The following is a 144,179-nucleotide window of genomic DNA, read 5'->3' as shown; positions in this document are numbered from 1 at the left end:
GTGTATTATAGTATAGCCCTTAGGCAGGGCAGCCAAAAATTGGGAGGCTCCACGTTGTCCCTGGGTAGAGACGTGCATGAGGGCCTCAAAACATTAAGTGTCCATTGTCAGGAAGTGGGTGTATTATAGTATAGCCCTTAGGCAGGGCAGCCAAAAATTGGGAGGCTCCACGTTGTCCCTGGGTAGAGACGTGCATGAGGGCCTCAAAACATTAAGTGTCCATTGTCAGGAAGTGGGTGTATTATAGTATAGCCCTTAGGCAGGGCAGCCAAAAATTGGGAGGCTCCACGTTGTCCCTGGGTAGAGACGTGCATGAGGGCCTCAAAACATTAAGTGTCCATTGTCAGGAAGTGGGTGTATTATAGTATAGCCCTTAGGCAGGGCAGCCAAAAATTGGGAGGCTCCACGTTGTCCCTGGGTAGAGACGTGCATGAGGGCCTCAAAACATTGTTCCCATTGCAAAGGAGCGGGTCTCCTGTCGTTGTAATGTCCATTCTGCAAAGAATGGGCGAAAAAATTTACCACTGGGGGTATACCTGAAACAAAGGCCTAAGTATTGCAATTTGTAACGGTCATCATCATGGTGGCGCATGAGGAGAAGGAGGAGCAGTCCAGCGATTATCCAAAGTCCAGAAGTGTGTACCCATGGGTGAGTGGAGGTACATGGCAAACTTTAAATTCCGCTCTCATTTGCTGGTGGTGTGGTGAAGTCTGGCCCAATCCAACCCTTGTTCATCTTGATCAGAGTCAGCCTGTCAGCATTTTCAGTTGACAGGCGGGTGCGTTTATCTGTAATGATTCCACCTGCGGCACTAAAAACACGCTCTGACAAAACGCTAGCAGCAGGGCAGGCCAGGACTTCCAAGGCGTAGAGAGCCAATTCATGCCACGTGTCCAGCTTGGATACCCAATAATTGTAAGGCACAGAGGAATGTCGGAGTACAGTTGTTCGATCTGCAAGGTACTCCTTCAGCATCTGGGCAAACTTAGGATTTCTTGTGGCACTACCCCGCACCTCAGGGGCTGTGGTACGTGAGGGGCTGAGAAAACTGTCCCACATCTTAAAAACTGTTCCCCTACCTCTGGCGGATTGGACTTGTGCCTCTCTCGGCTGTACGCCTCGGTTGTCCACTGATTCATGACCTATGCCGCTAGCGTTTTGTGAGGGGAATGCTTTGCCTACTTCCGTGACTATGGCCTTCCGGAACTGCTGCATTTTGGTTGACCTCTCCTCCACGGGAATAAGAGACAAAAAGTTCTCCTTGTAGCGTGGGTCTAACAGTGTTACCAACCAGTAATGATTGTCGGCCAAGATGTTCTTAACGCGAGGGTCACGAGACAGGCAGCTTACCATAAAGTCAGCCATGTGCGCCAGACTCTTAACAGCCAGGACTTCAGTAGCCTGACCAACAAGATGACTGAACATGCTGTCCTCCTCCTCCTCCTCCTCCTCCTCCTCATCTACCCTGTCCTCTGGCCAGCCACGCTGAACCGAGGATATGACTGGTGTGCATGTCATATCCTCAATTTGGCCGGAGAGTTGCTCCATGTCTTCATCCTCCTCCTCGTCATAGTCCTCCACTGCACGTTGTGATGAGACGAGGCTGGGCTGTGTGTTATCATCACCCACACCCACTACTGTTTCTTGCTGCAACTCATCGCGCTCCGCCTGCAATGCATCATGTTTGTTTTTCAGCAGAGACCGTTTTAGAAGGCAGAGTAGCGGTATGGTGACGCTAATAATGGCGTCATCACCACTCACCATCTTGGTGGAGTCCTCAAAGTTTTGGAGGATGGTACATAGGTCTGACATCCATCTCCACTCCTCAGGTGTTATGTGTGGAGTTTGACCCATTTCCCGACGGCTTAGGTGATGCAGGTACTCAACAACTGCCCTCTTCTGCTCACATATCCTGACCAACATGTGCAGAGTTGAATTCCAACGCGTGGGGACATCACACACCAGTCTGTGAGCCGGAAGATGCAAACTGCGCTGAAAGCCGGCAAGGCCGGCTGAAGCAGTAGGTGACTTTCGAAAATGTGCAGACAGGCGGCGAACTTTTACCAGCAGATCAGACAGCTCTGGGTATGACTTTAGAAACCGCTGAACCATGAGGTTGAGCACATGGGCCACGCATGGAACATGTGTCAGCTGGCCTCACCTCAAAGCCGCCACCAGGTTCCGGCCATTGTCACACACGACCTTTCCTGGCTTTAGGTTCAGAGGTGTGAGCCAGTGATCTGCCTGCTGTTTCAGAGCTGTCCACAGCTCTTCTGCATTGTGGGGTTTGTCACCTATGCAGATTAGCTTCAGCACAGCCTGTTGCCGCTTCGCCGAGGCAGTGCTGCAGTGCTTCCAGCTTGTGACTGGTGTGGAGGGTACAGTGGATGAGGATGCGCAGGAGGAGGAGGAGGCTGAGGAGCATGACATTCCGGAGCTGTAGAGTGTGGGTGAAACACTGACTGAGGTAGGGCCTGCAAACCTTGGTGTGGGAAGGACGTGTTCCGTCCCTCGCTCAGACTGGGTCCCAGCTTCCACAATATTAACCCAGTGTGCCGTCAACGAGATGTAGCGGCCTTGCCCACAAGCACTTGTCCACGTGTCTGTGGTTAGGTGGACCTTGGGTGAAACAGCGTTGTTCAGGGCACGTGTGATGTTTTGTGACACGTGGTTATGCAACGCGGGGACGGCACACTGGGAGAAATAGTGGCAGCTGGGGACCGAGTAACGTGGGACAGCTGCCGCCATCAGGTCACGGAATGCTTCTGTCTCCACCAGCCTAAAAGGCAACATTTCCAGCGCAAGCAGTCGCGAAATGTTAGCATTTAGAACTGTGGCATGTGGGGTGTTGGCAGTGTATTTGCACCTGCGTTCAAAGGTTTGCTGAATGGTTAACTGAACGCTGCGCTGGGACAAGGACGTGCTTGATGATGGTGTTCTTTCTGCGTAGGCAACTGCAGGTGCAGGAGTGGAGGAGGCTTGTTCGCAGGCAGCATGGACAGGGGATTGGCTCGCATGCACAACCAGCGAAGACGTAGCAGTGACATCAGCAAGCACTGCTCCTCGACTCTGTTGTACTTCCCACAAAGTCGGGTGCTTGGCTGACATGTGCTTGATCATGCTGGTGGTGGTCAGGCTGCTAGTTTTGGTACACCTGCTGATGCTGGCACGGCAGGTGTTGCAAATGGCCTTTTTTGAATCATCTGGATCCAACTTAAAAAACTGCCAGACTCGGGAAGACCTAACATTTGTACAGGCACCTTGTGTCGTCGTGTTGTTCCGGGGAACGGTTGCCTGACTTCTTTCTGGGGCCACCACCCTGCTTCTTACTGCCTGTTGTGATGCTACGCCTCCCTCCCCCTGTGCACTGCTGTCCTCGCTCTGCATATCCTCCTGCCAGGTTGGGTCAGTTACTGGATCATCCACCACGTCGTCTTCCTCTTCCGCACCCTGCTCCTCCTCCTGACTTCCTGACAATTGTGTCTCATCATCGTCCACCACTTGTTGAGACACGTTGCCAACTTCGTGAGAACGTGGCTGCTCAAATATTTGGCCATCTGTACAGACGATCTCCTCATGACCCACTTCAATATGAGCTGGCGAGAGGCCAGAATGTGTGAATGGAAACGTGAACAGCTCTTCCGAGTGTCCAAGTGTGGGATCATTAATGTCCGAGGAGGACGTGTACTCAGCCTGGTGGTAGGAAGGAGGATCAGGTTCAGAAATGTGCGGTGCAGTATCACGGCTACTGACACTTGACCGTGTGGAAGACAGAGTGTTTGTGGTGGTGCCAATCTGACTGGAAGCATTATCTGCTATCCAACTAACAACCTGTTGACACTGGTCTTGGTTCAAGAGCGGTGTACTGCTGCGGTCCCCAAGAATTTGGGACAGGACGTGCGAGCGACTAGATGTGGCCCTTTGTTGTGGCGAAATTAGAGCTTGCCCACGACCTCGGCCTCTGCCTGCACCACCATCACGTCCACTTCCTTGTTCCTTGCCAATGCCCTTGCGCATTTTGCAATGCTGTGCACTGCTGACGTGTATATTCACTACTTGTGCGTTATATCAAAGTTTGTGGAAATTGCACACAAGTGCACCTGTACGCTGCCACCAACAGGCACACACGTGCGGTTTTAAAAACCAAGCACGGACGCAATAAGAACCTAACAGGTTTTTTTGGGGAGCGACAATTACAGACAAGTCAGACACTATCTGGACTGTTTTACACTGTGTACACCAGCCCCAGATATGATGAAGGCTGGTATACGGTCACCACTACCCTGCCTGCCTGCCTGCCTGTATACTGGTACAATAGTCCTGACAAGGACTCTTCTGGTCACTAGCCTGTATTCAGACCTGGCTATACCCTGCCTGTATATAGCAACAATAGTCCTGAGAAGGACTCTGCTACTGTACTCCGACCTGGCTATACCCTGCCTGCCTGTATACAACTAGAATAGTCCTGAGAAGGACTTTTGGTCACACTGTTTGCAGCCTTGCAACTGAAAAAGCTATAAAGGGCCGCAAAGCTTTCCCTGAATCAGCGACACTCTCCCTGCACTGACTGTCTGGATAGCTGTGAGCAGAGCACAGCGCGCCGGCCGGTATAAAGGCTCGGTCACGCTGTGCAGGCCGGCCAATCACTGCAATTCCACAACTAACAGGGCTGTGGCATTGCAGTGGTCTGCCAGCCAATCCCTGCATGAGGGCTGGCTCTCAAAAGAGCGCCAACATGCAGAAATGAAGACCACGAGTACAGCACGAGTATCGCGAGATTACTCGGTCCCCGCCGAGCAGCCCGAGTACAGCGATACTCGTGCGAGTACCGAGTAGTTACAAGCATGCTCGCTCATCACTACTGCCTTTATTTGTTTGACTTGCTTCACCACAAACCAGCTTAGCACCACAGTACAGTCTGTGAAAGTTATATATTCCACCCTCAGCTCCACTTCTAGTCCTCCTCGTAATGGAGCTGATTTGCCAGTATGGCCTAACTTAGTATCTAGCTAGCCACTTTCTTTAACTCCCATTTCTGTTCCATCCTGGTCCATTACTTTCAGAGATGTAAACTCATGGCCATATTACTAGGCGTTCTGTCCCAGGACATGCTTCCAATCGATCATTAGTCTATTGGTCAATCCTCCGACCTGCCTCCAATAGATAACTGTGTACTTCAGTCAACTCTGTTTTCGTATTCTGGATCTCGCTATCTTCTGCCTTGGTCTCCTCTCACCTTGTCTGTTGATTGGACTGGACAGGCAGGAACTAAGGAACCATGAGTGTGTTTCTTCAAGGGAAGAGTTTCAAGGGGATGTCAATTTAGGTGAGAACTGTGGTGCAGTTGTTAAATATAAAAGTCTAAGAATATAAAGAAAAGGAGGAGTTGATGCCAAGACTTGAGAAGAAAAAGACATTTGAGCAGCGAAGCGGGCTCGTGGTTATTACTGCAGTAGTAGTACCTGAGTGATCAAATTCCAGGTAAAACCAGACTTCACAAGTCAAGCACCAGTGTCAAAACACAGAGAACCAGACTTCGCTGGTCAAATGGCCAAGCACCGAGAACCATACGCAGGTCAAGCACCAAAGATCAAACGCCGATTACCAAATACAGAAGATAGAAGTTCAAAGTAAGCTGGGTTGTTACTTCCTGTTCAGATGTACGGTACTAACTGAGGAAAGTTACTAACTGAAATTGGACATACGGCCTAAAGGGGGCTTTACACGCTGCGACATCGCTAATGCAGAGTCGTTGGGGTCACGGAATTTGTGACGCACATCCGGCCGCATTAGCGATGTTGCTGCGTGTGACACCGATGAGCGATTTTGCATCGTTGCAAAAACGTGCAAAATCGCTCATCGGTGACATGGGGGTCCATTCTCGGTTATCGTTACTGCAGCAGTAACGATGTAGTTCGTCGCTCCTGCGGCAGCACACATCGCTATGTGTGACGCCGCAGGAACGAGGAAGCTCTCCTTACCTGCCTCCTGGCCGCTATGCGGAAGGAAGAAGGTGGGCGGGATGTTACGTCCCGCTCAGCTCCGCCCCTCCGCTTATATTGGGCGGCTTCTCAGTGACGTCGCTGTGACGCCGCACGGACCGCCCCCTTAGAAAGGAGGCGGTTCACCGGTCACAGCGACGTCGCCGGGCAGGTAAGTATGTGTGACGGGTCTGGGCGATGTTGTGTGGCACGGGCAGCGATTTGCCCGTGTCGCGCAACAGATGGGGGCGGGTACCCACACTAGCGATATTGGGACCGATATCGCAGTGTGTAAAGTAGCCTTTAGTGGAATATACCGTAGCTCCGTCAGGGCCTGTGTATTGATATATTGTTGTGTTTTTTATTATTGTTATACTGAGTCGTTAAGTGGGAAGTGGTGACCAGTTAAGATGAAGAAAGAAGAGTTCTGCCCAGCGCAAGAAGGAGAGGTATGCCAGTAAATTTCCAGATGCTTTATTCTGCTTGGTTTCCAGTAAAAACGATCATATAAACATATGAACAGTTAAGACAATGTCCTCCATGGATACTGACACAACAGCGACGCGTTTCGGCTACAGGAGTGTAGCCTTTGTCAAGTGGCTTTACTATGTAAACTGAGTCCTCTTTATACCCATACATGAAAAAGTCCTCTAAAACAAACAGGTGTAGATTCTTGCTGAGATCCTCAGAATTAACTCTTGATCCACTGGCTTCAAATATATCACAGCACATTGCAGGTACATGGGTTAACATACAATATGAAGAAAACAAACGATATGCACATTATATGACATTACTTCCATATCAAAATACATTGCTTGTAAATTACATGATAATATTCATACAATAAAAATTATTACATGAAAAGTACATGAATGTATGACAAACATAGTGATATGAATCTTTGCCCAGAGGAGTGTAGCACCGTACAAATGCATTGTTATAATTGCCCTACTTCTTAGGAGTGATGCAATAGCTTATGTAGCAAGTACCCAATGATCAGTGCACAAATACAATTTAATCCAGAGAAAGAGGAAAAAAAAAAAAAAAAAAAAAAAAAAGGGGTTTTGGTGGGTTTATATACCTTATCTGTATCCCCAGAGCAAGAACTATAGTTGCATAAAAATTTTTTTTCTTATTAACAAACACTACTTGAGTGCTACATTATAATGCTCCCATGATGGAAGTGACCTAGAAGATACATATGCAAATGCATAACAATCAGAGTGATGTGAACTGGTACCAAAGGGAGTCACAATAAGCATACGTTGTGTTAATTGCCCTGTCAACAGATATGATTGGATGACATATATAGTAAATATCTCATACCCAACATTCAATGCACTAGTGAGGAAAAAAAAAAAAAAAAAAAAAAAAAGGGGGGGGGGGGGAGAAGTATTGGTGGGTATACACCTTTTCTGTATCTCCAAAGCAAGAACTACAATTGCATAACAATTCTCCCGTATCCAAAAACACTACTTGAATGCTATATCATAAAGCTCCCATAATGGAAGTGACCTAAAAAATATATGCAAATGCATAACAATCAAAGTAATGTGAACTATTATCAAAGAGAGTGTATCACAATATGCATACGTTATGTTGATTGCCCTGTTAACAGATATGACATGATAACATATGTAGTAAATATCTCACACCCAACAGTCAATGCAGGAAAAAAAAAAAAAAAAAAATTTAAATTAAAAAAAAAAAAAAAAAAAAAAAAAAATAATAAAATTGGGGTGGTACCCAGGAAGAAATTGGTCTGTTCATAGAGTATATCAACTGCAATGATTTTAATCTGCGTTTTACTTCTAACTATCATCAAAGCCAAATAAACTTCCTGGACATCACCCTGCAAGCCGGCGGCGGTATGCCTGATGTGCTTATTACTCCTTATCGTAAGGAGATAAGCGAGAATACCATCTTGAGATATGGCTCATGTCATCCTAGACATGTGACTTCTAACATTCCTAAAGGGGAGTTAATCCGAATTAAACGTAATTGCTCAGATAGTAGATATGTGGAAGAAGCGTTAAGAGACAAGTGTAAGGACCTAAGAGATAGGGGCTACCCCAAAAACCTGTTAGCTAGGACATATGAGGAGGTCTCTCAGATGAAACGGGAGTCACTGCTAATAGATAGGGTAAAAACATCAAGTAGTAATGATAGCAATGTTATAAACTTTGTCACTACTTATACAAGTAAAATATATCTTTGTACCGTGTTAGCCAGTAGAGATAAAAAAAAAAAATTTTGTTTAAAAGAACAGAGAGTCCTCAGTGGTTGATACCTTTTAATGGCTAACTGAAAAGATGGTAATAATTGCAAGCTTTCGAGACTACTCAGGTCTCTTCATCAGGCATGGTATAACACAAAATCTGAAGAGTCACGTATTTATACACAACAGGACTACTTATAGTGAGGATTTTAATGACATTGTTAGAATTGTGAGAAAATATATTCCCATTCTGAATAGTGATTTGACAACCAGAGAAATACTGACCAAATGTGATATTAGATTCATTCCAAAAAGAGCTCCCACAATTGGTAATATAGTGTCCCCTAGTTTTTTAAAATCTACCCCGCAAAAGGGTTCTACGTGGTTGGACCTTAAGGGTTTTTTTAAATGTCATCACAATATTTGTATTTCTTGTTCCCATGCTGATAGAACGAATACATTTACACCTATAGCTAATGGTCATACTTATGACATTAATAGATTCATCAACTGTAACACCACTGGAGTAATTTATTTAACCCCTTCAGCCCCAAGCCTATTTTGACCCTAAAGACCAGGCCATTTTTTGCAATTTTGACCAGTGTCACTTTATGAGGTTATAACTCTGGAACGCTTCAATGGATCCTGGTGATTCTGAGATTGTTTTCTCGTGTCATATTGGGCTTCATGTTAGTGGTAAATTTAGGCCGTTATTTTTTTCGTTTCTTTGTGAAAAAAATGGAAATTTCGCGAAAATTTTGAAAATTTTGTAATTTTCAAACTTTTAATTTTTATGCTCTGAAACCAACGAGACATATGACACAAAATAATTAATAAATAACATTTCCCACATGTCTACTTTACATCAGAACAATTTTGGGAAAAAAAGAAAATTTCATAAGGAAGTTATAGGGGTTCAAAGTTTATGAGAAATTTCTCATTTTTACAACAAAATTTACAAAGCCACTTTTTTTAGGGACCACATCACATTTGATTTGATTTTGAGGGGCCTACATGAAAGAAAACACCCAAAAGTGACACCATTCCAAAAACGGCACCCCTCAGGCTACTCAAAACCACATTCCATAAGGTCATTAACCCTTCAGGTGCTTCACAGGAACTAAAGCAATGTGAAAGGAAAAAATGAACATTTTAGTTTTTGCTACAAAAATGCAAATTTAGACTCAAATATTGCATTTTCCCAATGGGAGGAGGATGAAATGGACCCTGACATTTGTTGTGCAATTTCTTCCGAGCACACAGATACCTCATATGTGGCAGAAAACCACTCTTTGGGCGCATGGCAGGGCTCCGAAGGGAAGGTGCGTCATATGACTTTTTGAACGGAAAATTAGATGAAATTGTTAGACGCACCATGTTGTGTTTGGAGAGCCCCTGATGTGCCGAAACAGTGGACAATCCCCACATGTGACCCCATTTTGGAAACTAGACCCCCCAAGGCATAAATATAGATGGGTAGTGAGCACTTATAACCCTTATGTGCTTCATACATTGAGCCGAAAAAACAAAAAAGTACTTTTTTTTGCACAAAAATGTTATTTTGGGCTCAATTTTTTAATTTTTACAGGGGAAACAGGATAAAATGGACCCCAAAATTTGTTGGGAATTTTGTCCTGAGTAAGCCAATACATCATATGTGGCGGAAAACCACTCTTTGGGCGTATGGCAGGGCTCCGAAGGGAAGGTGCGTCATTTGACTTTTTGAAAGGAAAATTAGATGAAATTGTTAGACGCACCATGTTGTGTTTGGAGAGCCCCTGATGTGCCGAAAAAGTGGACAATCCCCACATGTGACCCCATTTTGGAAACTAGACCCCCCAAGGCATAAATATAGATGGCTAGTGAGCACTTATAACCCTTATGTGCTTCATACATTGAGCCGAAAAAACAAAAAAGTACTTTTTTTTTGCACAAAAATGTTATTTTGGGCTCAATTTTTTAATTTTTACAGGGGAAACAGGATAAAATGGACCCCAAAATTTGTTGGGAATTTTGTCCTGAGTAAGCCAATACATCATATGTGGCGGAAAACCACTCTTTGGGCGTATGGCAGGGCTCCGAAGGGAAGGTGCGTCATTTGACTTTTTGAAAGGAAAATTAGATGAAATTGTTAGACGCACCATGTTGTGTTTGGAGAGCCCCTGATGTGCCGAAACAGTGGACAATCCCCACATGTGACCCCATTTTGGAAACTAGACCCCCCAAGGCATAAATATAGATGGCTAGTGAGCACTTATAACCCTTATGTGCTTCATACATTGAGCCGAAAAAACAAAAAAGTACTTTTTTTTGCACAAAAATGTTATTTTGGGCTCAATTTTTTAATTTTTACAGGGGAAACAGGACAAAATTCCCAACAAATTTTGGGGTCCATTTTATCCTGAGTAAGCCGATACTTCACATATGGTGAAAAACCACTGTATAGGCTCACAGCAGGGCTCCAAAGGGAATGAGCGATGTATTCTCAGGGGCATGGTATGTCATTTTTATATTTGTGTTGTGTAGGGTTTGTCAAGTCACTGTCGTGTAGTGTGCGTTAGGTCACCGTTTTTGTCGTATACTGTGCGTCAGGTCACCGTCTTTGTCGTGTAGTGTGCGTCACGTCACCATCTTTGTCGTGTAGTGCGTCAGGTCACCGTCTGTCGTGTAGTGCGTCAGGTCACCGTCTTTGTCGTGTAGTGCGTCTGGTCACCGTCTTTGTCGTGTAGTGTGCGTCACGTCACCGTCTTTGTCGTGTAGTGCGTCAGGTCACCGTCTGTCGTGTAGTGCGTCTGGTCACCGTCTTTGTCGTGTAGTGTGCGTCACGTCACCGTCTTTGTCGTGTAGTGCGTCAGGTCACAGTCTTTGTCGTGTAGTGCGTCTGGTCACCGTCTTTGTCGTGTAGTGTGCGTCACATCCCCGTCTTTGTCGTGTAGTGCGTCAGGTCACCGTCTTTGTCGTGTAGTGCGTCAGGTCACAGTCTTTGTCGTGTAGTGCGTCTGGTCACCGTCTTTGTCGTGTAGTGTGCGTCACGTCACCGTCTTTGTCGTGTAGTGCGTCAGGTCACCGTCTTTGTCGTGTAGTGCGTCTGGTCACCGTCTTTGTCGTGTAGTGCGTCAGGTCACCGTCTTTGTCGTGTAGTGCGTCTGGTCACCGTCTTTGTCGTGTAGTGTGCGTCACGTCACCGTCTTTGTCGTGTAGTGCGTCAGGTCACCGTCTTTGTCGTGTAGTGCGTCTGGTCACCGTCTTTGTCGTGTAGTGTGTGTCACGTCACCGTCTTTGTCGTGTAGTGCGTCTGGTCACCGTCTTTGTCGTGTAGTGTGCGTCACGTCACCGTCTTTGTCGTGTAGTGCGTCAGGTCACCGTCTTTGTCGTGTAGTGCGTCTGGTCACCGTCTTTGTCGTGTAGTGTGTGTCACGTCACCGTCTTTGTCGTGTAGTGCGTCAGGTCAGTCTTTGTCGTGTAGTGCGTCTGGTCACCGTCTTTGTCGTGTAGTGTGCGTCACGTCACCGTCTTTGTCGTGTAGTGTGTCTGGTCATTGTCTTTGTCGTGTAGTGCGTCAGGTCAGTCTTTGTCGTGTAATGCGTCTGGTCATTGTCTTTGTCGTGTAGTGTGTCTGGTCATTGTCTTTGTCGTGTAGTGCGTCAGGTCACAGTCTTTGTCTTGTAGTGCGCGTCACGTCACCGTCTTTGTCGTGTGCCTCAGGAATTTTAGGTGGGCTATATTAATTTAGTACCCGGACGAATGATAGACTTTGAAGCAGTCACTCATACAAAGTCCGGGTTTATCGGGACAGGTATCACATTGATACTTCGTTTCCCACCTCAGCCCTTTTTTATAGCACACTCGGCACCTCTTCTGCGCTCTTCCTCGTGCGGTGGTTTGTGGTACCTCACCAGGAAAATGTTGCCCTGGTACCACACGGGAACCTTCAGTTCTAGAGGTAGTAGGAACTGCTGCTGCTTCTTCTTCTTCTCCTCTTCCAAAAATCATGGTCTTGATTACTACCTCCTGGAACTGAAGGAAGGTGTTGGTCTGGCCTGCACATCGTGAGAGCACGAAAGCATTCTATAGTGCCATCTGCACGATGTGCACAGCCAGTTTTTTATACCACACCTTAACCTTCCGCATGGCATTATAGGGCTGGAGGACTTGATCAGAAAGATCAACTCCTCCCATATGTTTGTTGTACGCCAAGCCACAGTCCGGTTTGCGAACCTGTGCTGACGTACCTCGAACATTGGTTGCAGTGGTGCCGGGACCATGAATTGTGGTCAAGAAAAGGACATCCCTTTTGTCCTTGAACTTAACTACAACCATGTTGTCGCTACATTGGGCTCTGCTCTCACCTTTTTGGAGCAGCTGCCCAATTAGCGTCACAGGAAGACCCTTCTGGTTCTTCCGGATCGTACCGCAAGCTGCGGTACCTCTGGAAGAGAGGGATTGGAAAAGTGGGATGCTTGAATAAAAGTTATCAACGTACAGATGATAACCTTTATCAAGCAGTGGGTGGATCAAACTCCACACAATTTTCCCACTCACCCCCAGAGTAGGTGGGCATTCTGGGGGTTGGATCTGCATGTCCTTCCCTTCGTAAACACTAAAGCTGTGAGTGTACCCTGAGGTACTCTCGCACAGCTTGTAGAGTTTAATGCCATACCTTGCCCTTTTACTGGGCAAGTACTGGCGGAACTTCAGTCTCCCCTTGAAGTGGATGAGGGACTCATCCACACAAATTTCCCTCCGGGGAATGTACACTTCAGCAAACTTTTTGCTAAAGTGTTCGATGACCGGACGAATTTTGAACAGTCTGTCAAAATTCGGGTCATCTTGGGGAAGACACTCCAAATTGTCCCTAAAATGCAAAAATCTGTGGATAGCCTCAAACCGTCTGCGGGGCATAATCATACCAAATACTGGAGTGTTGTATAAAACATCAACATTCCAATATTGGCGAAGTTCTGGCTTCTTCACTAACCCCATGTGAAGAGTCAGACCCCAGTACTTCATCATTTCTACTGAATCCGTTGGGGTCCAGCTAGAATATGATGAGCGAGGGTTTTTGGCCAAAAATTGTTGGGCATAAAGATTTGTTTGCACCACCATGAGGCTAACGAACTCTTCAGAGAAATAGACTTTGAAAAATTCTATTTCTCTAAGGTTGTTAGTATCAAACTGGATTCCTGATTGGGGAGTAAAATCAGGAATCCGTGGTGCAAAATTTTCAGGGGCTGGGGTCCACTCCCGGTCACTAGTGCTAGGTTGGGGGTCACTAGCACTAGTGCTGGGCTGGGCATCACTCACGCTCGGCGCCGGGTCTTCTCCACTGGGCGCCGGGTCTTCTCCACTGGGCGCCGGGTCTTCTCCACTGGGCGCCGGGTCTTCTCCACTGGGCGCCGGGTCTTCTCCACTGGGCGCCGGGTCTTCTCCACTGGGCGCCGGGTCTTCTCCACTGGGCGCCGGACGAATCAGTCTACGACGTCTTCTGGGTGGTTCCTCGGCACTGGAGGAGGAAGAGGACTGGGAGGAGCAAAGGAATGTGGGGTCATCTCCTTCGCTATCAGTCTCGGAGGCAACAATGGCATATGCCTCCTCGGCTGAATACATCCTCTGAGATTGGGAAGACCGGGACATCGTATGTGGAGTGTGTGTGTAGGTGTGCAAAGAAAAACTTTATTCAAATGTTTGGGTATGTGTGTGTTTGAACAGGAAAAACCTAAAAAAAAAAAAAACACAAAAAAGGAGAATATCAGAATACACACGCACCTGCAACTTACACCAAGCCCAGAGTCACACGTGTGAGTTTCGCATCGCATCACCTTGCAAAGCCGCCCGCTCCTTGGTAAGAAGCGTGCAGCAGCATGTATTTGTACATGGCTGCACGCTCCTGCCCGGGAAGCGGGCGGCCATGACAAGTTATGTGATGCGAGACTGCCATGTTGGCACTGGGCTGACCATTACAATAATAAAAAAACAAAAAAAACATTTATGTATGTCACATTCGATGGGGGTGAAGGAGGAAAGGGGGGTGAAGGAGGAAAGGGGGGTGAAGGAGGAAAGGGGGGTGAAGGAGGAAAGGGGGGTGAAGGAGGAAAGGGGGGTGAAGGAGGAAAGGGGGGTGAAGGAGGAAGCTAGGATCAATACTCACTCAGCAGCAGGAGAGATTGGAGCACATTGTCCAAGCAGCTGATGGTGAGTCAGGACATGGGGTCAGCGGTGGATTTGGAGGGGGTGGGGGGAGCATGGGGGGCAGCGGTGGATTGGGGGGGTGGAGGAAGCAAGGGGGACAGCGGTGGATTGGGGGGGGGGTGGTGGAGGGAGCAAGGGGGGCAGCGGTGGATCGGCAGCAGAGATGGCTGGGGGAGATGAAGCAAACACTGGCCTGCGATTACAGGCAGCGATGGTACGGTGGGGCGTGCGGGGAAGCGACGGTGCGGTGGCAGCAGCGATGGGGCGTGCGGAGCGGAGGCAGCGGCGGGGCGGCGTGTGGCAGCAGTGGGCCGGAGCAGCGGCGATGGTGCGGAGGCAGCGGCGGGGCGGCGATGGGTCAGCGGCAGGGCGGCGATCGGGCAGTGCGGGGGTAGCGGTGAAGCGGTGCGGGGGTGGCGGAGGCAGCGATCGGGCAGTGCGGGGGTGGCGGAGGCAGCGGTGGGGCGGTGATCGGGCAGTGCGGGGGTAGCGGTGAAGCGGTGCGGGGGTGGCGAAGGCAGCGATCGGGCAGTGCGGGGGTGGCGGAGGCAGCGGTGGGGCGGCGATCGGGCAGTGCGGGGGTAGCAGTGAAGCGGTGCGGGGGTGGCGGAGGCAGCGATCGGGCAGTGCGGGGGTGGCGGAGGCAGCGGTCGGGCGGCGATCGGGCAGTGCGGGGGTGGCGGTGAAGCGGTGCGGGGGTGGCGGAGGCAGCGATCGGGCAGTGCGGGGGTGGCGGAGGCAGCGGTGGGGCGGCGATCGGGCAGTGCGGGGGTAGCGGTGAAGCGGTGCGAGGGTGGCGGAGGCAGCGATCGGGCAGTGCGGAGGTGGCGGAGGCAGCGATCGGGCAGTGCGGGGGTGGCGGAGGCAGCGGTGTGGCGGCGATCGGGCAGTGCGGGGGTAGCGGTGAAGCGGTGCGAGGGTGGCGGAGGCAGCGATCGGGCAGTGCGGAGGTGGCGGAGGCAGCGATCGGGCAGTGCGGGGGTGGCGGTGAAGCGGTGCGGGGGTGGCGGAGGCAGCGATCGGGCAGTGCGGGGGTGGCGGAGGCAGCGGTGGGGCGGCGATCGGGCAGTGCGGGGGTAGCGGTGAAGCGGTGCGGGGGTGGCGGAGGAAGCGATCGGGCAGTGCGGAGGTGGCGGAGGCAGCGATCGGGCAGTGCGGGGGTGGCGGTGAAGCGGTGCGGGGGTGGCGAAGGCAGCGATCGGGCAGTGCGGGGGTGGCGGAGGCAGCGGTGGGGCGGCGATCGGGCAGTGCGGGGGTGGCGGTGAAGCGGTGCGGGGGTGGCGGAGGCAGCGGTGGGGCGGCGATCGGGCAGTGCGGGGGTGGCGGAGGCAGCGATCGGGCAGTGCGGGGGTGGCGGTGAAGCGGAGCGGCGATGGGCAGAGTGGCGATGGGCAGAGCGGCGATGGGCAGAGCGGCGATGGGCAGAGCGGCGATGGGCAGAGCGGCGATGGGCAGGGGAACAGCAGTGGATGGGTTGGGGGCAATACTCACCGAGGATCACGGCAGCAGGATCACGGCAGCAGGATCGCTCTCAGCAGCTTCAATCCAAGGATGAAGTGAACCGGAGGTGAGCGGTCACGGCCAGTTCACCAGTACCCCGATTCACAGTGATTGGAGGGTTCGATCACGAGAACGATCCCTCCAATCAGAGCTGGGGGGGTTGAACTAGAGGTCAGCCAATGATCAGTGTTATAGAAACACCGATCAGGGCTGAATTGCAATGTTTCAGCTATTTTTATTAGCTGAGACATTACAACGCCTGTGATTGGCTCATTGTCACAAATCAGCCAATCACAGGCACCGTAGGTCCGGGGTGGAGAAATCACTCCTCGGGAGGTCAAGCAGAGGTCCCCTCCTTCTAGAAAACGGTGGAAAATTCCACCGATTGCTATTACCGGGACCACAGTGCCCGCGATTACGTCATGACGGAAAGATCCGTCCTTGGTCGTTAAGGCACAGGGCACAAGGACGGATCTTTCCGTCCATGGTCGTGAAGGGGTTAATAACATGCACCCTATGTCGAATTCAATATGTAGGGTGCACCATTGGTCCCCTCAAGAAACGAATAAGAAGACACTTATCTGATGCCTCGGGAACAAATAAAATTGGTACGTCAATGGTATCAAAACACTTTTCTGAAGTACACGGAGGTGATAACAGTAGCTTTAGCTTTTGTGGCATAGAAAGGGTTCAGAAACCTATCAGAGGGGGATGCTATAGACGTAAAATCTTAAATCGTGAGTCCTTTTGGATTTTTAAATTAGGAACTAGGCAGCCAAATGGTTTGAATATACGCAAAGATCTGATTTTGCAATACAACTGATTGACATTGAAAAAAGGAAGGAAATTTTTTTTTTTTTTTTCCTGCATTGACTGTTGGGTGTGAGATATTTACTACATATGTTATCATGTCATATCTGTTAACAGGGCAATCAACATAACGTATGCATATTGTGATACACTCTCTTTGATAATAGTTCACATTACTTTGATTGTTATGCATTTGCATATATTTTTTAGGTCACTTCCATTATGGGAGCTTTATGATATAGCATTCAAGTAGTGTTTTTGGATACGGGAGAATTGTTATGCAATTGTAGTTCTTGCTTTGGAGATACAGAAAAGGTATATACCCACCAATACTTCTCCCCCCCCCTTTTTTTTTTTTTTTTTCCTCACTAGTGCATTGACTGTTGGGTGTGAGATATTTACTATATATGTCATCCAATCATATCTGTTGACAGGGCAATTAACACAACGTATGCTTATTGTGACTCCCTTTGGTACCAGTTCACATCACTCTGATTGTTATGCATTTGCATATGTATCTTCTAGGTCACTTCCATCATGGGAGCATTATAATGTAGCACTCAAGTAGTGTTTGTTGATAAGAAAATTTTTTTTTATGCAACTATAGTTCTTGCTCTGGGGATACAGATAAGGTATATAAACCCACCAAAACCCCTTTTTTTTTTTTTCCCTCTTTCTCTGGATTAAATTGTATTTGTGCACTGATCATTGGGTACTTGCTACATAAGCTATTGCATCACTCCTAAGAAGTAGGGCAATTATAACAATGCATTTGTACGGTGATACACTCCTCTGGGCAAAGATTCATATCACTATGTTTGTCATACATTCATGTACTTTTCATGTAATAATTTTTATTGTATGAATATTATCATGTAATTTACAAACAATGTATTTTGATATGGAAGTAATGTCATATAATGTGCATATCGTTTGTTTTCTTCATATTGTATGTTAACCCATGTACCTGCAATGTGCTGTGATATATTTGAAGCCAGTGGATCAAGAGTTAATTCTGAGGATCTCAGCAAGAATCTACACCTGTTTGTTTTAGAGGACTTTTTCATGTATGGGTATAAAGAGAACTCAGTTTACATAGTAAAGCCACTTGACAAAGGCTACACTCCTGTAGCCGAAACGCGTCGCTGTTGTGTCAGTATCCATGGAGGACATTGTCTTAACTGTTCATATGTTTATATGATCGTTTTTACTGGAAACCAAGCAGAATAAAGCATCTGGAAATTTACTGGCATACCTCTCCTTCTTGCGCTGGGCAGAACTCTTCTTTCTTCATTATACACAGGTAGCAGCACCTGCAGCCCGAGCAGCAGAAGGAAATTTGAGCACATGGAATGGGTGAGCTGAAAGTTTTTCTCTTTGTCTCACCAGTTAAGATGACACTTACTATTCCCTGACAGAGAGATGGGATTAAGTTAACATTAGACACTACCTGACCACCAATAATTTAAAGCAAGCAAAAATAATTAAAAGGGTAACCTTTATTCACAAACTAAGTTAAAAACACATCAGAGAAAATGGAACCGCCCAGGTGACGGATGAAAGATAAACACATGGGGGTACAACACCTATGGTGACTGATAGCACCACCATATACCACACAGAATCGTAAACAGTAAATCAGTTTCATATATATGCATGTTTGTCAGTGAATAACATAGCCAGAAAAAGATACAAGTGTATCAAACATAGAAGATAATATAAATTAAGTAAGGAGGCTATGTAGTAAAAACTTATAAATCATGCATCATAATGTCAAATTACCAGATGAAACAAGTGGTATCAGTGTAGGAACCCCCACCAACACTGACGCGCGTTTCGCAGCTCGTGTGCTTCGTCCAGGAGTCAAGTTTAGTTTTGTGGCATTGGTGTCATCATTAGACACTACCTGTTAATTAGTCATAAATAACTATGTGAAATATCTCATTTACACTTTGTATTTTGCTGAATGGCTATTGATCTGCCCTTAGTCATCTGTGCTGTTTCCTCCTTATCTCTTATCACTGCTAATTCTTTATTTCTGTAAAATAAATAGCCATTGTAAGTCATCATTGAGTCGCCTGTACTGCGCCATTGCATTCATTTTATATCCATTGTATACACTATATCACAATGTCACTGCTAAGTGTAAATTCACCCAGTCCTCCGCAACTGTTGTTTACAAGAGTAATGCGGGTGTCACATGAGACGATCTATCGTGCGATATGTCGTCGGGGTCACGGTTTTCGTGACACACATCCGGCATCGTTTGCGACGGGTTTTTCGTGTGACACCTACAAGCATCTCAGAACAATCCCAAATCGGTTACAAATCGTGTATCGTTTACACGTCGTTTATTTTTAAAAAATCGTTTATTTTTCTTTGCGCCGGTTGTTCATCGTACCCGGGGTAACACACATTGCTCCGTATGACATCTCAGGAATGATGAACTGCAGCTTACCTGCGGCCGCCGGCAATGCTGAAGGAAGAAGGTGGGCGGGATGTTTACGTCCCGCTCATCTCCGCCCCTCTGCTTCTATTGGCCGGCGTCTGTGTGACGTCGCTGTGACGCCGAATGTCTTACCCCCTTCAGGAAGTGGATGTTCGCCGCCCACAGCGACGTCGCTCAGCAGGTAAGTACGTGTGACAGGGGTTTAACGACTTTGTGCGACACGGGCAGCGATTCGCCTGTGATGCACAAACGACGGGGGCGGATACGATCGCTCGTGCGATCGCACGATAGATCGTATCGTGTGACGCCCGCATTAGGCTATGTGCCCATGTGTGTGCGCTCTCCACCGCAGCGTTTAAGTCACTGCATGTCCGCTTCAGAGCGAAGCTAAAAAGCTCCGTTCTGAAACTTTGGTGACTGCAGAATTTGTGCGCTCTGGATGCTGCTTCTCCCTATAGACAGAATAGACATACAAAATGGGTTAGAGTAGGGGTTAATGCCACACATCAGCCGAATGAAGATGTAGAATGTTGATGAAGATAAGTATTCTTTTATTTCATAGGTCTACACGTTTCGAGGTGAAAACCTGTTCCTCAGGACCAGTACATCAACAACAAGTCTGTTGTTGTTGATGTACTGGTCCTGAGAAAGAGGTTTTCACCTTGAAACACGTAGGCCTATGAAATAAAAGAATACTTATCTTCATCAACATTCTACATCTTCATTCGGCTGATGCGCGGCATTAACCCCTTCTCTACCCCATTTTGTATGCTCATCTACGTGGGGCTGCAGCAGACGCTATTATCTTATGCGTACTAGTGGTTGTGACTATCACAACTGATCCAGGTGAGTGTATATTTTTCAGGTATACCCCACCGATCATTTTGGTATTACACTATCAGCGCTCCTTATTTTCAGATTTACACATATAGACAGAATGGAGACAGCATGCAGAGCGCACGAAAGAAGTGACATATTGCTTTTTAGAATGCAGCAATTTGGCAGCATGCAAATCGCTGCGTTCTAAAACGCCACATGGGCATGGATTATGCACAATCTTCATAGATTGTGCAGGGGACGCAGGACGCATGCAGTTACGCTGCAGTGCAATACGCAGCGTAACTGCATGCAAATACGCAACGTGGGCACATAACCTTAATGAATATTCTCAAGTATATTGAGTTTTACTATATGAATTGATATGCAAAGCTTCTCAAAATTCATAGTATAGGAGCCAGAAGATTTTACCACTTACTTTAAGTAATGCTTATCTAGCTAAGGCTTCTGCCACACTCACGTGAAATTCACGCACGTGCCGAGAGACACGTATTTTCCCTGCGTGTTGCGTGCAGGTAAGTACGTGTCTCTGGTACGTGCGTGACACGTGTGTTCTACGTGTGCTATCCGCAATAGCACACGTAGAACCGGTAATTAACATACTCACCTGGTCCTTCCTGATGTTCGCGCTGCTGTCCGTGGTGCTGATCCTCGGTCTCCAGCCCTCCCGTCTTCCCGCTGCTGCTGCTGCCAGGCAGTGAAGTGAATATTCAATGAGAATAATGAGCGGCGGTCGGCAGCAAGAGGCAGCAGCGGCAGAGACAGGAGGGCTGGAGAAGGTGAGTTAATGTTTTGGGTTTTTTTCACTGACATGTGTGTTTTCTCCGGCGCGTGTCACACGGGACCGCATCCACACTACACCCGTGTGGTACGGGTGCGGGCCGTGTGACACCCGTGCTGCGGGAGAAATCACTGACATGTCAGCGCTTTGAAAAACGCACACACGTACAAACGCACACGGACACACGTTCCGTGTGGTTTTACGTGTGTGTGCCTGCTACAATAGGGTAGCATTGGTTAACGTGTCTCCGTGCCGCCGGTACGTGTAAAAAATGACAAACACGTGCCAGCAGCACGGATGTGTGTCGCAAGCCTAAAGTTGTACTAAATCAGTCTAAAAAGGTGTTAACTATCAATTGCTATGATATATTGAGCTATTTTGTGTATAATATATGGAGTTGATTTTAATAAATACATTTTTATTTAACATTTGCCTAATCTAAAAATAACCCAAGAATGAAATAAATTAATCAGTGTTTTGCATACTAATGAATGAAGATATTTTAGAATGTTTCCAAGACATAACATGAAAATGAGAGCACAAAATAAAGATGTCCTCAAAGATAAGGCTCCTACATAGTCTTTGGAGAAATGCTGAAGGTTCAGAGGTATGAAAACTGCATTTGCAGGCGCTTGCCCAAAACAAGGAGAGAAGCCTCGGAAGCTAAACTTAGGCCTCTTTCACACGTCAGTGATTCTGGTACGTATATGCTTTATTTATACCTACCAGAATCATGGACATTCGCAGACCCATTAAAATCAATGTGTCTGGGCACACATCAGTGATTTTTCGCAAACCATGTCTCCGTGCGGCGTACACGCATGTCCGTGTGCTCCGCACGGAGAAATGTCCGTTTTTTTCTGGCATCACTGATGTCCCACGGACCACACTATGGTGTGATCTGTGAAACACATAACAGACAAAAAACAGACATTGAAAATAAAAAGCATTTTATACTCATCTTCTCCAGCGACGCTGTCTCCGCCCTCAGCTGGCTGCTGCTTCCTAACCGGCTCAATATGGTTATGATATGAATTTATGCACGACACCGCGACCCAGAAATAGCTGCAGCGGCGGCCAGAAACACGGCAGAGTTGGAGAGTTCAGCACCACGGATAGCAGGAGTAGGGACAGGTGAGTTTATTGCCACGTGCAATCACGGATGATGGATCATGTATCACAGATTGCACATGGACAACCCACGTGTGCCATGAATCACAGCACATGGAGGGACATATGCATTTTTAACATGTCAGTGAAAAATGTCTGTGTTTTTCACTGAAGTGTGAAACAGGCCTTAGAAGTATACTTCCCAATTGCTGAAGAACAGAAAGAGTGACAAGTTTTTGCCACACCCCTATCCACACCCCAAGCCAAACCCATTTAGCAGTAATGGACATTCAGCAGACACCCAGAACTGCAGGGCATAGACCTAAATAAATCCAGGAGTCTCCCTTTATATCCAGAATGGTTCAGACTAGAGATGGCTAGATCTAGATGGCTAGATGGGACTCCTGTTCAGAATCCAGTTGATTGGTATTTGGCGGGCGGACGGGAAGCCGCAAATTTCTTACCTCCCAGTATCCCCTGCATAGCTTTTAATTATCCAGAGCTGGCAAAACGTCATATGTGCATCCTGTTCAGCTCTAGTTGGGACCTAAGGATTTATTTTTTGTTCATTAATTCATACATAGTCATAGTATCCATAACTTGATCATCTTTATGTAGCATCACCATATGAGACTTGGCTATTTGTGTCTGTAAGATCATGTTCACACGTTGCATAAGTACTGTGCCTTTTGTTTTCTGCACTTGTCCACACCAAACTACACAATAACAATGTTCTCTGCTCATTGCATTTTTGCTGCATTTTTATGCCTTTTCCTCTGTATTTGATGCATTTTTGTGCAGATGTAATGCATTTACGCTACATGTGAAAACTGCCTTAATGTCCAAGCAATATGATTGCATGAAATCTCCACCCTCTGTGCATTTAAACATGCTGCTGAACTGCGCAGTTTTTTCCTCATTCTTACATTTATATTATATTTTTTATGGGTTTAATATAGAAAAATAATTAATCATGTCATGTTTGTATGTCACCATAAATAATCCAACATTTGGACTATATTTTTACCAATTTTTCTCTGCTATCCACGTCATGGTAGATAAGCTAAAGTGACATAGGTTGACAAAAAAAGGGGGCAAAAAACGACACAGAAGTCAAACTGCAGGTAAAAATTATTCTACTCTACTAAAAAAACAAAGATCAAAAGGGTGAATACCTGTGATGCTAGTCACTACTTACGGGTAGTACAAACGGTAGAGTGGTCAGGAAAGCTAGGGTCTGGTAATAGAAGGACACGTATGGACACAAACAGTAAACAGAGGCGTAGTCAGGTCACGATCCGAGGGTTAGAATTCTGGGAAGGCACGTAGAGGATTCAGGGAGAAAACTGAGACGTGGTCATGTAACAGTCAAAGGTCAAAAACCAGGAGGCCACGATAGGAACAGGGAACAGGCAGAGAGGAGTCAAGCAACAGTCTGGAGTCAGAAAACAATGATCAGAGCACAGGCAGGAACACAGGCCAACAGCACAACAATAGAATCAGAAAGTATGACTGGCAAAGTTCTGGGAGAGCATGCTCACTAAAGAAGCAGAGCAATTATCCAGAAGATGGAACACCTGAGCAATCAGCACCTCCCAGAACCAGCATGGAAGCCAGCGCTGTCAATCAACCTGCCAGCCAGTAGCCCAGGAAAACACAGCAGAACATCTCCTAGTATGTAAGATGCTCTGCACAGAGGAATCGTGACAGTACCACTAACAAAGAATAGGTTTGCAATCCAACAAGGGAAAAATAGTAAATGAACAAATACCGGAATACTAGGATGTGAGCAAAAATGAAATGATGCCTCAAAAGATATAAAGATTTGTAGAAAACAGACTGCTGAAATACTAGTGGCCAGTACTAATGAAAATAAAGATTAAGTGTAGTTGAACAGCAGGTGTATGTAAAGAAATAAATCTGTTGTAATACTGAAATTACTGCCTGTGACATTGAATGGAGTGGTTCAAACCAATGCCAGAAATATGTGTGGAAGCAAATCTGTTGCAATATAATGATTAGTGTCTATGAGGTGGAATGGAAATATTCATTTATGTAACAATGTTCAAATGTAAGTAGCAATACATGTAAGGTGCTCTTCAAAAATTGTATGAAAGGAAGACTACAAAGGAGGTCAAAGAAAAGAAAGGCTACTCCTGTTTTTATGCTTTCTAGCAAAAATTACAAATTAGATGATGAAATGGATACCCTAGAGCAGGGGTCTCAAACTCGGCTGGGTGTATGGGCCGCACAGAGGAAAAAAAATAATTTGGGGGGCCGCATTCTTTGCCAAAGTGAATTTTTATTGGTACCATATATAATATAATTTTTTTTTACACACCATTGGATCACTGATTTTGAACATTTTCACTTGTTTATTATAGCGAACGTGCACATTCTTTGTTTAAATATAAAAAAATATATATATATTTTTTTTTACATTTTATTCCTTTCTTGTAAGCTAATAGTCTTACAATTAGCACTATATAGAAATTTTGACCAAAATCTTTTAGTAATGTTTCCCATCTTGTTGTAACATGCCCATCCTTGTCCCCTTGTAGTATTGTGCCCTATCCTAGTCCCCATCCCACAGTAATGTGCTCATCCTTGTCCCCATCCTAAAGTAATGTTCCCCATCCTTGTCCCCATCTTGTACTAATGTGCCTCATCCTTGCCCCATGTTATAGTAATGTGCCCATCCTTATCCCCATCCTATAGTAATGTCCCCATCCTTGTCCCCATCTTATCATAATGTGCCCATCCTGTACTAATGTATGTGTTCGTCCTTGTACCTATCCTATAGTAATGTCCCCAATCTATAGTAATGTGTCCATCCTTGTCCCCCATCTTATAGTAATGTTCCCCATTCTTGTCCCCTTGTAGCAATGTCCCCATCCTATAGTACTGTCAAATCCTATGGTAATGTCCCCATTCTATAGTAATATGCCAACCTTGTCCCCATTCTATAGTAATGTGCCCATCCTATAGTAATGTGCCAACCTTGTCCCCATCCTATAGTAATGTCCCCAGCCTTATCCCTATTCTATAGTAATGTTTCCCATCCTTGTCCCCTTGTAGTACTGTGCCCATCCTAGTCCCCATCCTATAGTAATGTCCCCAGCCTTGTCCCCATTCTATAGTAATAATGTCCCCATCCAATAGTATTGTACCCATCCTTGTAATGTCCCCATCCTATAGTAATATGCCAATCCTATAGTAATGTCCCAATCCTATAGTAATGTCCCCAGCCTTATCCCAATCCCATAGTAATGTGCGCACTTTGTCCCCATCCTGTAGTAATGTGGGGAGCAATAGCTATAACTTACCGATCGCTCTCTTCACCTTCCACAGACTCCAGAGTGAAGCTGCGGGGAGCGGTCTCCGGCCCCAGATCCACAGTGATTGGACAGATTGGTCACAAGGCCTGTCTCTCCAATCAGAGCTGGGGGCGGGTGAAACAGAGGTCACCCAGCTCCAGCCAATGATCAGTGCTACAGCTGCACTGACCATGGCTGGATTTCAATGTTTTAGCCATTTTCAATGGCTTAAACATTACAGTGGCTGTGATTGGCTGAGCGGCGTTCATCAGCCAATCACAGCCTCTGCAGGTCCAGGGAGGGGACACCACCCCTCCTGAGGTCAGGCAGAGGTCCCCTCCTCCCCGAATCTAAGGTATTTGCAAAGCGATCGCACTCACCGAGGCTCCGGGGCCGCGATTTTGCCATGACGTACTGGGTATGTCATGGGTCCTTAAGTACCAGGGAGGCATGATGTACCTAGTACATCATAGGTCGCTTCACATACACACACACAAAAAAAACCCCAAAAAACACCATTCTTCTGACCTGTCCCGGGTTCCCTCGGCTGCCTCATCTCTGCTTCGTCCGGCCCACAGGCCCGTGCCACTGTTGACTATCGCAGCCAGTGCAGTGTCACTGTCAGTGATTTATGTCAGATGATTGTGTTGCCGGCGCGAGAGCGCAGGGCCGGAAAAACATTCATCTGACATAAAGAGCAGACAGTGACTGCGACCCTTGCACCGGCTACGATAATGAACAGGGGCATGGGCCTGGGGGGCACACGAAGCAGCCTGAGGGGTCGCATGCGTCCCGCGGGCCGCATGTTTGAGACCCCTGCCCTAGAGGATACTGCTTTTCTTAACAGCAAGGAGATCAGCCAACAACATGAGAGGTAGGATCACACGACAGTTTTTTATATGAAAAAAGATCAGAAAACATGTTGACAATTTCTCTGCAATAGAGACCCCTATCCAAAATCACAACAGATCCCCCTTTGTTGGAGGGTCTGAATGTGATGTTGGTTTTGGATTGCAGAGTTTTAACTGCTTGTTTTAATTTGTATGATAGATTTTGAGCAGTATTGACATTGTGGGAGGAAATTAACTCACTCAAATCATTCTCTACCCTATGCTTAAAAATGCCCATACAAGAGGTTCTAGATTGTAAAGGGTAGTAATCAGGATTTGGTACAGGAAATCTGGGTATGGTTTTTGAGCCATCTTGTGTGGTTGTGCATTGATCAGAAAAATGAAATTAATGACTGACCTGATTTCTAGGACTGTTTGCACTGGTTAAAGACTCAGGGATTGACACAATATCTAACTCTTGATATTTTCTTGTCGTAGGCATCATGTCCTTCCAAGTCTGATTGTTCAGGCCACAGCAATTGACCACACATGGGCATCAAGTCTCCTCCAATCATCCTGCATGTTCATTGTATGACTTTTTTCTTGTTTTTTGTACTTAAGATGTTCAGTTTGTTTTGTAAAGGTTTATAAAGAAATCCCGGCATTCATAAGAAAGAATTAGGAGACAATTAGATGATGATGAAACTAGTATTTATTTGTTTTGACGTTTCGGCTATTTGCCTTCATCAAAAAAACTATTCGGTATAAGAAGACAACAAGATATTTTCTTTATGTAGAAGACCTCAATAATTGTCCTGGATGAGAAAATGAAGAGGATACAGAGAGGTCCTGTGGATAAAGGGTGTAGTTCTGCAATATAGGAGGCTGCGTCCAAGGTGATCAGCGGTGAAGTGTATTGTAAAGGTTGTCATGATTAAAGGCCGCTTTACATGCTATGATTTATCTGACGATCTCATGAGCGACGTGAAACGCCCAGATCGTACTTATGATTTGCCGAGATTGCACATAGATTGTTTATTAGCGGTCGCATGTAACAATCTCAAAAACGACGCAACAGCGATCAGCGATATATTGTTTGACTAAGGCGGTCATTTTGATGTTGTTTGTCATTGCCAGGATGTCAAACGTACCAATATGTCTGCTGCTGCTGCTGCTCAAGGCTACAAGCCCATCTCCAAAGACCTGAAAGTTCCTGTATCTACGGTGCGCAGTGTCAACAAGAAGTTTAAAGCCCATGGCACTGTGGCTAACCTCCCTAGATCTGGAAGGAAAAGAAAAATTGACGAGAGATTTCAAAGATTGTGCGGATGGTGGATAAAGAACCTCGACTAACATCCAAACAAGTTCGAGCTGCCCTGCAGTCCGAGGGTACAACAGTGTCAACCCGTACTATCCGTCGGCATCTGAATGAAAAAGGACTGTATGGTAGGATAGGAAGACCCCACTTTTCAACCAAAGTGAAATGGCAATATATCTTTATTTCAAGAAATGCAGGTCACTAAATGTAGAAAATTGGGAAACCTTTAAAAGTTTCTTCAAGCGTTGTGGCACAAACCATTACATGCTAAGATGAAAAAAAAAACAGTACTGTAAAAAGCAGATCTTGACTACAAAGGGCAAGTATGTTGGAATCACAAAGTCTCTGAGATTGTAAGTAAACATAAAGTCAGGTAATAGTTCAGAAATCGATAAATCTCAACATCAACTGATGAAAGTATGTGACTCATTACTCCATGCTGCTGCAAGAAAGCTACTACTAAGAGAAACAGATAAAAGGAAAAGACTTTACTCTGGATGTTAGACCAGTAGACTATCCTTTGACTATATCTTAGGCCTAGTTAAGATGTCCATATTCCAGTTTGGGCATGCGATGCTCTCTCTCTTTTTCTCTCTCTCTTTTTTTCTCTCTTCATCTCTCTGTCTTTCTCTCTCTTTTTCTCAGTCTCTCTTTTTCTCTTTTTCTCTCTCTTTCTCTCTCTCTCTCCTCTCTCTCCTCTCTCTCTTCTCACTCTCTCCTCTCTCTTCTTTCTCTCTCTCTCCTCTCTCTCCTCTCTCTTCTCTCCTCTTCTCTCTCTCTTCTCTCTCTCTCCCTCTCTCTTCTCTTTTCTCTCTCTTTTCTCTCTCTTTTCTTTTTCTTTTCTCTCTCTTTTTCTTTATCTTCTCTCTCTTCTTTCTCTCTCTCTCTTCTTTCTCTCTCTCTCTCAGACCTGGCGATGATCAGCTGATGCGGCCACCTGACGGAATCAGCTGACGCTAAAAGTCAAGCGGTGAGGCCGGCTTTTTATTGCCCGGCCGGCTAAACTATCAGCTGCTGCTGTCGGACAGGAGTCTGCACAGAAGTGTGTAGTTTGTTTTTTGGGGTTTTTTTTGCACTGATGCATCAGCTGATTGTATAAAAGCCGTTTATACAATCAGCTGCTGTGTCATGTGATTCAGGCCCTTGAACCTGACACATCATCTGATCGCTTTGCCTTCCAGCAAACCGATCAGATGATATTGGATCCTGATTGGACGGCGCGGGACCCTTGACCCAGGATTACTGCAGAGGGGGGTTCTTTATTTCAATAAAGATGGAGTCACTAATTGTGTTGTGTTTTATGTTTAATAAAAATATTTTTCTGTGTGTTGTGTTCTTTTTTATCTGTACTAGAAATAATATATTGGCGTGACACCATGAATTTCGGGCTTAAGGCAGGTTGATAATATACAGCTAGCCCTAACCCCTTTATTAACCAGCGAGCCACCCATCACCAGGGCAGCTGGAAGAGTTGGATACAGCACCAGAAGATGGCGCTTCTATGAAAGTGCTATTTTCTGGAGTGGCTGCAGACTGCAATTCGCAGCAGGGGTGCCCAGACAGCTTGGGCACCCTGAGCTGTGGATTCCAATCCCCAGCTGCCTAGTTGTACCTGGCTGGACACAAAGATAGGGTGAAGCCCACGTCATTTTATTTTTAATTATTTCATGAAATTCATGAAATAATTAAACAAAAAAAAGGGCTTCCCTATATTTTTGGTTCCCAGCCAGGTACAAATAGATGGCTGGGGGTTGAGGGCAGCCCGTAGCTGCCTGCTCTACCTGGCTAGCATACAAAAACATGGCGAAGGCCACGTCATTTTTTTGGGGGGCAAAAAACTCCTGCATAAAGTCCTGGATGGAGTATGCTGAGCCTTGTAGTTCTGCAGGTGCTGTCTGCTGTCTGTCTGTATGGAGGAGAGCAGACAGCAGCTGCAGAACTACAAGGCTCAGCATGCTCCATTCACTAGTATATGCAGGAGAGCAGATAGCAGCTGCAGAACTACAAAGCTCAGCATACTCCATCCAGGACTGTATGCAGGAGTTTTTTGCCCCCCAAAAAAATGACGTGGGCTTCGCCATATTTTTGTATGCTAGCCAGATACAGCAGGCAGATACGGCTGCCCCCAACCCCCAGCTGCCTATTTGTATCCGGCTGGGAAGTAAAAAAATAGGGAAGCCCTTTTTTTAATTATTTCATGAATTTCATGAAATAATTAAAAAATTCGACATTGGCTTCGCCCCATTTTTGTGTCCAGCCAGGTACAACTATGCAGCTGGGGATGGGAATCTGCAGCACAGGTTAGCTCGAGGTTTCTGGGCCCCTCTGCTGCGAATTGCAGTCCGCAGCCGCCCCAGAAAATGGTGCTTTTAAAGAAGCGCCATCATCTGGCGCTGTATCCAACTCTTCCAGCAGCCCTGAAGCCGGGTGGCTTGCTGGGTAATAATGGGTTAATAATAGCTTTGTTTTACTAGCTAGTATTAAGCCAGAGATTCTTAATGTCAGGCACGTTTGACCCGGCCATTAAGAAACTCTAATAAAGGGTTAGAAAAAAAGACACCACACAGAGAAAAAATACTTTAATAGAAATAAATACACAGACACACTTAGAGACTCCATGTTTATTACTCCCTGTCAGCCCTCCACGATACATGGTCTTCTGTCTTCTTTCTCCTTCAACCCATGCAGCTCTGCTACATCAGACAGCACTGCATGGGAGGAAGACGCTGTTGCTTCCCATGCAGTCTAATCACTCAGTGAGAGTGAGCAGAGGCTGCGGGCTGTAAGTGGTGACGTCACCGCTGACAGGCTGTTACTATATCAACGGTGATCCAATCATGTGCTGCAATTCACCAGCTGTGGCAGCCAGTCCTTGCATGTGGGCTGACTCTGTAAGCCCACATGCAGGAACGGGGAAGCCGACCACGTGCCAGAGCATCTTGCCGTACACGGAGATGCACAAATGAGCACCGCGTACCGGAGAGATGCACTGACAGGACCTAGCATGATGTTTAGCCATGTGACCAGTCTGTAGCCAATGAGATAATAGACACGTGACTGGTCACATGCTTTTTTTGACGTCACGGAAGGTCCTATCATCAGTGCTGGTTACCAGGAGGATGCAGCGATTATCGGAAGGAAAAGCGGCGGGAGACAGAGTGCAGAACGCGTCGCGGGGACCTGGAAGTGCTATGGCAATGTTTATTAACTGTATGTGTACATCTATAATGTGTTTTTATGTGTTTGTGTTTGCCTGCCATTGTTTTCAATGGGGTTCGAGTTGGTTCGTCGAACTTGTCCTCCGTTCGACGAACCGAACTCGAACTCTAGGGGGGTGGCTCATTTGTAAATAAAGACCATACAGGTTGAAATGTGATGTCGCTAATCCCCTTGCCTTCTACTGTCCACCGTCTGTCTACTTTAATAAATCACAATTTTGCATGAAAACTCTTGGAGCGTGCGATCAACCTTATTATATACTACCAGGGAAATCATAACCCGTCTACCGACACCCCTGAATACATCTGGCTGTGTGCACACTAAGTTGTACTATTATGAATCTGTATGTGGACATGTACTGTACATACCCATATGCAAGTACTTTACATATGTGATAATTTTAGTTAAATAATATATATCTATATGGACTGCCTAGTTTTATAATATATTACTGCAAGAGTATCTATCTATACTAATGGTGTTATATCCATCTGGGACCTAGTGAATAATGGTTTCAATGATATGTTTTGTCTTTCTATTATATAGCCACTCTAGGGCATATGGGATTTAAACCATGATATCCAGTGCAGCATATATTGCAGGTTGTAGTGGGGCAGGATTACTTCCTTGGTGAGCCACTGAGTTGGATATAATGCTATGCTGATTGCATCCTGGGGGTATTTAAACCTCCCTCCATGCCCAAGTAACCATGCCCCCTGACAAAGGTAATCCACGTTATCAAAACGTACGTAGGAGTGAAGCTTCTGGACCTAGTCTGCTACATCGCCACAGCTTTAATCTTTTGCTTAATGTGTTTTTGGAATTGCACTCTATATAGTACTTTATGGGTGTATAGCCAATTGCTGGTCACCTTTATATGGAATGGTAAGGTAGCTATATTGCAGCACAAGTTCCATCATCTGGGTGTTTGGCGACCCCCTAGTGGTGACTATATATAATGCAACGGATTGTTTCTTTACAACTATATAGCATTGCCTTCTATGGTAGATAGGTCCAGATTCTTGATTTTAATACCAATTCTGTTTGATTTTGCACATCCACCCAAATCTTATTTATCATCTTTATTCTGTCAACAAACTTTAATCTTTTGCAGTATATGGGATTTTTGATCATTTGTCCTTTTCCTTTTTGTAGTTCTATTATTACAGTGTTTTGCCCTTATTATATCTGTCTCTATACATTATATTATATTAATGTCCATAATGAATTTTGGGTCAGTTAATATGCTCTGACAATCACGATCATTATGTATGGATTCTTACTGGTTTCTGTGACCCACAGAGTTTAATATATGCAGACAGCTTATTGGAAAAAAAAAACTTGTCAAATGTGGATACAGGACAAGGAAACAATCACATGATAATTTGACATACATATAAACATATAATAAAATCATATCGTAGAAAAATCATTACATAATTAATCGTAAAAAATGAGAAATGATTTTCACTATCGATGTTATTAAATTTCATGGAGAGATGATCTGTAATAGGAACAAAAAAAAATAGAAAATATGAGGGATAGACCTCATATTTTGAGGGTGCCGCCCATATGTTATACAGTTTCCCTATGTGTAGAACTGAGTCCATTACTGAGGGAGGACCAGTGACGACAGATGATAATGAGTCACGAGTTAGCAGCAGGGAAAAAATTGATTATATGATTGTATCAATGACATAAAATGCATTATGTTTGCTAAAGTGGGGATGTTGACCAATGTGCTGTAAAAAATAAACTTAAATTATTAAATCTAAAAGCTTAAAAATATGTGTATTGTGAGAAATTGAAAACATTTTTTGGAGTGTTTTAATATATGTAGGATTTTGAGGATTTTAAATATTGAAATAAATTCTAAATGAAGATATGATATAAATATATAAGAATTGACAGCTCTGGGGGGCCTACCTGTTACTGGGGGCACAGACATCACTGAGGGAGTATACACATTACTGGGGGGCATATAAGTTACTGAGGTAAGTGGGAGTCATACATGTTACTGGGGCCAGTGGGGGGCATACACATTAGTGGGACCATACACATACTGGGGCTGCCGAGGAGCATATGACACGCCTGCACCGGGGCCTGGGGTGACTCATTACCGGGCCGCGGCTCTACTCCTGGAATGCCGTGGTGGCGAGGCCCGTCATTTAGTAAATAGGAAGGGGATAATGAAAGTTTATTTGTGACGCCACCTGTTGTTTGCGGCAAGATAGGTGCCGCCGCTGCGGGATGGGGGCTTCTGGGGCAGATGGTGACGAAGCTGAGTTGGTGCAGCTCTCCACAGGTAGAGCTGAGCCCCAGGGCGGATGAGGGTAGTTGTAGGCGATGGTGGGGGTTGCAGGGCAGGAGGCGCAGGTAAATAAAAGAGCGATACAGGGATGCAGTCTCAAGATTTTTATTCACTGTAGCAGGTATCAAGGTAACACGAAGTCAGTGACTGCCTTTGGAGTGCTGAGTTCCACTGTGAAGGGCTCCAGTCGATCCCGGGTAGTTCGGAGGTCGTGTCCGGTGCACCTTTCTTATGTGTACCTTCCCTGGTCATCTTCCTGCACTTGCTTCTCCCTCCTGCTTTGCACCCTCACACACACAACCCTGAGCCGGTGCCCGCGGACCCTTTTTGGTGGCGTGAAGCTCAATTCTTGGCCCTTTGGGGTCATCTTCCAGCGAATTTGTGTGCGGATGTGGCCTCAGAGCTTGCAGTCATCTCAGCCTCTGGTTTTACTAGCGGAGTACGTAGGTTCTTCTCCTCTAGCCTAGGGACCAGTCCCCGATTTGTGGTCAAGTCTTTCCACTCAAAGGTTGTATGTGGAACAAGGCCATGGGGTATGTCGCACTTCCCGTGGTCTCTAGGACCCCTTCTGTCTTGTGCCATGGTTGTGCATACAAATCAGAGTGAAGAGGGGGTTAATGCCGCGCATCAGCCAAAATGAAGATGTAGCACGTTGATGTTATAAACGTATTATTTTATTCCATCGGTCTACGCGTTTCGAGGATATACCTCTTCTTCAGGACCAGTGCATCAACATAGTATCAACATTGTGCCATGGTTGAGCTGCACCAGCTCCAGACCACAGGTCTTTTCTCCTCCACTGCTCCTTCCTCTCTCTCTGACTTTCTCCACACTCCACTACTGTGTGTTCCCACTCCTAAGACTCCACCCCCCCGGCGTGGCTTCGGGTTCAACACGCCCTTGCCATGTCTGATGAGGTGTTGCTGTTTTAGAGTGTTGTGTTTTGTGTGAACTGGTGGGTGACCTCCTCCATACCCAGGATGAAATACCACACCTCTGGATGAGGTTCAGTACCTCTGTGGTGACTGAAGTTTCAAGGGTGCCACACATAGACTTTACTGGGGCGACTGAGGGGCATACACCTTACTGGGGTCAGTGTGGGGCATACACATTACATGTACATTAATGGGGTTAGTGGGGATATACACATTACTGGGGCCAATGGGGGCATAGACATTACTGAGGCCACTGAGGGGCATACACATTACTGGGGACACTGGGGCCTGGGGGGCATACAAATACTGGGGGCACTGGGAGCAGATGCAGGCATGCAGCAGCACTTGAGGATATTCATAACTGGCAGTGGCTCCTCTTCATCTGTGGGACAGGAGCACATTGCATGCTAACTCCACCCACAGATGAGTGTCAGCCTGCAATGGAGGTGCATGCAGCATTTGGCAGTGAATGGTGCAGGTGCAGGTACATGCTCGACCTATTTAAAGGGCAAAGTGTGACTGTCTGCTGGATCTGAGGTCCCCTGAAATCTGTCAGGGGGCTGCAGAGAAGATATTGACTGATCTTCTCCTGCGGACTGCGAATGGGCCCCCATCTGTCCACGGTCTTGGTACTTGCCTAGGTGCGCACAGTGCTGACGTAGAGGGTATGTGCTTATATACTCAACTTCTGCTGCTCTCTCCGGAGTCCAGTGCCATTCAGTGACATCATTGCCCTGCAGACTCTCTGGTTCACACTGCTCTCTGTGTACCACCCCCGTGTCAGCGGCTGAGCCGCTCGGATTTCGAACCGCGGTGGCTCGAGGGGTCTCCGGACCCGGGAGGGGGGTCGCGCGGACACTCGAAGTGAAGAGGGGGAATATGTACAGGGGATTTGGAAGTTCGTGACGCCACCCACGGTGCATGGTAAGATGGAGTACCACCGCTGCTGTTGGGGAGCCCGGTGGTGGTGGTATGGCAGCAAGATGTCTAACCCCTCCATGGGTAGGGGGTTTTGCCCTGGGGGCCCGGTGATGGTAGTGAAGGGGGTGCTGTTAGGGAGGAAAGGGTTTTCTACGTACTCAGTCCAAGAATACTGAAACCGACAGCTTGTAAACCAGAATTCTGAGCACCGCTGCAGCAAGGAGGAAGCACGCTTGGATCTGTGTCCTTGGTGTTGCTTTTTAGCCTGTGGCACCTTGTTCACTGTTTGGACCCTATAGTGTGGAACTAATCGGGTCCCGCTCACCCCTATGGCTAACGGAGTGAGCTTGCGCTCAGGGTTCACGCTTGGGATTTGATGGACTTTGTTTTGGGAAGTCCTATCCCATCGTTGCACTAGTACCCCGATTTTGGAGCGGGTGAGGGATGAATCTTGAAGACTTCACCCCCGTCGAGTTAATTACCCGGACACTTGAAGCTACTTCCCGGCCTAGGGTCCGCATACCACGTCGTGCCCTGGCCCCTGCCCGGAGATGGCTCAAGGCCGCCGGTTGCCCTCCTCGGCAGTCCGTGCCCCTTGACATGATCCCCTGCGACCAGGGTTCCAGCTTCTACCAGGCCCAGGCCCAGGCCAATGCCTGCCACCTAGTAGTCTTCAGGAGCCCTGCTCCAAACCGGTGACCTCTCCCTCCGAGAGTCACCACTCCACACTCCTACTCCTTCCACTCCTTTTTCGCTTCTCCTCTCACTTTTCACTTTCCCCTACCAACCCCCCAAGTGGGCGGCCCTATTCCCTTCAGGCCCCTCAATGGTGTGTCTGGTGGGTGTGGTGCAAAGTGTTCCTAGGGATTTGACTGTCTCTGATCTTAGGAACACCAAAGAACAGGGATCCGTAACCAAGGAGGATGTGGATAAGGCCCCGTCACACACAGAGATAAATCTTTGGCAGATCTGTGGTTGCAGTGAAATCATGGACATATTGTTCCATTTGTACACAGCCACAAACCTGGCACTGATTGTCCACCATTTCACTGCAACCACAGATCCGCCGCAGATTTATCTCTGTGTGTGACAGGGCCTATACTGTGCAGAAGGGCAGGTTGCACAATACCCTGTGACGACCTGATAGGCCAGGGCGTCACACTCTGTGTATCCGGGAGTCTATTTTACAATGTAAGTCTATGGAATGTCAAATTGCGGCGTCATAAGCTTTCCTTGTAAAGCACACATCTGGCTCACACAAAGAGCATAGAATATGACGGCTGTTCAGAATTGCAATGACATCAGTGACACCACCGCACTTCAGATTATCTGACTCACTGTATACTCTATGCGTCTATAAGTCTCTTCTATGTCAATGAAAGCCTATGTCATCTGCTATGAAACTATGAAACTGACGTCTTGACATGTGAAGGATGGAAGTTTTTATGTATCATTGGTACAAAGTATCAATTCAACAAGCATATTATAGACAACTAAGATTACAGTTTTCAGCAGTCTTTTTTGATCATAAAACCAGAAGGTCTGATAAGATTAATAGCTAATCTGCAAGTAGAAAGTAGAAGAATCATTGAAATGCTTTTTTGCTTCATGTACATAATTTCCTTTTCATTAATACTGTATTACCACCTTTGTCAGATTTTTCTTCTGACGTCTTTTTTTTACTTAGGCCACTGTAAATCCGACCATTCACCCTGACATATGTAAGACACACTCCTAATATCAATGAGGGCTTTCACCTCTTTAAATAATTGTTTTTTAAAAAAGATCCATGGTGGTACCAGGGGATATTGTAGGGAGAAAAGTAGATTTAATAATGCCAGTAAAATCAGCTACAACAGAACCTTCTGTAGTATCAAAATTAGTGATGGGTAGACCCGGACTGTAAAAGCCCAGATCTGTGTGGATTCAAAAGTACCTGAGCACCGACCCCAGGGAACTCTGGGTAAAGAGCGAGATCCAGCAACTATGATAATTAAAAAAGAAAATAAAAGATACATGGGAAAGCAGGCGTGTTATACTTATCATGTTTCTTGCATGGTTGTACACTGCTCCCGGGCTGTTCACACTACTTCTGGGGCCACTAATTAACCTCATACATATACACTGCTTCCGTTGCCCACTGGCAGTCTGAGTGTCTCTGATTGGTTGTAGTCAGATGTGCCCCCACCCTGTGTGGTAGGGTGTCTGACTGCTTTCAATCAGAGGTGCTGTGTGTGTATTTCTATTGGTAATTTATATGCTCCCCACTGGTCCCAGAAATGTGTATGCCCCTCACTGACCCCAGTATGTTTATGCCCCTCAGTGGCCCCAGTAATGTGTATGCCACCCACAGGTCCCAGTAGTGTGTATGTCCCTCAGTAGCCCCAGTAATGTGTATGCCCCCCCACTGGCCCCAGTAATGTGCATGTGACGCACGCACGGGGTCTGAGGTTACCCGTCACCGGGCCGCGGTTCTTCTCCTGGGTCGCCGCAATGGTCTTGCCCGATTCTGTGACCCCGGCGGAGTCAATAAAGGATGGGGATGGGGACGATGGGAGTAGTTGTTCGTGATGCCACCTGTGGTGTGCAGCCAGTTATTAGCCGCCGTTGTGGAGGGTCTCTCTGTTTTAGGGCGGATGGTAACGTATCTTGGGTGTTGCAGCTCTACACAGGTAGAACTTGGCCCCAGGGAGGATGATTGAAGTAGTAGTCACCTATGGCGAAGGGGTGCGATGTTGGAAGCGCTGGCAGTAACGGAATGAAACAGAGGGTGCAGTTCAAGTTCTTTAATCACTGGAAGCACACTGCCGTTGTAGCACCAAGCTAAGCTGTGATGGGCTTCATCCGATCCCGGATACTTCGGAGGTTGAGGCCAGTGTTTCCTTCTGTGCATCTCCTTTCGACGGTTTCCCTCCACCCCCAGCTCCTGGACCGTGGAATTGGTCACAGGTACCTTCTGCACTCCCCTTGAACCCTGGGATCCCCTTTCTTTCCTAAGAACCTGGGTCGAGCATCCAGCTCCAGACCACGAGCCCCGAACTGTCCGTGTCCCTGCTAATCTCCTCCTGAGTGCGACTTGGCGTTTGCTGCTCCCAGAACCGACTGACTTTTGTGTGAGATGGTTCCTAACTACCCCTGTTGGTGTCCCACCTCCTGGGTTCCTGAACTAGTGGGCAAGAGGTCCCATACCTCATGATGGCCACCCCAGCACCTACTCTAGCCCAGTCCCAGTGGAAGAGCTCCCGTGTTATGTGTTGGTTGAGTGTGTTGTTGGTTGTTTACTGGTGACGAGTTCCTCCGTATCAGAGATGAATATTGCACCTTGGACGAGATACAGTACCCTTTGGAGCCTGAAGCCACAGGGGCACCACACGTGCCCCCCACTGGCCCCAGTAATGTGTATGCACCTTGGTGGCCCCAGTATGTTTATGCCTCCACTGGCCCCAGTAATGTGTGTGCCCCTCAACATCCCCAGTAATGTGTATGCCTCCCACTAGTCCCAGTAATGTGTATGTATGGTGCCCCTGAGGCTTCAGTTGACACAGGACATTGCATTTCATTCAAAGTGCGAAGCTTGGACTTGGGTGATAAAGGAGTTAATCACTGGTGTTGTTTCTCACTTACAAAACATCTAGGTATGAGTCACCATTTACTGTAAACAGGAGGCTAGGCAATCTGGGAATTCTAGGTTACCAGGGCAACAGCAACTAAGAGTCATCCCAAGGGTGGGGGCACTGGGTGAGCAAGAGAGACAAAAACCTTTTTTCACTTGAGTTCAGTTTGGGAGCAAGAGAGAGCAGACAGCCTAAGGAGAGCAGCGTTTCACAGATCCTGGGGACAGGAGACTGGTGGAAAAAGTCCCAGGACCAGGGGCCACAACACCACACGGAGTCTATGGGAATGAGACTGGAATAGGGTGAGAGGCGACCGATGGAAATGGTGAGACAGAGGGGACGTGGTAGCTAAGGTGGAGCCTAACTGTTCCCACAGTGCCTGCACAGTCAGGTGTTATGATGCGGAACCATGGAAGACCACCATAAATCATTGGTAAAAGGTGACAAGAGCATTGGCAACTAATCTGGCCGCCATCCCCTTACTAACCATCAACACTAGAAGTAGCCGAGGGGTGAATTAACATCCTGTGCTCCACGAACCCAGCCGGAGAACTAGCTATCCTAAAGGAAGGAAAGATGAATAACTCTCTGCCTCAGAAAATAGATTGCCAAAGAATAGCAAGCCCCCCAAATTCAAAGACTGCGGTGATATAGGAAAACACACTACACAGATAGATGATAGGATTAACTAAATAGGACAGGATAGAAAAGGGACTGATGGTGTCCAGAGAAAAACCCTACAAAATTCTAAAAACCTGATAGTACAAAAAACCCTCAGATCGCTAGATCTGAACTCCATCCTATACCAGGCGCTCTTGCCATACCAATGAACAGAAAGCAGGAACCATTAGAAATTCAAGAAGCAACAAACACATGGACTTATAGGAGCAATACTCCAAACATAGCTGCAGGGAGCATCCCAGCTAAGCAACTGAGAGGGAAGATCCCTGCATACAAATAAACTTACAATAACCACAGCAAATGACAAACTCAGATAAGAGCAAAAAGAACCAAAGAACAAATAAAGAACCAAGCACTTATCTGGGGTAGATGTGGTCTGGAGCAGGATGAAGCAGGCTGGTGAACAAAGAACAACTGACATCCGGCATAGCCTGCCAGCAGACCAGGGTTTAAATAGGCAGAGTGTTAGCAATGGAAATGCCCATTGCTCAACACACCTGGTCTCTGTCCAAACCATTCCTGGCCACAAGAGGGAGCCTCAAAGCAGCAAAAGCATAACTGACATTCACAACAGTCAGGGTGCAGAGCCCTCAATTGGGGTAACCTTCACGGACTCTAAGAAATCTGCAGGGGTTGGGGATTTCATGTCCCATCACCCACCACCCACTTTCCTGGAGCACAGTGACATATAGGATCCGGGGTCAGGTTTACAGCCAGGCCCCATGGCAAGGACCCGTGTCACCTGCATACAGGATGGGATAATTAACATGGACAGCGGGGTCCCCAAGTTGCTTCAGGCCACAAGCAGCCATAAGTCATCGCAAGGAGATAGGTCTCACACATTTCCACAGACACCGATGATTGCCTCTGATTCACCCGGGACCGGCTGGAGTCCATCCTTGGCAGCGGAGAGCAGCACCTCCGGGGAGCTTTAAGAACTGTGAGTAAAAATAACCTTGAACTGCAGTCAATTGACACCGGACAAGGAACCCCATAAAGATCAAAGGGGATGAGAAGTTCTGGGAGATAACACTGCAGTCAGACTCTTTTCCAGGCCTGCTCAATAAGTTTCTTAAATATTCACTGCTTCCCTAGCAGTGACCTTGACCCTTTGTACCATCATTTGTGATTGGTTGCAGACTGCTATACATGCCCCCAACCGCTACCTCTTTGTCGGCGTTGTGATTAGTTGCAGTCAGTTTGCTGTAATGATAATGTTGCAGCCCAGGCAGATGTGGGTTGCAACTCTCAGTGGCCTTCTTTATCTTGACTGGTATAAAAAATAAAGATCTTTTTTAAATTATTTAAATAATTAAAAAAACTATGTGGGTCCCCCTCCTTTTATATCCAGCCAAGGTAAAGCTGAGAGGTGGGGGCTGGTATTAGCAGGGTGGGAAGTCATGTGGATTACATCAGACCTGCAGGAGTGTTTTTGGAGTTAATATAGGGGTGAATGGGGGGGTGTATTTTTTATTTTAAATAAAAGATTTTTCTGTGTGTTTATTTATTTTGACTTACAGGTTAGTAATGGGGTGTCTCATAAATCCCTCTCCCTTACAAACCTAGGATTTGATTGCAGCTGTGATTTTTTGAAAAATCAAGTCACAGTTGTGATCAACACCATATATTATCACAATTGCCACTGCACCAGGGCAATCAGGATGAGCCAAGTAAAGCACCACATTTGTCACATCCTAGCTGCAAGCTAGTATCTTTAAGCTGGGAGTGGCCAATAACCATGGCCCTTCCCACCCTGATAAAACCAGTCCCCACCTTGCAGATTTACCCTAGCTAGTTATAACTGGGGGGGCCATATGCCGTTGTTTTTTTTTTTTTTTGTGTGTGTGTTTGTTTTTTTAAATAATTTAAAAAACTGAGTGGGAACCTCTTTATTTGTGATAACAAACCACGGTAAAGCAGACTGCTGGGTGTTGCAGCCTATTAGAGATGAGCGGTGTTCGAATCGAACTGTTTGCCAATCTCAAGTTCGACCTGTTTTTGGCAATGTTCGAGTCGTTTGATAGTTCGCTTTACCGTTCGATAACGGTTCGATCACCAAAAGTGTAGCTAGTTACTAGCTGGCTTTTCACAGTAATACTGTCATTCAATGTTAATAATAATATCCAAATTCAGCGTATAGTGTGCGGGGGGGAACGGGGTTTAGATCAGTGCTGCTGAGTGCTGAAAGAATGGTGATCACCATTTTTTTTTCCTAACCGCGCGTCCAGTGAGGCGGGCCAGGCTTTCAGCCAATCACAGACACACACACAGCAAAGTGCATTTTTGGCAGAAAAGCAAGGGCATATGTCATTGGCTGTGTATGTCACATGTCCTTGCCCTTACCCGGCCATTTTCCCCATCGCCGCCATTATCTCAGTGCTGCGGTTGTGTGTCAGTCACCGCTCCCGCTGCTGCTGCTGTGGGCACTATAAAGTGCAATCGAGACATCGGTTTAGGGATTAGGGACTAGTTGTAATTTCAGGCTTTTTCAGGGCTCGATTAGAGCAGTTCATAGCAATTTTTGCTAGGCAGGTCTGTGCCAGCGCTGTGCAATTGTTTTTCACAGCATCTGTCCAAATCAGCTCAGGCAATTCCTTTATGCATAGTATCAGTGTATGATAGTCAGCGGTGTAGCAGTCTTGTAAAGTAAGATACACCATCTGTCTCCATCTCTATTAGCCAATTTTTAACTGCAGCTAGTCCAGGCAATTTCTTTGGGCATAGTATCAGTGTGTGAAAGTCAGCGGTGTAGCAGTCTTGTAAAGTAAGATACACCACCTGTCTCCATCTCTACTAGCCAATTTTTAACTGCAGCTAGTCCAGGCAATTCTTTTAGGCATAGTATCAGTGTGTGATGTTCAGTGGCGTAGCACCGCTGTCAAGAAAGCTACCCCCACCTCTCCATCTGTAGTAGCCAATTTTTAACTGCAACAAACAGTTGCCAATTTGTTCACATACTAAATGAGTGGCAAAAGGCCAGATGCTGGTGGAAAGGGGTCAGGCGTGTTGGAAAGATAAAAGAAAAGTTTGTGTCCGTGGGGTAGGTGGTAAAGCAACAATAACATCTGCTGAAGAAAGACCATCTTCCAGCCAAAATAAGATGTCTACTTCTGTTCGTGGACAATCTGATATGATCCCTTTCTTACGGACACGACCATCGCTACCAAATGTAGATGATGCACCAATAGAGTAGGTGCTTGAATGGATATCAAGTGCTCCATCAAGTGGCCTCTCTTCCACCTTAACTTCCGCATCCCAAATACTCCAGTCCTCTGAGGTGTCACCCCAATCGCACTTGCTTTCTACCAGCTCTCAAATCTCCACCCGCCCTGCTGAGTATGGGATAACAGAGATAGTTGAGTCTGCAGAGCTGTTCAGTCACACTATAGCCTGGGAATCAGAGGTCCACTCCAAAGCTGCAGTGAGTCCAGACAAGGAAATTATGTGCACTGATGCCAAGAAGCTTTGTGAGTTGCATCCAGGCCCAGATGAAGAAGATTCTGAGCATAATGTAGACCCTCATTCCCAAACTATAACGCCTCTTGGTGGAGACAATGAGAAACATGCTGATGACGATGAGACTCAGATACCTGATTGGAACGACAACTTGACTATTCGGACAGGGCAGGAAGAGGTTGGCTTTGAGGATGAGGGGAGTAAGAACGCACAGGGTGATGATGAGGTTGTAGATCCCACTTACTGTCATCCCACAATCAGGCAGTCAATGAGGTCAGCAGAGGAGATGGAGGAGTATGCTAGTGATGACGAGGTTAGGTTGCGTCTTCCTGGACAAAGACGGAGTACTGGAAGCACATCAACAACTGCATCCCCATCCACAACTCTGCCTCTGAGCAGAAGTGATGGTGGCTCTGCAGGTCACATGGGCTCTAATCCTTGCCTAGCCTGGGCCAAAGGATCACATAACTCATGTCATCTGTAAGATTTCTCACCAATGTCTAAGTAGAGGCCAACAATTCACTAGTTTGAGTACTTCGTCCATGAACCATCACATGGATATAAAGCATAAGTCGCAGTGGGAAGTTCACTGTGCTACAATGCGGCCTAGCCGGGCGAGTTAGGCCAACCACCGTCTGCCCCATCACGTGCATCCGCGCGCTCTTCATCCTCTGTGACTGTGGGGACAGCAGTCACACATGCTTTTCGACGCAGACCTTCCACCTCTTTACCCGCAACAGGCAGTGTGATTGGCAGGTCGTCAGTTGTTTTGGAAGTAGAACCAGCTGCTGGTGTTGAGCTCTCTAAGACATCGAGAGCACCACCTTTGGATGAAGGCAACATTCTATATCCGCCTGCACCTTCCTCACAGACAAGCAGTTTGCCAGGGACTACTCAACGCCGTCTTAGCACAGCAGCCAGCCCTTGGTCCCTCAGATGTGGACAAGTAAAGGACCATTTCCTACTAGCCATGACAAAGCTAAGAGGTTGACTTTCACCATCTGCAAGCTGTTGGCTACAAAAATACTGCCTTTCTGCCAGGTGGACACACAGGATTTTTGAGACCTTATGTATATCGCAATGCCCCAGTACCAGATGCCCAATCGCCACTACTTCTCCAAGAAAGGTGTGCCTGCGCAACACCAGCATGTCGCACACAACATCACCGCTTCCTTGAGAAACTCTGTGTGTGACAGGGTACATTTCACCACAGATACTTGGGCCAGTAAACATGGACATGGGCATTACATGTCGCTGACTGGGCAATGGTTAACTATGGTGAGAGATGGAGAAGGGTCTGCTGTACAAGTCTTGCCGTCCCCACGAGTTGTGCGTCAATCCTCTGTATGTAGAAGTTCCTCAACTGCTTCTGCCTCTTTCACCTCGTCTGGGTCCTCCACCTCCACCCAAAGCCTGTTTGGTCAAGCCACCCACGTTGTAACTGCGCACAAGGAATCCCGCACACCTCCTTACTATGCTGACAGCAGAGCTCAATGGCATCAGGCGGTCTTTACGTTGAAATGTCTGGAAAATTTGAGTCACACAGATGAGGAGTTGTGGTCAGCTCTGGAGAACGAGTTTCATCAATGGTTGTCTCCACTCAACCTGCAGCCAGGGAAGGCAGTGTGCGACAATTCTGCAAACCTGGGTGCGGCCCTTCACCGGGGCAATGTGACACACGTGCCTTGTATGGCTCACGTGTTGAACCTTGTTGTCCAGCAATTTTTAACCCACTATCCCAGCCTAGATGGGCTTCTGCACAGGGCACGGTCACTATGTGCTCACTTCCGCCATCCACACCCTGCAGCTGAACGACTTGCATCTCACCAGAAGTCCTTCGGCCTGCCGGTTCACTGGCTGAAATGCGAAGTGCCGACACACTGGAATTCGACTCTCCACATGTTGCAGCGACTGTGGCAACACCGCCGAGCCCTGGTGCAATATGTTATGACGTATAGCCTGGGCCAATGAGATCCAGAGGTGGGACAGATCATGCTGCTGGAGTGGTCTCAAATCAAGGACCTATGCACCCTTCTGCACAGTTTCGACATGGTGACGAAGATGTTTAGCGCTGACAATGCCATTATCAGCATAACAATTCCACTCATTTACATGCTGGAGCACACTCTAAACAGTATTTGGAGTCAAGTGGTGGGACAAAAGAAGGGGAGGAAGTACAGGAGGATTCATATGCGAAAGGGATACCAAGATCTACAAGGTCAAGACGGTCAGCAGCACCAAGGCGGCAGGCATGGGACGGTGGAGGGGAGGGATTAACAAGGGCGCATGGTAGCAGCAAAACTGTTGAGGAAGTTGCAGGAGCCCAGGAAGAAATGGAGGACGAACTGGCGATGGGCAGGGAAGACTCAGCAGATGAGGGAGACCTTGATCACATTTCTGTTGTGCGAGGTTGGGGGCAGAGGGCAAAGGAAGGAAGCATAATTTTCACCTCACCGCCACCAATACAGCAAGGACTTGGTCCTCCTGGATGCGCAAGACACATGAGCGCCTTCTTGCTGCACTACCTACAACATGACCCTCGGATTGTCAGAATTCGAAGTAATGCTGACTACAGGGTTTCCACACTCTTAGATACCCGGTACAAGTCAAAATTTTGCGAAATAATTCCTGCCATAGAAAGGGACGCACGTATGCAGGAGTACCAGCAGAAGCTGTTACACAATATGAGATTGGCTTTTCCACTAAACACCAGTGGTGCACAGAGTGAATCTCACAGTTGTAACTTGCCAACCATGGGACTGTCGAGTCATCATCACTCAAACCGTACCAGCAACACCGTATCTGGTGGTAACAGCAATTTTATGGAATCAGTTCATGATTTTTTTAGACCATCCTTTGCAAGGCCACAAGACACAAGAAGTCTGACATATAGTCAACGCCTGGAGAAGATGATACAGGAGTATCTCCAAGTGAATTTCGATGCCATGACTGTGCAACTGGAGCCTTGCTCATTTTGGGCTTCCAATCAGGAAAAATGGCCTGAGCTCGCCACTTACGCCTTGGAGATCTTGTCGTGTTCCGCAGCCAGCGTACCTCTCGGAAAGTGTATTCAGTGCTGCTGGGGGTGTGCTGACAGATAAGCGCACGAGTCTGTCCAGTGACAATGTGGACAGGCTAACGTTCAACAAGATGAACAAATCATGGATCCACAAGGACTTTTTTACCCCTGTGTCATCCTGGGAAGAGTAAAGGCTTGTGTATTTTTGATTGTGCTTCATGCAAATCAACATTTTAAGTTTTCAACTGTGGGACAATTGATGCCACTTAAGTGGTGTCTGTGGCCAAAGTTTTTGAAAAAAATGGAGACTCTTGTTGGAGTCCCCTTGCTGTATTTTAGATGATCGTTCATCAAGATGAACAAGTCATGGATCCACAAGGACTTTTTTACACCTGTGTCACCCTGGGGAGAGTAAAGGCTTGTGTATTTTGGATTGTGCTTCATGCAAATCAACATTTTAAGTTTGCAACTGTGTGACAATTGATGCCACTTAAGTGGTGTCTGTGGCCAATTTTTTTAAAAAATGGAGACTCTGGTTGGAGTCCCCTTGCTGTGTTTTACATGATTTTAGAATGGCATGACATGCCCACATCTGTGTCTCCTCCTCCTTTTACTCGTCCAGCTCTTTTCTTTCAGCATGAGTATATGTATTTGTCACTTTTCCATGTGTTTGTGGTGTCTTCTGAGTTGTTTGTCACCTTTTGGACACCTTAGAAGGTGTTTTCTATGTGTTTGTATGTGTTTGTGTTTGCCTGCCATTGTTTTCAATGGGGTTCGAAGGTGTTCGTCGAACGTTCGACGAACACACCCGCCGTTCGACTAACCGAACCGAACTCGAGCACTAGAGTGGTGGCTCATCTCTACAGCCTATAGCTGCTGCTTTACCTGTGCAGGTTATAAAAAAAGAGGGTGGGAGCTCGCTTCATTTTTTATTTATTTTTTTTTTTTACAGTGGTGCATCGGCCAATCACAGTCATGCCAATACTTGGTTATGATGCGGCAGGAAGTGCCCACACAGGAAAAGCTTGCTGATTGGCTGCTCTGCAAACTTTCAACAAGCTTTATTCAGATGTCAAATCCGAACAGGAATTGGACATACAGGTAAAGCGTGTGTTCGGTTCTGAGCTTCAGACATGTGATGTTCGGTATGACTCTGACTTCAAATAGCTGAATGAAAAACATGATTAGTGTCAAAATCATATTTATCTTGCACAAACATACCTCTCATTATTTCATCTAGAACTGGAATGAGCTTTATTTCCATCTTCTTAAAGATTAAGTGCAACTGATTCCTTGTGATCCTTGTGCACAACTTTGTTTTTGCTTTACATAGGTCAGTTGTTGCAAATTTATATTAATTTTCATTTTGTTTTAACACTAAATACATTACATTGTGGGAGTGGTCAAATACTCATACAAAGGTCATTCCATTTAGAGTTAAAAAAATGAAGGGAGATAAGTTTTTGCAAGATTAATCTGATTTTGACATTAATAATTTTTGATTAGACTATGTGAAGGCAGAAACACAATGTTAAAACCTTACAAGAAAATAGCAGTTACTTTTGGTGATAAAGTCTGATTGCAGAACCTCAGGGGTAGAGTTGAGCGCGGTTTGCGGTTCGCGGTTCTCCAGTTCGCGGTTCGAGTGATTTTGGGGCTGTTCTAGATCGAACTAGAACTCGAGCTTTTTTGCTAAAATTCGATAGTTCTAGATACGTTCGAGAACGGTTCTAGCAGCAAAAAGCAGGGCTTTTTACAGCTACAGTGTGCAGGAGCCATCGCTGGCAGCCTGCCACAAGCTGGTAACCAAGATAAACATCGGGTATCCAACCAAAGCGCTTTGGTTAGTAACCCGATGTTTATCCTAGTTACGTGCAGGAAGCCCACACTTCCCCGCTCAGCTCGCTCCGCCCCTCCTGCCCGCGGCATGTACACACGTACACACACACACACACACACACACACTCTGCACACACACTATGCACACATGGTCCCGCTCGGCTTACCTGCGGTGATGAAGTCCCGCCATCCCGACCTCAGCGCTGTCACTGTCCTCCATGGCTGACGCTTGTCACATCACCTTCTCTCGCTTCCGACCCGAGACTGACTAGCGGTGACGTCACGGGCCTCTCGCGATACTTGGCTGTGAAGGCGGCGGTCATTGAACTCAGTGACAGGTGCTGTCAGTGTGCTGGAGATCAGCGCAGGTAATGTACCTCGCTGACAGCAGCACTTGTCATGCCCTGCAGTGACCTGGGCTGACCCATTGATGTTAGCTCAGGTCACTGCATTGCTCTCCCAGCCAATGGGGAACATTCTGCTCTTCATTGACTGGGACAGTGTGGATCGTCATGGCAACCCCTTGGATTACACCAGACCTGGATTTGTTTTTCTTTCTAATAAATTGGTTAAAGAGGGAATCTTTTGGGGAGTGTTATTTCAAATAAAAATGTGTTTGTCGTCTATTTTTTTTTATTACTGACTGGGTTGGTGATGTCGGGTATCTGATAGACGCCTGACCTCACCAACCCCAGGGTTTGATGCCAGGTGACATTACACATCTGGTATTAACCCCCTATATTACCCCGTTTGCCACCGCACCAGGGCGCGGGATGAGCTGGGGCGAAGCACCAGGATTGGCGCATCTAATGGATGCGCCACTTCTGGGGCGGCTGCGGCCTGCTATTTTTAGGCTGGGGAGAGTCCAATAACCATGGACCTCCCTAGTCTGAGAATATCAGACCCCAGCTGCCTGCTTTACCTTGGCTGGTGATCCAATTTTGGGGCGACCCCTATGTGTTTTTTTTTTATAAATATTTATTTAATTTAAAATAACAGCGTGGGGTGCCCTCAGGTTTGGATTACCAGCCAAGGTGAGGTTGCCAGCTGTGGTCTGCAGGCTGCAGCCGTCTGCTTTACCCTAGCTGGTTACAAAACTAGGGGGAACCCTACATCATTTTTTTTTTCATTTTTTTGGCTAAATACAAAGCTAAGCACCCCTTAGTGCCACATGAAAGGCACCAAAGGGTGCAATATTACAAAATGCAGGAGAATGGGACATTATGTGTCTTTCTGCCATTATAATGACAGAAAAGACTGATATGAAGTGCACAAGCACAAGAAAATCACCAGAGCGCTCTACGCTGTGAAAAGCAGTAGAAAATGGCACTGGAGTGAACATGTACCGCCTCATGTAGGATGAAGCTATGGATCCTGGGTAAATTTATGCATTTACCCTCCTTCAGTTTTCTTGCAGTACACAAAAAAAACGGAAGGCACACGGATGACAAACAGATGACATACGGACCATCTACGGAACGGAAACGGATGCCACACGGATGCACCCGTGAAAAAAAACGGACTGTTTTTTGCAGACCGCAAAAATGGATCGGTCGTGTTAATGTAGCCTTATTCTGATCTGCCGTTTATAAACAGAAGGCAGAAATAAGTGAATAGCGCCCCCCAGCATCAGAAAATCTCCGGGGTTTCAGGGCTAGCTGAGACCCTGGAGATCATGATTCAGGACGGTTTTTCCGGTCCCCGCTCAAATGATCACAGGTATACACCGTACACCGATGATCACGTTACAGTAAATGACAGCGCCGGTAAAAAATTATTTATCTCCCATCTGGCATGAACAAACATGATAAATCTCCTCCCCGGTCCCCTCTGATCCCCCGGTGTCGCCAAAGTGCCCCCCCTGATGCCCTCCCAGAAATCCAAGATGGCCGCGCGCACAGCAGCGCGCCGGCCGCATTCACCCTACTCCTCTGATTTCTGTCGCATGTGCCATGACACATGCGACAGAAAACTCCTCCCCAGGCCCTGCCAGGTCACCCCCTATAACCCCACCGGTGTTCCCCGGTGTCCCACGGTACCTGTGCAGCGTTGATCCCCCGCGGCCCTCTCCTTTACAATAGACGCTGCCGCATGCACAGAGTGGCTGTCAGCTCAGCTTCCTGTGTTCAGACACAGTGAGTGGTGGTTATGCATCTATAAGCTAAATGGGCGACACGGTGGCTCAGTGGTTAGCACTGCAGTCTTGCAGCGCTGAGGTCCTGGGTTCAATTCTCACCAAGGACACCATCTGCAAGGAGTTTGTATGTTCTCCCCGTGTTTGCGTGGGTTTCCTCTGGGTACTCCAGATTCCTCCCACACTTCAAAGACATACAGCGCTATGGAATTAATAACGCTATATAAATGAATAAATTATTATTACTGCAATGCCCTGCTCATGAGGTAAGGAACATAATTGATCAGGAGAGCTACATATACTACATTTCCAAATGGAGGGATTTGCTTTTATAGTTGCCCTGCTGAATGACTACCAAACATGAGAGTCAGTTATACGCCACAAGAAAACACATCTAAATAGCGAGCTCTGTTGTTAAGTATTCATTCAGCTGGATAACTGGACTTAAAGGGGTATTCCATCTGCAAGATCCTATCCCCAATATATAATAGGTGGAATAGCAATAATATCAGCAAATACCAATATTTGGAAATGTAGAATAGTTCTCCTGATTAGGCATGCCCTTACCTCATGAGCAGGGCATTGCAGCTTTGGTAGCAACCATTACGACATGGACTCTGCTGCTGTGGACCCATGGAGAGTGAGTCCAGATTCATTGCACCCACACTCCTCACATGAAGGGTCTGCACTTGTTAGGACCAGGATGACGGGTAGGCCCAAGAGGTGGATCCACTGGACTGAGCACCCCACCGAGGGCAAGGTGCCCGGTAGCCGAAGCACTACGGTAGCAGTACAGTCCGTTCAGAGGAGTGGGTGTAGAAGTCCCTGGGACCACGAAGTCTCTGAAGGTAGTCCGGGTGACGGAGCGCAGGTTCGGAGGCCGAGATGATGTCAGGCACGGTCCGAAACCAGAGGAACGGGGAGGTCGGTCACCACACGGATCCAGGGATTGGAGACGGTAGGAACTAAGAAGATGGCGGACAGTCCGTTCGGGGTTCTGGAACCGTCAGGACCAGTTGGCGAGACAGGAGCGGCTCTACAAGAGAGATAGGTAAGTGCGAGATAATGGCACAGGGAGACCTGACTCCTAGCTTAGCAAACACGAAGAACAGGCCCCGCCTACTTGGAAAGGAACATCCTATATACCCTGCACCTGAATCTTCAATATCCTGTTGGAGGACGCTGGCCCTTTAAGAGAGGGTCAATGACCGCGCGCGCGCCCTAATGCGCATGCGCGAGGCCCGGGTGCCAGAAGCCAGAGCAGGGAGCAGTGCACAGGAGGCAGGAGCGCTCAGCATCGCAGATGGGCGCCGGGTTGCCTGGAGGACGCAGGTGAGGGAGCATGGAGGCCGTGGAGTGGGGGACGCATGGCAAAGGAGCCGGGGAGCAAGGCAGGGGACCGTGGCAGGGGAGCCGGGGAGCGTGACAGCACTCCTAGAAAATGGGGGATACGTTCCCTGAATGTCTCCCCCCCATATGCTAGACGGTCCAGAGTCGTCGTGGGACCCCTTTATTTTTTTTCTTACAATAAATTGGTGAAAGAGGAAATGTTTTGGGGACTGTTTTTTCAAATAAATTTCTTTTGTCGATTTTTTTTTTGTTAGTACTGACAGTTTATGATGTTGGGTATCTAATAGATGCCATGACATCACAAACTGCTGGGCTTGATGTCCGGTGACTTTACAGCTAGCATCAACCCGATTTATTACCCCATTTGCCACTGCACCAGGGCACGGGATGAGCTGGGGTGAAGCGCCAGGATTGGCGCATCTAGTGTATGCGCCACGTCTGGGGTGCCTGCGCCCTGCTATTTTTAGGCTGTGAAGGCCCAATAACTATGGACCTTCCTACCCTGAGAATACCAGACCACAGCTGTCCGCTTTACCTTGGCTGGTGATCCAATTTGGGGGGGACCCTACTTTTTTTGTGTAATTATTAATATTTATAAAACAATTATAAAACAAAGAGCCTGGGGGGACATCCACATTGGATCTCCAACCACGGTAAAGCTGCCAGCTGTGGTTTTCAGGCTACAGCCGTCTGCTTTACCCTAGCTGGCTATCAAAAATGGGGGGACCCAACGTCATTTTTTTTTAACTATTTTTTAAATAAAAAAAATTAATCGGCTTCCCTGTATTTTGATTGCCAACCAAGGTAACGGCAGGCAGATGGGGGTGGCAACCCATAGCTGTCTGCTTTATCTGCGCTGAGAATCAAAAATACCGCGGAGCGCTACGTCATTTTTTTTAAAGATTTATTTTTACAGCACTGTGATGTCCAGCAATCAAAATACAGGGAAGCCCATTTTGTTTTTAGTTATTTAAATAAATAATTAAAAAAAATATATATGGGCTCCCGCTGCATTTTTTGTATTGCTAGCTAAGGGTAATCCAAGCAGCTACTGGCTGCTAACCCCCACTGCTTGGTGTTACCTTCACTGGCAATGGAAAATCCAGGAAAGCATTTTTTATTTTTTTTGCCAAAAAACTACAAAAAAAGGACGTGAGCTTCGCCATATTTTTGTATGCTAGCCAGGTATAGCAGGCAGGTGCTGGAAGAGTTGGATACAGCGCCAGAAGATGGCGCTTCTATGAAAGTGCCATTTTCTGAGGCGGCTGCAGACTGCAACTCGCAGCAGTGAGGCCCAGAAAGCTCAGGCCAACCTGTGCTGCGGATTCCAATCCCCAGCTGCCTAGTTGTACCTGGCTGGACACAAAAATGGGGCGAAGCCTACGTCATTTGTTTTCTAATTATTTCATGAAATTCATGAAATAATAAAAAAAGGGCTTCCCTTTATTTTTGGTTCCCAGCTGGGTACAAATAGGCAACTGGGGGTTGGGGGCAGCCGTACCTGCCTGCTGTACCTGGCTAGCATACAAAAATATGGCGAAGCCCACATAATTTTTTCAGGGGGCAAAAAACTTCTGCATACAGTCCTGGATGGAGTATGCTGAGCCTTGTAGTTCTGCAGCTGCTGTCTGTCTGGAGAAGAGCAGACAGCAGCTGCAGAACTACAAGGCTCAGCATACTCCATCCAGGACTGTATGCAGAAGTTTTTCACCCACCAAAACAATGACTTGGGCTTCGCCATATTGTTGTATGCTAGCCAGGTACAGCAGGCAGCCACGGGCTGCCTCCAACCCCCAGTTGCCTATGTGTACCCGGCTGGGAACCAAAAATATAGGGAAGCCCGTTTTTTTTAATTATTTCACTTATTTCATGAAATAATTAAAAAAAAAAACCACGTGAGTTTTTTTTGTCCAGCCAGGTACAACTAGGCAGCTGGGGATTGGAATCCGCAGCACAGGTTAGCCCGAGGTTTCTGGGCGCCTCTGCTGCGAATTGCAGTCCGCAGCCGCCCCAGAAAATGGCGCTTTCATAGAAGCGCCATCATCTGGTGCTGTATCTAACTCTTCCAACAGCCCTGAAGCCGGGGGGCTTGTTGGGTAATCATGAGTTAATACTGGCTTTGTTTTACTAGCTAGTATTAAGCCAGAGATTCTTAATGTCCGGCACGTTTGACCCAGCCATTAAGAATCTCCAATAAAGGGTTAAAAAAAAGACACCACACAGAGAAAAAATACTTTAATAGAAATAAATACACAGACACATTAGAGACTCCATCTTTATTACCCCCTGTCAGCCCTCCACGATCCATGGTCTTCTGTCTTTCTCGTTCAACAAATGCAGCTCTGCTCCATCACTGCTGAATGGGGGAAGACGCTGCTTCCCGTGCAGAAATCACTCCGTGAAGGCTGCACGGGAAGTAGCGTGCAGCCTTCACGGAGTGAGAGATCAGTGCTGCTGGCTGTCAGCGGTAACAGCGGTAACGCTGACAGACGCGTTACCATAGCAACGGTGCTCCCGGAGCCACGGTTAGCGGTGACGTCACCGCTAACTGCGTTGCTATGGCAACAGTGATCTCCGTTAATGACCGGCTGTGTCAGCCGGTCCCTAGCGGAACGGGTAGTCGACCGTGTGCTACAGCATGTCGCCGGTACACGGCGATACACAAATGTGCACCGTGTACCGGAGAGATGCACTCGCAGGTCCTACATGACGCGTCATAGTCATGTGACAAGTCTGTAGTTCACTGGTCACATGGCTATTTTGACGTCACGATAGGTCCTGCATCACTGCTGGCAGTGCCGGTCACCGGGAGGATTCAGCAATCATCGGATGGAATAGCGGCAGGAGACAGAGTGCAGGAGGGATCGCGGGGACTGGTAACTGTTATGGCAATGTTTATTAACTGTATGTGTACATTTATAATGCATTTTTATGTGTTTGTGATTGCCTCCCATTATAGCCTATTGGTTCGAGTTCGGTTCGTCGAACGTTCGATGAACCGAACTCGAATGGGACCTCCGTTCGGCTAACCGACCTCGAGCCAAACCGCGACCGGTTCGCTCATCTCTACTCAGGGGATACCGTTGCTGCCGTTGTGTCACAACATTCCAATTTAATATATATTGAAAAGTTATCTGAAAATATGTGGAAACCTGTAGGAAATGACAAAAAAAGGAAAAGAAATGAAGGCCGGTATGGTAAAAAAACAAACAAATAACCTCCCCTGGGACAAGACTACAGCTAATATAATTAATCTTACTGAATTGACACTACATAGTAATTGCCTGTCACTGTTGAGCAAAAGACTAAATTTTGGATTGACTAAACAATTTAATTAAGTGAATTGTAAGATTGACGTTTTAGGATGATATGTTAAATTAATGTATTCCAGTGTTTCACATGGTCAGCTCAAAAAAGAGGCAAAAATATGAAGCCTTTTTGGGCCTGCTGACTTTAGTGCTGCAAAGTGTTTTATTTTTTAAGCATATGACATGCAATGTATTTCTAATTATATCTGAAAATGTTATTATATGTGAAATAACAGGAGTTTTTTCTTTTTTTTTTTAAACAAGTACTAGAAGTTAATTTACCATTGGACTTTAATTTAAGTAGGAGAGAATTGCAAGCTTTGTCATTATAATATATGTCATTAGAAAAACAAGTTGACAAACTTTTTTGATTCCACATGTTTTCCCCTGGTAAGATTAGAAAGTCTATACTCAACTTCCGGCACAGTTCCAGTGGTACCAGAATTCCTGTACCTAGGGTTCACGCGACGTTTTGACATCACGCGAGCTCCGCATCCAATCACCACTGGATTCTATCTCCCCACCTTTGGACAAATGACTTAATCAACAGTACGTGACTAATGCTGCTGCTCACTTGCTGTTAATTGCTTTTACATCCAGAGGCAGAGAGACAAAAACCGACGGTAATTGGACCCAGAGCTTCGGGCTCAGGTGATGTTGTGATGTCAGATGAGCCCCAAAACCTTGAGTCCCTGCACTGTTGGTAGGTGACTATAAGCTTTTTTAGTTTACCTGGGGGAAACATAAAATCAGAAGGGGTGGTCCTAGTAGAACGATGTCGGGTGAGGGCAGCATCTCATGAATGCGTATTCCTCTGGTCATGAAACCTGACAGGACTGTAATTTGGCATGGGGCAACAGCCATGTGTGAGGTACTCGTCTCTTACTCACCAGCACATAACATGATGCTGGGGGTCCTGGCTGTTTGTGGACTGGTGGGATGGGGATGCTACACCCTTGCAGGCTTGTTCATAATTTTTCGAGGGGCATCATGCAGCCCTATTTCAAAATTTTTAGAGGGTCATCAAATAGTCCTCACTCAAAATCTGTTGAGTGTCATCTGGTGGCCCTTGCTCATAATCTTTAGAGATAATCAGGCGGCCCTAGCTTTAAATCTTTGGAGGGTCATGATGCAACCCTTGCTCTTAATTTTTTCAGGATGTGTATGATACCCTCCTCATAATTTTTTTCAGGATGTGTATGAAGCCTACCTCTAAAATTCTCTTACCTATATACTGTAGATGTATACCCCACGGGGGTAAATCGTTTTCAGGTCTTGAAATAAGTGCATAAGCTTTACCAATCTAGGAGTTCCACTACTTAAGAATTTGAAAAAAAAATATTTTCTACGGCCATCATCTACGTGTTTTCCAGGTTGTATTGTAGTGCCACTTTTCATTTTTGCAGCCCTTGCACATAATGCATAGGATTTACTAGTCTAGGAATCCAAACTCCTTAATAATGGGAATAAATTTTGTTCTTAAGCCCTCCTCTACCAGTCCTCCAGAGTGTATTGCAAACCCTAATTCTAATTTTTGGCAGCCCATGCACTTAGTGCAAAGGTTTTATGAGTCTAGAAGTCCCACTACCTAACTATTTTAACAGAATGTGTATGAGACCTTCCTTTATGTCTAATACAGTATGTGTCGGAGTACCTCTTCCTTCTGATTTTTGGCAGTTCTTTTATTGTCTACATTGGCTTTGTGAGTTATAGAATCTCTCCTTCATGAATTAAACAGGATGTGTCTGATCATGTCACATGTGCCAACCCCCGTGCCAGCAGCCGAGCTGCTCAAATCCGGATCCGCAGTGGGGGAGTGCCGTTGGACACAATGGGGTCATTTGTGTACTCATTCAGTCCATTAAGCTGACACCGACAACTGGATAAACCAAAGTTCTGGATACTGCTGCCACTGAGGGGAGCTTAGTTCGGGTCCTGTCCCCAATGGTGTTGCCTGGTGATCCGTGACCTGCCTCCTGGAACTAAGTTTACTTCTCTGCTGGTCCCAGTAGTATGAAACCTGCCAGGTCCCATTCCCCACTATGGCTAAGTGTGGGAGCTTGCTCTCAGGGTTCACGCTTAGGATTTTCTGGACCGTTTTCAGTGGAAAGTCCTATCCCCCTCGTTGCGCTAGTACCCCGAATTTGGAGTGGGTGGGAACGGATCTTGAAGGCTCCGTTCTCCTCGGGTAAATTGTCGGATTGCCTGAAGCTACTCCTTGACCTAGGGTCCATGTACCCCGTCGTGCATTGATCCCAGCCCGGTGATGGTGCAAGGCCGCCGGCTATCCTCCTCGACAGATCCGTGCCCCTTGCCACGATCCCCTGCGACCGGGGGTCCAGCTCCTCTAGGCCTAGACCACCGTCTGCCACCTAGATTGCTTCCTAGGAGCCATGCTCCTGACCTCCTCTCACTTCCACTTCCAGACTCAATTCTCTACTTCTGATGCTCTTGACCTCCCCTCTCCAACCCCCCAGGTGGGCAACTCTATTCCATTCAAGCCGTCCACTGGTGTGTTTGGTGGGTGTGGTGCAGAGTGTATCTAGGGTTTGATTAGCTGATGTAGGCAATACCACATAGTTAGGGACCCAAAACCAAGAAGGAGGTGGATACTGCATGGGAAGGCAGATTGTGCAATACCCTGTGATGACCAGACAGTCCAGGGGCGTTACATTCCCACTTGGTTAAACGTAGCTCATCCTCGAGCTACAGGACATCAGAGGTTTATTATTTATTTTCAAAACTGCAAAATAGAAAAGAAGAACATTTTTATTTACAAGGTTCATCCCACATTAGGGAGGCTTGGCACATAAGTGTTACAGTATTTTGAGTTCATCAAATCAACAATGCAACACTACTGGTTAGGTTAGTAGCAGAGGTTCAACCTGCTCCGTTGCAGCCTCTTCCTGTGTCAGTCCAGTCCCAGTGTCCCGGTTCCCATTAACCCGCCACCCAAACAACCTGACTCGCTGCATACCTATTCATGGGTCCGTGACCGGGTTTAGGTCCCAGGTGTTGCAAAAGACGACTCTGGTAGAAGTCCTGAGCAACCTGGTAGCCGTTGCCCATTGCCCCACCGGGGCCTCCTTTTGCTGCCTACCAACACTGCACCATTCAAGGCCCTGATGGCCTTCTTCCTGGAACAAAGGGTGGAAAAATGTTCAACAAGGTGGGCACAGTATAATTATAGCAGAACTTTCCTGTCACCTTCCATCAGAAATCCTTCAGCCGGTCCCCGACAGCCTCCTCCATTTGAACACTGGAAAACGTTCAACAAAGGTGACAGTCCACACAAAACTTTAAAACTTGCAGGTTCCAGTCCCTTTAAACTTGGGCACCTCCTGGACACACTCTTGCAAAGTGCCCTGGTAAACCACAGCGACGACATATGGTCACCACCACATCCATGGTATCGACTGAAATCTCTTCATCCGAAGTGGACTCTTCTTCCACCTCCATTATCTCTAATGCCTGTAGTGCTTGTGATGACAGAGACATCCAGCAGCCGTTTTCTCCAGAACGTGGCACCCACGCAGCTTCTGGGGTACTGGAACCTGAATCGCCTTCCTCCATCTCCTCCGGTTCCGAGTCCACGGTAACCGGAAAATTCTGGTCAGAAGCCGTAGACTGGTCATCTCCATCAGGGGTCGAGGGATCCGCTGCCGGTCTTGCAGGCAGCGCCTCAGGGTCAGCCGTGGTGGAGAATGGAGGTGACGGCGGTTGAGTGCTTGCCGTGAGCGGGGGCGGCTCGGATCCCACAGCCGCATTGGCCGGATTAGTGAAATCAACTGGGTAACCGCTTACCCGCTCCTCTCGTGGGAATCCAATCTCATGAGTTTGCACTGCCACAGCCGTTCTCCGCATCTCTGTCCCTGTAGCTGCTCCGAGAGCCGTATTCTCTACTGAACAGCCACGCCTCTCTGCCATCTTGACTCTGCGCCGTCCAGGAACATTATGGCAGAGTCCTGGCGTCCCTGCTTCTCTTCCGCTTCTACATGCCGTCACGCCCCCTCGGTTTTCGCCCACCACTCACTTTGTGGTGCTGCGGCCCTCTGCGAACTTCCAGTTCCGGGCCGACTCTCAGGACGAAGGGCAGGGCTTCTAATTTGCACGCTTTACTGGAGAAGACAGCGTTTTGACACCAAAAATGGCAGAAGATGGTGGAAATGGTGGGAAACGGGAATTTTGACTCGCGGTTTCGACTTTTAAGGTGCACATCACCAGGTAAGTGGGTCCTGCTTGTATCCTGTTTGTGACGCCAGGAATTTGAGGTGCGCTGCCCCTGTGCCAGCAGCCGAGATGCTCGGATCCGGATCCGTGGTGGCTCGAGGGTCTCCAGACCCAGGGGTCGTGCGGCCACTCAAATAAAGGCGGGCTATTTACAAGGGAGGTTATAGAGTTTGTGATGCCACCTGTGGTATGTGGTAATTAGGAGTACCACTACTGCAGTTGGGAGTAGCCGGGAATGATGCAATAGCGCAGCCAGGTGTTCTGACCCTCCACGGGTAAGGGGGATACCCCGGGGCTCGGTGATGGTGGGAGAGTGCCATTGTATGCAATGGGGTCACTTGTGTACTCACTCAGTCCATTAAGCTGACACCAACAACTGGATAAACCAAAGTTCTGGATAACGCTGCCACTGAGGGGAGCTCAGTTCAGATCCCGTCCCTAATGGTGTTGCCTGGTGATCCGTGACCTGCCTCCTGGCACTAAGTTTACTTCTCTGTTGGCCCCGGTAGTATAAAACCTGCCGGGTCCCACTCCCCACTATGGCTAAGTGTGGGAGCTTGCTCCCAGGGTTCACGCTTCGGATTTTCTAGACCGTTTTGTGTGGAAAGTCCTATCCCCCTCGTTGCGCTAGTACCCCGATTTTGGAGTGGGTGGGAATAGATCTTGAAGGCTCCATTCTCCTCGGGAAAATTGTCGGATTGCCTGAAGCTACTCCCCGACCAAGGGTCCACGTACCCCGTCGTGCCTTGGTCCCAGCCCGGTGATGGTGCAAGGCCGCCGGCTGTCCTGTCTACTTCTGACACTCCTGACCTTTCCTTTCCAACCCCCTGCCAGGTGGGCGACTCTATTCCACTCAAGCCGTCCACTGGTGTGTTTGGTGGGTGTGGTGCAGAGTGTATCTAGGGTTTGATTAGCTGATGTAGGCAACACCACATAGTTAGGGACCCAAAAGCAAGAAGGAGGTGGATACTGTACGGGAGGGCAGATTGTGCAATACCCTGTGATGACCTGATAGTCCAGGGGTGTCACATCACACACATCACATGCCGAGATAAGGAAGAAAAATGTTAAAATAACATTTACTGACGACTAACAGTGGGTGTAGTTTTATTTCCCCCTGTATGATCTCCTCTATTGTAGTCATAAGTGACGGTGAAATAGGGTGAGAAGTGGTATTAAGGGGTGGAGGAAGCTTTTTTTCTCTACTTTTTTAAATTTTGCCTTATATACAAGTCATTATACAAGAAAGAATGTTTCCTGACATTTTTTCCTCTAAAAATCATTTTATCTTCTTTTTTGTATGTTTTATTGTCAGGCTATAAAAATGGAGTAATACTTTGACATAATACCCAGCAGTAACCTGGGAGTCAGAGATGCATTAAGGCATCTTCCCCATGCTGTTCCCATTCTATATGACTGCGGTTTCTATCCATTTCAGTGATTTTTTTTCTTTCCCCGCAGCCCTACTGGTAGAGTCTTCTTTAAAAATGCTTCAGTTTTTAATTGACTTCCATTATGCTTGTTACTCAAATCAAGCCCATCTGAACGTCCAACCTGCTCAATTCGAATATTGAGTGCTTCAGCATTTTAATGCTCTCTCTCCTACCTAGTCGCATGAAGTTTTAGTTGATTAAAAGAAAAAAAAAATACTAACCTTTGTATGACTAGTTGTTAAATTTATTATATTTTCATCATGTACGTATTTCTATTTAATGTGGATGACATTTTTATTATTTGGACAGGTTCTGAGTAGAGATGAGCGAACCGGTCGCGGTTCAGCTCGAGTTCGGTTCGCCGAACGTAGGTCTCGTTCGAGTTTGGTTCGGCGAAAAACTCGAACCGCATAGGAGACAATGGGAGGCAATAACAAACACATAAATACACCTAGAAAACACCCTCAAAGGTGTCCAAAAGGTGACAAACAACTTACAACACAACACAAACACATGGGAAAGTGACAAGAACAAATTCTCATGCGAAAACAAAACAGCGTTACAAGGAAAAAACGATGAGACACAGTTATAGGCATGGCATGCCCTTCTAAAATCATGTAAAACACCGCAAGTTGACTCCAAGCGGAGTCTCCCTTTTTTCCAAAAATTGGGCCACACACACCCACCCCTTCAGTGGCAGCACTTGTGCCCCAGTTGTACACTTCACAGGTAGATTTGCATCAAGCAAATTCAAAAATACGCCATAATTAACCGTCCCCAGGATGACACCGGGGTAGGTAGCTAAGTCTTTCCTGATCCCAGCTCTGTTCATCTTGGATCATTTTTAGAAACACAGCAAGTAAGGGATACTCCAAGCGGAGTCTCCCTTTTTTCCAAAAATTTGGCCCACACACACCCACCCTTCAGTGGCAGCACTTGTGCCCCAGTTGTACACTTCACAGCTAGATTTGCATCAAGCACATTCAAAAATACGCCATACTTAACCGTCCCCAGGATGACCCCGGGGTAGGTAGCAAAGTCTTTGCTGAACCATGACTTGTTCATCTTGGCTCCTTTTAAAAAACACAGCAAGCAAGGCTTATTCCAAGTGGATTCTCCCTTTTTTCCAAAAATTGGGCCACACACACACCCACCCCTTCAGTGGCAGCACTTGAGCCCCAGTTGTACACTTCACAGGTAGATTTGCATCAAGCACATTCAAAAATACGCCATCCTTAACCGTCCCCAGGATGACACCGGGGTAGGTAGCAAGGTCTTTCCTCATCCCAGCTCTGTTCATCTTGGATCATTTTTAAAAACACAGCAAGCAAGGGTTACTCCAAGCGGAGTCTCCCTTTTTTCCAAAAATTGGGCCACACACACACCCACCCCTTCAGTGGCAGCACTTGGGCCCCAGTTGTACACATCACAGGTAGATTTGCATCAAGCACATTCAAAAATACGCCATCCTTAACCATTCCCAGGATGACACCGGGGAAGGTAGCAAAGTCTTTCCTGATCCCAGCTCTGTTCATTTTGGATCATTTTTAAAAACACAGCAAGCAAGGGTTACTCCAAGCCGAGTCTCCCTTTTTTCCAAAAATTTGGCTCCACACACACCCACCCCTTCAGTGGCAGCACTTGTGCCAGCAGTTGTACACATCACAGGTAGATTTGCATCAAGCACATTCAAAAATACGCCATCCTTAACCATTCCCAGGATGACACCGGGGTAGGTAGCAAAGTCTTTGCTGAACCATGACTTGTTCATCTTGGCTCCTTTTAAAAAACACAGCAAGCAAGGGTTACTCCAAGCGGAGTCTCCCTTTTTTCCAAAAATTGGGCCACACACACACCCAACCCTTCAGTAGCTGCACTTGTGCCCCAGTTGTACACTTCACAGCTAGATTTGCATCAAGCACATTCAAAAATACGCCATACTTAACCGTCCCCAGGATGACACCGCGGTAGATAGCAAAGTCTTTGCTGAACCATGACATGTTCATCTTGGCTCCTTTTAAAAAACACAGCAAGCAAGGGTTACTCCAAGCAGAGTCTCCCTTTTTTTCCAAAAATTGGGCCACACACACCCACCCCTTCAGTGGCAGCACTTGTGCCCCAGTTGTACACTTAACAGCTAGATTTGCATCAAGGACATTTAAAAATACCCCATCCTTAACCGTCCCCAGAATGACACCGGGGTAGGTAGCAAAGTATTTCCTGATCCCAGCTCTGTTCATCTTGGATCATTTTTAAAAACACAGCAAGCAAGGGTTACTCCAAACAGAGTCTCCCTTTTTTCCAAAAATTGGGCCCCACACACACCCACCCCTTCAGTGGCAGCACTTGTGCCCCAGTTGTACACTTCACAGCTAGATTTGCATCAAGCACATTCAAAAATACGCCATACTTAACTGTTACATCTCGTGGCTCTCCTGAGGCAAGGACTGAGGCAGTCTCCCATTCCTTGCCTGCCACGAGCATTCCTGCTCAGCAGCGCCGAAGGTCTGCCAGACTGCGCAGTGTGCAGGAGATACCTTCTCAGAGAGGCAGCAGAAGGGTGACACCTAGTGGTTCTCCTGTTACAAGGAGTGAAGCGGTCTCCCATTCCTGGCCTGCCACAGACTCTCCTGCTCAGCAGCCCCGAAGGTCTGCGAGGCTGCGCAATGTGCAGAGGTTTACTGCTCAGGGAAGTAGTGAGATTCCCGTTATCTCTGCACATTGTGAGACCGAGGATCCCGCCTCTATTTCCCAGAGGCAGGAGGGTGAGCATGTGCAATGCGTGGTGGGTCCTGATTCGCTCACTGACGTCACACGGCTTGATGACAAGGCTGGTGACGTGGTGAATCCTGACTGGCCAGGCTGGGACGTCGTGGACCCTGATTGGGTCAAGTCCGTCATCTCCGCCTCGCGCCCGCCCTCGGGTGGAGCTGCACCTCCTTAAAAGCTCCCCCTGCCATCATGGCGGCGCGCGACCGTCCTTCTATGCTTGGATGTCTGGCAGCATGCTGCCACGCCACTGCTCAGGCATTACTGTCTCTTGTGGGCTTGGCCCTTGCTGCTCCGGCAGTACCTCGTTTGCAGGCCGTGTTCCTGCCTTGCTGCTCCGGCAGTACCCCCGTCAACAGGCCGTGTTCCTGTCCCAGGTGAGCTCCTCAAGTCTCCTTTGGACTCACCTGGTTATTGAAAGCACACGTGCGTGGGCACCTCTGTGCTACCCTCGTGCCATATTCTCGTGACTTCCACTGGCACACGTGCGTGGGCACCTCTGTGCTTCCCCGTGCAACAGGTACACCGAGCCGTAAGATCTGTGCCATACAACCCTCACGGGTTAGGGCAGATCGGTGTACATAGATCGTCTGTGACATTCCAGACGATCGCTAGCAGCAACCCGCTCACTCTTCACCCACCATAGCGGCGGTCCCTTACACCGCACAGTGGACCTTGACCGGCGGAAGCAGTCCATTTCCCATCTTGGCACGCTTCCCCGGGTCCCCCTCGTAACATTACGGTCGCGCCAAAGGTCTGGCTATGGCTGAAGAGCAGCAGCAGTTGCTGCGTTATGTGCAGCAGTTGGAGTCACGATTGGCAGCAGTGGAGCAGTCTTCCTCCGATAAGACTACTCTGACGACAGTCGCCACTCAGGCGGCTACCCAGGCTGTGCTATTGGGCGGAAGGTCTCCTCGCCTTGCCCTTCCAGAGCGCTTTAGCGGCAACAGCTCTGAGTGCCGTGGTTTTATAAACCAGGTTACCACCTACTTAGAGCTGTCCGCGACTCTTTACGCTACCGAGAAGGCAAAGGTAGCCTTCGTCCAGTCCCTGCTCACAGGGAGAGCGCTGAAGTGGTCCACGCCGTTGTGGGAGCGCGGAGATCGTGTGGTGAATAACTTAGCAGCTTATCTTGGGGCCATGAGAATGGTGTTCCTCGGGCCTCAAGTCATCCACGATTCCGCGCTGCGCCTCCTACGACTTCGGCAAGGGTCTGCTTCAGTCGGGGACTTTGCTGTACATTTTAGGACACTGGCCGCAGAGCTGGACTGGCCGGATAAGGTCCTTATCCCTGTGTTTTGGGAGGGCCTGGCAGGGTTTGTCAAAGACGCACTGGCCACACGTGAGGTGCCTGCCACTTTAGAGTCCTTGATTCAGGTTGCCTCTCGCATAGACATCCGCCAGGCGGAGCGAAGGCTCGAGGTCTCTTCAGCACCCACGTCTTCTCGGCCTAAAAAGCGTCTGACTCCTGTCTTCCATCAGACAGGTCCCCCAGCCAGTCCTGTAGGCGACTCCGTGGAGTCAATGGAGGTGTCCAAGGTGGTCTCCTCTGCCCCAGGTTCTCGGTCTTGTGTCATCTGCTTTTCCTGTGGGCAGAGGGGACACATAGCTACCCGATGTCCCAAACCGTCGGGAAAAGACGGCGTCTAGTTTCTATCAGAGGGGGGACTCTAGACGCTACTTCTCCCTCTAGGTTGACTATCAGCGCCCAGTTGCAGTTCGGCACTACTCTCTTCTCTGCCCTGGCTTGCTTGGACTCAGGCGCTGAAGGCAATTTCATCTCGACCTCCCTGGCAACCCGATACTCAGTTCCCCTGGTTCTGTTGCCCAAGCCACTCAGGGTCCGGGTAGTCGACGGGTCCATACTACTCGATCCTATCACCCAGATCACCATCCCTCTCAGCATGGATGTACCACCGGGACACCATGAGCAGGTGTCCTTCCTGGTGCTTCCAGGGGGGACGGATAAGATCCTACTGGGTCTTCCCTGGTTGAGACAGCATGCTCCTACACTCAACTGGGCAACAGGGGAGATCTCATCCTGGGCAGGATCCTGTAGGGAGCACCTCGTGACTACCGAACCACCCGCTACCATTAGGTCGGTTGGGTCCTCAGGGAATACTGAGGGGCCGGGTTTACCGACACCTTATGAGGCCTACAGGGATGTCTTTTCCAAAAGGGCCGCAGATACTCTTCCTCCCCACCGGCCATATGATTGCCGAATAGACCTGAAGCCAGGCTCCGAGCCCCCCAGGGGCAGAGTGTATCCACTCTCTGCTCCAGAGACGGAGGCTATGTCCAAATATATTCAGGACAGCCTGGCGAAGGGGTTCATTCGCAAGTCTATTTCACCGGCTGGTGCAGGGTTCTTTTTTGTGCAGAAGAAGGAAGGGGATCTGCGCCCCTGTAACGATTACAGGGGATTAAATGCAATCACAATCAAGAACAAATACCCTTTGCCCCTCATTACTGAGCTATTTGATCGATTCCGCGGGGCAAAGGTCTTCACAAAGCTGGATCTACGCGGGGCGTATAATCTAGTGCGAGTCCGAAAGGGCGATGAGTGGAAGACCGCCTTTAACACCAGGGACGGTCACTACGAGTATCTAGTAATGCCCTTCGGACTCTGCAATGCCCCCGCCGTATTTCAAGACTTTGTGAATGACATTTTCCGGGATTTGTATCTTTCCGTGGTTGCATACCTGGATGACATTCTTATCTTCTCCCCCGATCTTACCACCCATCGGAGGGATGTCATCCGAGTACTTAAGAGGCTCCGCACCCATTCGTTATATGCTAAGCTGGAAAAGTGCGTTTTTGAACAGGAATCCTTGCCGTTCCTGGGGTACATAGTGTCCAGTCAGGGGTTAGCAATGGATCCGGGGAAGTTGGAGACAGTGATGAACTGGCCTGAGCCCCGCTCGCTGAAGGCGATCCAGCGATTCTTGGGGTTTATCAATTAATATCGCCAGTTCATTCCCAACTTCTCGACGGTGGCAGCACCCATCATTGCCCTTACCCGCAAGGGCGCTAATCCCAAAGCATGGACACGGGAAACGGTAGAGGCATTTCACACTCTCAAAACTCACTTCTCCAGAGCTCCCATCCTTCATCGTCCAGACATCTCCAAACCCTTCCTACTGGAGGTAGATGCCTCTTCGGTCGGTGCAGGTGCAGTCCTGTACCAGAAAAACGAACGAGGAAGGAAACATCCGTGTTTCTTTTTCTCCAAGACCTTTTCTCCGGCCGAGAGGAACTACTCCATAGGGGATAGGGAGTTACTGGCGATGAAACTAGCATTCCAGGAATGGCGGCATCTCCTGGAGGGTGCGAAGCATCCATTTGAGGTTTTTTCTGACCACAAAAACCTCACATACCTCCAGACAGCACAACGCCTGAACCCAAGGCAGGCCCGTTGGTCTTTATTCTTCTCCCGGTTCCGCTTTATTATCCGCCACCTGGCCGGTGAGAAGAACGTACGGGCCGATGCCTTGTCACGTTGTATGGTTGTGTTGGAGGAGGACGAGGAGGAGCCTCGTCTTATACTACCCCCGGACAGCTTGAGGATGGTCACTCCCACTTCTTTGGACCAGGTGCCACCTGGCAAAACCCTCGTTCCCCCTGAACTACGGAACGAGGTGCTATCGTGGGCCCATGCCTCCAAGGTCGGGGGTCACTTCGGGGTCAAAAGGACCAGAGACCTGGTGACCAGGCATTATTGGTGGCCGAGACTACCCCAGGACATACAGGAATATGTGGGAGCCTGTATGTCGTGTGCTCGGAATAAGCCGTCCCGGCAGAGACCGGCAGGTCTTCTTCACCCACTGCCAGTGCCGGATCGTCCCTGGGAAGTGGTAGGGATGGACTTCCTGGGAGATCTGCCCAAGTCAGCAGGGCACAGGGTCGTATGGGTCATCACGGACCACTTCTCTAAAATGGTCCACTTGGTGCCTCTCCCACGACTCCCGACGTCACGTGCTCTCGCCACCTTGTTCATTCGGCATGTATTTAGGTTGCATGGCATGCCTGACAAGGTGGTGAGCGACCGGGGTCCCCAGTTTGCGTCTCGCTTCTGGAGAGAGCTCTGTAAGCTCCTGCAGATAGAGCTGAACATCTCCTCCGCATACCATCCCGAGACCAATGGACTAGTGGAGAGGACTAATCAGACCTTGGTAACTTACCTCCGCCATTTTATATCCGCGCACCACGACAACTGGGCTAACCTCCTTCCTTGGGCCGAATTTGCCATTAACAATTCGGTCCATGAATCCTCTGGCCAGACTTCGTTCCTACTCAATAACGGACAACATCCCAGAATCCCGGTTCCGATGCCCATTACATCACCCGATACTAGAGTGGAGGATTGGGCGACCAAGGCCCGGGAGATCTGGGATGACACCCAAGAGGCTCTTAAAAGGGCTAAAGACCGGATGGTGACAACGGTTGATGTTCGCCGCCGCCCTGCACCATCCTTCGCCCCTGGTGACCTAGTATGGCTGTCCTCTAAAAATGTTAACCTACGGGTACAGGCAGCCAAATTCGCCCCTAGGTATCTGGGTCCGTTTAAAGTACTACAGCAGGTAAACCCAGTGGCATATCGACTCCAGCTCCCTCCACGCTGGGCTATAGCCAACACCTTTCACGTGTCCCTCCTGAAACCCGTACGACTTAATAAATTCTCGGGGTCCCTGCCGGCTCAAACCGACTCCCCGTCCGACGACCCTGAGGTGGCAAAACTTGTGGAGACAAAAGTCATACAGGGCAAGAGGTACTACCTCGTGGAGTGGGCCGGCCGTGGTCCGGAGCATAGATCCTGGGAGTTGGAGGATCATATCCGCGCCCCGGGTTTGATAGCGGCCTTCGAGCACGGACAGGGGGGGGGCCTAGACGGGGGGGTAATGTTACATCTCGTGGCTCTCCTGAGGCAAGGACTGAGGCAGTCTCCCATTCCTTGCCTGCCACGAGCATTCCTGCTCAGCAGCGCCGAAGGTCTGCCAGACTGCGCAGTGTGCAGGAGATACCTTCTCAGAGAGGCAGCAGAAGGGTGACACCTAGTGGTTCTCCTGTTACAAGGAGTGAAGCGGTCTCCCATTCCTGGCCTGCCGCAGACTCTCCTGCTCAGCGGCCCCGAAGGTCTGCGAGGCTGCGCAATGTGCAGAGGTTTACTGCTCAGGGAAGCAGTGAGATTCCCGTTATCTCTGCACATTGTGAGACCGAGGATCCCGCCTCTATTTCCCAGAGGCAGGAGGGTGAGCATGTGCAATGCGTGGTGGGTCCTGATTCGCTCACTGACGTCACACGGCTTGATGACAAGGCTGGTGACGTGGTGAATCCTGACTGGCCAGGCTGGGACGTCGTGGACCCTGATTGGGTCAAGTCCGTCATCTCCGCCTCGCGCCCGCCCTCGGGTGGAGCTGCACCTCCTTAAAAGCTCCCCCTGCCATCATGGCGGCGCGCGACCATCCTTCTATGCTTGGATGTCTGGCAGCGTGCTGCCACGCCACTGCTCAGGCATTACTGTCTCTTGTGGGCTTGGCCCTTGCTGCTCCGGCAGTACCTCGTTTGCAGGCCGTGTTCCTGCCTTGCTGCTCCGGCAGTACCCCCGTCAACAGGCCGTGTTCCTGTCCCAGGTGAGCTCCTCAAGTCTCCTTTGGACTCACCTGGTTATTGAAAGCACACGTGCGTGGGCACCTCTGTGCTACCCTCGTGCCATATTCTCGTGACTTCCACTGGCACACGTGCGTGGGCACCTCTGTGCTTCCCCGTGCAACAGGTACACCGAGCCGTAAGATCTGTGCCATACAACCCTCACGGGTTAGGGCAGATCGGTGTACATAGATCGTCTGTGACATTCCAGACGATCGCTAGCAGCAACCCGCTCACTCTTCACCCACCATAGCGGCGGTCCCTTACACCGCACAGTGGACCTTGACCGGCGGAAGCAGTCCATTTCCCATCTTGGCACGCTTCCCCGGGTCCCCCTCGTAACACTTAACCGTCCCCAAGATGACACTGGGGTAGATAGCAAAGTCTTTGCTGAACCATGACTTGTTCATCTTGGCTCCTTTTAAAAAACACAGCAAGCAAGGGTTACTCCAAGTGGAGTCTCCCCTTTTTCCAAAAATTGGGAAACACACACACCCACCCCTTCAGTGGCAGCACTTGTGCCCCAGTTGTAAACTTCACAGGTAGATGTGCATCAAGGACATTCAAAAATACCCCATCCTTAACCGTCCCCAGAATGACACCGGGGTAGGTAGCAAAGTCTTTCCTGATCCCAGCTCTGTTCATCTTGGATCATTTTTAAAAACACAGCAAGCAAGGGTTACTCCAAGCGGAGTCTCCCTTTTTTCCAAAAATTGGGCCACACACACACCCACCCCTTCTGTGGCAGCACTTGAGCCCCAGTTGTACACTTCACAGGTAGATTTGCATCAAGGACATTCAAAAATATGCCATCCTTAACCGTCCCCAGGATGACACCGGGGTAGGTAGCAATGTCTTTCCTGATCCCAGCTCTGTTCATCTAGGATCATTTTTAAAAACACAGCAAGCAAGGGTTACTCCAAGCGGAGTCTCCCTTTTTTCCAAAAATTGGGCCACACACACACCTACCCCTTCAGTGGCAGCACTTGTGCCCCAGTTGTACACTTCACAGGTAGATTTGCATCAAGCACATTCAAAATCCACAAGCATTTACTCTCCCCAGGATGACACAGGGGTAGTAAATTTCTTGTGTATCCATGACTTGTTCATTTTGATGAGCGTTAGTCTGTCCACATTGTCACTGGACAGACGCGTGTGCTTATCTGTCAGCACACACCCAGCAGCACTGAAGACACGTTCAGAGACAACGCTGGCAGCTGGACACGACAAAATCTCCAAGGCATAAGTGGAGAGCTCTGGCCATTTTTCAAGATTTGAAGCCCAAAGTGAGCAAGGCTCCATTTGCAAACTCATGGCATCGATGTTCATTTGGAGATACTCCTGTATCATCCTCTCCAGCCGTTGACTAAGTGTCAGACTTGTTGTCTCAGGTGGCCTTGCAAAGGATGGTCTAAAAAAATTATGAAAAGATTCAATAAAATTGCTGTTACCAGCACCAGATACAGTGCTACTGGTACGGGTAGACTGTTGAAGATGACGAGACCGTCCCATGTTTGTCAAGTTACAACTGGGAGATTCACTCCCTGCACCTGCACGGTTGTTTGGTGGAAAAACCGAGCTAAGATCGAGTAACAGCTTCTGCTGATACTCCTGCATACGTGTGTCCCTTTCTATGGCTGGAATTATGTCACAAAATTTGGACTTGTACCGGGGATCTAATAGTGTGGCAAGCCAGTAGTCATCATCACTTCTAATTTTGACAATACGAGGGTCATGTTGGAGGTAGTGCAGCAAGAAGGCACTCATGTGTCTTGCGCAGCCATGCGGACCAAGTCCACTCTGTGTTTGTGGCATAGAGGTGCTAACCGTTCTTTCTTCCTCTGACATCTCCCCCAACCTCTTTCAACAGAAATTTGATCAAGGTCTCCCTCATCCACTGAGTCTTCCATGTCCATGGCAGTTCGTCTTCCATTTCTTCATGTTCTCCTGCACCTTCCTCAACATTTCACCTGCTACTATGCGCCCTTGTTGATCCCTGTCCCCCATGGTCCCATGCCTGCAGCGTTGGTGATGATGAACGTCTGGACCTTGGTGATGTTGTTGTCCCTTGCGCATATGAATCCTCCTGTAGTTCCTCTCCCCTTCCTGTTGTCCCACCCCCTGACTCCAAATAGTGTTTAGCGTGTGCTCCAGCATGTAAATGACTGGAATTGTCCGGCTGATAATGGCATTGTCAGCGCTAAACATATTCATCGCCATGTCGAAACTGTGCAGAAGGGTGCATAGGTCCTTGATCTGAGACCTCTCCATCAGGGTGATCTTCCCCACCTCTGCATCTCGTTGGCCCAGGCTATACGTCATGACGTATTGCACCAGGGCTCGACGGTGCTGCCACAGTCACTGTAACATGTGGAAAGTCGAATTCCAGCGTGTCGGAACATCGCATATCAGGCGATGAACCGGCAGGCCGAAAGACTTCTGGAGCGATGCAAGTCGCTCAGCAGCGGTGGTTGAATGGTGGAAGTCAGCAGACAGTTTTCGTGCCCTGTTCAGAAGGCCATCTAGGCCGGGATAGTGTGTTAAAAATTGCTGGACAACAAGGTTCAACACGTGAGCCATACAAGGCACGTGTGTCACCTTGCCCAGGCGAAGGGCCGCACCCAGGTTTGCAGCATTGTCGCACATGGCCTTACCAGGATGCAGGTTAAATGGAGACAACCATTTATTAAACTCAGTCTCCAGAGCTGCCCACAACTCATTCGCTGTGTGACTCTTATTTCCAAGACATTTCAAGCTAAAGACCGCCTGATGCTGTTGCGCTCTGCTGCCAGCATAGTAATGAGGGGTGCGTGATTCCTTCTGCGCAGTTAGAACGCTGGTAGCCTGACCAGGCAGGCTTGGGGAGGAGGTGGAGGTCGCAGACGAGGTGGAGGAGGCAGAAGCAGTGGCGGAACTTGGACAGACAGAGGATTGACACACAAGTCGTGGGGACGGCAAGACTTGTGCAGCAGACCCTTCACCATCTATCACCATAGTTACCCAGTGCCCAGTCAGCGACATGTAACGTCCCTGTCCATGCTTACTGGTCCAAGTATCGGTGGTGAAATGCACCCGTTCACATACAGAGTTTCTCAAGGAAGCGGTGATGTTGTGTGCGACTTCCTGGTGTAGCGCAGGCACACCTTTCTTAGAGAAGTAGTGGCGACTGGGCATCTGGTACTGGGGCACAGCGAGAGACATAAGGTCTCTAAAATCCTGTGTGTCCACCAGGCGGAAAGGCAGCATTTCGGCAACCAAGAGCTGACAGAGGGATAAAGTCAACCTCTTAGCTTTGTCATGGTTCCCAGGAAATGGCCTTTTATTTGTCCACATCTGAGGGACAGAGGTCTGGCTGCTGTGTGTAGACGGTGGTGAGTAGGGTGTCCCTGGAAAAATGCAGGTTTGTGAGGAAAGTGGAGGCATAGACATAATGTTGCTTTCATCCAATGTTGGTGCTAACGATGTCTGGAGAGCAGTACACACGCACTTGTTTCCCCTTCCAAAGCAACTGACGACCTACCAAGCAAACTGCCTGTTACGGTTACAGTGGTGGAAGTTGTGCGTGGAAAACCAGGTGTGACAGCTATCCCCACAGTCCTAGAAGATGAAGAGCCCGCGGATGCACTGTAAGGGGCAGGCAGTTGATGGTTCGCTCCGCTAGGCCGCATTGCAGCACGGTGAGCTTCCCACTGGGACATATGATATTTATTCATGTGACGATTCATGGAAGAAGTTGTCAAACTGCTGAGGTTTTGCCCTCTACTAACAGAATCACGACAAATTTTACAGATCACATAATTTGGGCGATCTTTTGCTATGTCAGGACAGGACCAGGCAAGGCAAGGCTTAGAGGGCATGCGACCTGCTGATCCACCCCAACTAGTGCTCAGAGGCACAGTGGTGGCTAAGGATGCAGTTGTAGACATGCTACCAGTACTCCGACTCTGTCCAGGAAGGCACAAGGTAACTTCGTCATCAGTTGCATCCTCCTCCACCGCCTCTGTTGACCTCCTCGAGTGCCTGACTGTGGGTTGACAGTAGGTGGGACCTAGAACTTCCTCATAAATGGTTGTGTTTGCACTCCCCTCACCCTCAGACCGAGCCTCTTCTTGCCCTGACCGAATATTTAAGTTGTCATCCCAATCTGATATCTGCGTCTCATCGTCATCAGTATGTTCCTCATTGTCTATTACAACAGGTGTTTCAGTTTGTGAATAAGGGTCAACATTATGCTCAGAAACTTGTTCATCACGGCCTGAATCTGAGTCACAAAGGTTCTGGGCATCACTGCAGACCATTTCCTGGTCTGTACTCACTGTACAGCTTGGGAGCAGACCTCTGATTCCCAGGCTATAGTGTGACTGAACAGCTCTGCAGACTCAGCCATCTCAGTTCCACCATACTGTGCAGGGCGGATGGAGACTTCAGAGCTGGGAGAAAGCAAGTGTGATTGGGATGACAACTCAGAGGACTGGTGTTTTTTGGATGCGGTAGTTGAGGTGGCGGAGAGGGCACTTGTTGGACCACTTGAGATCCATTCAAGCATTTTCTTTTTTTGGCCATCATCTACCTTTGTTCCAGTTGTTCGTGTCCGTAAAAAAGGGAGCACATCGGTAAGTAGTAGACATCTTACTTTTGCTGGAAGATGGTCTATCTTCAGCAGATTTTAATGGAGCTTTGCAACCTTCCCCATGGACAAACCCTTTTTTTCCTTTTCCAACACTCCTCTTCCCCTTTCCACCAGCATCTGTCATTTTGCCACTCATTTTGATTGCGACAAGATTGTGCACTTAAAATGTGGTAGTAAAAATTGAGAGGTGGTGTAGATTGCAGCGGTGGTCTATCTTTATTAACAGCAGAATAAAAAACAATAACTATCCCTGACAATGCAACTATGACCCTTCAACTGGCAGCATAGTTTGATAGTATAATGGCTTAGTAACAATGAGCTTGAGTGTGCAATGCAGTGGTGCTGCAAATAGCTTTGCACTAGTGGGACACTAATGGAAGTCCAACAGTCACTTTTAGGATGCCACTAAGTTTACTCAGTGTTTGCTAGTATAATGGCTTAGTAACAATGAGCTTGAGTGTGCAAAGGGCAGGAGGGTACAGTGGCAGGGTGGTGGGTCAGTGTACAGGAAAGGAAGCCTCACTTTCTATTCCTCCTAATGGGGAAATGCAGCGAGGAAGTCCCAGAGCTTAGCTACACAGACGCTGTTATCTTCTGTAGCTGTTAAAATCTGTTTTCACGGACCTGACTGTCACCTATGGCTCTGAGCCTGCTGTTATTAGCCCTTACAAGGGCTAATAGAAACTTCTATCCCTATTCTGTATAGCGCTGTGTGTAGAGCGTACACAGCAGTATCGGAGACAGGAGCTACGCCAGCGGTGACTGACACCCAGACGCAGAAGAGATAATGGCGTCCGGACGGGCAGATACCCGTATTTATAATGCAGGGACATGTGACATGGACATCCTATCACACATGCCGTTGCTTCACTGGCTAAAAGTCCACTTAGCTGTGTGTGTTTCTGGGATTGGCTGACATGCTGGCCCGCCCCACTACACGCACACGCTTAGGGAAGGAATACAAGGAAAAAAAAAAAATGGCGATCACCATTATCCCAGCAGCAGTGACCTGAATGCGCCGTTTCCGCACACTATACGCTGAAATTTCATAATAGTGTGAGTCACAGAGTGACTTACACTATTACAGTGGAAAGCCAGCTAGTAATTAGCTTGGCTTTTTGCTGCTAGAACCGTTCTCGAATGTAACTAGAACTATCAAGCTTTAGCAAAAAGGTCGAGTTCTAGTTCGATCTAGAACAGCCCCCAAAATCACACGAACCGCGAACTGGAGAATCACGAACCGCGAACCGCGCTCAACTCTAGTTCTGAGGAGTGACTTGAAAGTTTTGCTATTTTCTTAATAAAAATGCCATGAATATTTGATTTACTAGTAAGTTTAGGGGAATAAAGTTTATTTGCACTTCCTGAACATCTTTGTCAATGTAGAACTGGATGAAATTATTGCTGTTAACTATAGAAAACTAGCTACCATAAACTCCCTATTACAATATATTAGTCTCCTTTTATGTTGCATTAACAAAAATTACAGCAATTTCATCCACCAGACTAATAGATTAAAAACAGATTTCTCCAGTGTGCCTTTAGGAAGAGCTTCTGCTCATGATAAAAAATGTTTTTATCAACATACAATGAGAAAAACATTTTTTTCCCTTCTCTTATAAACATAATCGTGCCAATGCAGTGAGTAGATGAGCTATTCTGTCAGTCAGTGCCATGGACGTGACTGAACCTGCGCCAGCGCCACCCCGAAAGCTGAAAGCCAAATGCTATTGGGAGGGATAAGGTTCATTTCTCTCGGCAGTGGGGCGCTAAGTGTGGGCACTAGTCAGTTTCAGAACTCTATTTATTCTGCAGATTAATCCTATATCTGGAGGTAAATAGCATCTTGTCACATTTGGGGCAGGCAACGAAGAAGTTTTAAGCTTCGTTGGCATTAAAGAAATTCCTCTTTTGCCGAAAGGTAGATATAGGCATGAACTTTAGTTGCCATAAGAGGCTAATTAGATTATGTGATGGGAGCTAAGGAATTGAGTGATACAAATTATGAGGGTGTTCATGTAGTAGATATCTTTGCTACTGTTTTATTTGTGATTTTAGCAATTTTCAATTTTCAGCCTCAAGTTACTAGATCTTGCAGCACTTTACTTTGTATCTTCTCTACTTCTGTATCCTCCTTTCCACTCCATATACATGACATTAAGTAGTTGTAAACTTCGCCAGTATTGAAAAGACTTCTCCATTGACTCAAGGTGAAGGTGAAGGTCCGTTGCGGACAAGTGTAATGATTGTGTTTTACTGTAAGAAATTACTTTGCTACTGTTTTGTTTTCATATATTACTTATTCTTATGTGGGTTTTTTTTTAATCTGTATAAGTTATTACCAAAGTGCGCCATGCATGATGCTACAATGCCATGATGTCGACTAGATCCACGGAAGAGCACAGCTGCGAGAAACAGCCATTGCCTTAGGATCTGTCTGCATCCTCCTATTTTGTATTGTACATTTTGTGAAGATAATAAAGCTGGCAAACTGCTTTAGGTGAGTGCCGTTCCATGTCTTCTCTACAAGAATTTATCACTGGACTGTTATTTTCGGCACTTGTGCACGACAGTAGAAGCCAATTATAATGCTCTTGTCTGAGGCCAAACAGCTGGAGTATTCCTGTTTTTCAGCCATGCTAATGCAGTGCTGACCAGCATTGCTATGTTTTATACTTACTATTTAGGATACTTGAACTCTATTTCTGCTATAATAATGTATACAACAGAAACAATTCCAAGGGAAGCCAGTTGAATTCAATGTGTTATTTGTGCCACCCATTTATGTATGGTAAGGCCATTAAGAAATAATGTGTTTTAATAGGAGGAAGTAATACAATATATGTGCTTATCAAATAAATTCTAACATTATACATATTGATTACATATTATAATTACAATATTCTAACGTCTATGCAATGTTCTTAGTATCAGCAACAATCCTAAGGAAAATATATTTTCAAATATATATATATATATATATATATATATATATATATATATATATATATATATATATATATATATACACATACATATTGAAGATTTTTGTGTCATATGCATAGTGTCACATACTTTCTTTTTTAGCTTCCATTAAGGATTGTCATTGGTAGTGTATCTTCATACATTTGTTGGGTTGGACAGTATGTTGCTTTGTCTTTTGCGCACCAACTACTGTACTTCAATGCAAGTTCTTCCACCATTACATTTCTAAAAGGAGAGGAATGAAATGACCAGGTAGGATGTAAGTGTTCCTCTGAACCTGACCTGCCTTTTTACATGGAAGAAAGCCTGGAGTATATTATCCTGAAATAAAGTGGCCATCATCTTCACAAATGCTATTCGTAAGCTTGACTTTGAAGACAGAAAACTAAAAGCATACACCATTTCATAGATGTCAAAATGTTTGAAGATCGACTGTTATATGTACTTAAGGTGTATTTATCTATCCTTTGTGTGAACTACATCATTGTATTATTATGTCTGAGTCTCAGATTACATTAAACTGATACCAGAAACAATAAGAAATATCTCTACAAAATCTAGTCCATGATTCTTAAGTGTGTGCATGTATATATGTGTTCTACACGTGTTCATGCAATGATTCTTTTTTTGTTCTCATAGGAATGGGCACTTTGTATATTCATGACTAGAGATGAGCGATCCTGCCAAGGATCGGATCTGTTCAGGTTCGCCAAGCAGAATAAGACTGCTAATCGGATAGTCGATCCCAGTCGATCCAATCATCAATAATAGCTGAACCCATTAAATTCAATGGGATTCAAAAATGATGTGTTGTAAATGTAGTAGGAACCTGTAAAAGAAAGAAAATAAAAAAGGGTTAAAGCAGTACAGACTTACTGAGTCTCCCCGCAGCTACTTCCAGGGCCAACAATTATCCCTAATGCATATTCACTGCTTTCCTGTTCCACCGGCATCTCTGATTTGCTGCCGTTGGACTATGCCCTCACCCTCTGAGACAGCGTCTGTGATTGGTTGGAATCGCAAATGTCTGTGTCCTTATACTGGTGATAAATAAATGAATGAAACAATCAGATTGAGGCCACCCATCTATTGATACCAGCACAGATAAAGCCATTGCTACAGGCTGCAGCCCCCAGCTGTGCGCTTATCGTGGCTGTGTACCAAAATAAAGGGAACCGCATGCAGCTTTTTTTTTTTTTTTAAATTAAATAAATCATTTAAAAATTGGTATGCAGTCTCCTCCAATTTTGATACCCAGCCAATATAAATCCCAACAGCTGGGGACTAGTATTCTCAGGCTGGGGTGACCCATGCTTATTGGCCTCTCCCCAGCCTAAAAAGAGCAGCCTACAGCCGCCCACAATTGTCACATCCAATAGATGTGACAATTAAACTTATCCCATTTATGTTCGGTATCCCCAGTTACCATGACATTGTCCCAATCCACACAATTAAGCTTCTTTAATTTGTTGAAATCAGCTTTCCTAAAATTCCAGGTTTTAGTTTTTCCCCTTTTAAATGTTCTATTGCATATTACTTTGAAGCTTACCATATTATGATCACTGGTGCCCAAGTGCAACCGGACCTGTAGATCTGAAATTGTATCTGGTCTATTTGACAGGACCAGATCTAGCAAATTATCTCCCCTCGTTGGTTCATCTACCATTTCAGGAAGGTAACTGTCTTGAATAGTAGATAAGAACTTACAGCTTTTAGCACAACCAGAAGATTCTATGTCCCACTGAATGTTCGGATAGTTGAAATCCCTCATAATAATGACTCAATTATTATTATTATTATTAGCTGCCTTTTCAATTTGTTGCAGCACTTCACCCTCTACCTGTTCAGGTATGTTAAGAGGCTTATAGCAAACTCCAATCAGCATTTTTCCATTATGCCCCTCCCCATGTACATTTACCCATACTGACTCTACATTGTTGCAGCTCACCCCAATGTCATCATTAAACACAGGTCTTAGGTTAGATTTGATATGTATATGTGGCACCCCTGAGGTACTGCACCTCATCCAGAGGTGTGGTATCCCATCCCAGGGTAAGGAAGGGGTCATCCACCGGTTCATAAGGCACACGTACACAGACAAACTCATCACAACACTCCACTAAACCGCGGTTAGGGCCTAGAGCAGCTGGACTTGCATAGCGGCTAGCACCGTCCCTGAAGCCAGTCTGGGGGTGAAGTTTAGTGGGTGAGGTGTCTGAGGTGAGTGGGCGGAGCTGAGTTGACAGTTGTTATGGGAGCACCTCCTGGTATAGGAATATATGAAGATATACTACTACCAGTGGTCAGGGTTCACCGTGCAGTGATGGCAGAACTGCAGCCACTGGCACAAGGCCCTACTGAAACCCAACAGTAACCCGGTAACTAAGGTACTCTATGTTACAGGTCACACAGAGGTACCAACAGATATAAAGAGACTCTGTCCTGTCACAGAGGACCTGTGTATACAGTAACTGTGTTCTAAGCCACACGATACTGCAGTATGTATACTGAACTCTATTAAATGACAGAGTCAGATAAGGAAATAATATTATAGTAAATAAACAGAACTCTGTTAACTCACAGAGTCTATATGGCGCATTACACTTCTGTTCTTTCACAGAAGGTAATATATATGTAGCATACACGGTATGTATAGGAGCAGACAAGCAGAACACTAGCCGTATCCTGCTAGCAGGGCTCAGGGTATATGTGTACCGCCCCGCACTCGGCTGCAGCCGAGCCGCTTGGATCCGGACATGTTGGTGGGTGGCTCGAGTGCCTCCGGACCCGGGGTCACTTCGCTCTGAAAGGGGATGCTGGCGCTTTCGGTGAGCGGTTAGGTAGGTGCACGGCCGGAGCCGCGCTTGAGTTCGTGACGCCACCCACGGGACATGGTGAAGGTAGACACCACCGCTGCAGTTACTGGGTACCCGGGGGAGATGGTATTGCAGCCAGATGTTAATCCCTCCGTGGGCAGGGATGATGGCCCTGGGACCCGTTGGAGGATAGCTGGGCAGTGCAGGGCAATGTGTGCGGCCGGAGGGCACTGTTGTACTCAGTGTTATTGACACACACAAGTCACTGGTAAACCAAGTTGATGGTGGTCGGTGCCCGCAGCCGGCTGCGGTCGGGTCCCCCACCCGATGGTGGTCACTGTCTTTCTCCTGCACCGTGTTATGTAGCTGTAGACTGCCTGCGCTTCAGTGACGGGAGTCAGCTCCCAAGCTTTGTGTATGTCGGGAGAGCCCTTTTGCCCGCAAACGCTGGCCCGTGGGATCTCTCTGCCTGTGCGGTGGCTTTCTATCCCCCTCAGTGGGCTGTTGTCTTCAGTCGGGACTTGGGTGGGAAAGGACCTATTGTCCAGACCGCAATCAGTTAATTAACTCAGTCCAGTGGATTCTGGACCTCGTTTCAGGGTCTGAGTACCCCCTGTGTGCTCCGGTTTCCGAGTCAGGTTCCCCGGGTCGGTACCGGCGGGACACTACCCTGTCCCGGTCCACCACGGTTCCACCGAGCCGTCTTCCCGGCTCCTGCAGTCTGAGGCCACCACTTGCCTCCTAGCCAAGTGTTTGGGCTACGACCCTCACACCTGTCAGACTGTCACCGGCCTGTCTCACAGGCCTCACCTCCTCCACTCCTCAACACTAACACTGATCTGACTACAACTGACTGTGTTTCCTGAAGAAAAACAAAAAGCCAGCACTAAATGTGCATTGCAGCACTAAAAATTCCAAACTGTACTTATTATAAAAACTTTTGAGATTTTTGGCAAAAAATTGCAATTTCTTGAGCTGCCTCGCCGTCACGGCAAATCTCATTTGAGACAGTCATACACTAAAATATTTGTATATAAAATGTGCCATACGGCCTCACATATGAAAAGTAGAACTACTCTTAGCAGCACTCACCTGGTCTATTTCAATCCCGTACCCATGACTGAGTCATGGCTGTGGGTGGGACAGGTCCAAGCAAATGCTGCATGAAGTAAATAGCCTGTGGACAAGGCCTGATGACGTAATGTGAACAGTCACCAACCGCCAAAATCTAGACAGATGGAATACATCCCAAATTGGGGTGCATAGCAAGGTGGGGGTCAGCCACAGACCAATTCAATGAAGAAAAACAAAAAGCCAGCACTAAATGTGCACTTCAGCACTAAAATTTCCAAACTGTACTGGTGGTTGGTGACTGTTCACATTAAGTCATCAGGCCTTGTCCACAGGCTATTTACTTCATGCAGCATTTGCTTGGACCTGTCACGCCCACAGCCATGACTCAGTCATGGGTACGGGATTGAAATATACCAGGTGAGTGCTGCTAAGAGCAGTTCTACTATTCATATGTGAGGCCGAATGGCACATTTTATAAAAATAAAATATTTTAGTGTAGGACTGCCTCAAATGAGATTTGCCGTTACGTGGCGAGGCAGCTCAAGAAATTGCAATTTTTTTGCCAAAAATCTCCAAAATTTTTATAATGAGTACAGTGTGGAATTTTTAGTGCTGAAGTGCACATTTAGTGCTGGCTTTTTGTTTTTTCTTCATTGACTGTGTTTCCTGCCTCAGGCCTTCCGAACTCCTCGGCCAGCGTGGCCAACTGCCTGGCTCCGCCCCCCTGGTGTGTCCATCAAGCCCTGAGGGAGGTGACTAGGGTTTTTGTGGTTGGCTGATGACTCCTTTTTAGGGGACAGGTGTTGTGCGGGGGTCTAACTGTGACTACCTGGCTAGTCCAGGGCGTTACATATGCAGTGGTGAGTGTATAGGGTACTGCTCCTATATCGGCTTGCTATATGGTACAGCCGGTTAGCCACTGGTCCCAAAGCCGCCCAAGCCCGATATCACTGGAGCCTAGCTTCGCCAGCTACTGACCCTAACTTGGTCAATGGATATGACTGCAACGCCTCACCCTTACCTGCCTCCTGACCCTCAATCAGTCCGGTGGGACTTCGCCGCCTAACCCTATCTAAGATGCTAAGATGTGTACAGCAATATGCACAAAGATGAGTGCGCACTTCCACGTGGGCGACAGGGCTATTTATCACCTCTGTACTGCCCACAAGATGGAGGAACCATGTGTAGCCAGCCCCTTTGGCCAATGAGAGCACTACTCATCACTGATGGTGTCACAGTGGCCAATAAGAACGTGCCACATCACTGATAACGTCACCGGCCAATAGGAATGTGCCAAATAACCGATGATATCACGGCAGCCAATGGGGACGTGCCACATCACTGATGATGTCACGGCGGCCAATGGGAACATACCACATCACCGATTATGTCACTGTGGCAAATAGGAACGTGCCACATCACTGACATGCTGAGATAGTGGCAAAACACCCATAGGAATCCCACACATGCTCAGTAGGCTCTTTTTGACACTTAGTGTCAAAATGCCAAAACATCCTGGACAACATCCGTGGCTCAGAAGACCGGACCGAGCGACTTTGGGTATGGGGAGGAACTGCTCCAGAAGGCAATCAAGGAGCCCCCATACTCCGGTTCGTGATAGTGACAACAGTTGACAGAGTCACTGAGTGGTGTAGTGAGGAGGTGACCGGAGAGTAGAAACCCGGGGTTCCTGCTCGACCCAGGTGACACATAAGAAGGGATTCTAAAGACACGGGAGTGCGGGAAGCACCCGTGTGCTTGCTCCACAGAACCCTGGGTGGAAGGATCTGGCCGCAAAATGGGGACGCGATCCCTAGACTAAAAGAAAACTAACGTACTCTTTAGTAACACTGGGGGCCTGGGTGGCTACAAGCCCTCCCCTAAACCTTCATTGACCCCTACCATCTCACTGTCTCTATTTGCTCTATTTATCTCCTCATTTGCTCTATTACCCTCCCTCCACTCTTTGAGAATAGAATACATATTTTATGTAGCAGCAGCAAGGGCTGTAACGCTATAATCTTTGTCTACATGCCTCTAATACACTATCTCTACCCCAGAAGCTCATGCTACACTAATTGCAAAGGCAGAGAGATTATACAGTATTAGAGAATAGAGTACAATAAATTTTTTTACTTAGCAGCGCCAAAGTGTGTAGGGCAATGAACCCTGCTTAAAGGGAACCTGTCACTAGAATTTTCGCTATGTAACTAAAAGAATCCCCTTCTGCAGCTCCTGGGCTCCATTCAAGAAAGGTTCATCTTGCTACTGCCCCCCCTTTCAGACCTAAATAAACACTTTATGAAATCTTACCTTTTGGTATGCTAATGAGCTTTGCTGGCCACGGGGGCGGGCTGTATTGCGTCCATTATTCCCCCTCCTGCTGCTGTTCGCCGTCCCCAAGTGTTGATTGACATAGATGAGGCCACCTCCCTCATGTTACTCAGTGCTTCTGAAGTATCACTGTCTCCTGAAGTGGCACTATCGCAGGACTGAGCACTGTTCAAATCACGAGCACCTGTGATTTTATTACGTAGGCGCGAGATTATGGGCGGGTACTTGGATGACGCTGGTGATGACATTGTTATCACTAGCGTCATCCAAGTAGCCGCCCATAATCTCGCGCCTGTGCAATAACATCACCGGCGCTAGTGATTTGAAGTGTCCAGCGATAGTGCCACTGCGCATGCACGAGATTACGGGCGGCTACTTGGATGACGCTAGTGATGACAATGTCATCACCGGCGTCATTCAAGTAGCCGCCCGTAATCTCGCGCATGCGCAGTGGCACTATCGCTGGACACTTCAAATTGCAAGCGCCGGTGATGTTATTGCACAGGCGCGAGATTATGGGTGGCTACATGGATGACGCTATTGATGACAATGTCATCACCAGCGTCATCCAAGTACGTGCCCATAATCTCGAGCCTGCGCAATAAGATCACCAGAGAGATCACTTAGGGAGCAGGGAACCGGCTTCTGCGGACGCTGGTAACCAAGGTACACATCGGGTAACCAAGCAAAGGCTTTGCTTGGTTACCCGATATTTACCTTGGTTACCAGCGTCTGCAGCTTCTAGAAGCTGGCTCCCTGATCCCTGCATACGTAGCCAAGGTACACATCGGGTAACTATAAGCAAAGCACTTTGCTTAGTAACCCAATGTGTACTATGGTTGCAAAGCCCAGGGTCATTACACGGGTCACTGGTGGCTGGTGGCTGATCTCTGATCGCTGTGGAGATCTGCCTGTTTGACAGCTCACCAGCGTCCATGTAGTCCCTGCCAGGTCAGATCTCTGGTGGGATCGCTGGAGCATCGCTTAGTGTGACGGTACCTTAACTATCAACATTGTTTGCACTCTGTGCACCACCATCTACTTATGTCACCTTGGTCATAAAGTGCTGGCAGTCAGGGCTTCAATTGTACTCACTATTTTACTTGTGTGCTGCACCTTTTCTGAGCAACTTCGGTTTGACAGCCATCTCAGAAAATTGATGAATCCAAGTCCAAGAGGCAGCAAAATGCAGCCATTGCAAAGACACCCCACACTGCTGCATCAGGTGCCCAATAGTGCACTTCTGCCAGCTGTGCTCAAGGCAAATATCCCACGCCCCCCCCGCTAAATACGCCCCAGAACTCACTATAAATTACCAACTCTGATTTACGCTATTTTCTTATTCCTTTATTATAAACATATATTTGTGGCAAATGGATTGTTGAATTCATATTGGTAATTTCACTCTTTAGGCTATGTGTTCAAACAGCATTTTTAATGCGTGTTTTTGGGTGCAGATTTGTCACAAATCTGCATTTCTATCTTTATACGAGGGGCTGCTGATAAGTTTATTGCTTTCCCAGAAAAAAAATGATAGGATGATGAAACTTTACGTTTAATCCACATACTCTCCACTGATGTCATCACACTTCTTATATCGGTATTCCAAGTTCTGTAAGCCTAGCAAAAAGAAGAATTTCGGTTGTGCCTGCAACCAGGAATCCATAGCAGCTATGGCATCAGAAATGGTGTGACATTTGAAAACCTTGAGGTGTTTCTTCAGGTTTGGAAAAGATGATAGTCGGAGGGAACTAGATCTAGTGAATAAGGTGAGTAGTCACCCAGCTGGAAGCCCAGCTCTGCTAGTTTTGTCATGGTTGCTTGTGCAGGGTGAGCTGAGGTGTTGTCTTGCAGGAACAAGATTCCTTTGACCAGCTTGCCGCGCCCTTTGGCCTTCAGAGCTGCCTCCAATTGGTCCAAAAGTTCAATGTAATATCTTGCATTGATGGTGGGACCCTTTTGAAGGTAGTCAACTAGCAGCACGCCCTCCTTATCCCAGAACACAGACGTCATTACCTTAGTGGCTGATTTTTGCACCTTGAACTTCTTTGGATGAGGAAAACCACTGTGCCTCCACTCTTTTGACTGCTCCTTATTTTCAGGGTCATACAAATAAATCCAGGTCTCCTCCATAGTGAGCAGTTGATCCAGAAGGTTCTTATCAGTCCAGAAACGCTGACAAATGGACCGAGAGGTTTTCACTCACATGCTTCTCTGATCTTTTCTCAAATATTTGGGGATCCACTTTGCAGATAGCTTCCTCATTTCCAAATGTTCATGGATAATGACACAAACCTGTTCACAGGAAATCCCCATGATGTCTGCTATTGCTTTAGCTGGAATTCATTGATACTCCAGTATGAGGTTGTGCACAGCATCAACGATCTCCGGAACAACAACCACTCTCGATTGTCCAGGACGTTCCTCATCATTGGTGCTGAAGTGGCCCATGTTAAATTTGGCAACCCAGTTCTTAACTGTGGAATATGAAGGGCATCGATCCCTTAATGTCTGCAACATATCACGATGAATATCCTTACCGGACTTTCCATGCAGAAAAAAGAATTGTATCACTCCTCTGCTCTCAGTTGCTGTGAATTTCGCATTAGTCACCACCATTTTGTTTTCCGCCATGCGTAGAACACTGTTGCCATAAGCAACAAGCACAAAATTTTGAAAACATACAGTACAGACCAAAAGTTTGGACACACCTTCTCATTCAAAGAGTTTTCTCAATCAAGACGGTTTGGGGTGAGCTGGACCGCAGAGTGAAGGCAAAAGGGCCAACAAGTGCTAAGCATCTCTAGGAACTCCTTCAAAACTGTTGGAAGACCATTTCCAGTGACTACCTCTTGAAGCTCATCAAGAGAATGTCAAGAGTGTGCAAAGCAGTACTCAAAACCAAAGGTGGCTATTTTGAAGAACCTAGAATATAAGACATATTTTCAGTTGTTTCACACTTTTGTGTTAAGTATTTCATTCCATATGTGTTAATTCATAGATTTGATGCCTTCAATGTGAATCTACAATTTTCAGAGTCATGAAAATAAAGAAAACTCTTTGAATGAGAAGTTGTGTCCAAACGTTTGGTCTGTACTGTACATTAGACACACAAGGCTTTCATGTAATGTAACATTCATTACCATAGAAACAAAAAAGATCACAAAGCCAAAGACTTATCAGCAGCCCTTCGATTCAGCAAAGTCCATTAGAGTGCTGAAGTGCTGTCCACATGTTGAATATTTTGTCCTTGCAGATTTGGTGCAGAAAATAATTTGTAGCATGTTAATACTTGGTGCGTTTTTGCCTGCATTTTTTTGCCTGTCAACCCATTGACTTCATTATAAAAACTGCAAGGAAGAAGAAGTACTAAAAAACAAGCCGTAAACGCACCAAGTTTTTTGTTCATTTTTCTGGCAGAAGATGCAGAAAATATCTGCACCAAATACTCGGCGTGTGCACATCTCTTTAGTGTTTTTCGAAATTAGGTTCTGATAGAACCTTAATTGTAATAGATGTGGACCTGCTGTGTAATCTGTGTCTATGACATTGGTAAAGGGGGATTTACATGCAGTGACATCGCTAGCGATGTCGCTCATGAAAGCACCCGCCCCCGTTGTTTGTGTGTCACAGGCAAATCGCTGCCCATGGCGCACAATATCGCTAGTACCTGTTACACATACTAACCTAACTTGCGACATCGCTGTGGCCAGCGAACAGCCTCTTTTCTAAGGGGGCGGTTTATGCGGCGTTACAGCGATGTCACACAGCAGGTGTCCAATAGAAGTGGAGGGGCGGAGAGCAGCCACATGAAAGTCACGCCCACCTCGTTGCCAGAGGAATCAGGTATGTTGTTGTTCTTCATTCCTGGGGTGTCACACGTGGTGATGTGTGCTACCTCAGGAACGACAAACAACCTGCGTCCTAAACGAGCAACAATATTGGGAAATGGACGACATGTCAACAACCAACGATTCGGTAAGTATTTTGCATCGTTAACGGTCGCTCGTACGTGTCACACGCAACGACGCCGCTAACGAGGCCAGATGTGCGTCACGAATTCCATGACCCCAACGACATCTCGTTAGCGATGTCATTGCGTTTAATGGGGCCTTAATTCTATTTGTGCTCAGGAATATTTGTATAATATATAATTGTAAGTTGACTTTACTATAAAAAAGAATCTGCGATGCATCAGAAACATGAAGATTAATGTATATTTCTTTTTTTGGAAGAAAATAATAAATTCTAATATTGTATCGGCGCTTGATGAGTATATCAACAAAATTAACATTGATCTACGATTAAAAAGTAAGACCTTGAAACTTGACTCTGTCCTTTCATTGTCAGTATTGCCTTCTCAAGATAGACATTTTTTCACTAGTGTATGCGTGATGGATCAGTAGCTTGTCACAGATAAATTACACATTATTCATTATGTTAATGCAGCCTTTGTACGGTTAGAGATTATAAGAATAATAGTAGCTGTCCAGACTTTATCTGATGTTAACAATTTTCTACGAACAGAGTTTAATTAGCTGAATACTGTTCAATTGGTAGTTTTAGTATAATGCAATGGTGAGGCTTTTGTAACCCATCCATTACATCTAAAAGCCACAAAAATACAATAACGGTAACAGGTTGAGTGCTTACATTCAGACTCTATTGTACACTAATGAACAAATAACACTATTGCTTGATCTAATGTGGCATAGAATAGCCTTACTAGATCATCACAAGTGCTGTAAAAAATAGCAGTATTAGCAGTATGTGTCAGTCTCGCCATTGAAGAAGAAAATAGAAAATCCATAATAATCTTGAATTCATTATTTTCAAGTAGTAATAATAAAGAAACCTGAAATAAACAACATTAATTGCTGCACTTGGTCTTTTAGTTATATGGAGTGTAATAGCCAGAATGGACATATCACAAAGCTTTTATTTAAAGGTCTCCATGCCATTTATTTCTCTTAACGGGGAAATATCATGCTTGGATGGATAAGAGCAGAGACATGCAGGTGAACATGTTACGAAGATTTAAGAAATCTTCTTATGCTCACATCTATTACATGTCAGACTGGCAGCTGGTTTATATAATTCCTCAGCAAAGATTCACCTGATTCAGATTAGAAATTGCTTTGTGAATTAATTCACCTGGCAGGATTTGCAATAGCACAGATAATATTGCTCTGTTGAAAGCAATTATTTTTCAGAAATTCACAAATCTATTTTTCTGCAGGTAGAAGAAGTACGGTATCATCCGTTCCCTTCAGTCCTCCCGAAACCTGTCAATTGAATCTGCACAAGAAGTTGATAATCTCCAAATCTCCATCTGGAGTTAGTAGTATTCAATAACTTCATAATTACATGGGGTGCTATTAATAATCACAGGGGGATTGTCTTCCTGGATTATCTCAAGTCATTAAATCGCATTGTCATTAAATCAGAGCGCCATGACGCTCAAAGACAATTTGTAAGTGATATTATTTGTCATTTTGTAATTATCAGGTGGGAGTTATGTCTATATACCCAATCTTCTCTGATAATAAATGCACATTTTATGTCTAGAATATAGTTCTTCATTTCTGACATTTCTAACCTTATGGCTTTTAGGCTACAATCAGAGATAGGCTGGAGTCACACTTGCGAGTGACTCACATGTCACTCACGCTCATCTCACATCGCATTACTCGGCACGGCCACGCACTCTCAGGACAGGAGCATCTCGGCTGCATAGACATACATGCAGCCGACCCGCTCTTGTCGGGAGAGTGTGCTGCCGTGGCGGGTGATGCAATGTGAGACTTGCGCGTATTACACGTGAGTTTTGTGAGCCAATGTAAGAATAGAAGGAACTACAGATTTTTTTCCAGCTGGATCCACTTTTTTATTTGGCTTAAAAAATAATAAAAAAATGTTTTCAGCTCAAAAAGGGTTATTTTATTGGATTAAATGGTTAAAATGGCAATGTTTGGGTCTGTTCAGCTTCAATGCCCCTGCTTTTTTGCTAGAAATATCAGAGAGCGCACAGTTCCAGCCTATTGCACTACTATGCCACTGGCCTTATCTGTTAATTGTCAGGAAGAAATTGACCTCCATTGCCAAAAAGCAGGAAGCTGGGTAGCAGGGAAGCGGATGCTCCTAATGATATAAAGTTAGACTACTTTAACATGATTTTGCCATCACAATTAAAGTATCTTCCACTAATATCAGAAACATACTTTAAAGTAGGCATGTAATATGCATATTTTTTTACCTGTCCTCTTGAATCTGGCATTGTTTATATTTTGTTAGGGCTCTTTTCTGTTCCTGAGATATAGTCCTCTCTTCCCTGCATATAAATCAAGTCTTTCTAGCCACTTTGGCATTATATTGTAAAAATGTACAGTCATACGCAAAAGTGTTGGAACTCTTGACATTACATAGTTACATAGTTACTAAGGTTGAAAAAAGACCTAGGTCCATCTAGTTCAACCTTCCTCCACCAGTTCTACATTTGGTCACTAAGTCATTTATAACCAACAATGTTGTGTGTACTGAGGAAATCATCCAGCCCTTTTTTGAAAGCTGTTATAGTATCTGCCATTACTACCTCTTGTGGTAGGGCATTCCACAGTCTGACTGCTCTAACTGTAAAGAACCCTTTCCTATTTAGCTGTCGGAATCGCTTTTCTTCCACTCGCAGTGAGTGCCCCCTGGTCCTTAGTATTGTCTTCGGAAGAAATAAGTCATTTGCCAGTCCTTTATATTGACCACACATATACAGTCAGGGCCAGAAATATTTGGACAGTGACACAAGTTTTGTTATTTTAGCTGTTTACAAAAACATGTTCAGAAATACAATTATATATATAATATGGGCTGAAAGTGCACACTCCCAGCTGCAATATGAGAGTTTTCACATCCAAATCGGAGAAAGGGTTTAGGAATCATAGCTCTGTAATGCATAGCCTCCTCTTTTTCAAGGGACCAAAAGTAATTGGACAAGGGACTCTAAGGGCTGCAATTAACTCTGAAGGCGTCTCCCTCGTTAACCTGTAATCAATGAAGTAGTTAAAAGGTCTGGGGTTGATTACAGGTGTGTGGTTTTGCATTTGGAAGCTGTTGCTGTGACCAGACAACATGCGGTCTAAGGAACTCTCAATCGAGGTGAAGCAGAACATCCTGAGGCTGAAAAAAAAGAAAGAATCCATCAGAGAGATAGCAGACATGCTTGGAGTAGCAAAATCAACAGTCGGGTACATTCTGAGAAAAAAGGAATTGACTGGTGAGCTTGGGAACTCAAAAAGGCCTGGGCGTCCACGGATGACAACAGTGGTGGATGATCGCCGCATACTTTCTTTGGTGAAGAAGAACCCGTTCACAACATCAACTGAAGTCCAGAACACTCTCAGTGAAGTAGGTGTATCTGTCTCTAAGTCAACAGTAAAGAGAAGACTCCATGAAAGTAAATACAAAGGGTTCACATCTAGATGCAAACCATTCATCAATTCCAAAAATAGACAGGCCAGAGTTAAATTTGCTGAAAAACACCTCATGAAGCCAGCTCAGTTCTGGAAAAGTATTCTATGAACAGATGAGACAAAGATCAACCTGTACCAGAATGATGGGAAGAAAAAAGTTTGGAGAAGAAAGGGAATGGCACATGATCCAAGGCACACCACATCCTCTGTAAAACATGGTAGAGGCAACGTGATGGCATGGGCATGCATGGCTTTCAATGGCACTGGGTCACTTGTGTTTATTGATGATATAACAGCAGACAAGAGTAGCCGGATGAATTCTGAAGTGTACTGGGATATACTTTCAGCCCAGATTCAGCCAAATGCCGCAAAGTTGATCGGACGGCGCTTCATAGTACAGATGAACAATGACCCCAAGCATACAGCCAAAGCTACCCAGGAGTGCAAAAAAGTGGAACATTCTGCAATGGCCAAGTCAATCACCAGATCTTAACCCAATTGAGCATGCATTTCACTTGCTCAAATCCAGACTTAAGACGGAAAGACCCACAAACAAGCAAGACCTGAAGGCTGCGGCTGTAAAGGCCTGGCAAAACATTAAGAAGGAGGAAACCCAGCGTTTGGTGATGTCCATGGGATCCAGACTTAAGGCAGTGATTGCCTCCAAAAGGATTTGCAACAAAATATTGAAAATAAAAATATTTTGTTTGGGTTTGGTTTATTTGTCCAATTACTTTTGACCTCCTAAAATGTGGAGTGTTTGTAAAGAAATGTGTACAATTCCTACAATTTCTATCGGATATTTTTGTTCAAACCTTCAAATTAAACGTTACAATCTGCACTTGAATTCTGTTGTAGAGATTTCATTTCAAATCCAATGTAGTGGCATGCAGAGCCCAACTCGCGAAAATTGTGTCACTGTCCAAATATTTCTGGACCTAACTGTATTTATACATATAAATGAGATCTCCTCTGAGACGTCTTTTTTCTAAGCTAAACATATCTAACTTATTCAACCTGTCATCATATGAGAGGCCTTCCATTCCTTGTAGTTGTCTAGTTGCCCGCCTTTGAACTGACTCTAACTTCTGAATGTCCTTTTTAAAATGTGGAGTCCAAAACTGGATCCCATATTCCAGATGTGGCCTTACAAGTGATTTATAGAGGGGTAATACTACGTTGGGGTCGCGGGATCTAATCTCTCTTTTTATACACCCTAAAATCTTGTTTGCTTTTGCAGCTGCTGCTTGACATTGAGTGCTGCTGCTCAGCTTATTTGTAATGAGAATACCCAAGTCCTTCTCCTGTTCTGTAGTCCCGAGTTTACTTCCATTTAATGTATACGCAGTTATAGGATTACTCCGTCCTAGGTGCATTACTTTACATTTATCAACATTAAATCTCATTTGCCAAGTATCTGCCCATTCTGACATCTTATCCAGATCTTTTTGTAATATTATACTATCAAGGTCAGTTTTTAATATCCTACATAGTTTGGTGTCATCAGCAAATACTGACACTTTACTATCAATCCCATCCACAAGGTCATTAATAAAGAGATTAAAAAGAATTTGTCCTAGCACAGATCCCTGCAGCACCCCACTGCTGACTATGGCCCATTTAGAGAATGTTCCATTTATGACTACTCTTTGTTTCCTATCTTTTAGCCAATTCCTTACCCAGTTGCATATAGTTTCCCCCAGTCCTTGCTTCTGGAGCTTTAGTATAAGCCTATTATGTGGTACAGTATCAAATGCCTTTGCAAAGTCCAAATAAATCACATCAGCTGCATTACCAATATCCAGGTTTGCACTTACCCCCTCATAGAACCCCAACAGGTTGGTTAGACACGACTTAGCTTTCATGAATCCATGCTGTCTGTCAGTTATTACAGTTAGGTCCAGAAATATTTGGACAGTGACACAATTTTCGCGAGTTGGGCTCTGCATGCCACCACATTGGATTTGAAATGAAACCTCTACAACAGAATTCAAGTGCAGATTGTAACGTTTAATTTGAAGGTTTGAACAAAAATATCTGATAGAAATTGTAGGAATTGTACACATTTCTTTACAAACACTCCACATTTTAGGAGGTCAAAAGTAATTGGACAAATAAACCAAACCCAAACAAAATATTTTTATTTTCAATATTTTGTTGCGAATCCTTTGGAGGCAATCACTGCCTTAAGTCTGGAACCCATGGACATCACCAAACGTTGGGTTTCCTCCTTCTTAATGCTTTGCCAGGCCTTTACAGCCGCAGCCTTCAGGTCTTGCTTGTTTGTGGGTCTTTCCGTCTTAAGTCTGGATTTGAGCAAGTGAAATGCATGCTCAATTGGGTTAAGATCTGGTGATTGACTTGGCCTTGCAGAATGCTCCACTTTTTTGCACTCATGAACTCCTGGGTAGCTTTGGCTGTATGCTTGGGGTCATTGTCCATCTGTACTATGAAGCGCCGTCCGATCAACTTTGCGGCATTTGGCTGAATCTGGGCTGAAAGTATATCCCTGTACACTTCAGAATTCATCCGGCTACTCTTGTCTGCTGTTATGTCATCAATAAACACAAGTGACCCAGTGCCATTGAAAGCCATGCATGCCCATGCCATCACGTTGCCTCCACCATGTTTTACAGAGGATGTGGTGTGCCTTGGATCATTTGCCGCTCCCTTTCTTCTCCAAACTTTTTTTTTCCCATCATTCTTCTGGTACAGGTTGATCTTTGTCTCATCTGTCCATAGAATACTATTCCAGAACTGAGCTGGCTTCATGAGGTGTTTTTCAGCAAATTTAACTCTGGCCTGTCTATTTTTGGAATTGATGAATGGTTTGCATCTAGATGTGAACCCTTTGTATTTACTTTCATGGAGTCTTCTCTTTACTCTTGACTTAGAGACAGATACACCTACTTCACTGAGAGTGTTCTGGACTTCAGTTAATGTTGTGAACGGGTTCTTCTTCACCAAAGAAAGTATGCGGCGATCATCCACCACTGTTGTCATCCGTGGACGCCCAGGCCTTTTTGAGTTCCCAAGCTCACCAGTCAATTCCTTTTTTCTCAGAATGTACCTGACTGTTGATTTTGCTACTCCAAGCATGTCTGCTATCTCTCTGATGGATTTTTTCTTTTTTTCAGCCTCAGGATGTTCTGCTTCACCTCAATTGAGAGTTCCTTAGACCGCATGTTGTCTGGTCACAGCAACAGCTTCCAAATGCAAAACCACACACCTGTAGTCAACCCCAGACCTTTTAACTACTTCATTGATTACAGGTTAACGAGGGAAACGCCTTCAGAGTTAATTGCAGCCCTTAGAGTCCCTTGTCCAATTACTTTTGGTCCCTTGAAAAAGAGGAGGCTATGCATTACAGAGCTATGATTCCTAAACCCTTTCTCCGATTTGGATGTGAAAACTCTCATATTGCAGCTGGGAGTGTGCACTTTCAGCCCATATTATATATATATAATTGTATTTCTGAACATGTTTTTGTAAACAGCTAAAATAACAAAACTTGTGTCACTGTCCAAATATTTCTGGCCCTGACTGTATATTATTTTCTGCAACATATTTTTGCATGTCATCCCTTAAAATGCCCTCAAAAACTTTGCATACTACTGATGTCAGGCTTACTGGACGGTAGTTGCCTGGATCTACCCTCTTACCTTTCTTAAATATCGGTACCACATCAGCAATCCTCCAATCCTGAGGCACCAACCCTGTTACAAGCGAGTCTAAAAAGATGAGATACAGCGGTCTGTCAATTACGGAGCTCAATTCCCTCAATATTCGTGGATGAATGCCATCTGGCCCTGGGGATTTGTCAATGTTTAATTTACTCAGACGTAGGCGTGTTCCAAAACATGAAGGATTTCTCCCAGAAAATTATTGCAATTCTACAAGTTTCATTATACAAGGGGCTGCTGAAAAGTCTGTGGCTTTATGCAGAAAGAAACGAGATAAGATGATGAAACTTTGCATTTATCCCACATACTCTCCACTGATGTGAACACACTTCTTGCATCGGAATTCCAAGTTCGGTAAGCCTAGCAGAAAGAAGGATTTTGATTTTGGTTGTGCCTCAAACCAGGCATCCGTAGCAGCCATGATATCAAACATGGTGTGAAAGTTGGAACCCTTAAGGTGTTTCTTCAGGTTTGGAAACAGGTGATAGTTGGAGGGAGCTAGATCTGGTGAATAATGTGGGTGGTCTACAAGCTGGAAGCCCAGCTCTGCCAGTTTTGCTGTGTTCGCTTGTGCAGGGTGAGGAGGCATTGTTTTGCAAGAACAAGATTCCTTTGGACAGCTTGCCACGCCTTTTGGCCTTCAGAGCTGCCTTCAATTGGTCCAAAACTTCAATGTAATACCTAGCATTGATGGTTTAACCTTTTTGAAGGTAGTCCACTAGCAGCATGCCCTCCTAATCCCAGAACACAGACGCCATCACCTTAGTGGCTGATTTTTGCACCCTGGACATCTTTGGACAATGAGAAAAACTGTGCCTCCACTCTTTTGACTGCTCCTTGTTTTCAGGGTCATACAAATAAATCCAGGTCTCCTCCATTGTGACCAGTCAATCCTGGAAGTTCTTATCAGTTCGGAAACATTGACAAATGCATCGGGAAGTTTTCACTCGCATGGTTCTCTGATCTGTTGTCAAACATTTGGGGACCCACTTTGCAGATAGCTTCCTCATGTCCAAATGTTCATGGACAATGACACAATTACATTCACAGGAAATCCCCATGATGTCTACTATTGCTTTGGCTGAAATTCATTGATTCTCCAGTATGAGGTTGTGCACAGCATCGACGATCTCTGGAAAAACAACCACTCTCTGTTCTTCATCATTGGTGCTGAAGTGGCCCATTTTAAATTTGGCAACCTAGTTCTTAACTGTGGAATATGAAGGGCATTGATCCCCCAATGTCTGGGACATAACAACCATGTATATCCTTTGTGGACTTTCCTTGCAGAAAGATATATAACAATCCTCTGCTCTCAGTTGCTGTGAATATCGCATTAGACTCCTCCATTTTGTTTTCCGCTATAAGCAACAAAAACAAAATTTTGAAAACATATATTAGACAAAAAAGTTTTTCATGTGATGTAACATTCGTTACCATAGAAACAAAAAAAAAATCACAAAGCCAAAGACTTATCAGTAGCCCCTCGTACATATGTTTATTTCCTTTGTGCATTGGTATAATTCAATGAAAAACAGAGAACAAAAAGGCAAATTTGACATAATTTCACACAAAACCCTGAAAATGGGCTGGATAAAATTGTTGGCACTTTTCCAAAATTGTGGGTAAACCACTTTGTTTCAAGCATGTGATGTTTGTTCAAACTCACCTGTGGCAAGTAAGTTTTGGGAGATATGAAAATCACACTACCGAAAATGGAATGAGGCCTTGAAACAACAGAAGACAGTACCTGCAGTCAAATATGGTGGAAATTCAAATATGTTTTGGGGTTGTTTTGCTGTCGCTGGCACTAGGTGCTTTGACTGTGTGCAAGACATCATGAAATCTGAAGCTTTATAAAGGATTTTGGGTCACAATGTAGTGCCCAGTGTCAGGAATCTGGGTTTGCATCCTAAATCATGGGCCCTCCAGTAGGAAAATAACCCCAAACATACTTCAAGAAGCACCTAGAAATGAATGGAAACAAAAGTGAAGTGGACAGCAATCAGTCTGGATCTAAATCCCATTGGACAACCATGGAGAGAACCTAAAATTGCTGCTGAGAGAAGGCACCCTTCAAATATGAGAGAAATGGAGCAGTTTTTAAAAGAAAAGTGGTCCAAAATTCCACCTGAGAGGTGTAAGGCGGGCTTTGCACACTACGACATCGCAGGACGATGCTGCGATGCCGAGTGCGATAGTGCCCGCCCCCGTCGCAGCAGCGATATGTGGTGATAGCTGGCGTAGCGAAAGTTATCGCTACGCCAGCTTCACACACACACTCACCTGCCGTGCGACGTCCCTGTGGCCGGCGACCCGCCTCCTTGTTAAGGGGGCGGGTCGTGCGGCGTCACTGCGACGTCACACGGCAGGCGGCCAATCAGAGCGGAGGGGCGGAGATGAGCAGGATGTAAACATCCTGCCCACCTCCTTCCTTCCGCATATCCTACGGAAGCCGCAGTGAGGCCGGTAGGAGATGTTCCTCGCTCCTGCGGCTTCACACACAGCGATGTGTGCTGCCGCAGGAGCGAGGAACAACATCGGACCGTCGCGTCAGCGTAATCATGGTTACGCCGACGCTGCACCGATGATACGATTATGACGCTTTTGCGCTCGTTAATCGTATCATCCAGCCTTTACACACTGCGATGTCGCATGCAATGCCGGAAGTGCGTCATTTTCAATTTGACCCCACCGACATCGCACCTGCGATGTCGCAGTGTGCAAAGTGCCCCTAAGAATCTTGTTGATAGACAGAGGAAGCGATTGGTTCCAGTTATTTATTCCAGAGGCCATAACGGTAATAGAGGAAAGAGTGCAATATTTTAGGAAGAAAGTAGCACTGAAACAGAATGAAAACAAAACCAGATTCAAGAGAAAAGAAGCACTATTTTTAATTATAAACAATACCAGAACTTTAAATGGAATCTTTCATTTCTGGTAATGCTATCAACATGTAGATAAAAGATTAATTTGCAGGCTAATAGTGCTATGAAGGTGCCTGTCAGCAGTACTCACAGTTTGGCAACCAGGAGAAAATTAAGTTTACTTCTCTTGGGAACTGCCTGCTTTCAGTCATACAAATGTGCCCAAAGCAATTAAAGTCAATGCTTATGTGTTGCCCAAGGGATACCGATCCAGCTTCAGGGATGCCACAGGGTCTTCTTCTGTATATGGCAACAGGTATGTCGGTTTTGTATATATGTGTCGTGATGCCACTCATGGCTTGCGGTCAGGGATATGGGTGGCCGCCACTGCAGATTTAACGAGTGTCTGGGGCTGATGAGGTCTGCAGTCGGATGGTGTGGCCTCCCGTGAGTGAGGGAGGCCCCAGGGGCTCGGGTAGGTAGGATAGAGGGTCAGGAATAACTCAGTCTTAGTCCAGAAAGTCTTTCAACTGCTCTTTACTCACTTTTGTTGTTGCTGTGGTGAGCTGACCCGGGCGATGCTGAGATAACCAGGTTGAACCAGGGCTCCTTCAGGCCAGTCTGAGGGTAACCATTAACTCACCTACCTAGCACTCTTTGTTCGCATAACCCCTGACTTGAAGTACCGTGGGGTCTATCCAGGGAAGTTGCTACTGCCTTTTCTCCCCTTTTTGGACCGTTTGCCAGCAGCGTGGACCAGGTGAGATGGCTTCTCACTCTGTCTCCATATTTGTCCCTGCATTGCTGCTGAAGCTCAGACTCTGTGTGGTTGGTGAGGGACTTGTAGTTCCTCTCACCGATAGGTTTAGCAGATAGTTAAACTTGAGTCTAGTCTAGGGACCTGTTCCCCGTACATGCCTAGTCACCAGCAGTCCCCGTACTCGACTGACTCTCTCTTTGTCTTTCTGACTGACTGACTGGTAACCGTTCTCCCCCCGCTAACGGCTACTTCACGTGCAGGGTCTGACTAGTGTGAGCGCACGTCTGCATCTCCTAGCAACCACCGCTCACCACTACCAGACTGGCTCGCTCCCTCCTTCCCTTTCAGCCTCTGCATTTTAGCTCCCAGGCCGTCCACTACACCCCTTGACAAGAATTGAAGACCAGATCCATCTATGGACTGCCTAAGGGTCTCATCTAATGGTGTTGGAGAACTGGTTGCTATGTGTCTGTGCATACACACCTCTTTCTGGCCTGTAGAACTACCTTGAAGAACTGTCCCAGCATGGGTGCAGTACTCAGTGGTGCCTGAGCAGGTCAGGGGCGCCACATTTACAGCACTGAGAATGGCAGCTGCAAGCACACACCAGTACTGAGACACAGCCGGCGCTGTAGTGTGGCAATGCAGAGCTTTTCAGTCAATGTCAGGGCATGATTACAACCCTGTCTCTAAGTACTGTGAGCAGTGACTGTAATTACTCTAGGCACACCTGCGTGACTGAAAGCTAGCAGCTACCAGGAGATATAAAGTTAATTTTCTCCTGGGTGCCACACTTTCAGTACAACAGCTGCTTAGCACCTTCATAACGCTATTAACCTGCATATTAACTCTATATCTGCAGATTTATAGTGATGTAGGACCTTACCGGTTCCCTATAACCCTTTCACAACCCTGGACATACTGGATAGGTCTTGTTTGTTGAGTACTTTGCTACCATGAATGTACCCAGTACATCCTAGCCATCAAAAATGGGGACTTGGCTTATGCGACAGACGAGCCCTGGCTCTCACATGTCAAACATTCCTGATTGTGCTCCCTCTCAACTTTGATCACGTTGTGATCGCAAGGGCCCGATTGTTGCAATGATGATCCAAGGTCTTAATGACGACCTCTAGGTCACCAAGCTACAGAAAGCCTCTTTGATTATGCCAGGAGCATGATGCCCAATTCTTATGTCAGTGCAGCACTAACAGTATAATGTATTGCAATGCTTGTGCTTTACAAAACATTATATGAGCAATCAAAACAATTAAAAATAACGTCCCATATAGGTTATTAAGTAAAAAAGTACAAAAACGTTTTCAAAAAGAGAAAAATAGTTTTAAAAAATCAGAAAATAAAAACTGTATATTTGTTTAAAAAAAGTACACATATTTGGTATAACAACCTGTTCTATAAAACATAGCAAAACCAATATCTTTTCATCATACAAAAATATGTGGAATAAAACGAAATAAAAAAGTCATACATAAATTAAAATGTTAATGCTGAAAATATTATCTTGTTTGACAAAAAGAAGCCACCATAAAGCTCCGTCAGCAAAAAAATAAAAAAGCTGTAGCTCTCAGAATACAGCAATGTAAACGTTTTTTTTCTATAACATAGTTTTTATGGTGTAAGTAGCAAAACATAAAAAACTGTATATATGTGGTATTGCTGTAATCGTACTGACTTGAAGACTAAAGCTTTCTTATCACTTTTACGATGCAGTGAACGTCTTAAAAAAAAATAATTCCTGAATTGCTATTTCTTCTTGATTCTGCCTCATAAAAAATGGATAAAAGATGGATTAGAAAGCGAAGTAAAAATATTATGTGACCAAAACAAATTGTCATATGATTCTGTCTGCACAAAAATAAAAAACAATTATCTTCAAAATTTGGTGATAAAAATTTCTTATCACCAAATATTTATTTTGTAAAGAAAAACCTTTTTACTGTAATAATAGGCAATAAAAAACAATATAAATCTGGTATTGCTGTAGTTGTACTAACTTGAGGAATAAAATCGCCTAATCACTCATACCGCATGATGAATGGTGTAAAAAATAAATATATAAAGCTATTTCTTCAACTGCTGTTGATTTGTTCATTCTGCCTCCCAAAGATCGCAGTTAAGCTCTGCTCATATTTATCCTGCGTTTTACGCTGAGCGTTTATATCGGGGATTACATGTAAATCTCTGAAACATGGGATTCAGACAAAATTTCCAATAGAAAATTCACTGCAATTAGACAGAGGGAGTCACAGAAGGTGTCCATCTTTTTAAGCGTCTTTTTGGTATGCAAAAAAGTGCGGCCATCAACAGTTTTGTTCACCTTAGAAAAGATGGAGACTGAGAAACAGAGGCTAAACAGAGTCCAGAGTAAGGCTAGGGCACCACTTTGCATTTCCACCTGCACTTTTTGTGCTTTTTAGGTCCGTTTTGAGAAGCACCTTTTTCATGCCAAAATGCATGCGTTTTAATTTCATAGCAAAGTCTATGGAAAATGGGGATTTCTAGACCCCACTTTGCGTTTTAAAACGCTGATTTTAATTTGCATATTTTGTGGCACAAACCATGCGTTCAAAGAAGCAACATGTCAATTGTTTTTGCCATTTTGGGTGTGTTTTGCTAACATTGAAGTCTATGAGAAATGGCAAAAAACAAGATTCCAGCAAATTCCTGCGTTTTACCTGCTTTTCCAGTGCAGAAAACATGCGTTTTGGACTTCAAAAACACATGCTTCTTGGACATCAAAATAATGATTTCATATGTCACTTTACCCACACACATAGTCCGACAATTAAAAATAAGAATTTTAATAAATTATTGCTATTTTTCATTAAATATCATATTACCGCTAAAATTTCATTAATCTATTTTCTTTATTTTTCACAAAAATATAGATTTGTTTCTTTTTTTCCAATTTTTTCATTGAGTTTGACTATTTAAACTTTATTTAGCAGTGTTTTGATGTTCAAAACGCATCTATCAAAACGCAGGTGGAAAAGCAGGTAAAAAGCGCAGAAAACGCATCTAAAACGCGGTAAATACGCATGCGTTTTCAGCGTTAAATTTCTGAAAAAGGCAACTTTGGTCAAATCAATTAAGCCCAAAATGTGTGTTTAGAACTGCAAGTAGATGAACGCAAAGTGGGGCCCTAGCCTTACTCTGCTGCCTCATTATAGTAGACACAGAAATGTAGAAAAAATTCCATAGAAAACCGATGAGGTAAAAAATTATATTTATTGGTTAAAAAAGGGATCATTATAGTGTAGAGATCCATAAGGGATTTCACATGAATTACAAATTTCAGAGATGTAGATGGCAAACTTAATGTAAGCACAAGATAAATGTGAACTGATCCAAAATGTTCTGTACCCAAAATTGCCACTAAATAGCATTACACTAAACCTACAAGAGTACATGTCCCCACTTTGGTCCGTTATCTGTTAACAAAAATATAGGGGGATTCCATGTTACTAGTAGCAAAGAGATTCTGGAAAAGCACTATAACTGCCCCCCTCAACAAAGAAATCTAGCAAAATCTGCACTCCAAATTTCAAGTGCCCCTCTCCATTCTAAGCTCCACAATATGCCTAAACCACAGATTACAACCACATGTTTGGCAACGTTGTAGTGAGGAGATCCTGCTTAGTTTACTGAGTGCAAGTTTCCAGAAGCACAAGCTGGGCACAAGGTACAGACAATATCATGTACTGGACACGACAAAGGCTCATTTGCAATTTTTATTTCTGTAACATTAATTTCGTTTGACTCCATGGGTGTTATCCAGAGACTAAATTGTCACAACTTTTATGGGTATAATTTTCAAAATTTGGTCACTTGAAGGGTTTTCTGCTGTTCTGGCACTTAAGGACTCTGTAAATTGAGTCAACAAACTATTGTAAGAAAATCTGTGCTCCAAAAATTACATGGCGCTCCTTCTTTTCCAAGCAATGCGGTGCAACCATATAGCACTGTACAGTCACATATGAGGTATTACCACGTTCCGGAGAAATTGTGTAATATATATTTGGGTGCTTTTACCTTTTGCTCTTGCAAACATTGGAAAATTGGGGTTAAAACAACATTTTAGTAGTAAAAATGTGCTTTTTGTTTTTCTTCACCACCCTATAGTATAACGTTTTGACACATCTGTGGTATCAATATGCTCACAGCATACCTAGATGAGTTAATTGTGGGGTATAGTTTGTAAAATGGGGTAACTTGTGGGAGATTTCTGCTCTTCTGGCACCTTAGGGGCTCTGCCAATGTGACATGGCCCCCGCAAACCATTCCAACTGAATCTTAACTCAAACATGGAGCTCCTTCCCTACTTCACTTTGTACTGTGCCTCAAAATTAGTTTTCAACCACATATTTCGGTATTTACAAACTTGAGAAAAATTGCACAACAAATTGTTTTGTGCATTATCTCCTGTTACACTTGAAAAAATGAAAGATTTGGAGTTAAACTAACATTATTGGGGGAAAAAAAAGTTTTAAACTTTCACAGCTCAACATTCTAAAATTCTATGAAGCACCTGGGGGTTCAAGGTGCTCACCAAATATATAGATAAATTCCTTGAGGGGGTCTATTTTACAAAATAGGGTCACTTGTGGGGAGGTTCCACTGTTTAGGCAAATGAGGGGCTCTTCAAATGTGGCATGACATCTGCTAATGACTCCAATCAATTTTGCATTTAAGAAGTCAAATGTAGCTCCTTCCCTTCCAAGCCCTACTATACGCCCAAACAGTGGTTTTCCACCACGCATAGGGTATTGTTATACTCATAAGAAATTGCACAACATATTGTAAGGTGCATTTTCTCCTGTTATCCTTGTTAAAATGCACAATTTGGGGCTAAAGTAAAATTTTTGATGGAAAAAGTAAAATTTTCATTTTTTTTTCTTCCACATTGCTTTAGTTCCTGTGAAGCACCTAAAGAGTTAACAAACTTGTTGGATGTGGTTTTGAACAGTTTGAGGGGTACAGTTTTTAGAATAGTGTAATATTTGGTATTTTCTGTCATATAGGCTTCTCTAAGTCACTTCAAATATAATGTGATCCCTAAAAAATGCTTTTGCAAATTTCAATGGACAAATTAGAGATTGCCGATACCTTTAAACTTCCTAACAAAAAAAAATGATGTTTCAAAAACTGTGTTGATGTAAAGTAGACATGTGGGAAATTTTTTTTGTGTAACTAACTCTCTGGTTAGAAATTAAAAGTTTGAAAATTGTGAAATTTTTAAAATTTTCTCCAATTTTCCAATATTTTCACAAATAAACGCTAAAAACATTGTCCTATATTTACCACTATCATGATATACACTATGTTCCAAAAAACAATCTCAGAATTACTGGGATCTGTTGAAGTGTTTCATAGTTATTACTTCATAAAGTGACACTGGGGAAAATTGAAGAAAATCGGCCTGCTCAGGAAGGAGAAAACAGTATGGGGGGGAAGTGGTTAATCATCCTGATTTTCCTGTCTGGGTACTTTCCTGTCAGAAGATCCAGAGTAATTAATGCAGATGCCTCCCACGGGTTAGAGGCTATTGCTATGTGACAGTCATCCCTATGCAGTCATTGACCAAATCTCTGTATGAACTTTCTCTATCTTTTACTGTATATTAATAAATGTTAAGACATTTTTTCCTGTATGATATTGCATCTCCTCACTTTGTAGACCATTGGCACCCTAGACAGGTGGCTACTTTGCCCATTCCATGTTTCAGCCCAAAAGAAAGAACTGAGAATATTTACATCCAAAGGTGATGAGATTGGAAGAAATTGGCTATTAGTATAAAATAAAACAAAATCTTTCACAGATGAATTAATACTTGTTATGAACGTAAAAACTCACACATGATTAATGGGACAAGAGAAGACCTACTACAGTGAGAAGAAGCACCTGCACCAAACTAGTGCCTGTACAAACTAGAAAGAGCCTAGCAACAGAACTCAAAATAGCTCTTTGCACTTGACTCCCTAAAAGGCCATTGAGGCATTTCTTGTACCTCCTGAAGGATCAGAGGGGTGGCTTTAACACATTGCCAACAAGGGGAGAGGAAGGTGTGCAGGAAGAAACAAAAACCCAGAGTGATAAAATTAAAAGGCAACGTGGAGTGAAAAAGAAGATGATCCGGCACAAAATCTCCTTAGGTAAAAACATCCAAGACTTTATTGAAACATCATAAAAACAGCGTGAAGACCAAGTACCCACTCAGATGGTAAACATGGGGATCATGATGACTTTACGCGTTTCGGATTGTATAAAAGCAAAAAGTCCTTAATCATAAGTGATAAACCCAGAGTGATAAAATTAAAACACATCTATATAAGGTAGAAAGGGAATGCTACAAATAACTGGATTTAGTAAAACATCCAAGAAACCTACTAGATGAGAGAGGAAAAGGTGCTGGGAAAGGAATCAAACTGACTCATTGCAGGAACTAAACTGGTGTTTACCCAATAAGGTAATTCCCTTAGCTGAAGGCCTGCAACTACTAATCACAAGTCCACCCAGAGGAATAGCCAAGCAAGGAAGTGCAGTGAAAAGTGAAGATATAAAACTCAACCTGGAATGTGATGGGGCAAAACAAAACAGGAAAATTAGAAATACTTGGAGAGTAGTGAACCAAGAAGGGAGAACGAAGACAATTGGAACCATCAGCATTTAGGCAGCGAAGAAAGGGTATTAGCCCAGCAGACAGAGGAACAGAACATGCATCAAGAGGTCACTGATTGTAAACCCTGAAAATACTGTGTAAAATGAGCAGTTTACTGCAATAATAAAATAGAGGACAAAAATGGAACAAATTTTATAAAAGCTTCCAAAAAATACACAAATCTTTCCAGGCAATTAAATCTGTATTTTGTTGTTAGCATCAAATGCAAATCATAACTACGGTATGTGTTATTGCATCATACTGATGTCTCCCTTAGGCCAGCATATATCAGTTTACTGTGATGGGAGAGTGATAACAAGTTATGAAGCTAGGCAGTATTTCTTATAGATAACAACAAAATATACACACAGGTCTAATTTAGATTTTTTTTCCTCACTTTTTCTTATAAACTCTACATAAATTTGTTAGCAAACAAACTCTGGAAGCCTCCTTAAGAAATCATTATTATGGATACACACAACACAAGTCTTTAATATGCTTAAGTCTTTATACATAGAATACAAATGATTACTCTACATAGATTTAACAAAAGTCAAGTAGAAATATCTAAAAATATATTTACATACAAATGATACTAAAGAGGTTTTGTCTGAGTTTATCAGGAACTAGTTAGAAAAAATAACTCTCCCTCCCTCAAGTCATTAATATTAGTGATGAGAGAGCACTAAGATTTTCAAGAGTACTCTAGTTTCGAGTGCAATGGAAGTCAATGGGAAACTTGAGCTGATGTGACCTGCTCGTTTTGAGTACTGCGCACTTGAGCATCTTCCTGCTAGTTTATCACTAATTAATATGATTGGGTAGAACTTTAGGATAAGGGTACCATCTCACTAAACGACGTACCAGTGATTCCGACCACGATATGACCTGGTCGCTGGTGAGGTGTCAATCAGGCAGATCTCACCAGCGACCAGCAACCAGCCACCAGCGACTCGTGTAACAATGCTGCGCTTGGTAACCAGGGTAAATATCAGGTAACTAAGCAAAGCCGCTTTGCTTGGTTACCCGATATTTACCCTGGTTACCAGCGTACACCGCTTAGCACTGGCTCCCTGCACACGTAGCCAGGGTACACATCGGGTTACTAAGCAAAGCGCTTTGCTTAGTTATCCGATATTTAAGAGACGTACCCCTAAGCAGAGAATCCAATTAATTCCTAATTGATTTCAAAGCACTGTTCAGCAGTCAGAAATCCCATTTTGAAGTTGTATCTGGAAGTGCAAAATGCACTGGGCTTTGACAATGTGTTTAGGAAGATTGAACTAGATGGACCTAGGTCTTTTTTAAACCTATGTAACTTCTTTACTATGTAATGCACTTCTAGCTTTTCAGTATGAAGCTGAATTTCCAAATTTCCGAATTTCAAAACCCTCAATTGGCTGATGGGCAGTTCAGTGCCTGAGTACAAGAAGAAAAGACCTGTCAATTGAGTAGGGTAAGGTGCTGCTACATAGGAAATGCAGCAAAAGGTTGAGAAGTTGGATGTGCATCATCACGCTCAAATGCACTTCCATACATAACTTCAAAATGTGATTTTATACTGCTAGACCAGTGTTTTGGGGTTACCAATGGATCAACTGTCTTATCTTTTAAAGGTCTACACAATAATATTAATGGTTTTGAGGGAATATGAACACGTTCCATTTAATATAACAGGTACTGTTTCTTTTAAAAGTAATGCCCCTTTGGTCCACAGATTGCACCTACTATTGTAATTCTGCAGCAAATTAGCTGAGCTGCAATTCAGCTCATAATCTATTGAAAGAGTTGTTTCTGAAAAATTGTTCAATCTTATCTAATCTCAGATGACCCCTTTGGCCACCATGAGATGGTTAATAATATATCTCATGTTGGGCTTTTCAACTTTTCTCTTTGTATATGTTTTTGTCTTTTTAGCTGCTCTTTATTGAAAATAATTAAATTTATAATATGTTTGTATTAGGAAGAGCTTCCTAGTAACAAATGTTTTTGGTTATTTTTTCATTTAACAAGCATCAATCATATTTTTTTCCAAAGAGAGTTAATATGAGACACGAAGATACAGAAGCTTCATGAAAAATTAAAATTACATTTAATCTTACATTGTGTACAGTGTGTGCTTTTAAATTTGACTTTGATTTGAGATATTACAGAGGCACTAAAGCCCCTGTCACACACAGAGATAAATCTACAGCAGATCTGTGGTTGCAGTGAAATTGTGGACAATCGGTGCCAGGTTTGTGGCTGTGTACAAATGGAACAATATGTCCATGATTTGATTGCAACCACAGATCTGCCAAAGATTTATCTCTGTGTGTGATGGGGTCTTAAGAGTATTTGACACATTTGTCTCAGATGGGCCAGACTTCACTCCTTGCTCCTATTGTCGCCACCAATGTTCTATGCTCTACATTAGGTTTTAACTCCAAAGGCCCTGTTAGGCATCACTGTACAAACAAAAATTTGCACTTTATTAGGTCTAACTCAAGACGTGATACAGGGCAAAATACATACAATTAAAAACAATGCAAGTGAGACAAGCACCAAATGTGCATATTAAAAACATACGAAAGAAAAAAGAAAAGAAAAAAAAGGTAAGGAGGTATGGGTCTGCATAAATGAGTTGGCGATATTATAAGTCCTCACGTGCATAGAAGAATTACAATGTGCAAAGTTCAGATAATACAAGTACAAATATAAAAATGTATACATTATACATGCCCAAGACATAGCCAACCAAATGCTATAGGCCTATAAAGCACTAGTGCTAAAATAAAAGAGGAGAAAATTACCTACAAAGGCAGATCATAAACCTCCACACCAAAAATAAGGTAAGAGGGTATGAGTCTGCATAGAAAATTGAAATATATGGAAAATACTGAAACATGCAGGTCACAGACGCCCACATCTCTAAAACGTTAAGGGGGTATTGGTCCGTACAGATGAAAGTAGAATATTAGAAATTCTCACATGTGCATACAATGATCAGAATGTACAATATAAAGAAATGAAAAATACCACCAAATATATACATTATGCATGCATAAGAAAGATCTACCAATAATTAGCGGCCTAACAAGTATAAGGGCCCAAGTGAAAAAATTATTACCCAAATAGCAGACCACAGACCCCCACACCACTCTGACGGCTGTTTTGCTACCCCTTCGTTAGAGAGTGAAGTGAGGGGAAAGGATGTAGGTTTAAATAGACCAAGATTAGCTGCCAATGATGTATTATTACCGGGCACCGCACCTGATGAAACACGAAGGCATCATCCCAGCAGTCGGATACACGCCATGCACACAACAAGGACCACGACGTCACTGTTGATGACACGTGCCAAGCAGCCATCCCAGGAGAGCACCCAGCGCATGCGCAGAGCGGCGCACAACCTCACTGGCAGCCATAATGAAAAATTAAGAAAACTAATGGGCATGTGGGGCTGTATAATAGTATGTTGGGTTGTATAATGCTATTTTGGGTGTATAATGCTATGTGGGGGTGCATAATACTATGTGGGGGTGCATAATGTTATGTGGAGGTGTATAATACTATGTGGGGTGTATAATGCTATGTGGGGGTGCATAACACTATGTGGGGGTGTATAATATTATGTGGTGATGTATATTGTTATGTGCGGTGTATAATACTATGTGGGGATGTATAATTCTATGTGGGGGTGCATAATACTATTTAGGAGGTGCATAATACTATGTTGGGTTGTATAATGCTATGTTGGGAATGTATAATGGTATATGGATGTGTATAATGCTATTTGGGGGGTGCATAATACTATATTTGGCTGCATAATACTATGTGGGGGTGTATAATAATGTATGGGGCTGCATAATACTATGTGGAAGATGAATAATACTATATAAGGGTGTATAATGCTATGTGAGGGTATAATAATATGTGGGGCTGTATAATACTACATGAGGCTGCATAATACTATGTGGGGGGTGCATAATACTATTAGGGGCTGTAAAATGCTATGTGGGGGTGTATAATGTTATTTGGGGGTGCATAGTAGTATGTGGGGATGTATAATGCTATATGGGGCTGCATAATACTAAGTGGGGGTGCATAATACTATGTAGGGGTGTAAAATGCTATGTTGGGGTGTATAATAAGATATGGGACTGCATAATATTTTGGGGATGTATAATGCTATGTGGGGGTGCATAATACTATGTGTGGTGCATAATACTATGTGGGGGTGTATAATGTTATGTGGGGCTGTACATACTATATGGGGCTGTATAATACTATGTGAGGGTGTATAATACTATGTGGGGGTGTATAATATTATATAGGGCTGCATAATACTATGTGGGGGTGCATAATGTTATGTGGGAGTGTATAATACTATGTGGGGTGTATAATGCTATGTGGGGGTGCATAACACCATGTGCATAATAATATATGGGGCTGCATAATATTTGGGGGTGTATAATGCTATGTGGGGGTGCATAATACTATTTAGGTGGTGCATAATACTATGTAGTGGTGTATATTGCTATGTGGGGGTGTATAATGCTATGTGGGGGTGCATAACACTATGTGGGAGTGTATAATATTATATAGAGCTGCATAATACTATATGGGGGTGCATAATGCTATGTTGGGTTGTATAATGCTATGTTGGGGATGTATAATGCTATATGGGTGTGTATAATGGCATTTGGGGGTGCATAATACTATGTTGGGCTGCATAATACTATGTGGGGGTGTATAGTAATATATGGGGCTGCATAATACTATGTGGAAGATGAATAATACTATATAGGGGTGTATAATGCTATGTGATGGTATACAATGCTATGTGGGCAGCATAATAATATTTGGGGGTGTATAATAGTAAATAGGGCTGCATAATACTATCTGTGGGGTGCATAATACTATGCGGGGGTGTAAAATGCTATGTGGGGGTGTATAATGTTATATGGGGGTGCATAGTAGTATGTGGGGGTGTATAATACTATATGGGGCAGCATAATACTAAGTGGCGGTGCATAATACTATGTAGGGGTGTATAATGCTATGTGAAGGTGTATAATAAGATATGGGGCTGCATAATATTTTGGGGGTGTATAATGCTATGTGGGGGTGTACAATATTATATATGGCTGTATAATACTATATAGGGGTGCATAATACTATGTGGGGTTGTATAATGCTATGTTGGGGATGTAGAATGCTATGTGGGTGTGTATAATGCTATATGGGGTGTATAATGTTATATGGGGGTGTATAATGTTACTTAAAAGTGCATAGTACTATGTGGATGGTGCATAATACTATGTGGGGCAGCATAATACTATGCGGGGCTGCATAATACTATGTGGGGTAGCATAATACTGTGTGGGGGTACATAAAAATCTGTGGGGCAGCATAATACTGTGTGTGGGTGCATAAAAGTATGTGGGGCTGCATAATACTATGTGGGGAAGCATAATACTATTTGCGGCTTCATAATAGTATGTGGGCAGCATAATACTATGTGGAGGTTCATAATACTATGTGGGACTAGCATAATACTATATGGGGCACATAATACTATATAGAGCTGCATAATACTATGTGGGGCTCTATAATGCTATATGGGGCTGCATAATGCGATGTGGGGTTGCATAACGCTATGTGGGGTGTATAATACTATGTGGGGCTGTATAAGGCTATGTGGGGGTGCATAACGCTATGTGCGGTGAAGGTTTGTGTGGGGTCTGTCATACTGTGCGGAGGGCTGTGTGGGGGCCATTATACTATTTGGAGGATAGTAAGGGCCTATATACTGTATGTAATATACCAAAGAACCAATCAGTATAACGTACAAACAAGGGTGCAACCAATCATTATGTGAAGATTGAAAAGTAACCAATAATGTTAGAGTGCATTCAATTATATGTTAAAGCTTTTCAATAAATATAACTTCTGGGCATTGCCCAGTGGGGAATCAAATGACTGCAGACCTGCCTTCCTTTCTTCCCTCCGTCGACACCATTCACTGGCACGTTGCTTATGGTTTGGCTGATTGCCACATACAACTATATCTAGAGGCAGTGACAGGGCATTTGCCCTGTACTATTTTCATCTATCCCTGGCATCCTGATGAACTTTGATAAGGGAAATGCGTTAAGGCCATGCATTACAGGTAGAGTTGAGCGCGGTTCTTGGTTCTCCAGTTCGCGGTTCGAGAGAATTTGGGGGCTGTTCTAGATCGAACTAGAACTCGAGCTTTTTGCTAAAGTTCGATAGTTCTAGTTACGTTTGAGAACGGTTCTAGCAGCAAAAAGCAGGGCTTTTTACAGCTACAGTGTGCAGGAGCCATCGCTTTGGTTAGTAACCCGATATTTATCCTAGTTACATGTGCAGGAAGCCGACACTTCCCCGCTCAGCTCGCTCCGCCCCCTCCTGCACGCGGCATGTACACATACATACACACAAACACACACACACACTCACACTCACCTGTCCCCAGCCATGCAGTCCACGACACTGACGTCCTCAGCGCCATATGGGGCTGCATAATGCGATGTGGGGTTGCATAACGCTATGTGGAGTGTATAATACTATGTGGGGCTGTATAAGGCTATGTGGGGGTGCATAATACTATGTGGGGCTGCATAACGCTATGTGGGGGTGCATAACGCTATGTGCGGTGAAGGTTTGTGTGGGGTCTGTCATACTGTGCGGAGGGCTGTGTGGGGGCCATTATACTATTTGGAGGATAGTAAGGGCCTATATACTGTATGTAATATACCAAAGAACCAATCAGCATAACGTACAAACAAGGGTGCAACCAATCATTATGTGAAGATTGAAAAGTAACCAATAATGTTAGAGTGCATTCAATTATATGTTAAAGCTTTTCAATAAATATAACTTCTGGGCATTGCCCAGTGGGGAATCAAATGACTGCAGACCTGCCTTCCTTTCTTCCCTCCGTCGACGCCATTCACTGGCACGTTGCTTATGGTTTGGCTGATTGCCACATACAACTATATCTAGAGGCAGTGAAAGGGCATTTGCCCTGTACTATTTTCATCTATCCCTGGCATCCTGATGAACTTTGATAAGGGAAATGCGTTAAGGCCATGCATTACAGGTAGAGTTGGGCGCGGTTCTTGGTTCTCCAGTTCGCGGTTCGAGAGATTTTGGGGGCTGTTCTAGATTGAACTAGAACTCGAGCTTTTTGCTAAAGTTCGATAGTTCTAGTTACGTTTGAGAATGGTTCTAGCAGCAAAAAGCAGGGCTTTTTACAGCTACAGTGTGCAGGAGCCATCGGTTTGGTTAGTAACCCGATATTTATCCTAGTTACGTGTGCAGGAAGCCGACACTTCCCCGCTCAGCTCGCTCCGCCCCCTCCTGCACGCGGCATGTACACATACATACACACACACACACACACTCACCTGTCCCCAGCCATGCAGTCCACGACACTGACGTCCTCAGCGCCACATGATCCCGCTAGGCTCTACCCACTTTGCACTCCGCCGCCAGCACACATGGCTCCGCCCACCTGGCACTCTGCACACATGGTCCCGCTAGGCTCTGCCCACCTGACACTCTGCACACATTACCCCGCTAGGCTCCGCCCACCTGGCACTCTGCACACATTACCCCGCTAGGCTCCGCCCACCTGGCACTCTTCACATATGGTCCCGCTAGGCTCCGCCCACCTGGCACTCTGCACACATTACCCCGCTAGGCTCCGCCCACCTGGCACTTTGCACACATGGTCCCGCTAGGCTCCGCCCACCTGACACTCTGCACACATTACCCCGCTAGGCTCCGCCCACCTGGCACTCTGCACACATGGTCCTGCTAGGCTCCGCCCACCTGGCACTTTGCACACCTGGCACTCTGCATACATTACCCCGCTAGGCTCCACCCACCTGGCACTCTGCACACATGGTCCCGCTCGGCTTACCTGCGGTGATGAAGTCCCGACCTCAGCGCTGTCACTGTCCTCCATGGCCGCCGCTTCTCACATCACCTTCTCTCGCTTCCGACCCGAGACTGACTAGCGGTGATGTCACGGGCCTCTCGCGATACTTGGCTGTGAAGGTCATTGAACTCAGTGACAGGTGCTGTCAGCAGTGCAGGAGATCAGCGCAGGTAATGTACTTCGCTAACAGCAGCACTTGTCATCCCCTGCAGTGACCTGGGCTGACCTATTGATGTTAGCTCAAGTCACTGCATTGCTCTCCCAGCCAATGGGGAACATCCTGCTCTTCATTGACTGGGACAGTGTGGATCGTCATGGCAACCCCTTGGATTACACCAGACCTGGATTTGTTTTTCTTTCTAATAAATTGGTTAAAGAGGGAATGTATTGGGGAGTGTTTTTTCAAATAAAAATGTGTTTGTCGTCAATTTTTTTTTATTACTGACTGGGTTGGTGATGTCGGGTATCTGATAGACGCCTGACCTCACCAACCCCAGGGCTTAATGCCAGGTGACATTACACATCTGGTATTAACCCCATATATTACCCCGTTTGCCACCGCACCAGGGCGCGGGATGAGCTGGGGCGAAGCACCAGGATTGGCACATCTAATAGATGCGCCACTTCTGGGGCGGCTGCGGCCTGCTATTTTTAGGCTGGGGAGAGTCCAATAACCATGGACGTCCCTAGTCTGAGAATATCAGACCCCAGCTGTCTGCTTTACCTTGGCTGATGATCCAATTTTGGGGGGACCCCTACATGTTTTTTTTTTTCAATTATTTATTTAATTTAAAATAACAGCGTGGGGTGCCTTCAGTTTTGGATTACCAGCCAAGGTGAAGCTGCCAGCTGTGGTCTGCAGGCTGCAGCCGTCTGCTTTACACTAGCTGGCTACAAAAATAGTGGAAACCCCACATCATTTTTTTTTTCATTTTTTTGGCTAAATACAAAGCTAAGCACCCCTTAGTGCCACATGAAAGGCACCAAAGGGTGCAAAATTACAAAATGCAGGAGAGTGGGACATTATGTGTTTTTCTGATATTATAATGACAGAAAAGACTGATATGAAGTGTACAAGCACAAGAAAATCACCAGAGCGCTCTACGCTGTGAAAAGCAGTAGAAAATGGCACTGGAGTGAACATGTGACCGTCTCATGTAGGTTGAAGCTATAGATCCTGGGTAAATTTATGTATTTTCCCTCCTTCAGTTTTTTTGCTGTACACAAAAAAAACGGAAGGCACACGGATGACAAACAGATGACATACGGACCATCTACGGAACGGAAACGGATGCCACACGGATGCACCCGTGAAAAAAACGGACTGTTTTTTGCAGACCACAAAAACGGATCGGTCGCGTGAATGTAGCCTTATTCTAATCTGCCGTTTATAAACAGCAGGCAGAAATAAGTGAATAGCGCCCCCCAGCGTCAGAAAATCTCCAGGGTTTCAGGGCTAGCTGAGACCCTGGAGATCCTGATTCAGGACGGTTTTTCCGGTCCCCGCTCACGTGATCACAGGTATACACCGTATACCGATGATCACGTTACAGTAAATGACAGTGTCGGTAAAAAATTATTTATCTCCCATCTGGCATGAGCAAACAGGATAAATCTCCTCCCCGGTCCCCTCCGGTCCCCCGGTGTCGCCAAAGTGCCCCCCCTGATGCCCTCCCAGAAATCCAAGATGGCCACGCGCACAGCAGCACGCCGGCCACATTCACCCTACTCCTCTGATTTCTGTCGCATGTGCCATGACACATGCGACAGAAAACTCCTCCCCAGGCCCTGCCAGGTCACCCCCTATAACCCCACCGGTGTTCCCCGGTGTCCCACGGTACCTGTGCAGCGTTGATCCCCCCACGGCCCTCTCCTTCACAATAGACGCTGCCGCATGCACAGAGCGGCTGTCAGCTCAGCTTCCTGTGTTCAGACACAGTGAGTGGTGGTTATGCATCTGTAAGCTAAATAGGTGGCACGGTGGCTCAGTGTTTAGCACTGCAGTCTTGCAGCGCTGAGTTCCTGGGTTCAATTCAAACCAAGGACACCATCTGCAAGGAGTTTGCATGTTCTCCCCGTGTTTGCGTGGGTTTCCTCCGTGTACTCCGGTTTCCTCCCACACTCCAAAGACATACAGCGCTATGGAATTAATAACGCTATATAAATGAATAAATTATTATTATTACTGCAATGCCCTGCTCATGAGGTAAGGAACATAATTGATCAGGAGAGCTATACTACATTTCCAAATGGAGGGATTTGCTTTTATAGTTTCCCTGCTGAACGACTACCAAACATGAGAGTCCGTTATACGCCACAAGTTGTTAAGTATACATTCAGCTGGATAACTGGACTTAAAGGGGTATTCCATCTCCAAGATCCTATCCCCAATATATAGTAGGTGGAATAGCAATAATATCAGCAAATACCAATATTTGGAAATGTAGAATAGTTCTCCTGATTAGGCATGCCCTTACCTCATGAGCAGGGCATTGCAGCTTTGGTAGCAACCATTACAACATGGACTCTGCTGCTGTGGACCCGGGGAGAGTGAGTGCAGATTCATTGCACCCACACTCCTCACATGAAGGGTCTGCACTCCTAGAAAATGGGGGATACGTTCCCTGAGTGTCTCCCCCCATATTCTAGACGGTCCAGAGTCGTCGTGGGACCCCTTTATTTTTTTTCTTACAATAAATTGGAGAAAGAGGGAATCTTTTGCGGACTGTTTTTTCAAATAAATTTCTATTGTCGATTTTTTTTGTTAGCACTGACAGTTTATGATGTTGGGTATCTAATAGACGCCATGACATCACAAACTGCTGGGCTTGATCTCAGGTGACTGTACAGCTAGTATCAACCCGATTTATTACCCCGTTTGCCACTGCACCAGGGCACGGGATGAGCTGGGGTGAAGCGCCAGGATTGGTGCATCTAGTGGATGCGTTACATCTGGGGTGCCTGCGGCCTGCTATTTTTAGGCTGTGAAGGCCCAATAACTATGGACCTTCCCACCCTGAGAATACCAGACCACAGCTGTCCGCTTTACCTTGGCTGGTGATCCAATTTGGGGGGGACCCTACTTTTTTTGTGTAATTATTAATATTTATAAAATAATTATAAAAAAAAGAGCCTGGGGGGACCTCCACATTGGATCCCCAACCACGGTAAAGCTGCCAGCTGTGATTTTCAGGCTACAGCCGTCTGCTTTACCCTAGTTGGCTATCAAAATGGGGGGACCCAACGTCATTTTTTTTTTAACTATTTTTTAAATAGAAAAAATTAATGGGCTTCCCTGTATTTTGATTGCCAACCAAGGTAACGGCAGGCAGATGGGGGTGGCAACCCATAGCTGTCTGCTTTATCTGCGCTGAGAATCAAAAATACCGCGGAGCGCTACGTCATTTTTTTTAAAGATTTATTTTTACAGCACTGTGATGTCCAGCAATCAAAATACGGGGAAGCCCATTTTGTTTTTAGTTATTTAAATAAATAATTAAAAAAAATATATATGGGCTCCCGCTGCATTTTTTGTATTGCTAGCTAAGGGTAATCCAAGCAGCTACTGGCTGCTAACCCCCACTGCTTGGTGTTACCTTCACTGGCAATGGAAAATCCAGGGAAGCATTTTTTATTTTTTTTGCCAAAAAACTACAAAAAAAGGACGTGAGCTTCGCCATATTTTTGTATGCTAGCCAGGTATAGCAGGCAGGTGCTGGAAGAGTTGGATACAGCGCCAGAAGATGGCGCTTCTATGAAAGTGCCATTTTCTGAGGCGGCTGCAGACTGCAATTCGCAGCAGTGGGGCCCAGAAAGCTCAGGCCAACCTGTGCTGCGGATTCCAATCCCCAGCTGCCTAGTTGTACCTGGCTGGACACAAAAATGGGGCGAAGCCTACGTCATTTGTTTTCTAATTATTTCATGAAATTTATGAAATAATAAAAAAAGGGCTTCCCTTTATTTTTGGTTCCTAGCCGGGTACAAATAAGCAACTGGGGGTTGGGGGCAGCTGTACCTGCCTGCTGTACCTGGCTAGCATACAAAAATATGGCGAAGCCCACATAATTTTTTCAGGGGGCAAAAAACTCCTGCTTACAGTCCTGGATGGAGTATGCTGAGCCTTGTAGTTCTGCAGCTGCTGTCTGTCTGTATGGAGAAGAGCAGACAGCAGCTGCAGAACTACAAGGCTCAGCATACTCCATCCAGGACTGTATGCAGAAGTTTTTTGCCCACCAAAAAAATGATGTGGGCTTTGCCATATTTTTGTATGCTAGCCAGGTGCAGCAGGCAGCCACGGGCTGCCTCCAACCCCCAGTTGCCTATTTTTACCCGGCTGGGAGCCAAAAATATAGGGAAGCCCGTTTTTTTTAATTATTTCACTTATTTCATGAAATAATTAAAAAACAAATGACGTGGGCTTCGCCCCATTTTTGTGTCCAGCCAGGTACAACTAGGCAGCTGGGGATTGGAATCCGCAGCACAGGTTAGCCCGAGGTTTCTGGGCGCCTCTGCTGCGAATTGCAGTCCGCAGCCGCCCCAGAAAATGGCGCTTTCATAGAAGCGTCATCATCTGGCGCTGTATCCAACTCTTCCAACAGCCCTGAAGCCGGCTGGCATTCTGGGTAATAATGAGTTAATACTAGCTTTGTTTTACTAGCTAGTATTAAGCCAGAGATTCTTAATGTCAGGCACGTTTGAAATGGGCATTAAGAATCTCCAATAAAGGGTTAAAAAAAAGACACCGCACAGAGAAAAAATACTTTAATAGAAATAAATACACAGACCCATTAGAGACTCCATGTTTATTACTCACTGTCAGCCCTCCATGATCCATGGTCTTCTGTCTTTCTCGTTCAACATATGCAGCTCTGCTCCATCACTGCTGCATGGGGGAAGACGCTGCTTCCCGTGCAGCCTTCACTCCGTGAGAGATCAGTGCTGCTGGCTGTTAGTGGTAACAGCGGTAACGCTGACAGACGCGTTACCATAGCAACAGTGCTCCGATCATGTGATTCCCGGAGCCGCGGTTAGCGGTGACGTCACCGCTAACTGCGTTGCTATGGCAATGGTGATCTCCGTTAATGACCGGCTGTGTGACCCCCGTTCGGCGAACCGACCTCGAGCCGAACCGCGACCGGTTCGCTCATCTCTACTCACCACCTCTCGCGGTAGTCTGTTCCTCTCTCTGATTGACCTCACTGCAAGATAGTTTTTCCTAATGTCTCTAATCTGAATCTTTTTCCTTTAGTTTCATTCTATTACTTCTTGTACTTCCTTGTGCTAATGAGAACAGGGTTGTTCCCTCTTCACGGTGACTGTCTTACAGATATTTGTAGACTGCTATTAAGTCTCCTCTCAGCATTCTCTTTTTCAAACTAAAAATTCCTAGTTCTTTTAGCCAGTCTACATATGGCATGGTTTGTAGATCTTTTACCATCTTGATAGCTCTTCTCTGGACTTGCTCCAATATATCTATGTGTTTCTTGAATTGGGGAGCCCAGAACTCTGCACAGTATTTCAAGTGTGGTCTGACAGGGCAGAGTATAGGGGAATAATTATTTTTCTTGATCTAGATTCAATTCTTGTTTTGATAGATCTCAGAATTTTGTTGGATTTTTAGCTGCAGCATCCCACTGTTGGCTCATGTTAAATCTAGGATCTACTATTATGCCCAAGTCCTTTTCCCCTATCACCTAGTTCTTTTCCTCCCATACTATATATGCTTTTTACATTTCTTTTACCCAGATGTAGGACTTTGCATTTGTCCCTGGTAAAAAAACATTCTCTTCACCTCAGCTCATTGTTGGAGCCTGTCTAGATCCTTCTGAATATGCTCTCTCTCCTCTCTAGTGTTGGCTACTCCTCCTATCTTAGGCCCAGTGCGCACTAGAAAATGGAATTTTCTTAAGAAAATTCCGGACCCTCTGAAAGATTACAGCATCCGCGCTACAAAACAGCAGCAAACCGCACCAGAAAACCGTATGCTGTTTTACCATGATATGCCGCGGTTTTGCCGCAATTTTTCCGTGTGTTGTTCCCTGTGGTTTTTGACCATTACACTGGGGAACAATTTGAAAAAAAAATTCTGTTGAGTTAGTTTTTTGAGCTGATTTATACTAAAATTGGCATGCTGATTCCAAAAATGTAGTCAGTTTTTTTCTATCACGTCAAGTTTTTCCTCCTCAACTTACCTGCAATAGAAGCACAATTGCACTGATTTCTGTAATAAGACTTGTTATCTGAGCACAATTCGACTCATATAGAGCTACGTGGCAACCTGTAAGAGTAGTCACAACTGAGACAGTGTGATGAGAGGTGTGTGCAGCTCCCAATACGTCATAATTATCAATATCTTTACACAAAAATGTATCATAGTAGGAATAAATAGGATTTGTGATAGCTTTTCTCTTTACATTGGGCGCTTAGTTGTAATTTATATATCTTTTATGATTTTTTTCTTTGTTAGTTTTCAAAGCTTGTAACTTTCCATCTCAGTGTTTTATTTACTAATGTAAATATTTCCTTTGTTTCAGATCATGTCTGCTCCTTCTTCCTCTCTTCATAAATGCCTAAACAACCCTGACTTCTTCTGCTATATTTGTGGTGTGTTCACCATTCCAGTTTAAAGGGCAAACATCAGTGCATTTGTCAAACAAGCATATTTTGCATATTTTAAAGTAAAACTCGGTGATCAAGATAAGCCATGGGCCCCTCACATAGTGTGCAAACAGTATGTCGAGAGTTTACGGATGTGGACCAAAGGAACACGTGAAAAGTTGGCATTTGGTATCCCCATGGTGTGGAGAGAGCAAAAAAGTCATTCCACAGACTGTTACTTCTGTTTAGTGAAAACATCAGGATTTAACAGGAAAAATAAAAGTAAAATAGAATATCCAAATCTACCATCAGCTATCAGACCAATGCCTCATTCAGCTGAAATTCCAGTGCCAGTTTTCAAACAGCTACCATCTCTAGAAGTTCTGAGTGATGTTGACGAACACAGTGACAGCAATGACGCAGAATTTGAAATTCACAAGGATTCAGTTCGTAAGGGATTTTATCAGCACGAGTTAAATGATTTAGCACGTGAATTGGGCTTATCAAAAAAAGCTTCAGAATTACTAGCATCAAGGCTGAATGAGAAACAGTTACTTGAACAAGGAGCAAAGGTATCATACTTTCATACTAGAGAAAGTACATTTTTGCAGTACTTTCGGTGTGACAGCGGTTTTGTGTTTTGCCATAATATTCCTGGTTTACTACAAGAATTAGGGCTTTCAATGTACAATCCAAATGAATGGCGACTGTTTATTGATAGCTCAAAGCGGAGTCTTAAGTGTGTCCTTCTACACAATGGCAATTTATTTGGTGCAGTCCCTATTGGGCATTCTGTCTCTCTTCGTGAAGAACATGGAGATATAAAGAGAGTTATTGAGTTATTGAAATATGACACACACAATTGGATCATCTGTGTTGACCTTAAAATGGTTTGCTTCCTTCTTGGTCAGCAACGTGGGTACACAAAGTATCCCTGCTTTCTCTGTATGTGGGATAGCAGAGCTCGAGAAAAGCATTGGGTTGAGTTGAATTGGCCTCCAAGATCTGGTCTTAAACCTGGAGATCCTAACATTCTACATCAGCCACTTGTTGACAGGAAGAGTATACTATTCCCACCTCTGCACATAAAACTAGGTCTCATGAAGCAATTTGTAAAAGCATTGCCAACTGACAGCAACTGTTTTAAGTACATCATGTTGGCACATCCTGGACTGTCCATTGAAAAAATCAAGGTTGGTGTGTTTGATGGTCCACAAATTGGACAGCTCATCAAAGATGAACATTTCACCGGGACTATGTCAGATCTTGAGAAGAATGCTTGATTATCATTCAAAGACGTCGTCAAGAACTTTCTTGGAAATACACGTGCAAGTAATTACAAAGAAATTGTTCAGAAACTATTGGAGAGCTACAAAGCGCTTGGTGGCAACATGAGTATTAAACTACATTTTCTGCATTGCCATCATGACAACTTTCCGGAAAATCTTGGCGCTGTTAGCGATGAGCAAGGTGAATGATTTCACCAAGATTCGAAGGTTATGGAAGACCGTTACCAGGGTAGATGGGATGTACATATGATGGCTGACTATTGCTGGAGCATCAAACGTGATTGTCCTCAAGTTAAACACTCCAGAAAAAGCTATAAATGTACATTTTTACCTTAAATACTTGCATATATATATATATATATATATATATATATACAGTGCCTACAAGTAGTATTCAACCCCCTGCAGATTTAGCAGGTTTACACATTCGGAATTAACTTGGCATTGTGATATTTGGACTGTAGATCAGCCTGGAAGTGTGAAATGCACTGCAGCAAAAAAGAATGTTATTTCTTTTTTTATTTTTTTTTTTAAATTGTGAAAAGTTTATTCAGAGGGTCATTTCTTATTCAACCCCTCAAACCACAAGAATTCTGTTTGGTTCCCCTAAAGTATTAAGAAGTATTTCAGGCACAAAGAACAATGAGCTTCACATGTTTGGATTAATTATCTCTTTTTCCAGCCTTTTCTAACTAATTAAGACCCTCCCCAAACTTTGGAACAGCACTCATACTTGGTCAACATGGGAAAGACAAAGGAGCATTCCAAGGCCATCAGAGACAAGATCGTGGAGGGTCACAAGGCTGGCAAGGGGTACAAAACCCTTCCCAAGGAGTTGGGCCTACCTGTCTCCACTGTTGGGAGCATCATCTGGAAGTGGAAGGCTTATGGAACTACTGTTAGCCTTCCACGGCCTAGACAGCCTTTGAAAGTTTCCACCCGTGCCGAGGCCAGGCTTGTCCGAAGAGTCAAGGCTAACCCAAGGACAACAAGGAAGGAGCTCCGGGAAGATCTCATGGCAGTGGGGACATTGGTTTCAGTCAATACCATAAGTAACGTACTCCACCGCAATGGTCTCCGTTCCAGAGGAGCCCGTAAGGTACCTTTACTTTCAAAGCATCATGTCAAGGCTCATCTACAGTTTGCTCATGATCACTTAGAGGACTCTGAGACAGACTGGTTCAAGGTTCTCTGGTCTGATGAGACCAAGATCGAGATCTTTGGTGCCAACCACACACGTGACGTTTGGAGACTGGATGGCACTGCATACGACCCCAAGAATACCATCCCTACAGTCAAGCATGGTGGTGGCAGCATCATGCTGTGGGGCTGTTTCTCAGCCAAGGGGCCTGGCCATCTGGTCCGTATCCATGGGAAGATGGATAGCACGGCCTACCTGGAGATTTTGGCCAAGAACCTCCGCTCCTCCATCAAGGATCTTAAGATGGGTCGTCATTTCATCTTCCAACAAGACAACGACCCAAAGCACACAGCCAAGAAAACCAAGGCCTGGTTCAAGAGGGAAAAATTCAAGGTGTTGCAGTGGCCTAGTCAGTCTCCTGACCTTAACCCAATTGAAAACTTGTGGAAGGAGCTCAAGATTAAAGTCCACATGAGACACCCAAAGAACCTAGATAACTTGGAGAAGATCTGCATGGAGGAGTGGGCCAAGATAACTCCGGAGACCTGTGCCGGCCTGATCTGGTCTTATAAAAGACGATTATTAGCTGTAATTGCAAACAAGGGTTATTCCACAAAATATTAAACCTAGGGGTTGAATAATAATTGACCCACACTTTTATGTTGAAAATTTATTAAAATTTAACTGAGCAACATAACTTGTTGGTTTGTAAGATTTATGCATCTGTTAATAAATCCTGCTCTTGTTTGAAGTTTGCAGGCTCTAACTTATTTGCATCTTATCAAACCTGCTAAATCTGCAGGGGGTTGAATACTACTTGTAGGCACTCTATATATAAATAAATATATATATATATATATATATATATATATATATATATATATATATATCCTTTGTAAAAAAACATGATAGTGTTAAAAAACATATTTGTCATGCCTATTTCTTATATATTTCATTTTTTGTTCATATTTGTACTATTTAAAAAAAAATTTTTTTGAACTATAGGATTTTTGTCTTCTCAAAAATATGTAGGTTTACATATTTTTGAGAAGACAAAAATCCTATAGTTCAAAAATTTGACGTGATAGAGAAAAACTGAGATCATTTCTGGATTCAGCATCCAAAAATTAATTAAGAACAGTTGTCTGACCTATCTCCTAAAAAATTGCGTTCCCCAGTGTTATCTATGTCAAAAACCATAGGTACCTGCGGAAAAGAAGTGACATGCAATTCATTTTGCTGCAGAAAACGTGCAGCAAAACCTGTTGGTGAAAAAAAATGCAATGTGCGCACAGCATTTTTTTTATCATAGGTTTTGCTGGGGAAGGACTGCAGCAAAGTTATAAACATTTTCTGCAGCAAACCATGCAGCAAAACCGTGGTAAAAACCACAGCGTGCGCACAGGGCCTAAGTATCATCTGTGCATTTTAAGAGTTCCCCAATAATTCCATTGTCCAGATAATTTATAAAGATATTAAACAGCACTGGGCCCAGGACAGAGCCTTGCGGCACCCCACTTTTAACTTTCTTCCTTTCTTCTTTGATGTGTAGCTATTTATTATTAATCTTTGTGCATGATCCTTAAGTCAGTTGTGAATCCATCTAACTGATTTTTTGTCGATTCCATACTTGATCTGTGGGGCCCCGAGGTGCGGTGTCGGTGCAGCTGTGCATTACCTTCAGGGACTCCACGCGGCTGGATCTTGTCACAGGTAGGAAATCCTCTATTTTGATTGTCGTGACGCCACTCTCAGAATTGCGGTCAGTGGAGACCGCCACTGCAGGTTAGGGGTGCCTGAGGCCGATAGTGGGTGCAGTCAGTTGTAATAGCCTCCTGAGAGTGAGGCATGCCCCAGGGCCCCGTGTAGATGTGTGGAACTACAAGTCGCAGAATGACTCACACGCACAAGCAGAATGTCTTTCAAGGGTTTTACTCACTGAGGGTGGCAGGGTGAGTAACCCGGGCGTAGCTGGGATGAACCAGGCTGGAACCAGGTGTCCTTCAGGCTGACTGATGAGGGTGGCTACCGACTCGCCTTCCTTAGCCCTTTGTGCTTTGGGGTAACCCCTGCTTGAAGCCCTGCTGGGGTCGCCCAGGGAAGTTGCTGGTGCCTCTCTCCCCTTCCTTTTGGCCCGTTTGCTTGTAGCCTGGACCAGGTCACTCCGGCTGCTTGCCTCCTGTGAGCTATGGGCCCTCACTTTGCTACGTGGCTGCGGACTCTGTGGTGTTGTCTTGGGGGTGTAAAGTGCCCCCTCATGCAGGTTTGGCAAAGGACAGGTGAATCTATCCCTGCACTGGGACCTGTTACCCGGTTGGGCCTGGTAACTCCCTGACAGTCTCCTTACTCCCCACTCCGTTGCTCTCTCTTTAGCCGTGGGTGGATTTCGGGCAGCACTACCAGGTGACCGTTCTCCCCCGTCGGTAGCCACTGCGCGTACGTTGTCAGAATTGTGTCGAGCTCAGGGGTCGGCTTCTGCTCTCCCTGAACTTCACTACCCAACTCCTCTCGGCTCACTCCTCACTCCTGTTCCCGCCTACGTCACCTAGCAACCAGGCTCTCTACCACACCCCTTGAGTGGAGATGGAGGCCTCGCCCCCTCCTGGGATCACCAGGGGTCCTCCCAAAGGTACATGTGTGAGACCTGATCACTATGCGCCTGTGTAGTCACACCTCGGTCAGCCTTCTGGATTACCTGTTTTGTACTGTCCCCAGCATGGGTGCAGTACTCAGTGGTGCCTGACCAGGTCAGGGGCGCCACATTCCCCCTTAGTTATCACCAGCACGTCCTCGGGCTGCAAGACAACATTTTAAAATGCGTAAAACAGTAAAACATTTTAAAACCACCAGGTACCATACATCACCACCCTCCACCCACAAGTCCGTTAACCCACCCAAAACCCTCTCAGGAGGCAGGTCACCGGTTTCTTTTGGTAACCAGGTCTGGGCCATCTGCTTCCCCAGACCTTTCCTCCAATCTTCCTCTCCCGTTGGCCGCGCCTTCAGCCACTTCTGGCAGGATGTGGAGGCGGCTTTCATGGTCTGGTGGTTTCAGGGTATACCTGGCCTGGTGGAGCCGCGCCTTCAGCCTCTTCTCAGCAGGATGCAGAGGCGGCCTCCACAGTTGGTGCCGACCAGGTACCCTCTTTGTGGTGGAGAGCCAGGCCCCGTCAACAGGCGTGCTCCCTGGTAGTGGTTGTACCTCTGGGGTAACTATGTACACTGCGAGAGTTTGTGGCTATAGCCAGTTCATAGCCTTAAGGTTCATTTTTCAGAGTGCAAAAAGAGGTTTCTCACATTAGTTCATGTGGGCACATTTCTTGAACTTGTAAACGTTGCAAAACTTGTCAAAACTTGTAACTTCTGTACTTTACTTGCTTTACACAGATTCCTCCTCACCAGGGCTTGGGCCTGTAGGGCTGTGGCACCTGTTGCTTTCTCCATCTCTGTCATCATCTGTAGTGGTCTCATCAATGGGTTCTTTATCTTTTCTTTCCTCTTCTTCTGTATCTGTTTCTTTTTCTCCTTCTTTATCTTGTAGTGTTGAGACAGCAGGGTTTCTGTAGGGATTTCTGGGGCATGGTGTGACATCTAGTGCGTACCATCCGCGTTCTCCTTGGTGTTTGGTGAATTCTACCGGGTCTCCTATCTGTAGGTTTCTTCCTGGATGTCCTCTAGGTAAATGTGCTCTTACATCCCTTCTGTTCACAAAAATGCCCTCCTTTACACCAGGTGCTACTATAAAGCCATATCCAGACCTTAGACTGAAGTCTTCTACAACTCCTCGACAAAGTGGGCCTCTGACCTGGGATTTGGCTCTTCTCAAGGACCGCTTTTCCTCTAAGTCTCTGGCCGTGACCTCGTCCTTCTCCTCGGGAGACTGCTGTGCAGGTGGATCCCTTGTCCTACTGCGGCGCCGTGTCCTGCGGGCTGGGTCCTGCCTGACTGCCACCTCACCGCTTGCAGGCTCCCAGGTGATGTATTTGGACAGATCTTCTTCAGCGGAGGATGTCGGGCCCTCTTCATCCCAGCGGGAGTACGGCAGCATCTCTGGCTCTTGGACTGGTGCTGCATCCGCTGCTGACGGCTCTGGGGTCAGCTTCTCAGCTTTCTGGCCTCCCCTCCCCCTTAGTTCTTCTGAGCACTCCTCTTGTGGCAGCGCTAGGGATGGATATTCATCAGCAGGCCAGGGCGGTGGACTCTTTGGCGTGGATGTTGCAGGAGTCTTCCTGTGGGTGTGCGGGGGGAGCAGATACCGGTCCACCATCTCCTTTGGGAAGTGGGCCTCTAGATCAGCCTTCAGCTTCCAGTATTCGGGGTCCTCCCCCAGCATGGACTTCCCAGCAGGGACTTCCTTGGGCTGGGGAGTGATGTCTGCTCTGGCCTTGCAGGCCGGGGTAGATAATTGTACAGTCTTGCCTTGGCGGGCCGCGACTGGCAGGGCGGCGGCCTGAATCAGCGTCGCTGTTGTGGCCGGTTCTTGGCGGGCCGGGCTGGGCGTCGCTGCAGCGGTCTGGGCTTGGCGGACCGCACCTGACTTGGCGGCGGCCTGGGTCAGCGCCGCCACGCCGGGCATCTCTCCAGGGACCGCAGGCATGGCAGCAGGGGTCGGGGCACTCGCGCTGGCAGGGGCAACACAGGACTCACCCATCGGTAGCATCATCGGGGCCTGAGTCGTCGCCGCTCGGTCTGGCACCCGTCGTGCGGTTCCCCTCTCGTAGGCCTGAACCGCCGCAGCCATCTCCTGCAGCTCCGCACGTCCCTCTCGGATCTGCTGCACGATCCTCGCTTCCAGTCGGTTACTGAACTGGGCAAGCTCCCAGGACCACCAGGCAGCGGAACCCGGCTCTGGGCTCCTATCTTCAGACGCCATCTTCACCACGTCGTCGCTGCTCTGCAGATCTTTTCTCAGCAGCAGGCCTCCGACTCTTCCTTGCAGCCTCAGTACCAGTTCCTTCACTGCCTTGAACTCTTCTCCCAACAGCAGGCTTATCAGTCTCTGCTCTGCCTTTTCCAGCAGCAGGCTTCTGGCTCCCTTTCCTTCCCGACGTCCCTGAACGCCTCCGCTCTCATCACTTGCGAGACCAGGACCCTGCAGGGGATCTCTGGGTAGCCACACCTCTTCGTGGGCGGTAACTTCTCCCAGCGCGGGCTGCTGTTGTTTTTCAGCGCGCTTTTCATGGTGGCAATATGGCGGCGCTTCCAATTTTCCAAGCGGACCGCCCAGGCACATGGTCACCTGTCTGAACAGGTCTAGTCCTTATCCTGTTCGTGACCCCAGGATGTGGGGCCCCGAGGTGCGGTGTCGGTGCAGCTGTGCATTACCTTCAGGGACTCCACGCGGCTGGATCTTGTCACAGGTAGGAAATCCTCTATTTTGATTGTCGTGACGCCACTCTCAGAATTGCGGTCAGTGGAGACCGCCACTGCAGGTTAGGGGTGCCTGGGGCCGATAGTGGGTGCAGTCAGTTGTAATAGCCTCCTGAGAGTGAGGCATGCCCCAGGGCCCCGTGTAGATGTGTGGAACTACAAGTCGCAGAATGACTCACACGCACAAGCAGAATGTCTTTCAAGGGTTTTACTCACTGAGGGTGGCAGGGTGAGTAACCCGGGCGTAGCTGGGATGAACCAGGCTGGAACCAGGTGTCCTTCAGGCTGACTGATGAGGGTGGCTACCGACTCGCCTTCCTTAGCCCTTTTTGTTTTGGGGTAACCCCTGCTTGAAGCCCTGCTGGGGTCGCCCAGGGAAGTTGCTGGTGCCTCTCTCCCCTTCCTTTTGGCCCGTTTGCTTGTAGCCTGGACCAGGTCACTCCGGCTGCTTGCCTCCTGTGAGCTATGGGCCCTCACTTTGCTACGTGGCTGCGGACTCTGTGGTGTTGTCTTGGGGGTGTAAAGTGCCCCCTCATGCAGGTTTGGCAAAGGACAGGTGAATCTATCCCTGCACTGGGACCTGTTACCCGGTTGGGCCTGGTAACTCCCTGACAGTCTCCTTACTCCCCACTCCGTTGCTCTCTCTTTAGCCGTGGGTGGATTTCGGGCAGCACTACCAGGTGACCGTTCTCCCCCGTCGGTAGCCACTGCGCGTACGTTGTCAGAATTGTGTCGAGCTCCAGGGTCGGCTTCTGCTCTCCCTGAACTTCACTACCCAACTCCTCTCGGCTCACTCCTCACTCCTGTTCCCGCCTACGTCACCTAGCAACCAGGCTCTCTACCACACCCCTTGAGTGGAAATGGAGGCCTCGCCCCCTCCTGGGATCCCCAGGGGTACTCCCAAAGGTACATGTGTGAGACCTGATCACTATGCGCCTGTGTAGTCACACCTCGGTCAGCCTTCTGGATTACCTGTTTTGTACTGTCCCCAGCATGGGTGCAGTACTCAGTGGTGCCTGACCAGGTCAGGGGCGCCACAGATCATTTTTTCAATGAGGATGTTATGTGATACTTTATCAAATGCCTTACTGAAGTCAAGGTATACTATATGCACAGCATTACCCTGGTCCAACCATTCAGGGACTTTATTATAGAAGAAAATCAGGTTGGTCTGGCAAGATTTATTGGTCATAAAACCTTCCCATCGAGGTGCCTAAAGCCCCTGTCCCACACACAGATAAATCTTTGGCAGATCTTTGGTTGCAGTGAAATTGTGGACAATCAGTGCCAGGTTTGTGGCTGTGTACAAATGGAACAATATGTCCATGATTTCACTGCAACCACAGATCTGCCAAAGATGTATCTCTGTGTGTGGCGGCAGGGCCGGATTAAGGTTGGTGGGGGCCCCTGGGTAGAAAATCTGGTGGGGGCCCCATAAACGTTAACATTTTTAGCCATAACAATAGAGCGCGAACTGTAGCATTTAGATATAAATCCAATGAACATGTGTCTTATCCTGTTCTGCCACATTCAGATTTACAGTACTACAATACAGATACAGTCCAGGATAACTCACAACTGTCCACTTACAGAAAGATCGAGGATTGCGCTGTTCCCTGCCGCCATCGGTGGCCCCTTGACACGATCACGGGAAGTCGATGGTTGCTATGGTAGCGGCAGGCCATGTAATGACCCCTGTTGCTATCATGACATATTTTCTGTCACAGTCGATAGAGCGCTGACTCACACAGGAATCCTGTATTTCTGCTAATCAGAGCTGTACAGCTCTGATCAACAGGGATGCACAAGCGATCAGACTGCTGCTCCTTATAGCTCTCAAGGGGACTAGTAAAATAAATACAAAATGTAAAAAAATAAATAAAAAGTTCAAATCATGCCTCATTCGCCCCACTGAAAAAAAAACAGTTAAAAAAATATACACATATTTGATATCTCAGAGTTCAGAAATGCCCGATCAATAAAAATATGAAATCATTTAATCAGATCGGTAAATGGTGTAGCGAGAAAAAAATCCAAATGCCAAAATTATGTTTTTGGGTAGCCACAAAATATTTTAAAAAGATCCAATAATGGGCGATCAAAGTAGCAATTACATAAAAATTGTATAATTGAAAACACCAGCTCAAGACGCAAAAATATTAGCAGTCACTGGGCCTCACATCCCAAAAAATTAGAACACTATGGGTTTCAAAAAATGGCACCAAAAGCACAATTGTTTTTTTTAACAAACTTCTGAATATTTTTTAACCCCTTAGATAAAAGTAAGAGTATACCTGTTTGGTATCTATGAACTCGGCATCATACTGACATGGTAGTTTTACAATATAGTGAACATGGTGAATAAAATAACCCAAAAACAATTGTGCAATTGCACTTTTTTTTGCAATTTTATCGCACTTGGATTTTTTTCCCTGTTTCCTAGTACAATATATGGTAAAACTGATGATTTCACTCAAAAGTACAATTTGTCACGCAAAAAAATAAGCCCTTATATGGCAAGATTGATGGAAAAATAAAAAAAGTTACGGTTCTCAGAAGAAGGGGAGAAAAAAAAACAAACAAAAAAAACTGGAGAATCGGGGTGAAGGAGTTAAATTTTGAGTACTAGCTACATGCGCACGCTGCTTCTTTTTCGTGTTCACAAAATGCAGCCAAAACTGCAGCCAAAACTGCAGCCAAAACTGCACCTTGTCAGAGAGAGCCTGGAAATGTCACAAGAAATGTAGGTGCTTTTTTGGTGCTTTTTTGCTGCTTTTTTGGTGCGTTTTTGGCTGCAGTTTTGTCAACAATTGTTTCATGTATTTTTCAGTTCAAACAAGCCCATAAAGCTTGTTGAATTGAAAAAAAAAAAAAATTAGAAATAAATAAATAATTAAAAAAAACTGGCGTGCAGTCCCCCCCAATTTTAATGCCAGCCAGATAAAGCCATACGGCTGAAGGCTGGTATTCTCAGGATGGGGAGCTCCACGTTATGGGGAGCCCCCCAGCCTAACAATATCAGTCAGCAGCCGCCCAGAATTGCCGCATACATTAGATGCGGCTGTTCTGGGACTGTACCCGGCTCTTCCCGATTTACCCTGGTGCGTTGGCAAATCGGGGTAATAAGGAGTTATTGGCAGCCCATAGCTGCCAATAAGTCCTAGATTAATCATGTCAGGCGTCTCCCCGAGATTCCTTCTATGATTAATCTGTAAATTACAGTAAATAAACACACACAAAATCATTTATTAGAAATAAAAAACACTAACACATTCCCTCATTACCAATTTATTAACCTCGACAAACCCTCCATGTCCGGCGTACTCCAGCATGCTCCAGCGTCGCATCCAGCTGTGCTGCATGCAGGTGACCGGAGAAGCAGCAGACACAGCCGCTCCGGTCACCTCCATGCAGCTAATGGAGACAGCCGCGCGATCAGCTGCTGTCACTGAGGTTACCCGCGGCCACCGCTGAATCCAGCGGTGGCCGCGAGTAACCTCAGTGACAGCTCAGCTGATCGCGCTACAGCGTGGAGCCGGCAGGAGCGTGGAGCTGACACAGGAGCGTGGAGCCGGCAGGAGCGTGGAGCTGACACAGGAGCGTGGAGCCGGCAGGAGCGTGGAGCTGACACAGGAGCGTGGAGCCGGCAGGAGCGTGGAGCCGGCAGGAGCGTGGAGCCCGGGACTTTCAGCGGCGGCGGCGGTGAGAGGGGTCCATCATCTCCCCTGTGCGTGCACGCTGGGGACAGTGGTACTCCGGGGAACACGTGGAGGACGGGACTATCAGCGGCGGCGGCAGCGAGAGGGGGATGGACATTGGCAGCTGAAAACATTGATTTTTCCCTCTCGCTGCCGCCGCTGCTGATAGTCCCGTCCTCCACATCATCTCCCCTGTACGTGCACGCTGGAGACAGTGGTAATTCGGGGAACACGTGGAGGACGGGACTATCAGCGGCGGCAGCAGAGAGAGATAAAAATCAATGTTTTCAGCTGCCAATGTCCATCCCCCTCTCGCTGCCGCTGCTGATAGTCCCGTCCTCCACATCATCTCCCCTGGGGACAGCGGTACTTCGGGGAACACATGGAGGACGGGACGGGACCACTTGCTTGACCTCACTTCCTGACAAATCACCTGCGTTTTTGCTAGCAAAAACGCAGGTAAAAGGCAGGTAAAATGCACCACTTTTGATAACATGCATTTTTTCCTGCGTTTTTGATGCCCTCATTGATTTCAATGGGTGACAAATGTTGACAAAAACGCAGGAAGAATGAACATGGTGCATTTTTTTTGTCACAAACTTTTGACAAAAAAAACGCTGACAAATAAACTGCAGTGTGCGCATGACACATCTGACTTCTCATAGACTTTGCTGGGAAGTCAGATGTCAGAAAGTTCTGCTGACAAAACTGCAGCCAAAAAAGCAGCAAAAAAGCAGCAAAAAAAGCAGCGTGCGCATGTTACTATGACAAAATTTTATGAAGTCAATATGAATAACAAAACTGATAGCTGTCAGTGAATGGCACTCAGCAATACGTCTGGCACATGTACATGGAAAGAACACATTAAACTCCGGGGGGGGCATCATTTTACTGCAAGGGGTGTATGTAATTATACTCCAGGAGGCGGTTATATCACAATAAGGTAGTGTATGAATATACTCAAAAAGGGGATAATGATTATAGTCAAAGGGATGGGGGACATTATTCTATGATTATACTCCACTCTAGGGAGGGGGCGTTATTTTATGATTATACTCCATTAGTGAGGTGTTTTACTCTATTATATTCCAGGGGAAGGGGGGGCATTATTTTATGATTGCTCTCCAGGTGAGGGGAGTGTTATCCTATGATTATACTCCAGTGGGGGAGGGGGCATTATTATATGATTATAATCTACGTGGGGGGCATTATTATATGATTATAATCTCTGTGGGGGCGTTATGCTATGATTATATATTAGTGTGGGGAGGGTGTTATTGTATAATTATACTCCAGTGGGGGAGGGGGCATTATTATAAGATTACAATCTACGTGGGGGGCATTATTATATGACTAGAAGATGGCCCGATTCTACGCATCGGGTATTCTAGAATTTACGTATTGTGTAGTTAATGCATAATTTTTGTTTTATATATATATATATATATATATATATATATATATGTTGTTGTGTGTAGTTACCAAGTGTTTGTATAGGGGCTGTACATGTTCTGGGTGTTGTCTGGGTGTGGCGGGGGGTGAGAGCGGTGTTGTTTGTGTGTTGCGTTGTGTGTCGTTATTTGTGGAGCGCTGTGTGTGTGTATCGTTGTGTATGTGTGTTGCGCGGTTTGTGTGGGTGGGGGGTGTGTCTGTGTGTTTTGGGGAGAGGTATGTTTTGTGCAATGTGTGTGTTGTGCGGTATGTGCATATATTTGTGTGTGCTGCGGTGTTTGTGTGTTGGGTGTTGTGTGTCTGCGGCGTTGTGTGTGTGGGTGTCTGTGTAGGGCAGTGTTTGTGGTTCCCAGTGTGTGTGTGGTGTGTTGTGCAGTGCGTGTGTGGCAGTGTGTGTGTGTGTGTTTTGGGGGGAGGTGTGCACCCCCCATCGTGCTCCATCCCCCATGCTGTGCACCCCCCATCGTGCTCCATCCCCCATGCTGCGCACCCCCCATCGTGCTCCATCCCCCATGCTGCGCACCCCCCATCGTGCTCCATCCCCTATGCTGCGCACTCCCCATCGTGCTCCATCCCCCATGCTGCGCATTCCCCATCGTGCTCCATCCCCCATGCTGCGCATTCCCCATCGTGCTCCATCCCCTATGCTGCGCACTCCCCATCGTGCTCCATCCCCCATGCTGCGCACTCCCCATCGTGCTCCATCCCCCATGCTGTGCACTCCCCATCGTGCTCCATCTCCCATGCTGCGCACTCCCCATCGTGCTCCATCCCCCATGCTGCGCATCCCCCATCGTGCTCCATCCCCCATGCTGCGCACTCCCCATCGTGCTCCATCCCCCATGCTGCGCACTCCCAAACGTGCTCCATCACCCATGCTGTGCACTCCCCATCGTGCTCCATCCCCCATGCTGCGCACCCCCCATCGTGCTCCATCCCCCATGCTGCACACTTCCAATCGTGCTCCATCCCACATGCTGCGCACTCCCCATCGTGCTCCATCCCCCATGCTGCACACTCCCCATCGTGCTCCATCCCCCATGCTGCGCACTCCCCATCGTGCTCCACAGTCACACATCAGACAGTAAACACGCACACATCTGATCGCATACACTCACACACACACCCCACTTCTCCCTGTGCCCACCGGTGGGCGGTCCCAGCAGCTGTGCTGCACGCCGTGCTCCTCTGCCAACACTCACAGATCCGATCGCATACACTCACACAGACACACTCACACACATCCGATCGCATACACTCACACACACACACTCACACACATCCGATCGCATACACTCACACTCACACACATCCGATCGCATACACTCACACACACACACTCACACACATCCGATCGCATACACACACACACTCACTCACTCACACACATCCGATCGCATACACTCACACTCACACACATCCGATCGCATACACTCACACTCACTCACTCACACACATCCGATCGCATACACTCACACTCACACACATCCGATCGCATACACTCACACACATCCGATCGCATACACACACACACTCACACACATCCGATTGCATACACTCACACACACACTGACGATATCGCACATACGCGCTGACACAATCACAACATCCGGAGATACCACATGCTTCCGGCCATGTGATCCTCCGGCAGGTCCTGGAAGATCACTGCACAGTATCGCCGCCGAGAAGCAAGCGATATCACGGGATGTTGTGAGTATGTGGATGCGATCTGATGTGTGTGTGAGGTGTGTGTGAGTGTGATCTGATGTGTGTGTGTGTGTGTGTGTGTGTCTGTTCTTATGTGTGTGTGTGTTCCGCCGCTGCAGGACGTGGATGCGATCTGATGTGTGTGTGAGAGAGAGTGTGATCTGATGTGTGTGTGTGTTCCGCCGCTGCAGGACGTGGATGCGATCTGATGTGTGTGTGAGAGTGAGTGTGATCTGATGTGTGTGTCTGTGTTCCGCCGCTGCAGGACGTGGATGCAATCTGATGTGTGTGTGAGGTGTGTGCGCACGTTGCGTAAATACATGCAGTTATGCTGCGCTTTGTAGCGCAGCGTAACTGCATGCGTCCTGCGTCCCCTGCACAGTCTATGGAGATTGTGCAGGGGCCGTGCGCACGTGGCGTCTTAGAGCGCAGCGCTTCGGCTGCTGCCCGAAGCGTTGCGTTCTAAGAAGTGACATGTCACTTCTTCCGTGCGCTTTGCCGGCAGCTCCTGCTCTGTCTATGGCAGGAGCTGCAGGCAGAGCGCATGGAATCGGCTGTGATCTGATGTGTGTGTGTGTGTGTGTGTCTGTTCTTATGTGTGTGCGTGTGTGTGTGTTCCGCCGCTGCAGGACCTTGATGCGCTCACCTCGGGGCGAGAAGCCATTCCGTGTGGGGGGCGGAGCCTGGGCGAGCGGCCAATCCGTGCGGGGGCGGAGCCGAGGCGAGGAGAGCGGCCAATCCGTGCGGGGGGCGGACCCGAGGCGAGGTGAGCGGCCAATCCGTGCGGGGGGCGGAGCCAAGGCGAGGAGAGCGGCCAATCCGTGCGGGGGGCGGACCCGAGGTGAGCGGCCAATCCGTGCGGGGGGAGGAGCCTAGTCGAGGCAAGCGGCCAATCCGTTCGGGGGGGCGGGGTCATGGCGAGGCCAGCGGCCAATCCGCTGTTTGTCACCGTAAGGACATGTCACGGTAAGGACACAATTTTGGAGCAAGACAGACAGACAGACAGACAGAATAAGGCAATTATATATATAGACTAGAAGGTGGCCCGATTCTACGCATCGGGTATTCTAGAATTTACGTATTGTGTAGTTCATGTATGATTTTTGTTATATATATATATAGAGAGAGATGTTGTTGTGTGTAGTTACCAAGTGTTTGTGTAGGGCGCTGTACATGTTCTGGGTGTTGTCTGGGTGTGACGGGGGGTGAGAGCGGTGTTGTATGTGTGTTGCGTTGTTTGTGGAGCGCTGTGTGTCTGTAGCGTTGTGTGTGTGTTGCGCGGTTTGTGTGTGTGTGGTGTGTTTTGGGGGGAGGTATGTTTTGTGCAATGTGTGTGTTGTGCGGTATGTGCGTATATTTGTGTGTGCCGCGGTGTTTGTGTGTTGGGTGTTGTGTGTGTGCAGCGTTGTCTGTGTGTGTGGGTGTCTGTGTAGGGCAGTTGTTTGTGGTTCCCAGTGTGTGTGTGTGTGGTGTGTTGTGCAGTGCGCGCGCGTGTGTGTGTGTGTGTGTGTGTGTGTGCATCAGCCTCTCTTCTCTCAGCCTACCTCTCCCAGCCTCCCTCCTCCCAGCCTCCCTCAGCATCAGCCTCCCTCTCCCAGCCTCCCCAGCATCAGCCTCCGCCAGCATCAGCCTCTCTCCTTCCAGCCTCCTCCAGCATCAGCCTCCCTCTCCCAGCCTTCCCCAGGATCAGCCTCTCTCCTCCCAGCCTCCGTCCTCCCAGCCTTCCCCAGCATCAGCTTTCCCCTCCCAGCCTCCCTCAGCATCAGCCTTCCCCAGCATCAGCCTCTCTCCTCCCAGCCTCAGCCTCTCTCCTTCCAGCCTCCCCCAGCATCAGCCTCTCTCCTTCCAGCTTCCCTCAGCATCAGCCTCCCCTTCCCAGCCTTCCCCAGGATCAGCCTCTCTCCTCCCAGCCTCCTTCCTCCCAGCCTCCTTCCTCCCAGCCTCCCTCAGCATCAGCCTTCTGCTCCCAGTCTCCCCCAGCATCAGCCTCCCCATGCATCAGCCTCCACCAGCATCAGCCTCTCTCCTTCCAGCCTCTCTCCTTCCAGCCTCCCCCAGCATCAGCCTCCCCTTCCCAGCCTTCCCCAGGATCAGCCTCTCTCCTCCCAGCCTCCTTCCTCCCAGCCTCCCTCTCCCAGCCTCCCTCAGCATCAGCCTTCCGCTCCCAGTCTCCCCCAGCATCAGCCTCCCCAAGCATCAGCCTCCACCAGCATCAGCCTCTCTCCTTCCAGCCTCCCCCAGCATCAGCCTCTCTCCTTCCAGCCTCCCTCAGCATCAGCCTCCCGTTCCCAGCCTTCCCCAGGATCAGCCTCTCTCCTCCCAGCCTCCTTCCTCCCAGCCTCCCTCAGCATCAGCCTTCCCCTCCCAGTCTCCCCCAGCATCAGCCTCCCCCAGCATCAGCCTCCACCAGCATTAGCCTCTCTCCTTCCAGCCTCCCCCAGCATCAGCCTCCCAAAGCATCAGCGTCCACCAGCATCAGCCTCCCTCGTCCCAGCCTCCCCTCCCAGCCTCCCCCAGCATCAGCCTCTCTCCTCCCAGCCTTCCCCATGATCAGCCTCTCTGCTCCCAGCCTCCTCCAGCACGCCGTGCTCCTCTGCCGACACTCACACACCCGATCGCATCCACTCACACACACCCGATCGCATCCACTCACACACACCCGATCGCATCCACTCACACACCCGATCGCATCCACTCTCACACCCGATCGCATCCACTCTCACACACCCGATCGCATCCACTCACACACACCCGATCGCATCCACTCACACACCCGATCGCATCCACTCACACACACCCGATCGCATCCACTCACACACACCCAATCGCATCCACTCACACACCCGATCGCATCCACTCACACACACCCGATCGCATCCACTCACACACACCCGATCGCATACACTCACACACACCCGATCGCATACACTCACACACACCCGATCGCATACACTCACACACACAGACACTGACGATATCGCACATACGCGCTTATACTCACAACATCCGGGGATATCACATGCTTCTGGCCATGTGATCCTCCGGCAGGTCCTGGAAGATCACAACAGCACAGTATCGAGGCCGAGAAGCAAGCGATATCCCAGGATGTTGTGAGTATGTGGATGCGATGTGATGTGTGTGTGTGTGAGTGTGATCTGATTTGTGTGTGTGTGTGTGTGTGCTGTTATGTGTGTGCTGTTATGTGTCTGTATTTTCCGCAGCTGCAGGACCTTGATGTGTGGATGCGATGTGATGTGTGTGTGAGGTGTGTGTGAGAGTGAGTGTGAGCCGGTGTACACTGGTAACTATGATACACATCGGGTAACTAAGGGACCTTAGTTACCCGATGTGTATAATGGTTACCAGCTTTCACGGCCTCCGTGAAGATCCCAGCATCGCAAGGTTATGTCTGGCGCTGCTGGGATCCTGACGGAGCCGGTGTAGAAGCAAGAGATATCCCAGCATGTTGTGATGTGTGAGGTGTGTGTGAGAGTGAGTGTGATCTGATGTGTGTGTGTGTGTACTCACCTGGGAATCGGGGCTCCGTGTCAGTTGGGCCAGAGCGAGCGTGGATTGCGTGAGGGGGGCGGGGCCTGCAGAGAGCCGGGGCGAGAGGCCAATCCGTGGGGGGGGGCGGGGCCATGGCGAGCCCAGCGGCCAATCAGCTTTGTGTCACCGTAAGGACACAATTTCGGAGCATGACAGACAGACAGATAGACAGACAGACAGACAGACAGACAGACAGACAGAATAAGGCAATTATATATATAGATTATAATCTAGGAAAGGGGCTTAAATTCTGATTATATGAAAAGGGAATAGTGTAATTAAGGAGGTATAGGTGGGTTTAAACAATGATGGGTGTCAGGGACTATACTGCAATGTAGCTCCTATGTAGGTCATTCATACTCACTTCACCTCTTGCAGTAAAATGACACCCCCCCCACCCCCAAACTCCAGGAACAAAATATACACCACTTGCAATAAAATGTCCCTGTCTCCACCTTTCATGTACAGCTATATGCAGTTATTCGCCCTTACTGATAGCTCTGTTTTGGAGTTACTTGGAGAGCACTGTAGCCCCCTCTACACCCTCCTCTCCCTGCCCTGCTGAGTGACCTTACTCTCACAGCTGACATCCCGCGCCGTCCTTCTATCACAGCCTGCATCGCTCATGGACGGTGCAGGCTCTAGCTGCATCCACAGCAGCAGGATGGCCCTGACACATCAGAGCCGATGAATTTCCCGCCCCCACAATCCTCTCGGGCAGATAACAGCCGCTGCAGAGAGGAAACATGCAGTGAGGGAGCTGAAAATCAAAATGACATCTGTCTCCCTGCACCGCCCCCCTCTGGAGCCTGGCGGACGGCACCCTGTGCAACTGCACTACTCACATGTAGATGATAAAGTCAGCTATGATCATGGGGGCCGCCAACACAGGAAGCCGAAGACAGATGGTGGTGGGGGCCCCCTTGGAGGCTCTTGTGGTGGGGGCCCCTGGGCGGCAGCCCCGCCTGCCCTGCCTATAATCCGGCCCTGTGTGGCGGGGTCTTAAGTATGTGGTCTTTGACAATTTGCTGTAAGATTTTTCCTGCTATGGAGATCAGGCTTACTGGCCTGTAATTCCCTGGATCCTCCTTTTTTTCATTTTTGTAAATAGAAACCACATTTGCCCTTTTTCAATCTAGAGCAGGGGTGAGCAATTAAATTTCTCATGGGGCCGCATGAGAACTTGAGATCCTTTTAGAGGGCCGGACTGATATAATTAACTCAATTCTACCCAATACTGTATATATATATATATATATATATATATATATATACGGTATATATACACACACTACATCACTATATACTGCATTACATTACATACCTATAATGCATTACATCACTATATACTGCACCTGTAATACATTACAGCACTATAGACTGCACCTGTAATACATTACAGCACTATATACTGCACCTGTAATACACTACAGCACTATATACTGCACCTGTAATACACTACAGCACTATATCCTGCCCCTGTAATACATTGCAGCACTATATACTGCACCTGTAAAACTACATCGTTACATTCCCATATACTACATCACTACACCCAAATATTACACCAGTTACCCCCCCTCCCCCTTCCCCTCCCCCTCAGGTTATTAGTGACCACTCACTTCTCCCTCCTCAGGCATCTCCGTACGGGTCCCCCGTTGAGCTGCTTCTTCCCTGGTATGGGCACTGGCTGCGCCGCTGTTGTTCTTGTACGGGCCCCGCCGCTGTGTCTCTCTGTCCAGGCACCGGCTGGTGCCGCTTCTTCTGCCGTGCGGGAACTTTTCAAATGACACACATGCGCTGTACTGCCGACATCAGGGCGCGTGTGTCAGAGAGAAAGCTGCCGCAGGGAACAGAGGACCGATCCTGAAGCTCCGCACAGTGTAGCAGCGGAACGCAGGAATCTGTCCTCTGTTCCCTGTCTGGCAGCGTTCTCTGTGACACACGCGCACCCTGATGTTGTCAGTACAGCGCGCGTGTGTCATTTGAAAAGTTCCCGCCCGGCAGGAGAAGCGGCACCACGTCTCCAACTCTGATCTAATGGGCGGGCCGGTCACAGACAGTAGGTGGGCTGGATGTGGCCCGCGGGTCGCCCCTTGCCCAGATCTGATCTAGAGGGACCTCTCCTGTTTCTCATGACTTATTGAAGATAATGGTAAGCGGTAGTATTATTTCCTCAGCTATCTCTTTCAGGACTATAGGGTGTACATCATCTGGACCTGGGGACTTGGTTTCCTTTAACTTGGCTATGTGTTCTAACATCAATCCTTTGCTTTCTGTCAACTTGGACTCCTCCTGACCATCATTTCTATCATTATTATTGCTGATACTTGTGTAGCGCCCTTGAAGCCATCAGGAGCTACAAGGTACTGCATCCTGTCCAAGAATGCAGGGCCTACCCCCCAGGGACTCAGAAGACCAGTGCCGGTAGCAACAAAACACTCAAATTAATCCCTGTTTTTCAGCATTCCCAAAGACTGGTGAAAGGCTAGGGTTGGACCCAGTGGATGGCCACCTAGGGGTGGAGCCGATCTAGTCCACTAGACGACAACCAGGTGGGAGGTGTCAGACAATTGGTCAGTCAGAGAGAGAGGAGTCAGCCGTTACCGCACTGACAGGGGAGTGTAATGGTGACCTGAGGACCCAGGTGTGTGGTTGCCGGTGGAGTATGGTGGAGTACTCCTGGAACCATAGCACCAACGGGGTACAGAATACTTGGACAGACAAACGCTCCAGGCAGACCCGATAAAATCTGCACAGTGAGGGGACCATCCAGGACCCCACTGACTGTAAAGTTCGGGACACAGTAGCAATGGGAGAACTGGGGAACAGGATCAAAGAAACTGACCCCACAGGGTTCAAGCTACCTGTTATATGGACTATGACTGAGAGACTACCAGGAGGGGACCCCCAGTCACTCCATGCAATGGGGACCCACCAACCCGAGACAGGTGCAGGGGAAAGAAGCCACCAGGTCATCACACAGACACTGGGACTAAGGGGACTAGCGGTCAAGACCAGCCTTCCTTGGGTTACCAGCTACCACAAGATTGTGAGTAAAGGATCCAGTTACACTGCAATCCCTTGTGTAGCCAACCATATTTCTGCGCCTAACAACATCCTCTATCCCCTGGGGCCTGGCACTACTTGCGGAGGGCCCAACATCCAGGCTGCCACTAACACCAGCGGCAGTAGTGAGAACTGTGCAGTGGCGGCTCCACTAAATAGCCGCAACCCGCACGTGGCGTCACGACAAAAACTTTTATTTGAAATCCCCTGTAAATATTTCCCCTTTTAAAAGCAACCCCAGGGTCACGGAAGCGGGCAACGGCCACCCAGTGACATCTCCCCAGCAATACATCGCCCGGGACCGAGTACCCCATAGCCCTGGGGCGACACACTTGCATTAGTTTTTTGGGAGAAGACAGATACGAAATACAAATTTAGTAGCTCCATCTGCTGTTCCACCTTGTTGACTATTTCACTTTTTTGATTCTGCAGGGCTTCAATGGTCTCTTTCACTTTTCTTTTGCTTTTAACATACCCCAAAATCCTTTTCCTTGGCCTCTTTTGCAAGCCTCAATTCTTGTTCGGCCTTAGATCCTTTGACGCTTGTGTTGCAAAGTCTGTAAAATAATATGCATTCTTCCCCAGGTATAATGCCCATCTTCCACTCGCTATATGTTTCCATTTTCTTTTTAAGCAGGGGATGTAATTTGTTGGTCATCCATCCTGGTTTCTTTAGGACTTTCCCATTTTTCTTCCTTTTAGGTATTGTTATTTCTTGTGCATTAAGGATTTTTTTACAGAATATTTTCCATCCTTTGTGTGCAGTTTTGTGGTTACGAATTATGTGCAATGGAATTCTACCATCCCTTGCCAATAGTCCATTCAATCCCTGGGTTTGCAGTGTCCTCCAGACCTGACTAATTCCAACAATCATTCTGTTTAAAGCCAGCTTTACACCTTACCATTAGGTGTGCGATCTCGTATGCGATGTGACACGCCCAGGTCGCATATGCGATTGAATGAGATTGCACGTAGGTCGTTCATTTGCTGTCACACGTGCGTTAGTAGTCTATGTTAAATTGATCAATTTTGTGTGCGATCCTTTAGATCATGTGTTCTGTGACGTGTGCATTGGGCACCCTTTTTTTTTATTGATTGACTTGCCAAGCGTGTGTAATGTGTAGGGATGCGTTTTTACTATGTCATCTGCCATTCAGCTCTGCTACATGGCCGCTAACAGCAGACACAGACAGCCATGTAGCAGAGCTGAATGGCAGATGACAGCAGACACAGACAGAGCCGCACTGTCAGAATGAACTCGGGTGAACCTCACCCGACTTCATTGTCATGCTGCGGCTCTGTCTGTGTCGCGTCCTGATTAGCGGTCACCCGTGAAGGACTCACCGGTGACCGCTAAACTCCTGAGTAACGAATTGAGCAGCCCTCTCTCATATACTCACCGATCCCCGATCCCCGGCTCTGCACGGAATTCACACTGCTCCGGCGGCTTTTACTATTTTGAAAAAGCCGGCCGCCCATTAAACAATCTCGTATTCCCTGCTTTCCCCGCCCACCGGCACCTATGATTGGTTACAGTGAGACACGCCCCCACGCTGAGTGACAGGTGTCACACTGCACCCAATCACAGCAGCCGGTGGGCGTGTCTATACTGTGCAGTGAAATAAATAATTAAATAATTAAAAAAAACGGCGTGCGGTCCCCCCCAATTTTAAAACCAGCCAGATAAAGCCATACGGCTGAAGGCTGGTATTCTCAGGATGGGGAGCTCCACGTTATGGGGAGCCCCCCAGCCTAACAATATCAGCCAGCAGCCGCCCAGAATTGCCGCATACATTAGATGCGACAGTTCTGGGACAGTACCCGGCTCTTCCCGATTTGCCCTGGTGCGTTGGCAAATCGGGGTAATAAGGAGTTATTGGCAGCCCATAGCTGCCAATAAGTCCTAGATTAATCATGTCAGGCGTCTATGAGACACCCTCCATGATTAATCTGTAAATTTGAGTAAATAAACACACACGCCCGAAAAAATCCTTTATTATAAATAAAAAACACAAACATATACCCTGGTTCACCACTTTAATCAGCCCCAAAAAGCCCTCCTTGTCCGGCCTACTCCAGGATGATGCAGCGTCGCTTCCAGCGCTGCTGCATGGAGGTGACCGGAGCTGCAGAAGACACCGCCGCTCCGGTCACCTCCACACAGCAAATGAAGACAGCCGCGCGATCAGCTGAGCTGTCACTGAGGTTGCCCGCTGTCACTGGATCCAGCGGTGGATGCAGCGGTGGCTGCGGGTAACCTCAGTGACAGCTCAGCTGATCGCGCTACTCACCGCTGCTCCTCTCACCTCCACGCAGCAACTGAGGTGAGTAGCGCGATCAGCTGAGCTGTCACTGAGGTTACCCGCGGCCACCGCTGGATCCAGTGACAGCGGGTAACCTCAGTGACAGCTCAGCTGATCGCCGGCTGTCTTCATTTGCTGTGTGGAGGTGACCGGAGTGGTGGTGTCTGCTGCAGCTCCGGTCACCTCCATGCAGCAGTGCTGGATGCGACGCTGGAGCATCCTGGATTACGCCGGACATGGAGGGCTTTTTTGGGCTGATTAAAGTGGTTAACCAGGGTATATGTTTGTGTTTTTTATTTCTAATAAAGGATTTTTTCGGGCGTGTGTGTTTATTTACTGTAATTTACAGATTAATCATGAAAGGTGTCTCATAGACGCCTGACATGATTAATCTAGGACTTATTGGCAGCTATGGGCTGCCAATAACTCCTTATTACCCCGATTTGCCAACGCACCAGGGCAAATCGGGAAGAGCCGGGTACAGTCCCAGAACTGTCGCATCTAATGTATGCGGCAATTCTGGGCGGCTGCTGACTGATATTGTTAGGCTGGGGGGCTCCCCATAACGTGGAGCTCCCCATCCTGAGAATACCAGCCTTCAGTCGTATGGCTTTATCTGGCTGGTTTTAAAATTGGGGGGGACCGCACGCCGTTTTTTTTAATTATTTAATTATTTATTTCACTGCACAGTATAGACACGCCCACCGGCTGCTGTGATTGGGTGCAGTGTGACACCTGTCACTCAGCGTGGGGGCGTTTCTCACTGTAACCAATCATAGGCGCCGGTGGGCGGGGAAAGCAGGGAATACGAGATTGTTTAATGGGCGGCCGGCTTTTTCAAAATAGTAAAAGCCGCCGGAGCAGTGTGAATGCTGTGCAGCGCCGTGCCGGAGATCGGGGATCGGTGAGTATGAGAGAGGGGGTAAGAGGGATAGACTGACATGGACAGAGAGAGAGGGACAGAGATAGTGACGGACTGACAGAGATTAGTGAATGACAGACATTGTGAGGCGCTTCAGAACGCAGCTTTTCAGCTGCGCTCTGAAGCAGACCTTTTTTAAGCTGCGGTGCAGAGCGCACACCTGCGCACATAGCCTCAGACATCACAATCGTATGAGGGATGTCACACGTTTCAATTGACTAGGTTCATACAACAAAACGTCCAATGTATGAGGAATAAACGACGTGTATGCGATCACCGTATTTTCGTTCAATCTTGATTGCACGTAGGTGTCACACACAAATACATCACGAACGATGCAGGATGTGCGTCACTTACAACTTGACCCCGACGACGGATTGAAAGATTTATTGAAGCGTGTAAAGCAGGCATTAGGAGACTCTTCCTTCTTTTCAGAATGCACTGTAAATATGCAAATCAAGCTTCCTGGTGCTCGAATCCCTAGTTTTGTGATGTTCTCAAGGCATCAAGACCCGCCAAATCCCAACAACAGTTCAGCTTAAGCCCGTTTCACACATCCGGCATTTCGCCAGATTGCCGAATCTGGCACACTCTAGTACAGTATAATACTGTACAATGGCATCGCGGCAAGCTCCGGTCACATGACAGCATGTGATCGGAGGTTGCCGCGATGCCATTGTATTGTATGATACTGTACTGCGGTGTGCCGGATTTGGCAATCCGGCGAAATGCCGGATGTGTGAAACAGGCCTTAAGGAGACTCTTCCTTCTTTTCAGAATGCACTGGAAACATGCAAATGAGGCTTCCTAGTGCTCGAATCCCTGGTTTTTAGATGTAACCTATGACATAGATTTATTTTTTGTTCATTCATTGAAAGTCGTAGCAGTCAGGACTTTGTAATATTTATGTAAGCTTCACTATTTGATGTCTTTCTTTTTCACATGTTCCATAAATACTTTGTTTTCTGCAGGTGTCCTCACAAAACTATGTAATAACATTCTTCCCTAATTATTACATTTTTATGTATTTTGTATGCCTTTTTTTCCCCTTTTTTGATGCCTTTTGATGCAGATGTAAAGCAGCATTTTTTGTGTTTCCTATACTACAGAAAGTGCCCTGATTCTGCACTTAATATGCAATTAGAAATCCTCTAAAGTCCCAGAAATGCATAAATTGTTTTATATCTTATAGAAATTTATATAAATCAAATTTAAAGTCTGGAATATGACCATAGATGAAAAAAGCAAGAACACTAATACTATGATAAAATATATATATTTTTGTATTTGCTACTTGGTTAAGAGACTATTAAAAGAATATTAAAAATCAGGAAACACAATTCTCTAGTAAAGAATGGGAACACAAAAATACTTATAGGGTGGGGAGGGTTTAGATTTTAGTACAAATGATTACACCAATTGCAATTAATGAATACCTTACAGAATAACAGTAATATTAATAACCTTGCCATGTAGTAAAGAAGGCAGTGCAATAGTCACACTGAAATTAATTACACCATATATGTACTCCTCAGTAGTCATAACAGATTGCATATAATAGCACATAAGTCTGGCAAGCTGGATATAGTATAAATAGTGAAGACAATACATTAGCTGTCAGCATCTAAACC

The sequence above is a fragment of the Anomaloglossus baeobatrachus genome, chromosome 1 (genome assembly GCF_048569485.1).
Source record: "Anomaloglossus baeobatrachus isolate aAnoBae1 chromosome 1, aAnoBae1.hap1, whole genome shotgun sequence".
NCBI lineage: Eukaryota > Metazoa > Chordata > Amphibia > Anura > Aromobatidae > Anomaloglossus > Anomaloglossus baeobatrachus.
Note: the sequence above shows the minus strand (reverse complement) of the source record.